Consider the following 144,179-nt stretch of genomic DNA (forward strand, 5'->3'; position numbering starts at 1 on the left):
TTTTTCAAGCCGGCAGCTTAGCAAATCTAGCCCTAGAAGTCAAATTTCACAGGAGAAACATGCTAAATTTTGCACCCAAATGCGGAATAAAGCAACTATTTTATGAAACACTTTTGTACATATTGTTAATTTCTAAGCCACATAATGTATTTAATTTTGAGGTCTCATCTATGTAAACATCTGTTTGGAGATTTTTATTGATCATTTAAATCTTTACTGCATGTATCTTGTGCAACTAACCAGTTCCCCTGCTATATATTAGCAATAGGACACTTTTCCATGGCAAAACTTAATTGGTTATAAGTAAGGATCAAAAGCCCAAATTACAGTTTAGATGATTAGTAGATTGCTATAATTAAAGTAAAATAACATTATATGATATGAGGGGTCATTAATCAAACAGTATATTCAAATACAATAGATCTAAAAATAAAAATAAAAAACAAATAAGAAAAAAAGCATAGAACGTTAATACAGTTATTACATTGCAGTCTCCTAAAGTATATAGTGAGTTGATGGTAAATTTTCCAAACACTGACAATGTATGAGAACAGGACTTTTAAACTGAATACTTTTCAAGACAGCATGGGAGACATGTTGCAATAGTCTGAGGAAGAGCTGCTCATCAGCAGTCCTTTAATTAACCTTAATTAAGAATTCAGAGTTTAAAGTTTATGAATTACCAGTCTTATCCCACATCCAGTTTCATCCAGTGCACAATTTGTAAATCTTCTCTTCTGTCAACACTTCTATTAAGACCAGTCTCTCCTCTTCAATGAAAACATTGTTATCAAGACAGGCAGCACTAGATAAATGTGTTTCACAAGCTTAGAAAGGTATCTTTATTGAAGAAATTGTATGGGATGTTTTCTCCCCTTCCAAGCTCTATGTATGTCATTAGGTGACGACTGTGGATTTTCATTCATGGTAAACGTTACATTCTATCACAGCAATAAACGTTTAGTGTTTGTTCTTTCTGCCATCGGAAAGTAACCCCAGCAGATTTAGATATTTCTGACTCTTAAGCAGCACCCATTGACTAAAAGCAGCCTAGGCAATAATTTTGTGGGGGGAAAACCAATACTCACGAGAATGTATTTTTGATGGTACTGATTCCCTAATAATTTCATAGGCAGAAATGTCATGAATATTGATTTAATCTACAAAATGGACGTCTTAATCAAGCGCATGCAGACACTTAGAGCAAAATAAGTTTGAGGTATTTCCACTGGCAAGCAAATTCCTGATTAGGGCCCCAAGCTCCCGAGGGCCCTAAAGCTGGGCTATTAAAATGGTTGCCTGGGGACAAGAGGTTTATTTAACAGTCCCTCAGGCAATCAGTCATGACATGTTTTGTTAGGAGTTTTAGGTTGAGAGAATCATAAATTATGTTAGTTGCAATTGATTAAAATGTAGATTAATAGGATAACAAATATAGATAACATAACCAGTCGTAGAATCTAAACAACACAACAAAATAAACACCTACAATAAATCTTGAGTCAGAGCAATAAATATTCATTACGAATCTTAAAAGAGATTTGTGAACCTTTTTGTTTTGTTGAACCGGGTCCCAGAAGACGTATTCAGAACAAAAATGCTGCTCTTTAAAATACACACATGTATATTATATACAATAACACAAATACAGGGTACTTTAATGCAACTAATAGGTGTGACACACAGTGACATCTGGAAACTAATACATGCAATTCAATAACCGTAATTGTCGTGAACTCTCCATAAGTAGTCACATAATGATGTGTAATAACTAGAGACTGATTTACTCCTTGGTTTTCTCTGGTTTATGTATTATTCAGTGGCAGAACTACCATTGGTACAGCATGTGCGGTGCACCTGGGCCCATGGAGATAATAGGGCCCGCTGTACGGGGAACTAGTGAGCTGTGGGTCGCTAAGCTCGCTTGTTCCACCTTTGGTATTATTATTGTATTTATGTTACTGTATGTAGTTGTCTTGTATTGATGTACCCTCGCTGTATGGTAGGAATAATGATGATAACAAATATAATGGAGGTGGTAGGGATGATGATGATGATGATGATGATGATGATGGTGTTGGAGGGATGTTGATGATGGTGGTGGTAGGGATGATGATGATGGTGGGGATGATGATGATGATGATGAGGATGGTGGGGATGATGATGATGGTGGGGATGATGATGAGGATGGTGGGGATGATGATGATGAGTATGGTGTGGATGATGATGATGATGATGATGGGGATGATGAGGATGGTGGGGATGATGATGATGATGGTGGTGGGGATAATGTTGATGAGGATGGTGGGGATGCCGATGGTGGGGATAATGATGATGATGGTGGTGGGATGATAATGATGGTGGGGATGATGATGGTAATGGTGGTGGGGATAATGATGAGGATGGTGGGGATGATGATTATGGTGGGGAAGATGATGAGGATGGTGGGGATGATGATGATGGTGGTGGTGGGGATAATGATGATGAGGATGGTGGGGATGATGATGATGGCGGTGGGGCTGATGATGATGATGATAATGATGGTGGGGGTGATGATGATGATGATGATGATGGCGGGGAAGATGATGGCGGGGAAGATGATGATGAGGATGGTGGTTAGGATGGTGAGGATGATGATGATGTAGTGGGGATGGTGATGGTGGGGATGATGATGATGGTGGGGATGATGATGAGGACGGTGGAGATGATGATGGTGGAGATGATGATGATGGTGGTGGTGGGGATGATGATGATGGTGATGGTGGTAGGGATGATGAGGATGGTGAGGATGATGAGGATGGTGGGAATGATGATGATGGTGGGGATGAAGATGACGATGGTGGTGGTGGGAATGATGATGATGTGGAGGAGGAGGATGGTGTGGATAACGACGATGATGGTGGTGGTGGGGATGATGATGAGTATGGTGTGGATGATGATGATGATGATGGGGATAATGAGGATGGTGGGGATGATGATGATGATGGTGGTGGGGATAATGTTGATGAGGATGGTGGGGATGCCGATGGTGGGGATGATGATGATGATGGTGGTGGGAGGATAATGATGGTGGGGATGATGATGGTAATGGTGGTGGGGATAATGATGAGGATGGTGGGGATGATGATGATGGTGGTGGGGATGATGATGATGGTGGTGGGGATAATTATGATGAGGATGGTGGGGTTGATGATGATGGTGGGGAAGATGATGAGGGTGGTGGGGATGCTGATGATGATGGTGGTGGTGGGGATAATGATGATGAGGATGGTGGGGATGATGATGATGGCAGTGGGGATGATGATGATAATGATGGTGGGGATGATGATTGCGGGGAAGATGATGATGAGGATGGTGGTGAGGATGATGAGGATGTAGTGGGGATGATGATGGTGGGGATGATGATGATGATGATTATGATGGTGGTGGTGGGGATGATGATGATGGTGATGATGGTGAGGGTGATGATGATGATGATGATGTAGTGGGGATGATGATGGTGGTGGGGATGATGATGAGGATGGTGGGGATGATGATGATGGTGGAGATGATGATGATGGTGGTGGTGGGGATGATGATGATGGTGATGGTGGTGGGGATGATGAGGATGGTGAGTATGATGAGGATGGTGGGAATGATGATGATGGTGGGGATGAAGATGACGGCGGTGGTGGTGGGAATGATGATGATGAGGAGGAGGAGGATGGTGTGGATAATGATGATGATGGTGGTGGTGGGGATGATGATGATGATGATGATGATGATGATGGTGGAGATGATGATGATGGTGGTGGTGGGGATGATGATGATGGTGATGGTGGGGATGATGATGATGGTGATGGTGGTGGGGATGATGAGGATGGTGAGGATGGTGGGAATGATGATGATGGTGGGGATGAAGATGACGATGGTGGTGGTGGGAATGATGATGATGAGGAGGAGGAGGATGGTGTGGATAATGACGATGATGGTGGTGGTGGGGATGATGATGATGAGAATGGTGGTTATGATGATGATGATGATGATGATGATGATGATTTGTACTGTGGTTTTTGTTCTTTTATTACCTCTTATTTGCAGCACTGACATTAGGTATAAGTATTACAATAAATTGCTGTGGGCATTATTTCACCTTCGGTGCAATGAGCAACTTTATCCACAATAAAATTATGCAATGTCACTTAAAACAGAATTGTATGCGGTATAAAGAGCAAATAAACACAAACATGTATAGATTTTCTATATTGAACTAGAAGGTGCTATTTAGTCTTATGGTTGCCAGGTCTGCTGTTTAAAATCAGACACATGAACCACTGTCCAAATGCTGAATGCCTGGAATTACTATTATGTATGTGAATTGATTGCTATGCAGCATTCTGCATTCAATTTTAACTGGTTGTGGACATGCGCAGTGCAAATATGCACTACGCAACTGGCATAAATTTAATTCAATAATAATTGCTGAGAAACTATATACTGCCCATGTGTAGAACACATATATTGTAATATACACAGGACTGAAAGAACCATTTTGCTATTAGTTCTCACACTGACACTTCCAATAAGAATCACGTGTGTGCTGAAACGTGTTAGAGTGAAGAAAAGGGATATCATGTATGCACCTCAAAGTTAACAGTTTTAATTAAACGGAAGGCATAATTAGAAGGTTTTCCCACCGGACTGATTAAGTGAGCATCAGTGTGCAGGAACAATAAGTAGGAAATCAATGATTAGGATAACAATATCCACTGGGAATATCACAAGCTGGAAGTGAAACAAAGCCCGGTATTCTCCTGCATCATTGCTGTGCACACTGGGATTTGCTTATTAATCTGCTGAAGACTGCTTGCTGCATAGACAGGACCGGGAGCGCTAGTGTTTCAGATATTCACTACTGCGGCCACCTGTAAGGATAGACCTCCAATGTCAGTGACTCCTGGGAGGTCAAGTGATGGATCGAGGAGCATAGACTCTTGGCCACACAATTATTACACACAGTGTTCAATGTGACCACAGTGTTTTATATGACAAAATGCTACGTGATTGCATTTGCAAGAGCATATTCTTGCAACAACACATGGATTTCCATGCAAACTAAAAGTTCCTGCAGCAAATGCATTGGATACCTGAATAAAAAAGGATCTAAAATGAATAACCATACTAGTTACTATTAGATCCAGTTTGTATTGGTTATATGAGTGCTGAAAATAAGGGAGGCCTATTGGAACCTCCAGAAACTCCTCAAGATCTGGTTGAAAAAATCTCATATTATGTCACATCATCATCTATTTATATAGCGCCACTGATTCCGCAGCGCTGTACAGAGAACTCATTAACATCAGTCCCTGCCCCATTGGAGCTTACAGTCTAAATTCCCTAACATACACATACAGACTGAGATAGACTAAGAGCAATTTAATACCAGCCAATTAACCTACCAGTATGTTTTTGGAGTGGGAGGAAACCAGAGCACCCGGAGGAAACCAACACAAACACGGAGAGAACATACAAACTCCACACAGATAAGGTCATGGTCGGGAATGACCCCGACTTATGACCCCAGTGCTGTGAAGTAGAAGTCCTAACCACTGAGCCACCGTGCTGCACATGTGCCTATACTTTGAAGAAACCATACATAGATATGCTCGTTATTGTATATCTGCTTGTGTATGTGGTATTATTGCTTTCTACATTCTTTTTGCGGGAGTGACATTGGGCTATGCTCATTATACTATGCACCCCTATCACATGTTATTATAAGTGTGAACCAGCGTGCCACACCTGCAACATTGTTCCTATGACCTTTGAGTACTCAAGTTCTATATACTCAGGAAATCTAAGACATAATATTTTGGAATAAATCTCTGAGGTGTGTTAAAGTAATTATTTGAACTATTCACAAAACATATTTGTACCTGTTATTATGCCTAATTTTTTTGATAAAATGCACACATATATATATATATATATATATATACATACACACACCATATGGACAAAAGTTTTTGTCCACACTTGTTAATTATTGAATTGAGGTGTTTCAATCAGAACTGTTGGCAGAGGTGTATAAAATCAAGAAAATCAAGCACCTAGCCATGCAGTCTCCTTTTGCAAACATTTGTGATACAAAATGAGTTGGTCTGAAGAGCTCTTTAGCTTCAAGCGTGGTACTGTGATAGGATGCCACCTTTGCAATAAGACAGTTCGTGAAATTTCATCCCTGCTGGATATTCCACAGTCAACTGTGATATTATTAGAAAGTGGAAGCGTTTATGAACAACAGCAACTCAGCCTTGAAGTGGAAGATCACGTAAAATGACAACGCGGGGTCAATGACTGCTAAGGCGCATAGTGCGTAAAATTCACCAGCGCTCTTCTGATTCCATAGCTGAAGAGTTCCGAACTTCCACTGGCATTAATGTATGCACATAAACTATGCGGCGAGAGCTTAATGGGATGAGTTTCCATGGGCGAGCAGCTGCATGCAAGCCTCACCCACTAAGACCAATGCTAAGCATCGGATGTATTGATGTAAAGCACACCCACACTGGACTGTCGAGCAGTGGAAACGTGTTCTGCGCAGTCTGTTGGGTGAGTCTGGGTTTGGTGGATGCTGGGAGACCGTTAACTGCCTGACTACATTATGTCAACTGTGAAGTTTAGTGGAGGAGGGATAATGGTATGGGTCTGTTTTTCATGGTTTGGGCTGGGCTCCTTATCTCTAGTGAAGGGCAATCATAATGCTTCAGCATACCAAGTCATTTTGGACAATGCTATGCTTCCAACTTTGTGGCAACAGTTTGGGGAAGGTCTTTTTCTATTCCAACATGACTGTGCCCTAGTGCACAAAGCAAGGACTACAATGACACGGTTTCATGAGTTCAGTGTGGAAGAACTTGACTGGCCTGCACAGAGCCCTGACCTCCACTCCATTAAACATCTTTGGAATGAACCGGAACAGAGATTGCGAGCCAGGTCTTCTCATCCAACCTCAGTGCCTGACCTTATAAATGCTCTACAGAATGAACAGGCACAAATTCCCACAGAAACACTCCAACATCTTGTGGAAAGCCTTCCAAGAAGAGTGGAAGCTCTTATCCCTACAAAAGGGGGACCAACTCCATGTTAAAGTATATGTAGCTGAATACAATGCCATTATAGTCCCTGTTGGTATAATGGTTAAACATCCAAATACATACTTTTCTCCATATGTGTGTGTGTGTGTGTATATATATATATATATATATATATATATATATATACACACACACACACACACACATCTCTGTGTACATAGAGTCATACTACTAAATGAGCTTGATTAAATATAATATAAATATATAACCCTAGAAAACAATCATTAATTAGGTAAATGCACTAACCTACTGACTATACACATAAATCACATTTTACTGCTGTTTAAATTGTTGTCAGGATATAAGACGTGTGTGAGCTTCCAGTTCATAAGACAACAGTGTTCATTAAAACCTGTTATTTCCCTTGATGCTTATTTGTGATCCGATATCCTGGCTGATAACAGCTGTCTCAGTCTTTTAATGGCATGATATACATGACTTAGAGACCAGAAAAGAACATTTGGTGATTTATATGCATACCTTCCAGCTGTTTAAAAGAAAAAATTAGAGAAATAAGAGAAAATTGAAAGTGCAAATGAACATGGCCTGCATTAAAGGGTTATGACCTAAATGGAAATGGGTGTGGCATGGGCAGAGTAGGTGTGGTTTGAATATATGGGGGTGTGTCTTAAATGTACCCAGTTTTTACAATCAGAATGTTGAGCTTTTCATATATAGAAATAAGAGCTAAATTAAATACCAGAATACCCTAACCTGTCCTTCATTCTGTGTGTCCATCCATTTGAGAGTGTAGCCATTGATTAGGAGGTGGCGCTTCTTTGTCATACATCACTTTGAGAAAGTTCAGAAGCCAGCACTTGTGTCATTGGTTTGCAGTCTCTGAATTAACAAAAATTGGCTATACGGACTGGAGATTGCTAGAGTCACACTCCTATAGTAACACCCCCAGGCAGTATTGGATGGCTACAGGTGTTATGATGATGGTAGGTTATTTTATTACAGTTTTTAAAAAAAGCTGCAGTAAAAACTTTGGCTAATATTCAACAGTATATTATACTTTCATGACGCTTATGAAAATATAAAAGTTGAGATTTGTATCTGCCTCAAATTTTGCAAATTTAAAATTGAGAAAACACACTTTTTTCAAGCAAATTGTGTAGTGAAATAATAACTGAAAGAACCAGAGACCATTATAAATCACCAGCTATGAGTAATCAAAACAGAACTATACACAGAGTGGAAGACCATGAATCCTAATACACCAGCTCCGTATAAAGACGGGAAAGATAACGTTCCAGGAACAGACTAGTTGAAGAAGTTAAAATATTTATTTTATTAATATAAGTTACATATTTAAACTATGAGAATAACCGCAATGTATGTGTCTCAAGAAGATGCAGAGCTAAGTGGAAATATGTACAGCAACTGTATTACAATTAACATCAGAATTATTCAGTGTAAAACATGCTTTAATGTAAGATCTAACAAACCCATTAACATCCAATAACGTTTTGAAAATATCAAAATAAAAAGATGGATCTTTACTCATTATTGATCATCGTTCTATGGTAAGGATAGAAGATGAGAGCTTAAGAACATTAGAAACAACTTCTGTAGTCTCTTGGGAATCAAGTGCATCAGTAGATACTAGTTATGTTTTCTGTGTTAAAATTATTACTTATACCTATATAGTAATTCAGATCTTAATTATGACCCTTTGGGCTTGAATCATTAAGGAGAGCAAAGCAAAAAGAAGGAGTAACTTTGCACCTTGGCAAAACCATGTTGCATGGGAGGGGGAAGTAAATTTAAAATGTGGGGACAGATTTATAGTTAGGGTAAGGCATGTCCTAGATCACCTTTAAATTTCAATGTAAAAATAAAGCTATCAAGTATTTGTCTGCTACATGAAAAAGCAGCCTGTATTTTCTTTACATGCAAAATAATAAATTAATTTGCACCCCTTGCATTATAACATGGTTTGTCCAGGTAAATTTACTCCTTTTTTCGTTTTCTCTCCTTAATGACTCAGGCTCTATATGTTATGGGTAACCAGGTTTTAATTCACTGACAGTATTGTGCTATTTATATTATTACATGACAGTTCATGTTTTGCTATACATGTTCCAGATTATTAAATATCCAATGTGGTTTGTTCTGTAAAATTGTGCATTTTATTTTAAATTGCTACACCTGTGATGAGTGTATATCTACGTACAGTCATATTATTGTATTCCTGTCCATAAGGTCAAGAGTAGTTGTTGCCTGAAATACATAAACTGCTAATCACTGATTTTTTAAAGGTTGTAACCTAAGTACAGAAGATACATTTTGACATTCAATTAAGTGGTCCCTGGAGTGTGGACTTTCTTCTAATAAAGTAATAACTTCTATCTAATTGACAAGCAAAGAAATAAGATTTTTTAGCAATTCTAAATCTTGGCCTATAGAGGGGGCCTCTGAGGTGTGAGGAAGGGGCGTCCTTTTGGGTCCTGGCAGTGCTGGATTATGTTGGGTGGCTGGGGCTGATTTGCCCATCCATGGGCCAAATTGAGCTGGATTGTTGGCAAGAGAGTTTGACTTTGGCGACCAATAGATTCTGCCCAGTTTGGGTACGTTATTGCGGCTATCAGAAACACGACAGCACTTACCCCAACAATGGATTGCAAGACCGTCTGTTTCCCTACACAGTTGTAATCCCGAATGTTTAACAAACTGATTTGCAAGAATTCTGATCAGTGAAAACACCGGCACCTGTAAATGACGTAAGTGCTAAAGGCGACAGAATTATTTCTGGTCTTAAAGGGGTAATTTAAGGAGGTGCCGGCTCTACAAAGTGTTTCAGTGAGGGTTTTAAATTATAGAAGCGGCACCTCCTTAATTACCTCTTTAAGAGCATAAATAATACTGTTGCGTTTCAAAGTTACATCATTCACCGGTACTGGCATGTTCAGTGATGTGAATTCTTGCAAATCAGTTTATTAAACATTCGGGATTACAACTGTGTAGGGAAACAGACAGTCAGCCAATCCTTGTCGAGGTAAGTGCTGTAGGGTTTGTGAAAGTTGGCATAATGACTACCACCGTTCCGCCCTTAGACTGCGCACATTACAGTTTTTGCCTAAGCTGCACTCACATTGGACGGTCAGCATGGTCACACCCCTTAGGCTGCATTTGAAGCACCGGCTTTTGCAAGGGAGTGCTCCAAGCTAAGGCCGCACTTGGCCTAAGATTCCTCTCAGTGGCCTTGACTACAGACTGTTCTATGCCAATATGATTAATTTCATCAGAACATTGTACAATACAATGCCAATCATCGGAAGTGCCCAAAAAATTGGAAAAAAACGAAAACCTAAGAAATGTACAAAATAAGATAATAATAGTTAAGATTTGTCTCGTGTAAACTGTTACACTGCAGCCAACCACAACAGGGATGGCAAACAGAGCACATCACCTTGGTCTGATGGAATTTGCTTTAACACTAGTTCATTTGTCTATCTGTACCTCAGAAGACATCCGGCATCGCTGCAAACCCATCAACATCACTGACCCCCAAGAATGTGACAACACTGGGGTTCTACAAGATGTGGCAACTCAAAGCAGGTGGGAGGGACAAATACACATGAAAATTTTACAACCAGAAATGTCTTCAAGTCATCGTTTAAAGGGAAAACTAACGAAACTGCAAAGATATCATGTGTTTATAATTTGTCATCCAAACATATGTAGTTATCAATAATAACAAAAATGTTCATTATAAAAATACATAAACTGGCGCATTAATGTATGCCTATCAACTAATAAGAACTGAGATCTGCATAGGAGCGAAGGATAATAAAAGCTTTGCTGTATCTTTAACTGAGTTATTCTCCGGAGTGTTAACAGTTAACTTTGTGGTACGCCCATCCGGTGTCATAGGGGACGGGTATAGGGCTATAAGTTGGATGGGCGGAGTTTTGCTCAGTCTTGGCAGATCTGGATGTTGCCCACCCACCCTGTTTTCGTTGCTGAGAGACAAAGGAGTCGGCTAGATTCTGTTACGATGGATATCAGCGTTGGAGGCAGGCATGGTTCTCAGCGAAGATGTATGGAGTATTTGCCGGAAAAGCAGTTCAGTCGACGGCCAGTGGTTGTTTGGGCGCACATTACGGTATTGGGCATGGTGAACCCGCCTCTCTTCGAGTGAATCAGCTATTAGTCTCGGTTTCAGGTACCGCCCCTGTGGGTTGCCCTGTGGTTGCTTCCCGTATAGCCCAGAGAAGGGGCGGGTTCGGTAGAATTGGGACGTGGTGCCCCATCCATGTAGATATGTGCACCCGGGGTTTGATTGGTTGGTCCCCCACTAGAACCCATGGGTTTGGTTGTTCCCCAGTGAGTAGTCCTAAGGAGTTCCTAGGACAGTTGGGTTTTGCCTGGCAGACGTCGGTCTGACTGCTTTATTCACCTCCACCATATTTAAATAAATAATTTATTTGTGCCCTATTTCAAGACTCGTGTCGTTACTTTAAGGTTATAGTGAATAAGATGAAGAAGGTAAAAGAGGTTAAGGTATCAGACATAATACTTTTAATATAGTGGAAGCAGTCATTTTGTAGAATGTATTATATTCAGTAATTAACACCAGTATCACTAAACGAGCCTTTATCATCTTGAAGGTTTTCCGTTAATTGCTATTATGCATTTCCATGAATATTTTTTTTGTCGCTACTCTCTAGGGAATTGTTAGGTAGCATTATGAAAATCGATTCACCTAGCAAAAATATACATATTCATGAGGTCACTGTTACCTAGTGAATTGATAGGCTGCATTCTTACAAATATATATTTCTTCAGTCCATTAAATGGCTGTCTCCAATTCAACACTCGGTGATATCACTGGTTCCTAGTGATTTGACAGCCTTAATTCTGGCAAATATATTGGTTCACCCACCAAAACTGGATTCCACCAGCATGTGCCGGCACAATTTATACAGACATCGCTAAGATTTTAAAAGCTGAAGACCTTGACGTTTTTTCTCAAAGTATGTTTTGTCAGATTATTACCTTCCATGACCATTTCCTGCACCAGACTTTTGACAAATATAATCTATAGGCGCTATGTATTTTGAAGACATGTGAAATGTTCTTCAGATAAAATGGATCTGACTTGTTTCAATTACTGGATCAGAAAGGAATACAAAGCCTTGACAGGCAGCGTAAAAGGAAGTGTTATTTTGTAAGCAGGACAAGTACGCTTATAAAATACAGAAACAGACAGACAAAAACACAAGGGTTTTGTTTCCAAACAGAAACATATTGAAAAGACATTATTTATTTTGTTCTTAGAACACAAACCACTTGTAAAATTTTATGATCGATAATATACAGATTAGGAAATCTTTTTTTTTTTTTTTGTTTGCGGGAAAAATAAATAAAATAACAATGAACATTTCCAAGCAATGTATTTTCTGTAGGCACATTGGTGAGGATTTCTGCAGCCGTCTGAACAGTATGTAGTATGAGAAGTCCCTGCAAAACAAAATAAATTTGTATTATGTACAATTAAAAAACAATTAAAACAATTTAAAACACAATTTTAAGATAAACTACCTCCAAAATGTTTTTTTTTTTTTATTATGGTGGAGTTCACAGTGTTTTTAACCTGGGGTGCAGCTTTTCTGCAATGCAGAGTGTACCCCTAAGTCTCTAGTAGTACGCCCCTGCTCACTATTCTGATATTGCTTCACACAGGCAGTGGGGCTATCCATAATTACAGGGGAGAGGTATCAACAACACCATTGTGTATGAAAAAGCCCAGGCGTTTGCAGCACAGAGGAGAGCAGTGCTGGAAATGTGGAGCCATCGGAAGACCCTTATGGGATCAGGGAAACACGGAACACCAAGTAAAAAAACCTGTTTAGTACAGTAATTCAGAGTGAACTGATTTTCATGTTCCTTTAAGTACAGAATGTAACCTATAAGTAATATCACTTAATACTTTTTATAAATGTTGATGAAAAAATACATGGACACAAGACAATCTATATAGATGCCCTGAATCCTCGCGGCACCTGTCACCGTCACAGTAGGAGGCACAGAGTAGTGCCATAAGTCAAATTTAACCACTTTGCTGCTGAGCCAATTTTGACACTTTTTGGGTTAGTCACATCTCAACATCAATATCAGCAATTTCTACCCACATACATTATACTTTGTCTTTTTCAGAGGACTTTGAATGATCAGAAAATACCAATAGTCTACTTATACCCCATCAATGCAGAAACAAATCTAACCAAATTGCCAAAGTGTTTTTTTTTATTGAAATTGTGAGAAAGTGATTTAAAAGCAAATGTGTACATTTTTTTTATAATCACTACCAAGAAATACTTTGTGGTTCTTGGTTTGGCATCAAACCACCATTCCCAAAAGAAAAGAACAGGATTTACAGACGGTTTTTCATAATAAAAGCTGCATAAAATGATAATGCAATTTTTTTTGTTAGTTTGCACAATCTTGTACAAAATGCCTAAATTGTGTAGGCTCAATATGGGTAGTCCAATAAGGCATACCATTTTGAAAGCTAGACAACCTTCCACATCAAATGAAGGTACTCCTAAGTTTATTGAAGCCAAAGTGGGGATGATGTGGGTATAATAACCACCCCTCTATGATCTTAACACTTTCTGTAGTGTAGTGTATTATTGTCTGTCTTATTTGAAAGAGGGGACTCCCCTCTTTTAAATGAGGGTGCCCCAGAGTCTTTAGGTGCCAGGATGGGGGAGGTCTATACATTGCTATATCCCTCCTCTATCCTGGGCTACTGAATGTTTTCTATAGGATATGATGCTAAGGGGCCATATTTGAAAGAGTGAACTCCCCTATAGTCCAAAAAACATACTGTTAGGTGAACAGTTTGTAACAAAAATTGTGCTAGGGAATTTAGATAGTAAGTACCAATGGGGCAGATACATATGTGAATGACATATTCTCTGTATATGTATGTGTAATATGAAAGGCACTTTATTAATAATAGAAAAAATAATAATAATAGGATAAGTGGAGAAAAAGCAAGGGAAATAGAGCTGATCTAATAGCAACTGCCATAGCAGAAATAACTGAACCAATAGATCTATTAGTAATAAAACTGGGTTGATTCTCTATGATTCCTAAAATATAAATAACATTGCTAAAGGAAAAGAGTGACACAGTGCTCCATTTTGGAGTAGAACAGTGCCATATATAATATTGAAATATTACATATTATACTGCCTTGCTTTAAAACGGACGTGACCTTTATCACCTCAGGAGTGATGGAGGATTTTGGTGCAGGAGGTAGTGGTCCAATCCACGCCCTCAACAAAGTTAAACATGGAGGAAATGCACTTTGATATATAGACCGTGTAGTTTTTGTCCAAATGCTCCGTAAGACCTTGATTATAAGTTCACATATGGTACATGGGAGAAACTATGGGACTGTCTTCCTGCTTTATCATAGCTATTGGCCATAAAATAAAATACTTTTATCCCCATGGTGACCTTGTTGATTGTTATTCTAAAATAAGTTCACTCTGTGCACATTATCCGTCAGTAAAAGGTTCTTGTATTCATACAACTAAATGCTAATTGGGACTTCTATTTCCAAATTATAACCAGGTACTTTATGAAAGAAGCTTATCCTGTTGTAGAAAACAGAAGGACTGTCAGAATACAGCTTCCACAGGCCAACTGCCTGGGCTCATTACTGATCCACATATAAGGCCTCAATTCATGGACAATGCACAATGACAAATCAGAAGAGAGTTTTGCTAATTGGCATAAGACTGGAATATCAGAGGTCACTCAACAGAACGTGAATCGTCCTAAATCTAGACCTTTGCCGAAACCTGGACTCTTGTTACAGTTCAAGCCGATGTCATACTACCCTGTCTCAGGCATTATATTAAACATTCCAAAATGTGCGTAATCCAAACTAATAAGGGTTCTGCCTGAGCACATAGGTGGAATCTGTCTTCTGATAATGCCCAAATCAAGATAACAGTCCCTGATTAATTTCACCAGTGTTCAATAAACAGGTCAAATTACCACAACGAATAATGAGCCTGACAATATCCTGGTTTCCAAGCCTTTCATAATTGCTCAATCAGATTTAACAGAACAAGTCTATGACTGGATACACTGCGCTCCAGAGTGTAATTAACTCTCTCAATCAAGTTTTAACTGCACAATATGCACAAGATCCATATAGTACTAAACACAGGATATTACACACAATTGCACAAGTCCAGACAGTTTGAAACTTGACTGGGATATAGAGTTGCCCATTAATTGCTTTAATAAAGGACATAAAAGGTTTAACAATACTATGTAGAACGTGAGTGCAGGAGAGACCCAGTAGGTGGCATGAGGGATATAGGGGCATCTGACCAAGTGTCATCACACTACAAACCATAACGCCATAAGAATATTCTCCTCCCATGGTTTTCATCATACCAAGCCATCAACAGAGGAAAACCCGAATTGTTGTTACCATATATGTGCAAGGATTTAAAATTCGGCCTGATAAAATGGTTCTACTGATTTGAATAGGTTAACGTAGAAAATGTTACTTAAGTATTAATCCTGGGTATTATATGTGACTTGTTGTTTTTTTATTTTGAAGCACTAAACCTTTTCCTCTTGCATGTGCATGTTAGGTTCTCCATTTTTGACAAATATATTTTGGCGTCTGCTTTCTCTCCAGCATATTTCAGTGACTTTACGCCATCGCCAGCAAATACATAGATTTATAAACTAGAGTTAGCACAACTGGTTAAACATTTTAATTACAAACAACTGCAAACACAAAGAATGACGTTGAAAGGTCTTACATTCACACAGGTTATTTACTTGGCATTCAGATAATATATGCACACTTTCCAGAGGACTCAATGAAGATATATAACGAGGTTACTTTCATGATACATCAAAAGCAAGCAAAGAACCTCACCCTTCCAAAGCAAGATGTGCTTTCATGACGTCTCATTAAACCACATAATAGCCAAGGAGATTAAATCATGCAAGCAAAAATACACATGTACTATATTAAAAGCTGAATATTGTATATATTAAAAAGATACATAGGATATTATCCTGTCATATTTTAAAAGATTAAACTGGGTTATTTTGCAAAACAAAACAAAAGATAGACCTAAGCAGCAGAAAGGTTGGATATTTCCGTACAAGTGATTTAATTCTATAACAAAAATTTAGCAAGGAGAAAATAACTAATATTGCATTAATCTAAGGTTACAGGGTTCTGGATGTTACTTTATTTTTTGGATTGGCAAAATGACTAATACATCTGGGTGCATTTGTTTGGCTCTTCACATGTGGCCACCTGACCTGTTTTATCCTAAGTGCAGACATAAGATCTAGGATTTAACCCTGTGGATGCTCTTGCGGACCACTGCAGGGCTCAGTATAGGCAGCCAATACTGTTACTGGTTGCTATGATAGCAGTGTCTTCTCCTCTAAAACCATGACAGCCAACTGGTGTTTTGTAAACAGAAGGCAGCCTGCCAATACTGCTGCCAGCACTAGCTGCAGGTAAGCTATCAGACAGAAATGAGCTCTGCATTGTATACTGATCATGAAATGGGGGCACAGAATATTGGTTAAATAGATCCTGTATTGCATACTGAACAAATATGTGTTGCAGGAAAGTCACAGTGGGCTTCATAACAAGGTGGTTGTGGACAGTAATATCTGCATGTTATATTATTTGATGTGGTGAAAAGAAATATGGGCAAGTAAAGTTTGAAGAGGCAAATTTGACTGAGGTCAAAGAATCTTATTGCATAGAAACAAAAACAGAGAACATTTACCAGTCGATTGGCCAATCAGATTATCTGAATGGTGGACAGTGACCTGTCCATTAGTGTGACTGAGAGCGAGGACAGGGCCACATGTGAGGAGGGGAATGGAGGCAGCAGGAAGCCACAGACTGAGGGGTATATTTACTAAACTGCGGACTTGAAAAGGTGGAGATGTTGCCTATCGCAACCAATCAGATTGTAGGTTTCATTTATTTAGTGCATTCTACAAAATGACAGCTAGAATCTAATTGGTTGTTATAGTTGACATCTCCACTTGTTCAAACCCGCAGTTTAGGAAATATACCCCTGAGTTATATAGTGGAAGGAGCAGGGTCCCCGGCAGCACAGAGTATATCAGGAGATGAGTGATGTGTTAGTGAGGACAGGGCTGCATGTGACAGGGGCAGTGACATGATGTGAGGAGGGGAATGGAGGCAGCAGGAAGCCACAGACTGAGAGTTATATAGTGGAAGGAGCAGGGTCCCCCAGTAGCACGGAGTATATCAGGAGATGAGTGATGTGTTAGTGAGGACAGGGATGCATGCAACAGAGGCAGTGACATGATGTGAGGAGGGGAGAGGAGGCAGCAGGGAGACATCCTCAGCAGCAGAGTAGTGATGTAAAGCTCCTACTACATTGATGTGGGAAAATTGTGGTATCAAACACAACCTTATATGCAAGTAACGTTATACATCCAACTTCATAAGTCCTATACACATGTGGTCATAAGTGCTTGTCTGTCAGCAGTAGACAACACATGATTACTTTTCCAATGAAGCACATTTTTAAAATTGTTTTTAAATAGCAGTGTTTCTACACTATCCAGCGTATAGTCCATTTTTTGGCAACTGGCAATGGAAGGGCATTAATTGAGTGTCAATCATACACTTGGGGTAAATATCAAGAGGCAGCCAGTACATGGGGTGAGGACAGTACATTGAACATCATAGATGTGCAATTGCCACTTAAAAGAGAGAGCTCGCTCTCTCTCTTTCAAAAATTCACAAGTTGTATCGGAGCTGTCCCCCCAAATGTTAGCCTACAGGAGACCTTCTTCAATATACCATCCCTGCATGTGGCTTCAACAAGCTTTTATTGTACAGACATTATAATGAGCAGATTTTAAATCAACTTTCCTAAGCTTATAAGGTATTATCATTAATCCGTTCTTAAAAAAATAATGAACATTCAGGGCCTGATTCAGTAAGGCATGCAAAACAAACGTATTTTGCGTTTTAAAAATAAATGCACAGAAATCAGGCATAAGCACGGCCGCGTTCAACAAGGAGCGGATGTAAAGATACGTCTGGCAATGAATACTGGTCTAGGTCCGCTCTGCAGACAATACACTGCAAGATACGTCCAATACATATGTGGAATATAAAGTCACAAAAGAACTCACAGAAAAACAAAACTATTCAATCAATGTCACCTGTTACTAATATAATCATTAATGAAAAAACATTTTAAAAAAATAAAAAATGTTTTCACCCCTCCGCCTAAAAAAACATTTATTAGCATGTTAGTAATGTCAAATGTACATAAAATTCATTTGTACAGTTGCTCCTTATTGCAAACACATGTTGTAGCATGGATACGTAACAGTCATCACTAGTAATCGGCACTTACACCAGACTTGCTGCTGATGCAAGTGATACGGCTGATAAACATGTACCTTTGAGAGCTTAAATCGGGCACAGCTGCATGCGCTCAATATATTGACTACATGCATGTGCCCATACCCCTCCCTGTTTCACCCACTAATCGTAGGCTGTAGTAAGGGTCCTTTGTGCTCGAAGATTAATTGAACGTTGCTGCATTGTCTGGCGTATGGTTTGTTTCTGAGTATGTGCAGAGCAATTTTACGCAAAAATACACCCATATCGGAATTTATGTTCTTTAATAAATCAGGCCCGGTATCTCTGGAACTTCGCACCATTGCAAAACAGCCTGTTCTCTGTCAAACCTGATTGAAGTGAAATTCTGCTGCAATACACATTGCATTCAAAATATAAAATAATATAAAAATAAATGAACGTATAAATATTATCAGCTAATAAATAATTATAAAAAGATTCTGGATTTAAAATAACCTAAAATAGTTCCTGTTGTTATGAGCTGGAGCCTTTCAGCTATGACTCCAGAAACTTTGCTAGCATTATGACTGCAGTGCTAATGGATAATATGATAGAAATGAAATAGGCATAATACAAAATAATGTACCGGCTAGAATGCCTCCTGGGAAATTTTATGATATTTTCTAGAACTTGAATTCATAAAGACTTTTTTTTTTAGGTGACTTATGCAATGTAATACTTACAATGGATACTGTAAAAACAGTGCACTTATACAAGTAAAATATATCTGGCTTTAACAAAAGTGGAAAGCTTGACAACAGAACCCGAACCAACAAAAAAAAAAAACACACAACCACAACAAAACTGAAACGGAAAATATCACCATGAACCCAAATTTTTGCATCTGCAACAAAAACTTTACAGTGATATTTATTTATTTTTAATGCAATTTTAGCTTTTTTTTCTGTCGCTCTCTTTCTGAAGAGAAAGCGGATAGTGCTCTAGGGATATAATAGAAAAATAATGTATAAGCAACAGCCCTTTTTTGTTCTTTAACAGACAGAAAACTAGACAAATTTGTTCCCGATAATTTTAATGACATTTAGTTTTATGTAAAGATGATAAATACATTTTTGGGCTTCTTAGCACCAATTAAAAGCAATAAAATGTTTTATCTATCAAACTGGATATCCTGCCAGGAAATGATCTGCAATCTGCCTATAACAACCCAGAATAAACGGTTTGTCAGAGAGCGAAGGTTACACAGGAAATTTATTATAGCAACAAATCTCCAGTGTCAATTGGTTGATATTTATGAAGACTGGTGCACAGGAAAAACATATGTGCTTTCATTTACTCATCAGTATTACAAGTATACAAAAATTTGAATGTTTTCTTAGATCAATCTTGCTATGACTTTGCATTCAATGCAGCCTGGTCTGAATGCATCATTAACTCATAGAACGTCATGCAGCTTTCTGAACACTCTGCGTTCCTTTCTGAATGATTAGTACATGCAATTCTGTATAGTCTATTTAAAGGTTTATGCCGATTAAATTAAAAAAAACCTCAAACACTTGTTCAGAAAGGTCATATATGCTTATTTTCTTATTTATGCTTGTCCATGTTTTTGGACCTACCCTAGGAGCTAAGTCCACTGCTTTGCAGTTTACGGATACACATGAAGCTGTGTGATGTGAACAGCAAAACAATCACATCACAAGGTCAACCTAATCTGCCAAACTTTGAACAATCCCTTAACACCCACCTGTTCAGGTGAGCCTACCATTCCACTGTCTAACCTCTCCTCCTTATCCCACCTCTTCATGCGCATTCTTCATAAACTTGAAGTATTCCTCACCCTCATTCATCCTCTGCTCCTTGTACCACCCACTCTTCCCTTACTCTGACTTGCCACTATGTGTTTCCTGTTGGTCTGCCACTTCCCTTTAGATTGTAGAATTCCGCGAGCAGGGCCCTCTTCCATCATGTTGTCCTCCTCTTGTTACCTTTGCCTTCAGCATCCTGGCTTCATTCTGCACCTCATCACTAGGCTCCTGCCCTTGGTCTCCACATCTCCCTTGTCTTCCCACCTCTATCACTGGCTCTGATTCTGGTAGTTGCGCCCACACTCCTGCGAACAGGTTCAGCTTGCGCTAGTTCATTCCTCCACCTCTTCGCCTTCCTTTTTCTAGTTTCTAAGTGTCCTGGGATTCACTCATACCATTGCCCTGTGTGTCTGTGTATAGCTGTATTGAGATATTAGCTACAGCGCTTGATTGTATTATCCTGTAATGCTATGTTCTGTTGCGTTCTATGCACTCTGCATGTCGCTGCTAGCACTCTATAAATAAAGGATAATGATAATAATAATAATAATAATGACCAATTTAGGACCACCCTCTTCTTTAATTTCACTTTAAATTTCTATTTTGTCCTCCCATAAAATACTCACACCTCAGGAGGTGGTGGAAAAATCAAGTCATTTAGCAGGGAGAACAAGCGTGTGCGTTCTATTGTCAATCTGTGGTCTGCCCTGTAAACGATCCTCTCCATTTATTTATCATACATAAATGCTCTAGCCCTGCAAAATAAAGTCTCGTTTTTGTACATGGGTGTAAAAGTAGGGGTGCTCACAACGGAACATCCTCAATCCGCCCAACTCCTTTAACACATGCCGCCATCTTGGCCCACATATCAATGTGTTTCTCTGTTAAGTTAATTGCACAAAAGTATGAGCTGGAAGTCACAAAAAGGCATTTGTGCTGCAGTTTACCCCATTTGTGGGCTGTAAATCATCCTTCTATTGATGTTCTGCCCTTCTAGGACCGAGCCACGCACTCCTGCTGAATTTTATGTCGATTAAGAGACAATTACTAATCACAAAATAACAGTCTAAAGTAATGGACTGAGACAGTGAGTATCATGTAGCTCTCCACGGCCAGTCTGAAATTGCTTCTCATTTTCATCTCATGTACAAAAGTCATAGGCAACCTGATACACGTCAGGGGTCTGATGGTGCGACCCTCTAACCTTCAAGAAGGTCGCACGTTACCCTTAATCTCAGTAATAAATTGAACCAACACATTTAATCATAGAAAGAGACATCTATCTGTAGCAACATATCAGCGGGTATTGTATACAAGTGTTATAAGCTATGACAAATAAATCTGACTATAAGGAGGAAGGAGCCGGGGGCCGCAGATGAAGGCTTGGAGGGCCACCTAATACCCATCACCGATGTCAATATTTTAAGGAGCACATTTCCAGTTTACATAAAGAGCATAATGAATTATCTAACACTGTTTTTATTACTTTTATCTTACATGTATAACTAATAAAATAATAAACATACTTTCTGACCAAGAACAAGATGAATAGGAAGACTGGGCAGTAGTATGCCATTTCGAAATTTGAAACTTTAAAAGTGTTACATACCTTCTGTGTAAATACCCATATCTGCCTTTAACAGGCATTGGTGGTGGAACTTCAAAGTGAGGAGAGGGAGGTCCCTGTCTATAACACACCCTGTGAAATGCTTTAAAGAAGGCAGAGTAAGTGACCACAGCAATTTAGAAGTGAGGCCCTGGGACTTCTGCTAAATTCAGCAGGGTGCTGGCACTTACAATATCTGGCACTTGTGCTGCTTCCATTAGGCAGTTCTCAATGCCCTATGGAGCAGGAGGGATTCAACATAGGACAAAATCTTGCTTAATTATTTATTGCCCCCCCTAGCATCACAAGCATATATTTTAAATTGTCAAGATGCAATAAAAGGGGAGTGGGGTCAATCGGGACATGGGGTGGGGCCAACTGGGATCCACCAATCTGAATGAATGGGGTGTGATTATGCTAAATCGCCCCCCTCCCCCTAAAAAAAAAAGTCTAGTTCTGCCCCTGGCTCAATACAACAAATTGTATGGGTTTCAGAAAAGAGCTCACAACCAAAATACTATTCTAGAGAAGGAAGAAGATCTAAAACCTACATTAAATCTTGCTCTAATAACTTAACCAACACATAGATAGTAAAAAAAGACGTTATATTTAAGTTTTGGTATTTGTTAATTTTCATAACTTGTATAATGCTGTCTATTTAGATATCTTATTAATGCTCTGCCTAGAGATTGTGTAGATCTGAGATGAACATACAAGACGGGGACTGGAATCTCATACTTATATACATAACAAAGGTCATCCACTGACAAGCAAATGGCATGTGCTGTATGTCAATGTACATGTTTAGTAGCTCTTTAATCCTTTACAACGAACTGAATGTCTAATAATTTATTTACATTTTTTTTAATAAAGAATAAATTAACCTACAAACTAAAACAATAAAACCTGGTTGCGCCAGTAAATAATCTATAGTTTGCAGAATTAGTTTACAGCCCAGAAATTAGCAGATAAAGAGTTAGTATAGTTTCGTCTCACTATACAGTGCTCCGGTACATCTGAAACATTCTCAAAAATTTGCATGGAGGTTCAGATTCAACATGAGACAGGGAACAAGTGATTAGGCAATTTGTAAACTTTTCATAATACATCAAGACAGAAGGATTTATTTGTAAAGTGCCAACAAAGTACGCAGCATTGTACAATGTTCGCTCATGTTCAATGACAGGATAAAGATGGTGACGATAGTCCTACCCAGTCCCGTTTTCAATCTGAGCTGTCTGGAACACTTAAAACATAAGGGCCAAAACATTGGCACCCTTGCAGTGTTTTAATGCACTTTTTCTTCCAGGATATTGTTAAAAATAAAAAAATATATTGGTATCCACATATGTTTGGTATATCTTGGGTTTGCAGAAATCACTAAGTAGCCAGACAAAATTATTGGCACCTTTTAGAAGTAGTTAGAAATAATTAGATTTCAAGCAGAGGACTCTCCTTCACTTTGGAGTTGAACTCACCTGGGGGGGGTAGCAAATACTTGCAAAATAAAAATCACTCATTAAACAAGCTTGAAAGGAGAAAATGGCTCATTGTCCTGCTGTGTGTCACTGTGTGTACTGCAATGAGCATAGAGAAAAGAAAGAAAGACAGGAAATTGTCGGAGGATGTCAGACTGGAGCAAAGCATGGAAAATCTCAAGGCTACTAATCAATCTCCAGAGACCATGATGTTACCATTTCCACCGAACGTAATGTTACTTGGAAGTTTAAGCCCCACGGCAAAGTAGTTAACTTCTCTGGATGCGGCCGCAAGAGAAAACTTGACTGAAGATTGCAGTGCAGGATTGTTCCAATGGTGAAGAGAGCACATCAATCAATTGTCAAAGAAGATTCAAGCTGACCTTCAGAAACAAGGAACGACAGTTTCAACTCCAACATCATCTGTTACCAACTCAATGAAAGGGGGTTAAATGGTGGGAGGCCAAGGAGGGCCCCATTGCTGAGAGAGATACATAAGAAAGCTCACCTGGAGCTTGCTAAAAATGCAAAACAAAATTTCTTCTGAGTGGATATCCTGTGGAAAGATGAGACTGAATTAGAGTGTTTGGGAAAACACTGTCCCTATGATTACAGGAAGAAAAATGAAGCTTTCAAAGAAAAGAAGATCCATTCATCTTCTGTACAATCAAACATGGAGGAGGTTCAGTGATGTTTTGGGGTAGCTGTGACACTCAGTGCCTTGAATGTGTGCATAGCAAAATAAAATCTGGAGATTACAAGGCTATTTTGGAGTACATTGCTGAACTCAGTGTCAGAAAGTTGGGTCTACACCAACAGTCATGGGTGTTCTAGTAATGAGTCGATATCTAAATCCCATAGAACACATGTGGAGAAATCTGAATAAAATAGCTGGGAAAAGGCATCTTTAACATCTGGGATAACTGGAGCAGTTTGCACAAGAGGAGTGGACCAAACTACCAGTAGAGAGGTGCATGAGGCTCATCCATGGCTGTAGGAAGTGTTTGATTGCAGTTATTTTGACCAAAGGCTGTGCTACCAAATATTAAGTCTAAGGTGTCAATCATTTTGTCAATGTAATTTATTTTCATTTTCTGATTTAAACAGGATATACAGCATTAAATTCAGAATAAAAAAACAAATGTTCTGTAATATTAAAAGAGAAAGAATTGTGGAGACCACTATTGTTAATTTCAATTCATGTTCAGAGGAAATTGTGAGTTACTTGAAGAAAGTGCAATGGTGCAAATATTTTTTGGCCTCAACTCTAGCAGAATAAAATTGTAGCTGCTGGTGGGGAAATTATGGGTGGCTACTTAAACACAGAGTTGTAAGTGCAAAATGTAAGAAGAAGAAGAGGGAGACAGAAAGGCTTTGTTGAAGAAATAAACCTTCAGGGACAGTTTAAAGATTTTGAAGGTAACATCAAATATGATAGAATAGAGCATTCACAAAGAGAACTATATAGAAGAAGCCATGCATAGGATGAGGTTATGAGAGTGGAAGTCCTTAGACTGTCATTGGAGAAGCACAGAGGGAAACTGGGAAAGTATTTAGTGGTGAAATCAGAAATACAGGTGGGAAGGAAGTTGTTGAGAGACTTGTAGGCAAGGTTTATCACTTTGAACTTTATTCTGAAGTATATGGGATGAAAAAGAAGAAATGTAAAGAGGGGAATTTTGGGGAAGCAAAAAAGAACTAGGTTGTAAAAGTTGAGCTGGAACATTATCAGGGTATGGATCATGAGCTTGATTACATGTTCTCTAAGGAAAGAATGTATTTTGGAGATATTGGACAGGCAGTAAATGAGAGCGTGGGGCCAAAGATGACATTGACATGGAACTTGGGAGTAAGTCGATTTTTTTTATTAATTTAACTTATCTCTAACATTAGTTTTGATGTCAGGGCTTTATTCTTGACATTGGACAATATAAAGGGAATGAGAAAATATCACTCCAATCCAAGTTTGTGTAAATGTGACTTGTCTGAAAGGACTTCTTGATTAGTCCGTAGGACAGCTTCTAATCTTTATGAAGTTTATTACTATGTGTTACGACTCTGCCTATATTTTGCATGTAGCAGCAGTACCTCAAATCCACCAGAAGTGCTGCTGTTCTGCTCCTGAACTTTACACCATGCCTGTAGGATATAATCTACTTGCCTGATTAGAACTGCACCTGTCTAACAGCTTCAAATACCTGCCTCAATCTGTGCAGTTCACTGTTAGTCCCTGGCTGCAGCTTGTTTCTCCCTGTTCCAGTGTTTCTGCTACTGCTGCTTGATCTCCCGTTGTGACCTCGGCCTGATTACCAGTTTATGCTTGTTTTCTTGTGACCCTGAACTCTGCCTGGATTCTGGTTTCAGCTTGAACCCTAGTTGCCAAGACCTTTGCCTGGTCCCTGGACTCAGCTACTCTGTTTGCTTCCCTGGACAGACTCGTGCATCCTGTCAATAGGGTAACTCCATACTTGTTCCTGCATTTTAAATGTTTATATCATTACTTGGAACCTGGTACTCTGTGGACTTTCCTGCCATTCATCACACCTGTTCATATTTGTGTTTTCGAGTTATACCTGTTTCTGCTGCTATTCGAAAATCTGCATATTCCACAAACTGAATCTTTGTTCCTATATTTTGCCTGAATAAAGACATTTGGTTTTATACTTCTGTTGCCGCTTCCTGAATACGCTAGGAATCATAACATTATGTAACTAAGGCCACATATTTGGCTCCTGGTATATATTGTGAAATAATTCCTTAATATTGCAAAGTTTTGGATTTGATGACCCAGTTGTGAATTTTTTAATATATGAATTAAACACATATGCTGCCTTCAAAGAACCACAAAAGGTTTCACACAACAGTGTGTGCAAAACTTTTGATCAATTGATTAATTGGATGAGAAGACATCTAATGGTGGATTATCTTCCTCCTTTGTCTTTGGGAAAGCACTGTGCTGGTCATTTCAATTCAGGACCAAAAATAAGATGACCAAAGGTCCGCTGTGCCTAATGTGAGCCCTCAAAACTGCTGCCGGTGGGTAACAACCCTAAACAGGCTCATTTAATAAGATAAATAACTCCACATTGGTTCTGTGATTCAGCAAATGAATAAAGCAGTGTTGACTAACACCTTCTGCAAAATTGTACAGGTAGGAATGTTTGAAGAAATACAGCCTAGCATTAGAATTCTCCAATTAGATTTGGAGATCCTTGTTATTTGGAAAAAAAAAGTACAATATAGATTTTATTCCTAGAAGTTTGTTTTTTTTAAAATATATGTATTATAATATAAATTATATTATATATATTTATATGGCATATGATATATGTTAATATACTATCCACTTACCTAACATTCAGAAGGCCAATTGGTCTCAGTCCTGTTCTTTGGTGAGTGTTTTACCTGCTTCCTGGCAAGAAAAGATATTGATTAACAAAATAAAAAAGGAAACAAAAACATTAACTTATACAATTTTGTTAATTTTATTAAAATTTCTATGAATAGTGTACAATTAGAAAAGTTAGCTGTTAACTTTAATTCTGTTGATTACTAAAGTTTATGGACAAAATCATTGTCAAACAGCTAGTTATGAAATTTTACAGATTGTTTTAAATAGAATACTGAGGCTTTTTATGAGATTAAAGAAAAATTAAATGTTTAAAATGGGAATTTAGGGGCCTTAAACTCACAAAAATGAAACTTTCTAGTTTGTACTCCACCTGCTTTTTATTGGTTATATTAAAGAGAAATTAATGAATATTAAAATTTTATTTGATTTATTTACCTTTGCAAATGAAGATCGTTTTAAGGGTTACACATCCTCTGCCACGGATGAAAGCGATCTCAATTAGTCATGTCAGAAAGTCTTTAAAAGCTTTGTGCTAATTGCTCCCATCACGGTACGAAGTTCTCATTAAGGAATCAAAATTCTTATAAATTCCAAAGTTGCACTAGTGAAAAAATGCTCAACAAAATGAAAACTAGTCACATTTGTTTTTCAGAAAACTCAGACTAATTTAAAACCATTTTAAATACATTATTTTGTTTGCATTGTTTTATTGTGGCACTTAAGCAGATCAATACCATTTATACAGCATTTATACCTATAGTGATGAAGTGAACGTGTGTTTAGTTTTATACCAGATTTTTAAGACAAACTGCACAGTGTTTAATGTCAACCTTTTAGAAATATCAATGTTAGATATATTTTTCCTGTTTACCACTATTTAATTTTTTTTTTTTAAATGATGCATAAAATTACTGTTTCACACACATTTTTTTTTCAAAAGTTTATTAGTATTAAGCAACAGTAAACTTTGCTCAACACTACAGTACATTTCAAGACTTGTTACAAAAAGATACCACATTATTTGCATTTGTGATTTTTTTTTCATTTATGCAGTTTTACAAGTGAAAAATAGCAAACTGTTAAAATAAAGCTGAAAACTAAAGTTTGTCAAAAACCCTTTAAAATAAGAGGTTACGCTTATGTTAAAGAATGGATTAACATATTTAGTCAATCTAACTGGTTTAACACTAGTTAAAAGTTAAATTCATCCTTTTAACCACCTATTTTCAAATACAGACTATTGTATATAACAAGGTTGGTTTACAACTTTTTGTTCATTTGGTCTTTCAAAGATAAATAAAAAAAAAAATGTTTAGTTTCAGTCCATCCATTCATTCAGGTTTAGAAGGGTTTTAATGAAAACGAAATGAGCGTTCATAGAAAAAAATTACTTTGAACAGTAAACAGGACTGGAGGAGAGGGTATAATTCACGTCAGACTGTACAATCAGTATCTTGTATATGGTTGATCTCTGTAGGTTCCTTTTGTGGCTCTTGAGGAAGTGGCCTTGTGTCGGGAATTTGCCCAATCTTCTTGTCCTGATAAATACAATCAAGTATTTTACCACGTGTTCTTTATTTCAATCAGTTTAATGACAACATTTGAGAATATTCTCAAAATTGGAGGTAAGCACTTTGTTTTTTAAATATTTCACCGCAATCAGTGATAGTAGATGGCCAGTATACGATGTTATACCACGTTGCCACTTATCCTTCTGCCTTCATTTAAACTATCACATTTCAATCACTTACATCTTTCATATCGACATTTCTCATTTTCCGCTTAGACCACTGACCACAATAGTCTTATGTATTCATTCGTATTTTCAAAATTAACCGTTTATTATCATAACACAATATATTGGTGACGTCAAGTTTCCAAGTCCAAATCAAACTTTGACATTTATTAACACAATTTCTCTGAGCAAAAAATGAATAAACAAATAAATTCTTAAAGAAAGAACCAATTTAAGAACTTTAAATATGATTTAAAGAAATAATTATTTTTTTATGCTAAATTTTTTTTACTGTGTTAATGTATGCCTTATTGTTGTTCCTTTGATCTTACACATAAAGTGTAAATATAGGAAACTAAAACAAATTAATGTTTAACATTGTTACCTAAAAAGTAGATGTACAACTCACAAAGTCCATCGACAATTATATGATTGATGATCATATAACCATGATGAACTGAATACTCTATTTGAATGCATATCTACAATGACTATAGAAAGTAAATACCGCCATTTTTAACATTTATTTTCTTACATCATGAAATAAATTACCCAATAAATTAAAAATTTTATCGACACAAAATACTCTATAATGACAAATAAAAAACCTTTCTTAACAACAAAAAAATGAGACAATATTGATTACATAAGTATTAACCCATTTTGCTAGCACACATTTAAATAAACTCTGCTGCAATCAGATTTTGTAAGAGGTAAGAGGTCATAATTGATTAACTATACGGAGGTGGATTCCAAAGTGTTTCAATTGATTTTTGTAAAAAAAATACACCCGTTGGCGAGGGGTCAAACAGATGGTTACTACAAGATCATAAAACATTCAAAACAAATATGGAAAAAGGGTTATTGAAAAGTACCCATGGTATAAGAAGATTTTGAAGACTTTCAATATCTCCAGGAGCACTGTCAAGTCTATCATAAGGGAATAGTGAGAATGTGGAACTGTGAATTTGTCTACAAGCTGTCCCTCAAAACTCAACATCCATGAAAGAAGGGCAAGTGTCAAAGAGGAAACCTAGATGCCTGTGGGAACTTAGTCTGAGATAGTCTTCCATGGGAGAGCCAGGAGAAACAATGGCACAACAGCCTGGCACATTACAGATATTCAATTTATGGAAGGCTGACAAAAAGAAAACAATCGGAAACACATGAAATATCACCTATAAGATGCTAGAAAACATGTTCCAGACAAGATACCAAGTGGAGGAAGATTTTATGATCTAATGAGATCAAGTTTGAACTTTTTGGCTTGTATGCAAGGTGTTTTGTTTGGAACAATCCTACACTACACACCATTCCAAAAACACCATTCCTACTGTGAAGACAGGAGGATCATGTTACAGGGATGCTTCTCTGCTTAAGGGTGTGAAAATAGAAGGCAAATTGGGTGTGGTACACAATAAATATAAGCTGTGAAAGAAAGACGGTTGCAGTCAGAGACCTAGGACTTGGCAGAAGATTTATATTCCAGCAGGACCGCAAAAGCCACATTGGTTAAATACAACAAAACCAATGCCCTAGAGTTAATCTATATCCTAATGTGAATCTGTGGAATGATTTGAAAATTGCTGTTCACTAGCAGTCCCCATCCAATATAGTCAAAGACACTTACCCAAATAGACACTCAGCTGTGATTGCCCCTTAATTGCTTATACAAAGTATTAAAATGGGGGTGAATACTTATGTAATCAGTTTTTGTCTGTTTTTATATTTGTAACTAATAAAATACTTTAGCGTTGTATTTTTATTGTATTGTTATTGAACATTACATAGTATTTTGTGCTGTTCAGTGATAAGTGTTCCAAAATAAGATTTTTTTTATGTAATAATATTAAATGTGAAAAATACCAGAAGGAGTGAAACTTTTATGTGGTCAAAGTTCTAATGGTGTGAATGGTTACAAGCTAATTTAGTCCCGTTCATTTCAAGCTATTTTACTTATGGACACAGATGTCCTAAATATTACCGGATAAGGAAAAGGCAGTGGAAATCAGGTCATAGATTAGCTTAATGATTTTTGGGAAATTCACCAGATATATATACCTCTGAGACAATATAATCACCTAATTTAATGACTGTTGATCCCTGAGAAACTTAATTTTAGTGAACATAGGGTTTTTTTTAATGTAAAAATCCAAAATGGTATTCCTACTTCGGAAGCTTTTATTATTGTTGTTTTGTAAGGTGTCACGTTGCTTTGTAGCCCCTGATAGTGGGTGAAACAGAGCATAAATAAAACAGGGACATACCAGGTAGACAAGGAATGAAAATGTAAAACCAAAGGCCCTTTTCTATTATATATCAATGATTCATTAAACACAGGACCAACACTGCTCTTTACAGAGATTTCTTGTTTAACAGAACATAGTGTGTTAAGGGGGCCAGGGAGCGAATATTTGGAATTAGGGGTTTGAGAGGCAAATAATTTGCTTGCAATTATTATTATTAATATTATTATTATTCAGAGTACAGTCTATTTTTTAAGACAAGCTTTCAAGAGATTGTTGCTCTACTTCTGGTCAAGCAGTATAAAAACACCTATTCTTCAAATAAGCCCAACTGTGTGAAACTAAATGCCTGTCAATACTAAAAGACAAGTGTTAAAAAGACAAATAGGAAACTATGCTGAGATAGATACGGTCATGTCTATGATCAGACATGATTGTACCTGTGTATATTTCAAAGTTTGCCTAATTAGGCTAGGGTGTTAATGATGTAAAAGGTGAAAAATAGAGAGAGTAAAAAGAATAGAGAGAATGAGAACGTTTGAACAAAGAAAGACTGTTATCGTTAATGCACTTGCTACATTGTATCAAATACACTATATAAATATATCTGGACTAATATGACCAATGACTACTGATTGATTCTCATGGGCTTTGAGAGGATAATAGTATAAAAGAAAGTACCACAACCACAATATTAACCATAACCACAATACCACAATCACAATTAGAAATTCAGAAATAGCCATAGTTATTCTAAACTGATATCGGAGGATACCCCAGATAGCCATCTAAAATTTGAAAAAATGTGCTAAGTTGTAATTAGATCATCTATATAATAATCTGGACTGCCCTGGTTGCTTATAATTATGGTTCACATGGCTGCAAGAGGAGACTTCAGTGAATTTTAAAGAGGGATGATTGATGGGTTTGCCAGTTGCTTCAGTGACCAAGACAGATCAACGTGCTAATGTTTCACAAGTAATATCAACAGTAAGTCAGAGGGGAAAGCCTAAAAAGCAAGCGGAAGCCCATTAATTCAGAACCGTGATGTCTGTGCATTCATTTGAAGCATAGAACAATTAGCTGAAAATTTCAACATGTGGCTCAAGCAGCCAGTTTCATAAAAGATGGTCAAATGACCATATAGCATTTTTGGGTTGCAGTGCATAAACCCTCTCACCTGGCAATTTATGTCTGCAAGTTCAGTGGTGCCAAGAGCACAAGCAATGGAGTGTCAAGCAGTGGAGGACGGTGATATGGTCAGATAGATCAACCTTCACCATGTTCTTGAAGAATGGATGACTGCACATGTGGCACTGATCTATAGTACACTTCGAGTGCTTGCTTTCACCAGTGAAGGTCATTGGTGGTTTCATAATGTTGTAGGGCTCACTGGCATGAGTAGAGGCAAAATCAAAACTACATTTACTTAATAGTCCTGAGTGATCATCTTCACTCCATGTTGCAGCTTTGTTTCCTAATGGAAGAGGGGTCTTCTAAGATGACAATGCCCTCGTCCACAGAGCATATGTGGCCAATGGTTGGATGAGCATGACAGATATATTACCCATATGCCATTGATTTATCAGTTTAAATCTAAACCCAATCAAGCATTTATAGGATATTCTGGAATGGTGTCTGAGACAGTGATTTCCACCAGCTTTAACCAGGCATTAGTCCAGTGACTTTCATGCGGAAGATATTTTACATATACAAAACGACTAACTGAAATCTTGGACATCAGCCAATAAGAACATACAATGATGTACTAACTACACTTTGATGCATGTTTAGAATAATATCCATATCATTCATTGACCAAATTGGATACTCACCGTATGTATCATATGAGTCTTCACCAAGTCCATGTCCGTAATCATAATAATCTCCCGTGCTGCAAGAAAAGAGCAGAACAGTTATACCAATTACCCAACGGGTTTACCTTTCTTGGAGAATAAATCCAAAATGTTTGTAAATTCTTTCGAAATGAACTTGTAACATTCACAATCACGTATCTGGCTGTTACAGCTGCTTAGCAGAAGCAAATATATTTTTGTTACCATGGGAAAGAATTCTGACATAAGCCCTTCAGATTTCAAGCAAGTAAATTTATTAAACTATCTAGCAGACACCTTTCAGAGCCTAGCAGATGAAGCTTACATACAATGGAAATGCACTGTGCTATATTTGTATACCATCCAAAAAAGGTCATCAACATTGTTGCTATTGGCAATTGTTTTCAACAGCATAGATTTGAATCTAATGCATAATAAAAAAGAAGTTTTATTCCATATTGTGACATAAAAAAAACTATACTAAATATATATTATTGTGGCAATTCCATGTTGAAGGTTTATTTCTTTTAAAATGGCAAGCTGAGTAGCTTTTAAACATGCTAGCCATTTTTCTTAGCTATGCTCCTACAAATCATCATCTCCTTTTGAAAAGCTATCTTGAGAGAAAAGAGGTATGGCTGTCAGACACAGTCAATCTGCTACACAGGCACAGGCTCACAACTCTGAGCATATCATGTAAGGGAGCATGTCACAGTGCAGACAGAGCTCAGAGGGGCATTCCGAAGCCTCCTCTGCACGCTACATCATGTGTCACCTGACTGTGGTTGCCATGGTAGTCAATGACACTCTGTAGAATTATCAATCATTAATAGCAGCCTGAAAAAACAAACCAAGGAGAAATGGAAATTTCAACATTCTTCTTATAGCATGCCACTATGATTTTGGTTAAAACAAAAACAAAAAACCCTAATTTTATCATGAAATTGCCGCTTCAAATACAGTTGAAATCATGCAAGCTCATCCAGCATATGTAATGATTATTTGGGTAAAAAAGAAAAAAAAGTTTAAAAAAAATAAAAATAATGGTCACATTTAATCTAGATAAATGCTGATTTAACGATCACCCTCACTTCAGATATTCTGAAACAAGCAAGTTTGATTAGAAGTAATTAAAAGTGTTCACCTGATTAAAGATTTAAAATAAAATATTGAACACTTATACAGGTAAGACAAGTTTTCTCATTTCTAGATTAGCTCAGGATAAACTTTATGACCCACTTTAAAGCAGAAAGCTTTTCTATAAAGGCATTAAAGTGCTTCTACCCAACATGTTGCTAATGAAACGCATAATATGCATCTTGCATTCGCAAGCTCTGTTACGCTGAACTACATCACTTGCTTTACTTTTACTTCTCAAAATCTGTATCAGTAGAAATCCTACGTGGGATGATGGTGGAATCTAATCTTATTTTAGAATTAAAAAAAATAATCTAAAAAATATGACTATTTCGCATGCAGAGGGAAATATCTAAAGGTGGTCAATTGGTCATACTCTAAAATCTATTTTTTAATGTAATGTAAGGTCTAATGTAATTTTTTTTTTTGAGGGGGGGTTACAAAAACACTAAGGGGGTTATTCGATTCAGTGTGATTTGCCTCGCATGTCATTTATATGTGGGGGAGCTATTTTAATCCGGAACCTACAATGATCATTAGAATTCATTAGGCCTAACAATGGGGTTTGTTTTTCGGTAATTTTTGCTCGCAAAAATGAGTGTAATTGATCGCTATTTTCAGTGTGATGAGTATTGCAGGTCCCGGAACTGAATAGCAAAAGACGTATAGAAGACTGGGAGGTCACTCTCTATGAAATGAAATTGCCCCTGAGTATCTTAAATTAAGTAGATGGCAAAGTCAATCTTATCAGACATTAGCGGATAGGAAATTAGAGAGATGAGGAATGATCGGAGAGAGTGAGAGCAGGTTGGATAACAGATTGTGGTAAGCAGCTAACTGTAGAGACTAAAGCTGACCATAGGATATATATATATATATATATATATATATATATATATATATATATATATATATATATACACACAAAAGTCTATTTCCTGCTCTGAAAGTATAGATTTGCAGCTTTGATGCTTAGGTTACAAAATAATTCATTTGCTTTTATTCGGCTGCACCAGCACTTCTCAAAGGACCTGTAAAGCTTGTATACAAAGAATTTAATTGGATCTGTCTCATTCATATAATTACAACCTCATAAGTGGCCAACCCAATGACAGTATATTAGAGGTATTAGCATATGGATCCAATGCTGGATACTACATCCCAGGACACTGTACAACAACATCACACAATCTAAAGAACAATCAAATCAGGTACACTATAAAATGGTTAATGAGATGAGCCGTCTTATTACTGCCACGTTTTCTTGTTACAATCTTGCAGCATAACCTACATCCTCCTGACAGGACTCTCGCCTTGATATGTTAACTCGGCAGCATCTGTCTGGGCTAAGAATGGCCCATTAGAAATATCTCCGTGGCCATTTTACTGCTATTAAACAGATGGCAATGCCAAGTCCAAATGATGTAGAGCGGATCTCTAGTGGCTTTCATATTTGTATAGTAATTTTTCAAACCATCCAAGATAAATCTTCTGGAGAACATAAAATGGTAAGTAGACAAACACTTCTGTTCTGCCTCAGCGTTCCATACGGCTAGTATAAATTAGGACGTAAATCAATCAGAAGTGACCGAACGGCAGACTCTACGGACAATGTCCACCGTAAAACACGCATTACGTCTGATTTATCCTTCTAATATGTTGAGCATGGTTATTACTTGATGTTTTAGAGGTTTTGTTATAAACAAATATAATATTATATAATAGGGGAAACAGATCACATTTTACTACATTTTAGGAGTAAATAAGGGTTGTGCAAAAATCTTCCACCAATTTAATAATTTTACTTTTAAATGTGCAAATTTACACATTGTGGTCAAAGTACAGAAGTGTGATTGCGTGCGGCTCAGCGGCGCTCGGGAACTACTAGACTGCTACACATTAATTTAATAATGCAGCACAAAGGCAGTGCAAATGTAGCACACACTATATATATATATATACACATCACATCGTACATTCTCTGTGAGCCTGTATCTGTGTCACAGATTAACTGCTTTCCCTCCAGATAGCTATTAAAAGATTAAAAGATCCACAGATGTATGCAAGACCATTAAAAGGTAGGTCCAGTTTTGCACTATCACCATCTCTATAAACTATCAGGGGCAAACGCAGGATTTGTAGAGGGGGAATTCCACACAACGCAACCAGTGGGCGTGACCAGCATGCATGGGGGTGGGGCTATAATTTTAGACAGTGCTTGGCTGCTCTCCAACTCTTCCTATCCCCATAATATACATGGGCAATGCTGCGTGCACTACTGTTAGGTGCACGCAGCTCTCCCTTTTCAAGCAGAGCCATGTGAAGTGGGGGCGGGGTTCAGCCACCTTAATTATACAGTGCCCCAGGCTTGGAGGGGGGTTTCCAGGGACTAGAAAAGTTTGCCATTAACTATTTACAATTTTGTCGTGAAAAGATACATTATCTATGCTGCTCCTTGTTAAAATCAAATCATCAAATAAGCAAAAATAGGAGTGCAAGAGAAGACTGATATTTACAAATTAAAAATACAGTGGGCTAATTGGTATGATGTGCCACCTAGTATAGTTTATTAAATCAGAAAATAGATAGATAGTTGTATATACATCTTATTTACCTCTAATCAAGCAGTTGTTTGAAAGGGGGATGTAATCTCTATTATCACCTCCTTATTAATCAAGGGCAGTGTTTAAGTATATAGTGAACATATATATATATATATATATATAATTAGTATAGTTTATAGTTTAGATGTATACTGCAAATTATATTTTAATTGAACATAGAATAATCCCAATCACTAAAAAAGTCTCATGTACAACAGCGTTAAAAATGTAAAAACAATATAGATACAAACCTCATATTATTTATTGGTATCTCTTTTGTTTTTACATTTTTGAGTAGAGGTAAATGAGATATATATACACACCTATCTACACTGATCTAATAAACTATACTAGGTGGCACATCATACCAATTAGCCCACTGTATATTTGATTCCTAAAGATAAGTCTTATCTTGCACCTCTATTTTTGCTAATTTGATCCACAATATAAACTGCCACCCCCAAATCAGTGTGCTGGGTGATGTATTTCTTGGCCAGGAGCCAATCGCGCTGTGAGTAGAGTACACACTTCCCTCTTACTGGCTAATATTTTAGCCATAGCCCCTCCATGTCTACCAGCAGTGGTGTCTTGAGCCTTCCTCCAAAAAATAACAAAGCTATAGGTTGAAAGGCTGCACCTGACAGGATAACAGTGATGAGCCAGCAAATCAGCACAAAGTCTTTCATATTCCACCTTCCTAATAGGGGCAGCCACATAAATAAAGGTTGCTCCAAAAAGTTTCTAAAAAGGTGGACATTAACTTTAATTAATTTAAGATGAGCAGTGATTCACCTCATATGTCCAGATAAATTGTCACCTTTCCTCTAATAGTCTATTCAATAGAATAACTAGTCAATTATAATCTATTGTATCTCAAGTGCTTTTCTTCTGGACTTTCTTTTGGTAGAATATAGACATATACATGTTTATTTGGATACGACTGTGGAAAAATAGAAAAAAAAAATTGACCATCATTACACAACTGCTGTGACCAAAAAATATATCCCTGGTTTTATTTTGTGGCAATATTTTAAAACACTATGGGGTATATTTACTAAACTGCGGGTTTGAAAATGTGGAGATGTTGTCAATAGCAACCAGATTCAAGCTCTCATTTTGTAGAATGCACTAAATAAATGAAAGCAAGAATCTGATTGGTTGCTCTAGGCAACATCTCCACTTTTTCAAACCCTCAGTTTAGTAAATATACCCCTATATATTGAGAAAGTGTGTGTCTGTTTGTGTAAGAGGGTGTGTCTTTCTACCCATCTATCATATGCAGTTCAGCCACTCAACACTAGGGGCACTGTTTAAACTGCAAAAATAATGATTTTTTTTTCAGTCTTTTCAATCATAAGAAGCCCCCTGAGTCTTTTTGAACCCAGGGGTATTCCTTTTTCTATAGAAATCCCAGAGAGGTTTCAGAAGAAACATAACGGAGGTGACAATGAATTTCATGCACATTTTTTTATGCAGGGGTGATCTAAAGCCTTAAAACTCTTATAATTGATTCCAGTCAGTGTACAAAAATCAGAGTATGATAGATGCAGCGAAGTTCCTGCAAGGGATAGCATTTGGAGGAAGCACACCACACAGATTTTAGCAGAATGCAAACATTTGTGTATTAATGAATAGCACAGCAGCGTATACATAGAACACCAGGGAGTAAATGTATCAATCTGCTAGTTTCCAATGAGTTTGAAAAGTGGAGATGTTGCCTATAGCAACCAATCAGATTCTAGCTGTCATTTTGTAGAATGCACTAAAGAAATAACAACTAGTATCTGATTGGTTGCTATAGGCAACATCTCCACTTTTCAAATCCATCGTAAACCCGCAGCTTGATACAATTACACCCAGGTGCATACAATGGTTTAAAATCACTATAAAAACATACATTCTGGTGGTGGCACATTGCTGCATTATATATATAAAATATGTACCACACAAACATCTAAGCAGAACATATTCTTTAATCTTTTTCTCCTGAATCATGAGTCATTATTTTAATGAAAATGATCTAACAGTGAGGTGAGAATCTGTTTTCTTACTCTGGTTTTTTTTTTCCGCTCCTCTGAATGTCACAGTTCAATTGCACAGAAATGTCCCAGGAGCACCAGAGCTATAAGCAGAACTGCTCGGAAAGCAGGTTGGAATATATTCTCATTATGCTAATGATTCGGTATGCTAGCAAAGAAACAGTTATTGAAAACAAATACATCCATAGTTAAAACTGCTCAGTCAACAGGAATAAAAATCTGCCAGTCCAGCACGTCTTACCTCTGCACTTGTGAATTATAGTTGTTATCGTAAGAATCATAACTTTGCTCATCGTAGGCTGTTCCGTAACCATCATCATAATCCTACAGCCAAAAAATAATCAAGCAAACAATTTAGAAATAAACCAAAGCTTTAAGAGTAAACAAAACAGGTCATATGCCCCCTCTTTTCAACATTGCTGATTTACACAAAAACTCTGATACAAAGCAGTGCTTTAATTTCCTCCAGATAGCTTGAACCATCCCTCATCATCATCTATATATATAGCGCCACTAATTCTGCAGCGCTGTACAGAGAACTCATTCACATCAGTTCCTGCCCCATTGGAGCTTACAATCTAAATCCCCTAACATACACACATACAAAGAACGTGAAAGACTAAGGGCAATTTAATAGCAGCCAATTAACCTACCACTATATTTTTGGAGTGTGGGAGGAAACTAGGGCACCCGGAGGAAACCCACGCAAACACGAGGAGAACACTCCACACAGATAAGGCCATGGTCAGGAATCGAACTCAGGACCCCAGTGCTGTAAGGCAGAAGTGCTAACCACTAAGCCACCATGCTGCCAAAGATATTATGCTGCAACACTAAACACCGTGCCTCCCCAACATGTCGGGGGTTGTAGTCTTTTTTAGAACGACCAAGTGGTTTTGTTTTGATTAACACCTTCACTCCTATAAGGGACACAGCATGTGGTTCTTGTCTGTTTGTACGGTGACCTAAGTAATACCGTAGTTGGCCCCGTAAGGGTCATTTATGAGTCACAAAATCTGCACATCTGTAATGCGCCTCTTTCTGACGGGCAATTATATAAAATGACTAGTAATCCTTTTGTCGTTGGAACAGCCATAGAAGTGTCCCATGGTGTAACTAAAAATGTATAAATGTCCTATAATTGGCTATATTAATAACTGTGTATTTCATCTATTTGAGTCATTCTGTCTTTTACCTAGCAACATACTATCTATGACAATCTGGGGGGCAGTGTAATAACTGGATCTATTGATCCAAACTTGAGTAGCAGCTATTCTTCACTGGACAAGGGAGTGATGACTTGGACAAGCTTGAGCTGGATGTCCGTTGTGATCAGTGGAAAATATATTCTATGGACTGTTGTGAATTGACTATTTAAATTGTGGGGTAGATGTTACACCTGGCTTTACTGTGTGCGCCAAACATCCATATTGGATATTTGAGTTTATTTAGAGAATAAAAGCTGTGTGTTACACATAATATTAATTCTGTCTAGGTAGAGGACTCAAGTAGCTTGAGAACCAGTGAGATTTTTCATACAATACTTTAGGACGCTCCTGCCCACCTCAATGGGGAAGCGGGCAGGGATCTGGGAGGATTGTCTACCTGATATACGCACCTCTAACATCACTCCACACGATGGCTAAGTGGTTAGCACTTCTGCCTCACAGCACTGGGGTCATGAGTTCAATTCCTGACCATGGCCTTATCTGTGAGGAGAAACCCTGTGTTTGTGTCGGTTTCCTCCGGGTGCTCCGGTTTCCTCCCACACTCCAAAAACATACTGGTAGGTTAATTGGCTGCAAACAAATTGACACTAGTCTCTGTGTGTGTGTGTGTGTGTGTGTGTGTGTGTGTGTATGTTAGGGAATTTAGACTGTAAGCTCCAATGGGGCAGGGACTGATGTGAGTGAGTTCTCTGTACAGCGCTGTGGAATCAGTGGACCTATATAAATAAATGGTAATAATAATAATAATAATAATTAGACAAGTGTCTTATGTTTCATAGCCCAGTCTGACACTGTACAAAGACATTGTGCTATAAAAGAGCTTTTAAAGTGAAATATTTTGAAATAGCTTTTCTTGTAATTCATCATCATCATCAGCTATTTATATAGTGCCACTAATTCCGTAGCGCTGTACAGAGAACTCAATCACATCAGTCCCTACCTCATTGGAGCTTACAGTCTTAATCCCCTAACTTACACACACAGACTGAGAGAGACTATGGACAATTTAATAGCAGCCAATTAACCTTATAATAATTGATTCATTATTTACTCAGAGAACAATACATATCAAATAAACAAGAATATAACCTCACAATCTGCATTCCTCTTGTTGGTGGGTGTGTCAACAAATATGTGCTGTGCTGTAAATGTTTTCTTCTTTTAAAAACACATTTATTATTTTTCTGTGTATTATATCTTCGTTAGTTCAATGCTCGTGTATGCAATGGTGCACAGACACATCGTTTATGTTTAAGCTTAACATTAAACTGCCCTAAAATTTCTGTATCCCGATTTTCCTTTACCCACCAAGGACCTGCACTTAAGAAAAAATAACCAGTTAAGCCAAAAAGACGTCCATAACTCTTAGATATAGACTAGACTAAGTAGTGTGTGTTCACATACTAATGTATTTATCTTTGCTGTTAATATATTTATTTATCAATTATATTAGGCATTTCAGTGTATCCCATTGCACAATATCAGTGCAATTGTGATAAAAACATTTAAAGTTGGCCGTACTTTCATTTTTGGTGCGTTAAGAATACGCATTATCTTGCTGCACATGAGTAACAAAATGCATCAATATCTAGATTTGAGTATATCTTACACTTGCGGAGGTGAGACAGGAGCAGGTGAGCATTAGTTGTGTACAGTAAGGGTGAGTACACATAAGTGTAGCAACCACCTAAGGATGAATCCTAATAAGACCTTGATGCTTCCCTTAATTTATTAGTGTCTTTGTAATATTGGGCCTGAGTCATTAAGGAAAGTAAGACAAAAAAAAAGGAGTGAATGTTCTCTGGGACAAACCATGTTGCAATGCAAGGGGTGCAAATTAGTTTATTATTTTGTACATAAGATAAATACTGGCTGTTTTTTCATGTAGCACACAACACAAATACTTGATAGCTTTATTTTTCCACTGAAATCTAAAGTTTGTCTAGGACATGCCCTACCCTAACTATAAATCTGTCCTGATATTTTAAATTTACCTCCCCTCCAATACAACATGGTCTTGCACAGGTGCAAAGTTCATCCTTTTTTATGCTTTGCTCTCCTTTAGGCTTAGGCCCATTATGTCAATCAGTGTCCATCTATTCAGATTCCATTTGTACTACTGCAGAAAAGATGATTAAGATTTAATTTCTAAAGTGGTAAATGATGGATGTGGGGGTGTTTTTATTCAACTACATTTTATATGGAAAATGCAATTTTCCCATTTACGCGAAAAATGTAAGGCTCTTATTCTCTCTTGTGTATTCAACACTTCTTTATAGCATTCTGTATAAGAAAAGAGAAATTGGACTTTTGCATTAGCTACAAACATTGCCAAGCTGCATGTATCACTGGGTGTAAGTATACACGTTTGTATGTCCGATGCAGAAACACGGCTATGCTTTAAGTTAGACATATGTCGAGACACGTGGGGCACAACATATACACGTAAGCCCAACACCTTTGCAACAGAAATTGCACATGTACATTTGGGGTGCAAAATGCGTCACACTCTGTGAGTCTCAATAAAGCATGATGTATATGGTTTTGATCTACTTTTCAGGAAGAACAAAGCTATGACCTGGTTGGCACAGTTCAGTGAGGATTGTACTCCCTGCGCTAGAAAATATGCGGGACACGATAATGAGAGGCGCTTTGTGTGTATGCAGTGACACAAAGTTTGTTGGGGGAGAAAGTTTGCAGACCTGCACTTTTTCATGGGCATGTGGTGTTCTTGTGGAACAATGGATTCTTCCTCAGGCTTTACCAGAGCTGTGAGTGAGAGACAGTTTAGGAAATGTGAGCAAAATTATGCAGGAGTATGTGTGTGACAGGCAGGGTGGATCTTGTCCTAGAGTTTATTAGGAGAAAAGTTGGATTCTGTGGAGTATAGTGTGCATGTCAATTCACCCCTAGGGGTATATGAACTGCGAGTTTGAAAAAGTAAAGGTGTTGGCTATAGCAACCAATCAGATTCTCATTATCATTTGTTTAGTACATTCTACAAAATGACAGCTAGAATCTGATTGGTTGCTATAGGCAACATCTCCACTTTTTTGAACCTGCAGTTTGGTAAATATACCCCCTAATGTTTTATGTTATCCAACATTTTTTCCTGATTATTAGCCATCTCTTTATTGGTTCTATCGCCCATTTGCTCATGTTAAGCAAGAAATGTCCATGTCTCAGTTATTTCATTTCAATAACCAATATAAATACAACCTGGCATCTCTATATCAGGGGCTATCAACAAATATTTTCTAACAGACACTATTATCTAATGCATCAAACTGATATTTTGGACCACCCATATAGAAAAGCTGGTTTATAAAAACAAGAAAACTATAAAGCTATGTATGCGTGGGCTGTTTTCATTCGCTCTTGGACAGTTGTGCTGAGTTGCATTGTAAAACATCATAGGCACGGCTTAAATACGCTTGAGACTAAGGATAATGCCTGAGGTTAACATTCCATCATTAAATATTAGCATTCATGTCAACACAGCACATAACAGAGAAGAGGAGGGGGGGACGCACATCTCTTGTAGGTGAGAACTTGTGCTTACCATGTATTGGACAGGGCCTCGGTGCAGCATAACACAGATGCCTGTGTCAGCTAGACCTTACAGAGAGTTGTGTACCAATGTAATAAAAGACTCATGCTCCCTGCTGACATTTCCTGCATACAGCCAGAAGTATAGTCACGTATTGAAAGAAACTTTTAAAGCTTAATGAAATGTCCAATCGTTCGTGAGCTGAACCCTCCCTACCCTTCGTTTTCACATTTGCATTTATTTTGTCTAATTTGTATGTCCTCCTTTTATGTATGTTCTGTGCTCCTCGCTGTCCGATGTTGCAGAACATTGTAGCTCCCTACCAATCAATGACAATAGTAATAATAAAGTATTATCTAACCAGCAGTTTTCATAGAATGTTTAAAATCTATTGCTGTAAGTTTACAAGTTAAAATGCAGATGGGAAGGCTTCAGGTTGGTGCAGTGGTGGAAGTGGAGGTGTATACAGGGGTATGTCATACTGCTACTTCTCCTACTGCCTTCATTGTAACACTATTAAATGCTATTCACTTACAATCCCATTATATTTTGCATACCGCCACTTCTAAATTTCAATACCACCTCTTTGACCACTAGGTGTATAAAGCAGGTAAAAGGTTGGTGTATAAAGCAGGTAAACGTTTGTTCAAAAAACAATGTTGATAGGGTCCTAGTTATCTCAGTTAAGCCATCAATTTATGAAATGATGAAATCTATACTTTTTGCTAACACAAAGTGCTCTAGGATGTGTCCTGCTGTACTTTTGCCCTCTGTTTAATACTCTGTGTAATACTTCCAGCAGTGATGATTTGCCATTATTTCCATGGCTTGTTCATTTTTCAGTGGAATTATTACAAACATTAAGTGATAATGATTGAAAACTTACAGTTTACAATTGTCAATAAACATGTACACCATCATCATCACCCTCATCACCATAAGCAATGACAACAGAGCTAGATGCACAATTAAGATGTGTGATTATATTTTTGGAACTGCCATCTGTTTCTCTCAACGTTATGATTTTTCCTCCCTGGCAGCCTGGACTGACCCTTTGTGCACATACTACACATTTGACCACTGCCATGTTAGCCATGTCACTCTCAAATAATGTCTAAACCGACAATTTTCACCTGCCATTAAGGACTGGCCTTTTAAATAATGTATCACTTATTTCCTGAATTGCGAACTTGTATGTAAGCTAGTATGCGATAGGGAACTAGTAGCAATGGTATATCACAGTATTGTGATATCAGTTTCACTTATTTTCTGATAAAATGCACTTTCCTTCACATATTTTTAGTGGGGGGGGCAGATTGGTGCGCTGCTCAGATGTTGTGTATTGCAAACAAAAGACATGTTTCCCACACATTAAATGTTTTCCCTGATAAATACGCTGTGTAAGAATGAAGCCCTACTTTTCTTTGCTTCATTCCCTCTGACACTAGCATTGCCTTTTTCTTGCACAGCATACTTAGTGATTTGGGGATGTCTGAGCATATTTGCCCTTTTTTTACCCATAAATGTTCATTTCCATAATACCTCCAAGGATGACTATCATATCTCAGTAACTGTATAGTCATCCCCAAACTGCTACAAATTGTCACAGACACTTAACTGTAATTTCAGATGTTATTTTCCTGTTTTCACCAGTGCTAGGATTTAACTTATTTATAGTCCATGCTCTGTGATTGGCATGAACCACCAGGTATTTAAAATTTTGGTGAATTTTGGGCAAACCTGGAGCAATTTGCAAGTTCATTTACAAATTGTAACTCGCTAAAATCCAGGATAATACACATTGAACCCTATCAGCATATTTGTAGTATTATTTCTCTGGATGACAATATCACTATCGACATAGGTGTAATAATATAGGAGGCAACTTTATATTATTAGAGCTAGGTAAACAGACAGGACTAGACCCTTGAGAAGACCAACAAGACACAGCTATATATTATCAACTGTGGACTCAACCAACAGTTCATGTTTTCAGGACTTCTTTAATCATACACAGGTGAGTTAATCTATTTGGTTGGGTCAGTAATTATCACACCTGTTCCTACAAACAGAAATCCAGAAAACGTGAACTGTTGGTAGCCTTTGAAGACTGAGTTTGGACACCTTTGTCCTAAATGATCGTAATATATACAGATCTCTCTAAAATGAGCATTTATGAGTCTACTCAAAGTGATATCGGAATTTATTCAGCTATGTATTTTTACAATTTTTTATTTTTTTTTAAGAAATAAAGACCTGAGTCTAGCTGAAGCTAAAATGTCATCATTCAGTTTTGCCTTTTTGCATAAAATTGGCCTTTGGTCATCAACTGATCACCTTGATATACTTGATCAAAATTCAATAATGGTTAGCTAATCAATATACGGACATGGCTTCATTAATGTCAATAATGCATTCTTGTCTGCTGTGATGGTCAAAACCATTACAGACCCAAGCATGTCATCTGGAGACCAATGGACACAGTATTTGGCTTCTGCAGATGAGTTGGCAGCAACTTAAAAAATAATAATAATACTGAGTATTTCTATTTCAGTGGCTTTGATGTACTAAATAGGCAAATCCTATACGCTTAGTAGGTACCACTGAGAAAACACAAAGACCCCTTAAACACAGGTACTAAGAATTTGTTTCGGCATACAGAACAAGGAGTGACACAGTCTGTATTTAACACCAGAAAAAAGGTATCTTTAAATACAGGCATACATAGGTATAATAATTGTCACTATATTATTTTGGGAATCAAAACCATTAATGGGCAACCTGATACACTTCAGGGGATGCCTGGTGCCATCCGCTAACCTTCAGAAGGGCCACACATTAGCCTTAATCTCAGTAATTAAGTTAAAACAATACATTTAATTAAAGAAATAGACACCCATCTGTAATAACACATCAGCAGGCATTTTATACAGCTCTTACAAGCTAGAACACACACATCTGACAATAAATCAGTCTTAAAAAGACACATTTAAACTAATCTTATAGATATCAACATGTGGAGTAATGTATAATTGTATTTATATATATATATATATATATATATATATATATATATATATATATATATATGAAGCATGAGTAGAACAAAGACTGGGGACTAAAATAGGATAAGGATGATTAATGCTATTCTTGAGGACCGGAGCTTGTTTTCTCCACCTATTACCTAGTAAACTAAGACATTTCATGAAATCATCAGACTGTGCAAAAAACTAATTAGCAGTTATCTCTACATATAATGTAATGTCCGGTGTTCTTTAGCATTACATGAACAATGACAAATAGAGTAAAATGTTTTTAATTATCCAAGTTGTAGGTTTTCACAGAAATGAAATATAGAATAACAAGATGGATCAATATAAAGACTACAATCCAAGGAATATGCCATTGAGCAATTTCATTTTATATTTGATAAATCATGGTGGAAAGAATACATATTGCACATTTTGACTGAATTAGATTGGACGGAATATTGTAGAAGTGGCTCTCGAGCCTGTTCTTGGGTACCCAAAGCAGGGTCTGTTTTCTAGATCTCCTATGCAAGCCACAGACTTATTACAGCACGCTACTCATTGCACAGAGCTGGTAGTTATTTATTTTGTGCTCAGTGAGGTCACTACTTCCTAGAGAATTAATAGGCTGCATTCTTATGAATTTTGGATCAGTCAAAATAATGGCTACATTCACTGTGCATATAACAATTGTGTTCAGACTCAGACACAGATTCTTCTGAACAGATGCTCATATGCTTGTTTGTTAGCTCTCTCATGAGCAGAGCCCTCTATACCCTTTGTTTTCATGTCACCATTTATTTTGTCTACCTTGTAAGTCCCTATTTTATGTATGTCCTATTTTTCACACTTTTTTTTCGTTGCGAGCACTGTCGCCTTACAAATAAATGATAATATTATTTTGCTAATTGACATGTCGTGGAACCTAAGGGTCAGGTTTGAAAAACACTGAATGGTGCACAACACAATATTAGGAATAGGGGACAAGACATCCATAAGTAAATATTTCACAAGAACACTTACATATTCTCCATATGTGTCCTGTGCCGGTGGTGGGGGACGGTATCCAGTAGGATGGGGAATTCCCCTCGCTCTTGTGGAGAGAAGTCCCCGAGCCCGTGTGGATGCTCTTGCTGGGGTCCCACCTCTGGGAGCTGGTGCCCCTCTTGGTATTCCTGCAGGTGCAGGAGGAACCCCTCCACGACCCCTGCAAAAAGTTCAGAGTACAGATCATACACTACATCTGTAATAAAAATAAACATATCACTTTGTGCAGAACAAAACTTCCCGTTTTCATAGAAATATGGAAACAAAATAAATAATTCAGATATGAAAGATGCAACACACTAAAATAAGGTGGTTCTACACAAAATACGTGTTCAAGCGATGACAAAAGACACGTTGAGCCTCATTTGGATGTACTTTGCAACATGAATAGTTTTGCACTTGGATGATTCACCCAGTGCATATTGAGATGCACGTCTGCTCTCCACCCTCAAGGGAATGCCTCTCCCAAACTAGAAGTGCACCAAGGTGTATGGAAAAATCTCAAGAGGTGCACAGTACAAAAGTGTAATAGTCACATCAAAGCCCAACTTTCTTCCATTTTAGAGCAACTTCTTATTAAATAAAATATTTCCATTTTTCTCCTAATATACTGCTTAGCTCAGCATCATTTATGTCCTAAACCAATCAGAAGACTGAGGGAATATTGATGCTTCCATTTTTTAAATATTGTGTGCGAAGCTTTCATGACATTGCTTGGAGTGCACTTGGTGGGATCAAGTGACGACACAACACTGAATCATTGGAAGTCAACGGAGTTTATCAAAACTGTAGTCAACAATTCACAGGATTATATTACAAGTAAGGCTATGGACCCCTTTTTCAATATCCATGTATTGAACCAGATGCGTTCAAACAAAGCAGGCTGTGTAAATGCCAATATCCAATCATGCTGGTTCTGCTGATTTTCTGTATAAATGCTACACTTGTGGACAGACACTGAAAGCTCCTGTGTCAATAGACCAGGCTTGGCCAACCTGTGGCTCTTCAGGTGTTGTGAAACTACAAGCCCCAGCATGCTCTGCCAGCAGAAAGCTAGTTGATAGCTTGCAAGGTATGCTGGAAAATGTAGTTTCATCCGGAGAGCCATATGTTGGCCAGGCCACTAGACTAACAAATTAGTTGTTAGATTTTGCAGGAAAAAAAATAAAGAAAATTACATGTTTTGAATAATTCCCAATAAACTTAGCCCAATTTTCATTGCAAAACAGCAAATCAGTTTGCTGATGGCACAGAAATAGAAGGGCCTGCAAAAAGCTCACAAACAAATAACAAGTAAAAGAACATGTCATTAATGGGTGGGAATGAATGATCCCTGTAGAGATTGCTGTATGAAAACAGTTTTCCAGTTATAACCAACCTGTTGACACGAAGCTAATTTAGGCGGCATCTAGACTAGATCACAGGACTGTAAAATCAGTGTTTGTATTTGTAAGCAGACAGCGAGGCAATCGGAAGCTCTCCAGCTGCTGTGGACAACAATTCCCAGCATACCCTGCAAGCCTCCGAGCGTGATTGTGCATGGCCTCACTAATAAAGAGTATGGGTCTCTGTGCAATTGTGTCTGTGCAATTTGCATAGTATTCTAATTTGCACGGATCTAATGATGCGACTCGGAATCCTATGTAAATTACGGGATGCAATTTACACTTACGATTTAAGTGTAAATTGCATCCAGCTCAGCTTCAGGTCCTGTGTGTATACAGATAGCTTTTCTCTGAATAAAAATATAGGACAATTTCAGAACCATGAAATATTAAAGGCTTGTAATGGATTCAGCTCATAAATCACAAATATTGGATTTTCGCTGATAACAAAGTTAAACTAAGATATATTTTACTCTATAACATTTGCTGATAACAAGTTCCTTTCTGTAGTCACCAGCCCGATTAGATTTGTCCAAGTCCACAATAATATATTGATGACATTTCTCTGAAACATAACGCTACCTGGATAATGCAGATACTGGCGCTCCGCGAGCTCGGACTGCCTGCTTTCCACGAACCACCGGAACTTCTGCATTTTCAGATCCATTATTTAGGTAGGTGAGCTCTTGTAGCTGGGCCTGTCTGATTTCATCATTGTAATCCTATGCGCAGAAGAAGAGACAAGAATAGCTATAAAATAATGGCACGTTCTATTTTCAATTCTGTATTTTAGAACATCTAGAAATGTCAGCACCGAGGAGGTGAGCGTTAGGTGTTAATTAAATTTAATAACATTCCATTCCGCTTAAACTCCTTTTCCTTATGGTTTATATAAGCATCGTAAAAACAAGTTGCTTGCATGAAATGATCTTCAAATCTAGTTTCACTGACAATCATGAGTTCATGGGAAATGTTTAAAATGAGCAAAACCTGTAGCTCAAGTGTAGAGGGTCGGACACAGATGACCTGTACCTTCTAGGCCAATGAAACATCCTTGGTGCTGTCCAAATAGGTCGCTGAACCATCTGAACCTTCCAGGACTCTGTACCACCTATGTCCCTGCACCAGCATGGCCTCCTTTAGGCATCTCTACATCATGGCCTCAGTATCTTGTAGACCTCTGCACCACAGTGAAGCCCATGATGCATATCGTTACAGTTTACTCCTTTTGTCTCTCATTATCCGTTGCTTTTAGAATGTAAGCGCTCATGAGCAGGGTCCTGTATCCCTCGTCTTAAGTCTGTATCCCGGGTCTCAAGCCTGAATCCCGCGTCTCAAGCCTGTATCCCGCGTCTCAAGCCTGTATCCCGCGTCTCAAGCCTGTATCCCGCGTCTCAAGCCTGTATCCCGCGTCCCACGTCTGCCCAGTCTATGTCCCACATCTGCCCAGGCTGTGTCCCAAGTCTGCCCAGGCTATGTCCCAAGTCTGCCCAGTCTATGTCCCAAGTCTGCCCACTACCTTTCATCCTCTTTGTTCCTGTTTTGACTTATGCTAAAATGCTTTGCAGGCCATGACATTTTTTCTGTTAATTGCATTGATGTATTAACTATCTGCACCCATTGTTCTTATATGTATGCACTTATCTACTTTTGTTGCATGTTTTAACCACCCACTTTGTACAGCACTTCGTAGGACTTGTGGCGCCTTATATAGAAGGATAATTATAATAATAATAATAATAATAATAATAATAATAATAATAATAATAATAATAATATGACTACCTTTGGCACATTGTGCTAGATAAAGGTCTAACATGGGATTGTATCTTAGTCTGTGATTAATCCTGTGTTCCGTGTGATGTTAGTGTGTCTAGGTGCACTGACAACATTAACTCCATGGGACTGAACACAGCATTGCCCTGAAGCCTTTGCCTTTTTTACGATTTTGAACAAATACATTTTGACAACTTAATGTACTGTAAATTTTCAGCATTGTGAGAGCGACCATCCTCGGGATACTTGAACATTCACAGGTCTCACTTTCTATATGGTTTATGGTCTATATACTTTAGCTGGGCTTCCCTGCATATTTGTTTAATCTACCCCTACAACAAATAAAAGTAAAGTAAAAGTTACAAAAAAACTTCTCCTTTCTTTTTGTTACCATTAAGGATACTACCGAACTCTCTTGTCTTGTGTATAAACGAAAAAAAACCCATCATATGACAAATATAATTGTTTAATTCCACCCTTCAATGTGTTTTGGCAGCCAAAAAAACATAATGGCTTAAGCTATAAATAGAACTAATACATAATAAAGCAAAGCAAGAGCTTCAGAAAACTGAGCTTTTAAAGCAGAATATCTTGGTCTTGGAACATGCCCATATAAACAGTGTATTGACAAAAAACCTTGCCAATAAGATCGGTACTTCTTACCACAATCCTGTGCTGTTGGGAGGACCCTGCCCCTTCAACTACCTTCATCTCTGGCTTCCTGCTTGCCTCTATTTTCTTGCCACATGCAAACCCACCATCACCAACATAATCACAAACACTCCAGACCAGCACACTTCTTATATACTCAGGACTGCTGCAAAAATTCTGATGATCCGATTGGCTACAGGTTACCCTATCCCACTTCAAAACTGGCGTGTCAAACGAATAAATTAAGTGCAGTGTAGAGTTCTCTGAAAATCAGTAGTAACTGATCATCAAGCTTAATGTATATAAATGATCATAATGGTGAAACATTGCCATTTAAGTTGATTTTTCATCAGCAAAGCATATGGACTTGGACCATTATACACAGACAATATGAATGTGCATGATTCATTTTAGTAGGAGCCCAGATATTGGGTTCTAGGAAGTATGAACTATCAATAAAGCAGCGATCCTTGTGTTTACAATATAATGGTAAAATGTCAGAATACCAGCTTGGTTTTACCTACAGAGATCTTTTAAAAAAAGTATTTTTATATATGAGCCAAAAACTGTTTTTATCCAGCATGAAGAAAACTATATTTGAAATAAAAATGTTCAATTATAATTTCTAAGTTCAGTTATATACACAAGAAATATAAATTAGAAGGAAATAGGACATCTAGCTGAAAGAACCAGGAGCCAATAGGATTGCAAGACAGATTTGGTTATTTGAACCTTTAAGCATTGAGCTATAGTATTTGATACATTCTATTATAGCATCTATCTTCTGGCTTTATGCCCTGATCCCAGTCAGCTTTAGGTGTGAAAATGATCAGGGGCTATGGAGAAAGTAGGAGTAAGACATTTCTAAATTCACTCACACAGAATATACAACCATGGGCAAAACACACATCTTAACTTGGCCTTATTAAGAAAGTTCTGTATAGTAGACGAGGTTAACATGATAATTACATTTAGAACGCACAATCAATTTCAGAAAAGCAGATTGGCATTGCCTTTGAGACTGTAAAAGTACAAAAAGTATATCCTTGCATCCGGAAAAACAGAAGGAGCTTTGTAAGTTGATCCAATATTTCAAGGACATTCAAGCATTAAATAAAAGCATTTTCGCATTCTATAACAGTAGGTAAAATGTACTGTCCTTGGCTTGATCATTTTATCCCTCTTGAACAGAACTGTCAAGACAGGGAATATTATGGGGCACGTTATAAAAAAAAAAAATAGTTTTCAGAATACAAAAGTGCAGATTTTGATACAAATGTAGAATAACGAAAAAAAATTCAAAGTTTATGAAACATTTATTAATTTATTGGCAATTATAATCCTGTACTTCGGCTGAACTAATAATCCATGAGAAAGCAGCTGAAGATCCTGTTTAAGTGATGTCACAAGATCCTAGGCAGCATTATTATATTAGCTCTGCATTCAAAATAGCCATCTCCAAGTAGTGTAATTGTTAATCATATCTAAAGATTGCAATACCTCTGCTCGGACTAGTGGTTAGCACTTCTGCCTCCCAGCACTGGGGTCATGAGTTTGACTCCCGACCATGGCCTTATCTATGTTCTCCCCATGTTGTGTGGTTTTCCTCCGGATGTTTCGGTTTCCTCCCACACTCCAAAAACATACTAGTAAGTTAATTGGATGCTATTAAATTGACGCTAGTCTGTGTGTGTGTATTTTAGGGAATTTAGACTTTAAGCTCCAATGGGGCAGGGATTGATATAAGCGAGTCCTCTGTACAGCACTGCGGAATTAGTGGCGCTATATAAATAGCTGATGATGATGACGATTACTTCAATGGCAAAACTGGCTCATATGTTTTATCCACGATTGCCAGAAGTCAGAGCTGTCGATGATCACACATTTCATCACACAAAATAACCACGACTTTGCAAGACTTCTCTAGAGCTGTCCCTCGTCTCTGGAATTCTACCTTGATCCATTAGATTCTCTTAGATGTCTACCCAAATTCTCTTCTGTCCTCATCAGTCAGACTGCCTCTTGGCACAGCCTCTATAAATGTAAACAATATGCTTTCTCTAACCAGGACAATTATAACCTTTGTTTCAGTATTGCACAGCTGTATATGAAATGTTGGTTCTTTAGAAATATTGGAGTTCCTTATGCAGACTGCACACATCATACAAAGAACGCTTTAAAAAAAAAAACAACATCTTGCCCAATACATCATAATTTCTCCCATCCTATAAAACAGCATCTCTCAATTCTTAAGTACCTCCATATTTGCTCTATTTCCTTCATAATGTAGATGGAGAACAAATCTAACGGACATGCTTACATTATTACATGTTCCGACATAGGCAAGTCCCCAAAATATAACCTACTGAATGAATAAGAGAAACTCTTCTATAGCATCCAGAGAAGATAACCCTACCGCGATTTCTATTCTATACAGAATACATTTCATTACAGATCAAACTAACCTGTCAGAAATGTGCCTAGGGTTCATTGTTACTGCCCAGACCACAGGCTCCATCAAGATGAAATGACTATCTGTCTGAAAACTTCCTAGATTTTGGAGCCTGTCAAACAGTCTATTTGGACTTGCCTGACCTCATTTGGTCATTAGAATGAAAGCATTCTTCAATACCCTGGTAGAGAGCTGCCTTAATCCAGTCAGTGACATTTGATTGAGTGAATGGCTGCCTAGCTTTGTACTTTAAAAGCTTTTCATTACATGCTAATCAAATCCTGGTCTTCAAAGAAAGATTCACAGCAGGGGCTTTTCCCTGATCTACCTGTACCGTAACCAGGAAAGCACAATACAGCCAGCAATATAAAACACTCCTCTTATAAAAAAAATAAAGGGATAATAATGATGGAGCTTCCCTATTCCCTAGACAGATAAGTGAAAAGATCATCCTTTACAGTCAAAGTGGTTCATTTATAGTTGAACATATGACGGTTTTATTTTTTTATTCGTGTAAGATATGCATTAAATATGCACCAAAAATGTGTACACATGCATCCATTGATATTTTTCTGTATATCGCTGACTTGCCTGTCCTTAGGCATGAAGAAGTGGATAGTGGACACACACAGTGTATACGTATATACAGTGTGTGTGTGTGTGTGTGTGTGTGTGTAAATATTATATATATATACATATATATATATATATATATATATATATATATATATATATATATATATATCCCTTTACTTAAGCAAAAAGGTAACTATAGGGCACAAACAGTTAGAGTTTTAAAAGGTTTCTGAGACATGATTTGTAGTCACCTAGGTAACAGAAATGCTTGCACGAATTGACTGATTCATAAAACAGATGCATGGAAAGACATTTTGAACAAAGCTATTCTTTTTAACTCCAGCCCTGATACCACCCCCCTCCCCCTCCCCCTCCCCACCCACTCCCCCCCAAAAAAACTCCAAAGATACTAACAGGAATAAGAAACTTCTTAATTTCCTCCAGAGCGTGTCCCATTCTGGCATAGGCTTCTGCTGGAGGAGCAAAGACCTCAATGAGTACATGGAGGTCATCGTTTAGATGGAAGTATTTTGCCTCTCCACTTTTCCTGAGCTCTTCTTCCTGTAGGACAAAATAAGGCAACATTGGCTTTCTGCTCCAACCGTAAAACCTGGAGAAAAGTCTAAATATAGAGGACTAGGTACATTGTGCCCAAAGGGCTTCTTCAGACTAGTCTAATTTACATGTAGAATCATCATCAGTGTATTCAAGAAATTACCTTTGCTTTATCCCTCATGGATCCCTTTCCAAGTATAGACATTTTTGTTAATGTATCTTCTTGTAATCTTTTCAGGGAATTGCCACGTGGACCCAGCAGTTTACCTACAAAGTTAAACTACATAAAGACAGAAAAAACATTAAATATTATATGAAAAACACTTATTACAAATATTGTGTCAGTGGCCCTGATTCATTAAGGATCATTAAGGAAAAGTAAGTAAAGCAAAACCATGTTGCATTGGATGGGGGGATAAATTTAAAATGTGACGGCAGATATAAATTTGGGGTAGGGCATGTCCTAGATCAACTTGAAATTTCAGTGTACAAATAAGCTATCAAGTATTTGTGTGCTACATGGAAAAACAGACAGTATTTTCGTTATGGGCAAAATAAAAAACTAATTTGCACCCCTTGCATTGCAACATGGTTTTGTCCAGAAAACTTGAGTAAGAAAACTTACTCAATTTTTTGCTCAACTTTCCTTAATGAATAAGGCCCAGTATCTCCGTTGCTATACTTTCCACCATCTGAGCCACCCAAAAAAATAATTATTCTATCATTAACACTTTAAACTGGACTCTTTTCCCATGCAAATTGCCTTTTAAATTTGAATCAATTGATAAACAGTGCGATAATATTTGCCAACGGTTTTAAATTGCTTATGCTGTTTTTATTAGTGGTGTGTGCATTATCTTTTTTAATACTATAAAACTGAAATCCTATAATTACCTGAAGTGTGGACTATATCTATATATAATCTTCAAACAAAGAGCATATTGTTTAAATCTAAATCTGACATGGTATCTTTGAATATGAAATACATTGGGTATGCCTTTCCGATCCTGTGATTGAGTTTAAAGCTGTAGGAATTTGCAAGCCGGCTTGTGCTGTGCCGTACCTTGATGGGACCCAAGTATCAACACTTCTACTAGCGATGCTAGAGGGTTTGAACTTTCATTCAGTTGAATAAGTGGCCAATTTGATTCTTTTTTTCTCCTTTATGTTTTTTTCATTTTCAGACATATTAAAATGATTCCTAAATTCCTACATTATTAGTGTCTCTCTGGTCTCTTGGTTTTATAATCCTGTTAACTGGTACCAAGCGTTATTCTATTAAAGTGTCTCCATATCATTCACATCTACCATTAGATCCACCAGATAATCCTAATTATACACTATCTCCTGTACAATTTAGAACCTGCAGATTGAAAGTATTTTTACATACTTCACTATTGAGCTCTTCACAGGGGCTGTGCATTTTTAAATGATATATTTAAATATCGGTAAACTAAGTATACATTTGGTCAGTGAAGACCAGCTATCTATTGACTAGTGAACACTGCTATCAAGTAACAGTCAGCCTCGTCCAATAAAATCCCCCCCAATGAGCCGAAGGTGAGAAGAGTCCCCCTCTCTGTCTTTTTTTAGAGCAGAGCTGGGTACTCAGGAGGTTAAAGAGGCTTTGCTGAGCCTCTACCCAAGTTTGCGATGGGATCAGATGTGCAGTTTACCACCCGCGTCACTTTGATGGTCATAGTTAATAACAAACATGTATAAAGATTCTCATTTCTACTGACATAAGCCAATATTTTTGGCATCCTGGTAGAGATATAGTGGGCCCATTGACTAAGAGAGTACAAACCCTTACCAATGTCATTAGTGCACATTATTTTCAATGGACTCAGGATCTATAGAGACTTTGGAACACAAACAGAGTGTGGGGCTCTATCTAGGAAAAAAATATATCATCTACGAATAGGGATCTACTAGCAATAAGTGTCCAGATTTGGTGCAGTCTTCTATTCAATAGGGCAATATAACATAGGTTTGGGAGATAACTTACTTTGGGAAACTGTTTAATAGGGATTAGGACTTTCTGTGCCAGCTTCATATTCTTGTTTATCACTACATCAATATATTGGTCCTCTGTGTCATCTTCAGTCTCTTCTCCCTTCTGAAGTTTTTCAATCTCTGAAAAAAAAATGGAAACAATATATACTATTTACGGTATTCCCTGTTTACATATTCCTTTAGTGTTTGTGTTTCCAGTTATATTTATAATAACTAAATAAAAGGAACAAGTAAAGATTTGTGTATGTTACATATATTTTTCCAGTAAAATCCCTCTGCACCATATTTGAGAAAAATACAAATTGTGATAGACAAAGTCAAGTAAATGTTGAGCTAAAGTTTCTTTAAAACCTGCACTGTGTTCATTGTTCAGCACCCACTGTGTAAAAGCAGAAAACCCAATTGAACACTCTAATTGTTGCTCATTTTTCATAATTGAGAATATTTTAAGTAATAATGGAAAAATGTTAAAAAGGGATCTTTTATTAGGAGTGATAGCAGCCTCAATGGGGGCAGTAATTAGTACATATTTGCCTACTATTGGGACGTGTCGGAAGATGTCCCAACTCAAAATACAGATGTGGAAAAGTTAGACATTTTTATGGGTAATTGTCAGGCCCCATATGTGTATGATACAAAATGCTGACCATGTATCTTGTATAAACCAATTTTTGGTGTTACCAAAAAAAAACAAAAAAACCTTTGCGTACCTCCCAACAACCCATGATTTTGGCATTGGGATGGGGTGTGGTCATATCACTATGTGAGCATGGCCACACCCTCCAAGAGAGAGCTTAGCACCTCTGAAGCAAAATGTTGCTCCCAGCCCCCTATACTCTACCAAAATGACCCTTAGACTTCCACTGAGGTGATAGAGGGGATATGCCTCCCAGGTTGGTAGGTATGCTAATCAACTACAAAATTACAATACTTCCCACCCTGTCATAAAATTGTTGAACCTACCCAGAACAAATATGGCTGGTCTGATGCCTCAGTTATCTTAACTGTCAGGACTTAAATATATGGTCCCAATGTTTGGGTTGCTTCTCTGTGCATGACCTTGGCTTGTATGACAACCCTTCTGGCCCAGAATCCCATTGCTCTGGAGAATGACACTGCTAACTAAGAACCATTGGCTTTCTTGGGGGCTCGCTTATTCTGCTCACACTATTGTGGACATTCTATCATCAAAGGTACAGCATTTTCTGTCCATTCATACTTGTATATGTTGTTGCTATTTGTTTGAATATTACCAATATTGCAACCCTCAGCTACTGTGACTTCGTTACCAGTGTGTTATCTTGTGCTATTAGTGTAAAATTCTAACATTCTTGCATGTCTCAAGTTCAATAGAGATTGTTAAATGTTCACCAATCTCTGGCTTGTGTCATCATTCCACATACATCTCTGACATTAACTTTCTCCATAAATAAATATTAAAGAGGTTGCTGATTTTCCCCCAGTCAATAGAGTGTTAAATACAAGGGGATGTCAAGATGTCTCCCGCCAACTTTATTATTGTACAAAATAATATATGTTTAAAAAAAAACAAAAAAAAACCCTGCACTTCCTTGGACACCTTTCAGAGCCCTTCTTTAAATGCTACTACTAATATAGATGAACTAAAGAACAAACATTGTTTCATACAGACCTTCATTACACACGTGCAATGCAAACACTTGCAGTAAACCATGGCATTTAAATAATTCTCAAAAGTGAATGTGCATTTAATACATTGAACAAAGTCATCAATCACACATGTAGTGACAAAGAATTCATTCATTTTACTGAATGGAGAGCAACTTAATTTAAGAAAAATGTATTTTTCTGTGCAGTCCAAAAGTAAGGACATAAGACACCAGAAAACAATTATAAAAGGCATCAGCACTCTAGTGTAACATAACTGAAAAGGGCTATCGATGAACGTCACAGAATTAGTAGAAATCATGATGTTACTACCAGCTCTTAAGACACAATACAAATTCCTACTGAGCACATATGTGTTCATGGAAAATATGTTTTTCATGCATGTAATCTAAACTTTCCATCGCCTCTTTGCTGGTTAACTTGTTTGCTGCATTGTAAGCAACACAATGCAATAGTCCCTAGTTTCGAACAAAGACATGCTCCTTTAAAAGATAGTGAGAGGTGTGTTAAAATAATAGTTAAAATTGCACTAGCACCTAGACAAAACATTTTACTAAGGTGCTTCTCCCCCTAGCTGGTGGCTGGTACAAGCAGAATTGTTTTCTGTGACTCTCCAGGTTCTTTATCACAGACAGAGCAAACCAATTAAGATAACCAAACTTAAATAGTTTGCGGAGGAGGTGCGTGTAAGCAGACGGACCAATCACAAGCCAGCTTGTGAGTAGTCCTATCACTCACATGACTCTCCGCCATGGGTGACTGGCCTCGGGAGCAGGGGGGCATCTGTCCCCTGGGATGCTCCCATGTTGGCCAACATGGTGGCGTAGTGGTTAGCACTTCTGGCTCTGACTGGGGTCACAAATTCGATTCCTGATCATTGCCTTATCTTTGTGGAGTTTGTATGTTCTCGCCGCTTTTGCGCGGATTTCCTCTGGGTTTCTCCGGTTTCCTCCCAAACTCCAAAAACATAATAGTAGGTTAATTAGCTGCTATCAAATTGACCCTAGTCTGTGCTAGGAAATTTAGACTGTAAGCTCCAATGGGGCAGGGACTGATGTGAGACAAATATTCTCTGTGCAGCGCTGCAAAATTAGTGGTGCTATATAAATAGATAAATGATGATGATGATGATGATGATGATGATAGTGGGCTAGGTCACTGGACTACCTGCATTTTTTTTGCCCTATAAAAATTTTTTCTAAGAGACTGCGAGCCGGGTCTTGCCCACCCGGCCTAAATTTTGACAGCCAGCCCCTGCTCCTGGTTTTTTGGCTGCAGTTGTCTAAGGAATGCAGTAGCCCTGGGAAAAAAGGCTACAAAAAAGCAGCCCTCAGGAATCAGGCAGGGAGGGGACACCTTAGTAAAAAATATTGTGGTAGTATAGCTTTAAGCAAATAGAAAATAAAGGAACTTTATCACACTGACACTTGGGCATAAAAAATTGATTAGCGTGCAGTGCTGTTGACACAAGTTTCAAACAAAATTGCCAAAAACATAAATAAATTGCAATAGAGAGTTCAATTCCGTGGACAAAAATGATGACACTGCTCCGGAGGCGACTGAAAGCCAATTCATCTCTGTTACAAACGGTGACTTTTTAAACAGCAAGCAGTGAAACATTTATAAATTACAAACCCTGCAAACCTCATGTGCACACAAGTCTATTTGTTCTCCTTGCACAGTCAAAATGCATTGTTTAATTAAACTATGAATGGGCCTTGTGTTGCAAAAGCCGGAGCTAATATAGTGCCCCCCCTTTTATATAAAAACTACAATATGTTTTGCAAAATCAAGCAAAGTATTAAAGGTCAGTATAATTACTTTTTGAACAAACGGCACTTATATCTTTAATCATATTTTCAAGGTTGAAAGGATATCGGGATTTACTTTACTAATCCACAGATTTCATTCTGTACCACAGGTTGTGTCAGTACACAGTAAAGCTTCCCTATAAGTGAAATGTATGATTAAGGTTTCTGATAAAGCAAAAAGATTAAAACCTTAAAATACAGATGTTGCATTTGAAAAAGCATTTACAACAATCTGTGATAGGGTATTAAGTTTAAATATCCTCTGTACCTTTTACACATGTTCCATGGGGTATTAAAACACAAGAAACAAATAAAATGAAATGTAATTTGTGCTACTGAAGAAAAAAAAAATCAAGCAGAAAAGGCTTTTAGGTAGAGATCAATGGAATTAAGGGAAGTCACAAAACGCGTCAGTCCTGATATGGATAAAAATATAACATGGTATAGATAGCAGCAATACTTCAATCCGAATTGTGATTTATTAATTTAGTATTTTCAGTAGTGATTAAAACCGCAAAAATGATGTACAGTATACAGTATATTTATTCCCATTTATGTATGCCTCTGAGAACTGGGTATCTTATTACAAAAAAAGTCTCCACAGGTGAACTGGGAAATTGTGGTTTGGAGATAACAGTGACTAATGGGATCCAATATGCAGACAGTTTAATATAACTTAATTTTCATTAAGTACAAAAAGAAAAACAAAGTGATTCATCCTGACTGCAGAATGTCTATACATACAGCATTTGCATAGAGTATAGCAATAGGAATGTTTTATTTAGATAGCTACACAAATAAAACAGCTCAATTTCTAGAGCACCGATTTATGTGTAAAGCTGGGTACACTCTACACAGTTTTCATCAAATAATCGGCTAAATCAGCCGACATACGACCGCTCGTTCAAAAGTCGGGTCAGTGTGTGCAGTGACACGATGATCGAAAGTCTGCTCAAATGGACGATTGTCGCCTCATTTGGTTGGTCGTACCGTTTAATATTTTCGTTCCAATCTCGTTTCCGCTGTATAGTGTGTATAAACTTCTGACCGATCCACAACAGTGAGTACGAAATTAGTCATTGCTCACGACAACATGGCTGTAAAAAGTCGCTAAAGGGACGTCCGCTCTTCCTTTTATCGTCCTAAACAAGGCTAGTGTGTATGCAGTCCATGGGCCGAGCGATCGGACCATCGATCGCATGTAAAATCGCTCGGTATAAAAAGTTGGTTGAAATTTCTGTAGTGTGTACCCAGCTTAAGGCCTTTATATGTAGAACCCAACTAAGATGCCTCATTCCCCACTAGGTATAGAAAGCTTATCACAGGCCAATGCTGAGACTGGATCCCTACAGACCACCTATTTGGCTTATACAGCTTATCAGCAGGTTGGGGGTTTCCTACTTATTAAATCAATAAAATGTCAGGAAGATATTGAAAAAAAAGGCAACATAGTAATTTCTATTGGGGGTGGGGGGGGTTAAATTTCAAGACAGGCCAATATGGTCTATTTTGGAAATATTACTTTAACAATGACTTTTGGGTATCACATTTACAAAGAATTCTACCAACAGGAAAAAGTCTGGTCCGAAATAAGTGTGGGGCATGCACTGAATGACCAGTGGGTAATGAAGATGGCTTACCCAGAAGTCAGTGCTCCACAAATGGACAATTACATTCATTTATGTAGTTGTCCCCAGGTAGTTGCTTAACCCTCTCCCAAACATTTTCATTATATTAGTATATGTCTATTACTAAGGTAGGCACGATAGTGTAATTCAAGGACAACCCTTCTGCTAAAGTTAGTATGAGCTCTTTCTACTAATAAACCCCAGTGTTAAAAAAGGTAACATGTACATTAATATCCAAGTCATAATTAGTGATAATTCCCAATTCCCCAAAGTCTAAGTTGATGTTTAAAAAAATCCCAAAAATAAATCAATACAACTAACTGCACTTCTCCGTCATTAAACCAATTTATCCAATTGCATCTGACCTTGAATGTTCCTTTTCCTAGGTGGCAAAGATTCTTTGTTTGCAAGATTATAGTACATCCCAATGACTCAACCTCCAGGGGCAAACGCAGAATTTGCAGAGGGGGGTTTCCACAGCACGCCGCCAGTGGGCGTGTCCAGCATGCATGGGGGCGTGGCTATAATTTTAGAAAGTGCTTGGCTGCTCTCCAACTCTCTCTATTCAAGTAATATACATGGGCAATGCTGCGTGTACTACTGTTAGGTGCATGCAGCTCTCCAGCCACCTCAATTATACAGTGCCCCAGGCTTGAAGGGGAGTTTCCAGGCACTAGGAAATCCCCCCTCGGTTTGCCTATGACCTCCTAGCTGGAACAGATCAACAGCTCACAATCTTACAGCTCACATGTTAATCTTTTTAGAGGGAAAATGCTGAAAAATGCATAACAGTAACTAACACCTGGGGTTATATTCACTAAACTGCGCATTTGAAAAAGTGGAAATGTTGCCTATAGCAACCAGATTCTAATTATCTTTTATTTAGTGCATTCTACAAATTGACAGCTAGAATCTGATTGGTTGCTATAGGCAACATCTTCACATTTTCAAATGCGCAGTTTAGTAAATATATCACAAGGACTCCAAATGGTGAACACATGGTACTTTTATAGACTGAATTTCAACAACATTTGAATATATGAATAATATCTGACAAGCACATTTTACAGAACTTTAGCATTGCAGCCGTCAAGGCATATGTTAAATATGAACTGCTGTAAATTGGATCATTACCAAGATTCCACATTACCTTCTTAGACAGGCATGTGATTAAGCAGAAATCTTCAAATCAACAACTCCTGTTCAAGAGAGCACACTTCTAGGAAATGCCATTTAAACATCATTTACTGAAAGTCTGTTCTCCTGAAAAGAGCTGGCTTATTTGCTTATTTTCCCTAAGGAGTAACTTAAATTCTTCTCTTACCCACCTCATTATTTCAGTTGGGCTTTGTCGATAGAACTTAATACACTCAGCATAAGATTCATTCCTGCACTGATGAACCCCAATAATGGTGAAACACTATTAGCAGTGTCTCGATGATGACAGTTGTAATGCTTTGAAAACCACACGGCGTTGAATGTAAAGACGGTCATGTAATTTCCCAGAAATATGTTCCTCTGAATAGGAATTAATATTTTTTTTATCCCTAGGGAATAAGTAAACTAATAAGGTGTGTTCTCATGCATCACAAAACACAACACTTATTTACAACAGAACTTCCTGAAATATCAGAACAAACACCGCCACTAACATGAAAAATGTATCCGGAAATATCTGCAGTAGGATTGGAGGCCGTGTGGACAATGATAGATGCTCAGTACAATTTCAGAAAGAGTAGAAAACTACAAGATTCCAAAGCTAAAGAGTATAAGAATGTTGCTAGGTCATGTATAAGCTGTTGATTTGCGAAGCTACAACCTGTACAATCTAGAGTCATAGAGGTATATTTACTAATCTGCAGGTTTGACAGTTAGAATCTGATTGATTGCTATAGGCAACATCCACTTTTTCATTTTGCAGAATGTACTAAATAAAATTATAGCTAGAATCTGGTTGGTTGCTACAGGCAACATCTCCACTTTTTCAAACCCGCAGATTATTAAATATACCCCCTAGGGTTTGATCTAAGGTCATTAAGACCATACTGTAGAAAGCGATCCATGGCCAAGGTTGCCAAAGCTCCCATAGTATAACAGGGGACATTTAGATTAATGTGGCTTATCGATTTATAGTCAAAACATCTGTCTAGTGCTGAAAATATACAATACCACACAAACACACAGATAGGATACAGTTTTGCTGAATTCCATGAAAGCCATTAAATGCAATGTTCCAACAGAGGTTACGTGGGAGGAAACTATGGTTTTGACATGAAGAGGGACATGCAATTTAAATGGTCAACACCTGTCATTTTACCATATGACACAAACCATATTTTTACAACTTCTGACCCAACTCCTGTAAGTGCCAATGTTGGTGGACAACTAGAAACAAATGATCTGTACAGCACTGCTACCTCCAGCTGCTGTACCAGTCTACACACCATTGGGTTCAAATGTGCGAATCGCTTTTCATGATGGCAATTTCCGCTACACTTCTTCAGTGTCCTTTACCAGTTATCAGTCAATTCAAACAGGCAGTGCAAATAGAGATTCAGGCTATTGGCTAAAGTTCCTTGATATGACTAGAACTATTTATGGGATAAACAGTGGCAGTTTGTCCATGATTTAATAATATGTATTAGAACCATAATAGGACATAGAGAAGCACAAAACAACCATTTACAAATGATACAATTCACACATAATGATATAATTATGCTGGTTCTGTCACAATACTTGCTACAACAAAATAACATATTAAAGAAATTTGATGTCTGATGAGATCAGAGGGGGACCTAGAGAGCTGTGGGCCCCAATGCAGGGAAGAAGGAAGGAGGGAACCGGGGCCCACAGCTCACTAGTTCCCTGTGCAGCGGGCCCCATTATCTCTAAGGACCCCAGTGCACCACACCTGCCGCACTAATAGTAGTTCTGCCACTGGATGAGATGAGGACCAATTCTGGAAAACATTTGCCTAAAGTAACAATACTGTTACCATGTCAAATAAAGATAATTAATATTACTATTACTGTATTCAGGGATTTAAATCCTGATGCCTCAGACATAATACAGAGCACTGGCGTTACATACTCTACAAACACATTATTAAAAACTTGTATGTGGAAGTTTTAAACAATGGACTAAATTCATGTACACATTTATAATAAAAATATAGTTTTAGAGATCTATTTGCTCTTAGTAAACTACCTACATCAATTATAGAACTATGAACTAGAGATGAAAAAAAATGTAAAAGCTGTTCTGGGGAATAATTGCCTCACTTCACATTTTGCATGAAATTTTGCTTGTTTTGATGGTGGAATTTGGATATAATTGTTCCCTGTCATACAACAATCACAATACACGGCAGAATGAATTCTCCGTTGTCATCCTAACTCTTCTCAGAGACTATAAATTCCACGAAATGTGAATTTACAAATACAGTAAGGAATGGCTATGCACAGAATTGAAAATTGGAACTTAAATTGCAAGTCAATTTGTGTGAAATTTCACTACAACTTCGCTCATCTGTAAATCATCATCATCATTTATTTATATAATGCCACTAATTCCGCAGCGCAGAGAACTCACCCACATCAGTCCCTGCCCCATTGGAGCATACAGTCTAAATTCCCTAACATACACAGAAACACAGACTAGGGTCAATTTGATAGCAGCCAATTAACCTACTAGCATGTTTTTGGAGTGTGGGAGGAAATCCGGGGCAGCCAGAGGCAACCCAAGCAACCACGGGAAGAACATACAAACTCCACACAGATAAGACCATGGTCGGGAATTGAACTCATAACCCCGGTGCTATGAGGCAGAAGTGCTAACCACTGAGCCACCTTGCTGAATGCGAGGACAAAGAGTTCTATGGCGTGGCATTAAAGATGGCTCAGATAACCTCATAATGGAAAGAGGAAACTGAGAAAAGATACAGATAATGTGAAAGTAAATCCTATATTCAAGAATGATACATCTCTATTTATTTGAAGACTCTGTATATTACATAGATGTATAACAAAGAAGAACAGATAGGAAGCTACAACAGATAAAACACATCTCTGTGAAAACAAACTCTGAATACTTGATGAGTGAATAATGAGAATGCCAATGAATGTTTTGGACAGATCAGCCCTAAGGGTTAAGCTACATTTCTCCCTTAATTGCAAAGGCCATTAAGTGTACAGCAAAACGACCAGATACTGGATGCAATTACCAAGCTCCAGAGAACCACCAACTACAATTCTGCCAGGATTTGAATTAAAAAAAAAGGCTGTGATTAGGTGAAGTAATGATCCAAAGGATATTCGTTCTGTTCAGATTGTACTCCCTTTAAAAAAAAAAAAAGGAAAAAAGAAATTTAATTGTGAGGTCTCAATTTCTTTAACTGTTTAACGGTAGAAAGGTGGTGAACGCATGAATTATAGCTGTTGAAACTGATAATTGGGATAATCTTGGTCATTAAGTATATAGTGATCTAAGAATTAATAACGCTAAGTCCAAAGCTGGGAATTATCATGATCCCAGTAATGAGCATGTAAGTCAACTGGTATGCCAAGTGCCAACACACACATCAAACAAGCTATATTTTTCATCTTGTACGTAACAGTACAATACATTTGGAGTAACATGTTGAACATATTCGATACATAAATTATTCTATTCTTTATGTCTGAAGACTGCCAAGAGCACCATGCTTAGTGATGGGTTTGTTGGTATGGTTCTAATGTAAATTACACCTATAGTGTCCTGCATACGTTCAATAAGTAGTGATGGGCTCCAGGGAGTAAGCACAAGAGTAAACACCAATGTACAAAACAACGAAAGGAAGAAGGACACTTAGGATGAGTGATACAGCAATGGCCTCATTTCAAAAACATAACTCTACCCAAGACCAGACAAAGTACCCACTCATCTCTTTCCAGTACACTGCACAGCACTTGGGCTACCTGTCTACTCTTTACCCATGACAAACACAGCTGACTCCATCTCTAACCAGACAAACAAGTTAAAGTATTGGTTGTCTATCCCCGAGAGCAATAAATTAAATCCCATTTAAGTCATCTCTACCCAGTGTCCTCCCTGTTTGAGACTTGGCATTGCTGCTAAGATCCCAGTCATCTTTATCTACCTGGGACCCTGCAAGACATCTTTGCTCACATTTTATGTCTATCTTGGTCTTGGCACAACATCCAAGCTTCCAGTAATCTATCTTTAGGAAAACACATTATCCGGTGCAACGAGAGTTATGAAAGCTTTATAAAAATCGCTTCTTGAGCTATAATATGTATACGTATATTGATGTAGTCATACTGATGCAGCATATTTTCTTTACATACAGTAATTGGCAGGATCCAGCAACCCTTAACGCTTAATGAATTTAAGTAATTGCTCCGCCCTAAGCTCGCTATTATATTTTAATGTGCGGGGCTAAGTGACAAGTTCAGCGTTCCGTGTGACTTATGATTGATCAACAATCACCTAAAATAAACAAGGTATATCTGCATAAATAACAAATGTAAATATGGTTTGATATTTGGGGATTAGTTTGAAAAATAATGATCATACCTATATTTTACAAAAGAAAACTCCAAAGATCAAAACTAGATTTAGTTACTTAGATACAATCTCCAATAGTGTATCTAACATTCATGTTACTTTAAAAAAATAAAATAAAGTCTGTGTATAGTCAAAAACTATATGTTGTCCCCATTACCACGTCATTTGTCTGATGTAATGGGTTGTTTGAAACCAAAGCGTGATAAGCTTTCCTCAAAGGTCTGTAATACAGAAGCATGACTTATCCTTAAATTGGATGGTTGGTTTGTCAAATGTCTACAGGCCTTTCCTACAGTGAGGTTTGAAGATTGTGACCAAGGAAAACAGATTTAATCACAATTTAAATAATTTCATGCAATCACCGTTCCTCTGGGAAGATCCATCACATAACATACACTATTAGTAGGGCCTGAGAATAGATTTAATAAAGCACTAATATTACTTATAACCTTTGGCCAGGATCTGCCAACATAAACAAATTAGACTACATTCCTAATCCACCCAAACGACACGCAGATCTGCCAAACCATGACCATATCGGCTGAGACTGCACCTCAATCTGGCAGACAACACCTCTTTTATCCACTGGAAGTTGAGACAGTCCTGCAATAAGTGGGACTGTTGGCCTTTAGCTAGAAGCCTCACACCAAAGCTTTGATACAAATGGAAACCCCTTAGTACAGATTGATCTATTGCAAATCTTTGATGAATGACATGTTGATTAGCATTGGTGACTCAAAGCACTGGAGAACTTAAGTCACCTAGCAATTGATTTACACTTCAATTTTTACCTGAGCGCCCTTACCAAGAGTTAAAGACACTTGTTTGACGAATGAAAGGTTGCAAATGTTAATGAAAATAAATTAAAGTGGTGGCAAGTAAAAAGAACGACCAATCAGCCACTCCAAAAACCAGAATTATGGAACCCCAAATGTATTTGGATATATCTAAGCGGTGGAGTCCTGTTTTGGCTCAATAGCTGGAGCCCGTCTGGGAGATGGTGGTGTCTCTACTAAGGGAGTGTGCCCAAACGCCACTCGAATGTGTCATTACGGCTGCTGATTCCACCACCAAGACCCTTCAGGAAGAAAAATGCAGAACAAACAACAATACAGTCAACACAATGAAATCAGTTCCCATTTTCCAGTGGTAAGAGAGTGAAACTAAACTAATCCTATCCTAATAAACCTTCCCTAGCTCAGGCCATCCTCAAACCCTTTACCGATTGGCTGGTAAACCATAGCAAAAAACCCTGTCATATTAACTCTTGCCGGGCTTAATTCTTTACCTTTTAGAACCTGGGCGCTTATATTCCCTTGGGCCAATTCCTGCCCTCTGTTATCCATCTGTGTGGTGTTTGTATGTTCTCCCCGTGTTTGTGTGGGTTTCCTTTGGGTAGTCTGGTTTCTTCCCATAGTCCAAAACTATACAGGCTGCTTAATTGGCTTCTGTCAAACGTGATGCTAATGTTTCTGTGTTTGTAGAGAATTAGACTGTAAGCTCTACTGGGTCGGGGGCTGATGTAACGGATTAAACATTCTCAGTAAACCGCTGCATAGTATGTATAGAGGATCATAAATTATAAATGCTATGTATCACTTTGCTGCATACACTATACAGTTGCGGAAACACATTCAAAAGGTCAAATAGTCACTCACGCCTACCCTTGCTAAAGAACATTTTACAAAAATACATTCCCATTGACGGAAAACAAACACAGAATTGGGTGTTAGAGAAATAGTGGGATTCTGGCGATTTTTTCTGTTAAACTAACAATTCAAAAGGAAATGAAAGTATATATTTCGACAGTTAATAAAGTCTCCAGTGGGTTTTACATACAAAAAAAAAAGAGGTGTTAATAATATGTGTGCTGTGTGTGAGCAGGTCACCTGTGATAGAGTCCAGCAGTGTTAGTATCATTTTCGCTGCGTGCTTGATTAAGGGAGGCTGTTGGATCTCAGAAGTATCTTGAGTTCTGTCAAGTGTGCCTGACTTGAACCCTTCCTCGGGATGTGAGTCAGTCTTGCTTGGAGCATATTTCAGCTGATCTGTGACATAATAAAGGCCATTTTTCAGTAAGTCATACAGTGACACCCTTCAACAGGCCTCACAATCTCCAACCCTGCCTTGTGAATAGACGGTTTAAATGAAGACACATTCACTTTTAATGTACACAGGAACTCCTTTCCATGACAGCAGTCAGGGACAGGTCAAGCATGGCCTTCGGGGAATCGTCATGCTGTGCAGTGTTAAACAACATATGAAATAGGATAAACTTGTACTGAAGGCGCTGCATGTTTTCCTTTGCTTTCAATTTAACATTGTTAACTAATTTTAGTTCTAGTTATTAGATCTCCTGTTAATATTCATAATTTATGGGAAAAAAATTTTTTGCAATACAGATCATTCCTTAAAAGTATTTTTTTTTATTTGAATTAACTTTATTTATAAGAAAAAAATGTCAAATAATAAGCATACTGTACACAAAGGCAACTTTAATCATTATATGTTGTTTTCCTACAGTGCTTCTGCACAACCAATCCTGGCACAGCATAGTTCAGTAATGATATCCTTCATGATATCCTGTAAGGCATTAATTCATCAACTATAATCCTTCTGTTACCATTTTCTCTGTAGCTAATTAGAAAGTTAGAAGCTGTGGACCCATCCGACTATCATTAATGTAGACAGCTTCACGTGTTATTGATTATAAAGTAGTAGAGAGCAAGGTCATGCCCCATTAATTACTCTTTTTCCCCAGTTACCATGAAGCTTTTAATTTTAAGGACTATGGTATGAATAGCGATGTGCATGTCTGTTGGGATGTGCAAACAAAGGAAACTGTACTTTGACCAAGAGGATCATAGCTTCTTATAGTGCTATATATATTTCTATTTGTTAGAGTAAAATGAAAGAATTACCTAAACTCCTTCTACGTGATTTCCTTCTTTTGTGTACAAGATGTACAATTCAGGTCACACCAAGCACCAGCCATTGAAGTGGTCTACTAACTGCAGGTCATGGGTTTTAGACATCTATACACACAAAGAAGCAGCCTACATGAATTGAGCCTTAAGCTAAACATCGCTTTTTGCACACTGCTAATACACTACTGGGCATTAAATGATGGACTTTAAAAGGCAACTAAACCCCCCCCCCCAAAAAAAAATGTGATTTTCAGATATAAACTAAAGAGGTAAAGTACAATGTTCAGTGTTATCTTTACATCATACTACATAAACATTTGCAGATATTTTGGTTCCCATTATATTACTGTCCCTCATCTGGTTTATGAATCAACCAATCAACACAGAGCATTCATGCAAAACAAGTCAACAAATCTGTCACTCAAACTCTGCCTGCTTAGCTAGAGAAGCACCTCTCCAATCACATGGCAGATTACTGCAAGAGAGTAAGAGAGCATGATGAATATATTCAGTACACACAGACACACACACACATATATTAAATATATATATATATATATATATATACACACATACATATACATACATACACACGTACGTATGTACAGACACACACACACACATAAAATGCTTATTTCAAGCATTTTATTCAGCTTACTTGACATTCAAATTAGATCAACCGGGATTAAAATTACGAATGGTTCAGTATAGTTACATTTAAAAAAATACACCTAAGAAAATTTCACCAAATACAGACAGTCATCAGACAGTCCGCCCACATGTGCAACTTATGATATAACAGGTAAGACTCAGTGACTGCACCCATAATAGATCCCCCACTATGGGGACCAGAGGTGAAGTAATTCCTGGTGGCCCCTGCCAATCTGAGGTCCCTGCCCCCAGCCTGATCCCCTCTACACCTTGCTTGGGGGGTGGGGCGGGGGCTAGATGATAGGTAAGCTAGAGCTGTATCTACTCAAATTTTGTCAGGGGGGTGGCAATTCACTGTACCCACCTCTATCTATTAGGTCACCTGAGCACTCCCCGCACAGACAACGTATTGTGCCATAACCAACCTCGGCTTCTTCAGCTCCAACCGGGAGTAAAATGTTTAAACTCAAAGCAAAAAAAAAAAAAAAAAATAATCACCACAGTAAAGATTCAATATTTTCTATATTCATATAACACTGAATATACAATCCAGCTACTCCTTTCCCAGTAATATAAAACACTCTATGGACTGATGAGAATCAGATTCTCAACTTGCTCTACACTAGGTAATAGAGTTGTAGCACAATTTTATTCTGTAGTAGGCTGCAACTTTTAGGTTTGAAAATATAAAGGAAAACAACAAATGCTTAGGGGTCAACCTGGAAATGGTTTGACTGGAGACCTTCACAATGAAACCAACTCTAGGGGGTAAATGTATCAAGCTGAGAGTTTTCTGGCGGGTTTGAAAAGTGGAGATGTTGCCTATAGCAACCAATCAGATTCTAGCTATCATTTTGTAGCATGTACTTAATAAATGATAGTTAGAACAAACCCAGTGGAAAACCCTCCGCTTGATACATTTACCCCCAGATGTTAGCTATGAATCTTGTAAGAGTATAGTAGATGAAGATTTTACTTTATTGCATCTAGGGACAGTGGACGGCAGTATATTGTGACAACCATTGTGAGTAGTGGAGCAGAGTCTGTATTAACTAAGGGGCAGCTACCTTTCGAAGGAGGACATTGTTAGAATGTTATCTCCTGGACTACATGTAATTTATATCTATATTGTGCATTAGGATAATTACTGCATTTATCATGCTGTGTTAGATATCTGTCCCTTAATTCGAAAGGAAGGTGGACTAAATTTTAATGCCATGTTGACAAAACAAACTGGGATATTACAATATGAACATACCTCCAGGAAAGTGTGTGAACCTATGGAATCTGCACATTTACGTTCATTATAGATAGGGAATACGTTTTAATAAATTAGACTGTAAAACCTATAGGGACTTATTAATATAATGCTACAATGTCCTGTGACCCACATCAATCAGATTCTAACAAACAGAATGATTCTTGCAAAGTTCACTAAAATTCCATCCATAATAAATAATGTCGTCTTTGGTGAAATTATGTTATACATGTTAAAATCCAACATCATAATTAACTACGATATTGTGATTAACCAATACGGCATGTCCCTCAATGGCTGCAACGGTCCAATGCAGAGCAGGTCTATTTCAAACTGACAGCAGGGTTGTCGGTGCCCTTTGTTGGTGGTCTTACCATTCATATTAATATAAGGTTCACAGGGAAGGGCTCCAACACCCCATTGGCAGACTGAAGAATCGCCCATTGGAGCAGGAGAGAGAATCTCCAGCACTGAACACATCCAAATTGGGAGTTTATCACACCATAGCTTTCTATTTTATCTTACTTAATTCCGCCCAAAACTTTTTTATTTTCATTTTCAGCATATGGAAGGTTGGCATCTATTTGGGATAACACATTCTCACAGCAGACATCATTTCTTTAAAAAGAAAATTAAACTCCATTTACCAGTTTGGATGGTAGGATAAAGCAAGATATAATTTCTACTATGTGTCAAGAGATTTCAAAGGAGACATAAGCACTGTGTACACATACAATAGTGCAACCCCATTATCCTGAATATTACAATAAAAATTGTACCCAGACAATATTGTAATAATAAATAGTACTGTAGAGTAGTTTATTAGTTAGGTGTAAAGAACCGTAGTTTACCTCCATGCAAAACCTACAAAATACAATATACGGAAAATTAGATTTTATTCTAACATTTAATTTTACTGTATAATTTTTTCCCCAATGGAAGTCCACCATGTCTATGCATTTACATGCTGGAGCAATTTTAACAAAATAAATCTCTTTGGTCCAATTGACTTGTGGGTTTTTCCGCTTAAATTTACTAGAACTTTATTGTTTTTTAGACTTTACCCTCATTTTATCATATCTGGTTCTTACACAAATTTTTCCCGGTGTCCATTTTTTTTTTTAAACTGGATTATCTGTATTTACAACATGTCTAGAACATTCACAGACAAATACCTATGTAGGACAGCCAAGATCACATAAGGTGCATAGATGGACACTAGCTGAAGATGACCACTTTATAAAAATATTCACCAATTTTAGACATGTTATCATTAGTGTGAATGCTTTTTATTCCATGATCTCTGGAATTGCTTACTACAGATTATATAATTTAAAAATATGCATGGAAAAACAATTTGACCTTTAGTACATAGACTAATAATTATTTTCTAGACTTTATTCCTCAGTTATAACAAATTTAGGTCGATATGTACTCTGCAAATTCCTCCAAACCTTTCTTTTTGTAGGATAAACAATAATTGTAGTTCTATATCAATATCAATATAGCAAGATCTGTTTCTGTCTTATTAGATCTCATCAGAACAAGTGGATAAATAGATACAGTTGTATAAGTCTTGTAAAGACTCTAAGCATTACCTTAAATAGATTCTGTGCATTCCACAAAATTCCTGGTATAATGTAACACTGCAGAAAAGGTGGTAATTCAAATACACTATGGGGTTAAGACTCAGGAAAGGTTCATTGAAAATAACAAACTCCCCCAGATACTAATGCAATCACACACACAATTCTGGTACAGAAGTAATGATACTATTATTCCTAAGATAGCATTATCAAGGGCACTCAAAAATCTTATTCCAAAGCTAGTATCACTCAGGGGCAATTTTATGGCACATTTAAACACCTCTGAACGGGTGCTTACGCACTGTCCAAACACTTGCTCAAAAAGTCCATTCCTGAAAACATATTAATAATTTTTGTATTAACTTTTTCTTTTATTGAAAGTGTATATGACAAGAGTTAGACCACCTTTTGCGATCAATCTCTTGCTTGTCTGGCTATGTACAGTTTCTAAGTGGGTGTGGATAGAACAACTTGTAGCCAATAAAATCATCAGAATGCTCAGATGTGGCAATAAGCAAGAAGTCACAAATATTAGAATAGTGGAAGATGCAGGGTCCCCTTACAGCGTACTTGCCAACATTGGCATCAAGCTGTCCGGGAAGGGGCTCCGTCATGGGGACGTGGTCACGCAAATTGCGTTGTGAGGCCGCGCCGCGTTAAACGTTGTCAATTTCAGCCTATCACAGCAGGAGGTGTGGCCAGGATGACGTGTTTAGCCCCACCCACACACAATTCACCAAAGAACGGGGGCATGATGCTAGGGGTTGCCCTGCCCCCAGGAGTTCGGGAGGGCTCCCAAATATTCGGGAGTCTCCCGGACATCCCGGGAGAATAGGCAACTATGCCTTAAAGTAAAGCATCATATTTGCCAAATGTAAAATGTAAATTTATCAAGTGGATGAGGGGAGGGGGGTTCTCCTAGACCTCTCAGGGGTGTGGGAGAACTACCAGAAATTCGGTAGTTTCCTGAACATATATTCACAACTTGCTTACACATTGGTGATAGCCAATGGTTATTAGAATGTAGTTTATCTGAAACATCTGACAACAAATAATGGTACTCAGAAAAGCATCTATGACAAATTCAGAAGACACTGACCACTGGTGCACATCTATACATTCCTTGTAAATCAGAAATGTCCCTATTACTTACAAGAAATTAATAGAATTAAGGTCCCTGAGGTTGCGAAGACAACATTCGAAAAAGTAGGTTGTGAATATGATGAAAGAATACGTTGTAAACATTCAACACTTGTGGTTAGACTAAGATACCAGAGTGATTCATCTTAAAATGACATCAGCCTAATTTCTCATCAGAGTTAGGAGAATCATTTCAGAAAATAAATCAGCGATTAGCAATTTAATTTGTGAATCTGTTAAGACGTGCCCAAAGCTAACCAAATAATTTATGCACCCCCAATAACCCCACAGTACAGGGAATGTAAAAACGTCAATCAGCAAATATCAACATGTCACAGGTCTATAGCCTTAGAAAATGAGATTACAGCCCCTCTGACAGTCATTTTAGGGGAAATTGTGACAGTAACTTGATAACTGACTTATCTGTGGCCTCTGACTTTTCTAATCTTCACCTCTACACACTTGGTAGACAGCAGTATCTCGTGATATTCCCTTTGGCATTTTACAAACTACTTAGTTAGCCCTATATGATTGGGTGACCCACAAACTATTGGCGGTATATTTACTAAACTGTGGGTTTGAAAAAGTGGAAATGTTGCCTATAGCAACCAATCTGATTCTAGCTGTCATTTTGTAGAATGTACTAAATAAATAATAACTAGAATCTGATAGGTTGCTATAGGCAACAGCTCCACTTTCTCAAACCCGCAGTTTACCAAATATACCACTTGAAGTCCAATAGATTTGTCTACCACTGTACACTCATATCTTACTCATTTAAGTGTTCAAATATCCAGGCAACACAATGCTTACTATACTATGTCGAAGTCGTATAATTGGATGAACGAAAGTATATTGGTTAATATTGTTTTATTGGCCGATTGCACTCAGTATGCCACGCTACACGTGGCATATGGCTATCGCACGGTAAAATACGCACGTACACACTCGCATTACAACATTTAGTTATTTCTATAATTCATATTCATATTGGTTCCGTTACACAGTAATTTATGAGCAGATAGTATTTAGTTTATTATTAGTTTATATATTATGATTATATGTACACTTCAGTGTTATTAAAGGTTCAGGTTAAAGGAAAGGTGTCATGTCTGATATTATATTAATCCCCTTTACATCAGCAGCTGTCCGGTGCATTCGGCGAAGAGATCGCACATTACATACTCTAGCTATTGATGTTAGGCAATAAACCTTTAATATGATGCTGACTGTAAAATGGACTGGTTGTAATTGGAGTTTTGGCGGGAAGAACAGAGCTCATCCCCTGGAGAGATGACCCCCACCTTTGGATTTCTTAGATTGAACCAGCCTATGATCTGCAACCCTCTGAACCTTCCTGAAGTCTGGACCTATAGAAGCAAGCCACATCATCTGCATTGTTCTCTCTGTAACACTGAATGTATATATGATCATAGCTGCGCTCCCAGTCTTCAGTCTACTCTGACCACAGTGTTCAAGGGTGAACTACTGTTCACTGTTGCCCGTGGTAGAGCAGCGGTATGTATGTATCTTTTGGTATTGGCTGTACTGTACTGTATCATAATATAATAATGTATTGAACTGTTAACTATTTACATCTGCTAAAATAAATCACTTTGTGCGTTGGAAACACAATACAATCGCCTATGCAATGCTTATTTGAAAACGATAGAATTACTTTAATAACTAACTGGGTTTTATTTTTTTTACAAGGTTTGGCACAAAAATAAATCTGTCTCCATTCTTCTTTGTATTTCCCCCCCATACTTCTCATGAGTGCCATGTGTTATTTAAGTGTACACATACCCACTAACACACTAGCATCTGGTGTCTTTTTACAACACAGTGATAGGTGAATTTCTATACCATAAAAACTTATACAAACGGCAAGAACTTAGTAAAGCCTATTGTAACAGTTAAGAATAACACTAACAATTTGACACCAAAGCAGCACAGTCTATTGAGACATGATGCATCAAAAATGCACTTCCCCTAAGGTTTAATTAACTATTCTACACTGTATAGGGAAGAGTCTTACCAGCGCTAGGGTAAAGTCCTGGTTTCAAATCAGGTTGCGGATCTCTTCTATTACCGGTACTGGCAGTGCAACATCAGAGTATAGATGCATCTTCTTCCATGCGGCTATGCCACAGGTCCACATCACAAGTGGAGGTGGAAGCAGACACATCCAAGCATCCACCCACTAACACATACATTAACACGGTGGCCCTCATTGGACTGCCATGCAGAGGTCACATACCACAATGGGATGCCACGCCATGGATGCCATCTTGCCAAATCTAGTCTGCATTTAGTCCAGCATTGCAGACACATCCTAGTCTGTGTCTATTTCTTCAGCAGTTCCCCATCCTCAACCCCAAGGGCTTCTCCCGACAATAGCTCATTACTTTGGCTGGCACCATGAATCTCTCAAACAAACGCACATTGCAGTTGTGCTAACCATCAATCAATAAATCCATACAATATTCACCAACTTGCTCCGTTAATCAAAGTTAAAATACAGGGATGACATTTGAGCAATACAGACGCACCTGGTGATTAAAATATATGACCGCAATGGGTAGACATGGGGAAAAAGAGACCTAATTCCTTATTGTAATTGTCTGGGACCCAGTCAAATCACACTCATAGTCCCATGTTCCATGTAAGTATACACATAGATAGGCAATGCACCAGCATCATAACTGATGAATTTCCTACAACATACGGACTGGCAAAGCAAAAACATCTTTTTTGGACAGGTCAATATTACTAATCTTCTAGTCTTCTAGTCTTTCCTTCCCAATTAATTGAAACACTGTATTTGTAAACCTCAGAAGAGAGTTTATTGTATCGACTGTCAGATTCTTTATAAAAAATGCTGACTTAACATGAAGAAACGTACAAATAAAAATGTAACAATCTTTTCTTAAAGTTGCACCCTACCCAGAGTCCCAGGGAATGCTCCATATAGCCATTATCACTACTGTTCCTTAGTTCCACTCACAGCCCTGGCCGAAAACTGATGTTGTGAGATGCAGAGGAGGGTGGTGTTAGTGGGAGAACCAATCAGAAGCAGCAATAACTGATAACAATTACCACAAGTGACTCACAACAAGCACATGGAAAAGGGCAAATATGCTTAGACATTCCCATATAGCTAAGTACATAGTACAAAAAAAGACTGATGCTAAAACTAGTGGTACGGGAGCAGAGGAAAATATTACATTGCATCCTCAATCAACTTAATTAATTATTAGTTAATAATTAATAAATTAATTTTAGTTAATAATTAATAATTTTTTAAAAAAGTAATAATTGACAAAGATTTGCATTATACAAAGCGAACAAATATGTGTTTGCAGTTTCCAGCGACACAGCCTCAAAACATAAAATTATAAGACAACATATTGTGCAGTTTCCTCAAGTATTAGTGAAGGGGAGACTGTTCCCTCTTCACCTGAATACAGCTGCCATTCAGCGGATTATAAGAAGAAAATAACTTTCTGCCTTGGCAACCATATCTGAGAGTCCCAACTTTCCCCTTCTAGCCCTCAATGAAATTGAAAAAAACAAACATACTGGTAAGGAGAGTCATTTGTCATAGGTTAAGTAAAACTAATAGTACAATGGAAGATATTGCCATGGCTGCTAGCTGTTCATTACCAAAAAACAGAGTAAAATGGATAAAACGGTGGTAATCAAGTGTGAAATGGTCATTAGAGGTTACCAGGGAACAAAGCTCAGAATGTTGACCCTGATGCAACATAAGGAATCAAAGTCCCCCAAACCAGACATAAATATGTAAACTGTACATCTAGTGCTGTTGATCTTACTGATATTAATGAGGGTGACGTTGATGTATATGATCATAGTTCTTTGACTGAAATTGCATCTGATGATAATTGTGAAGTGCAAACTAGGTTCTCAGTCATTTCCATGTTCACAACAATTCCACAGAAAAATTGAAAACCAACCACTCATTTGGCTATCAACCATCACTGCTGGAAGTATTCGACAGAGGAACACAGGATGTCCTAGAGCACTAACTCTACACACAGGTAGCAAAAATTATAGCGTGAAAAAGGTCACCCTTAAGGTTTGTTGAATTTGCACAATTCTGGCCCAACTCTTGCTACACGATAACACAATCATGACGTTTCGCCACTGGGGATGGGGACAATATACCGTTATTTTTGGCGCCACGCCCCCCTAATGTCTTTTCACATGACCTCCCCTTGTGCATTTCCCAGAAGGGAGGTTTTGAAAGTAGGCAAGTATTCTTTATAGAGAGTGCATGTTTGTTAATATTTCTTTATTTCTGTCAATATTATATACATGGTAAGGTTTATTTATCAAGTGCACTTTTTTGAAAATAATTTCTTGAATCAAGGCATCATTATACCACGTTTAATTCCAGAATTAAATCTGGTCCTGCACCCCATGTTATTGTTTTTAATACACATACAAACTTATATAAAATCTTTAAAGAAAATGAATTAACATTAAAATACATGAAAAGAAAAACTAACAAAAGGAAACAAATTAAAAACAAAACTTACTAAAAAGACAACAATAAAACACTCAAAAGCAACAACTCCCCCCCCCCCCCCACCACTGCTCACCCAGATTGTTAATGGCTAATAGGAGGATAGAGAATTTGAGTTTAGATCCACCTAATCTGAGCATACAGAAACAAATCACAATTTGCAGGAAGATTTAAAACAAATTAGTTTGTCCACTAATCGCAAATTTTGTGCTTAAATTTGTTCAGATTTCAGTGAACAGAATTTTGGGGGCTTCATTTAGCATTATTCTTAATGCAATGATTTATTAAATTCTTCTGTGAAAGTCTCGAGCATCTTGTTAGTCAAATCTTAAGGTTTGCAGTGACATTCATTTTATGTAAAGTGTTCTTGCTTCCTGCCAAGACAATTATAAAGGAATGATTGCAATGTCAGATCTCTTGAACACAAGAAGAAGCTTTTGACTTCTCTAGTGCTTCTTATAATTTATCATGCCTACCGCTGTGCATACTAGCAGCATATAAACGTACAGTACATATCTCGGCAGTAACCAAGATAATCCTACTTGTGTATGCGTAGACCTCAAAGACACATTAGGGAACTTAACATTAAGTATCTAATGGGGCTTGAAGAACATTGGATCTATAGGACAAATAGGGGGGAAAAAGTTTGAGGAGAGAAAAATCAAGTGAAACAGGGATTACTAATTGCCCTCAATTAACATATCACAAGCATCTGAAGTGGCGTTAGACTTAATTAACAACATGGGAAACGCGAAGGCACCAAGTGAGCACAGACCACCCACAGCTTTCCAAGTGTCATTTGAATATTCAAATTTCTACTTTTTTTTAATATAGTTAAAAGCAAAGAACCTCACGGAAATGTATTACTGAAAAACTAGAATTTAAAGAACGAATAACTACACTTAAATCTACTGTACACATTGTACTGCATTCAGATCTATATTTAATAGTCACATAATAAGCCCCATGATTTTCCCTACTCAAGGACCACGTCTAAATCTCCTATTTATACTGGGACCACAAGGTTTTGCTTTTCCAATCAATGGAATCCAATGCTTTATGCTACTTGGTTGATATACGACATTCAAACGTTCTGTCACTCAAGAGCACTTACATTATATGAAGGTCTTCTGTAACACGACTGTTAAAGAATGAATGGCCAACCCATTTCATTGGTGGGAAAATGCAGAAACACTAGACTCTCCCACAGTCTCAAAATCTTCATTAGTGGAATCTACAATGAGCTGAATAGCTCCCCATAACTAGATTTTGCTAGGCTTGAGCTATACTAAAGATTTGGCGGTCACTCATGTGCGTCTATAAGTGTGAAATCTCTAAACAAATGTTCCAATGGGACCTGTTACTTGTAAGCTTTCCTGGACAAATAGCCCAAGGCTTGTGGGGAAAGAACGGTAGCTCACAGCACTGGAGTCATGAGTTCCATAGTGTGTGTGTGTGTGTGTTAAGGAATTTATACTGTAAGCGCCAAAGGGGCAAGGGCTGATGTGAGTGACATATATTTTCTGTACAGCGCTGAAGAATTAGTGGTGCTGTATAAATAAATGGTGATGAAGATGATGATGATGATGGTGATGATGAAGAAAGGAGTCTTCAGTCCCACTGTAAGCACCAAATCTGCTGATCAAAAAAAAAAATGAACAATAGCTTCTACTCTAGAAATAGTGTTGTCAGATTTTCCACTCCCCAATAAACTCCTATATCTTATAAGGCTTTGTTGTTGTACTAGGAACAAAATGCAAGTTTATTAAAGGACCAATAAAGTTCAATATTAATATTTTCATATATAAAGCATGAAGGTGAAATATATTGTTCAGTTTTACCTTTACTTTGAACTGTAGCTCTGTTTAAAAATGTATGAACCTTACTGCAGGCCGGTGTCCCCAGACATTACATACTAAGGCTTTCAATTCCACTGAGCATGCGTAAAATGACTGTCATGTGGACATACATGGAAACTTTTATTTTATCCCCTCTGGGAGATCCCCGAGGGGGAGGTGAACTGTAAATGCGGAGGGGGAGGGGTTCCGCATGTCATTTAAATTGGCACCATCCCCTGCAGAGCAATTATGGTAATTCAATGCAGTTGGTGGGCCAAAATGACACTATTCACTGCAAATCATGTCACGGAGGCCCCAGGAGAATAGCCTGCTCTCCCATCTGGGAGACTTACTCACAATTCAGGAATCTCCCGGACATTCAGGGAGAGAGGGACCGGCGGAGTGGTAAGTTAACCCTTACCGCTCCTTGAAAGTATCAACAAGGCGGGCGAGTATTGCTCATATTTTATTGATAAGTTGCTGTGATAAGTGATTTTCTATCTCTGACATGAGCAGTAATATAAAATCAACCTAATACATGCAGCAAATGCTCTTTTGCAAGATTGTGTGTTTCGGAATAAACAGACTGCTGGCTTCACACAAATAGATTTGTGGGTCAATATAGTGATGATTGTACCAGCCTCTGAGGAGTTGGATGGATTGGGGGTGTTCCCCCGACAAGTACAGATTAGGTGCCTAACTGCCTCTGCATTAACACAAAAAAAAAAAAAAAGATTTGAAAAGAAATTAAAAGAGATAGAAGGGGAACAGGTTACAGTTACATGTCTTTCCTCATCTCGTTACAAAAGGACTATTTTTCCTCGGAGATCGGTCTTGTCCTATACGTTTAACAGGAAGCCCTTTTAAATCCTTTTATTGCACTTCTGAGGGAAAGCCAGGGCCGGATTAACATAGGGCTAACTGGGCTACAGCCCAGGGGCCTATGGCATCCAGGGGGCCCTTGAAAGTGCTCAGCAGCAGTATTGATCAGTCGGGGGCGGGGGCGCCCCCGGTGCGATCAGTGCTGCTGAGCACATTCACTGCGGTCCTTCCCCGGCGAGCTGTAGTCTCCTTACTGAGGAGATCTCGTGAGTCTCACTCTCACGAGATCTCCTCAGTAAAGAGCGTACAGCACGCCGGGGAAGGAGGTAAGTGCCTGGGGGGTGGGGGGCGGTCAGCTCAGATCACGGGGGGGCCCTCACGGGGGAATGGAAGCCCCCTTAGCCCAGGGGCCTCCATTCCCTTAATCTGGCCCTGGGGAAAGCGCATTCTTAGGCGCCCTTTCAACAGTGCAGTAAAATACTTGTTAGACAAAAAAAACACACATATAATAGATACATTATCAATGTCCTCTCATTCGAAGGGTTAATTAATTTAGCTAAATTGCACAATATTCTGTCATGAAAAAGCTTAGATTAATTAAGGGGTGGTCATAAAGTGTTTTTATGATTATCTTTAAAGTTTCACTTTTTCCATGTTGCACAGCCCATAAAGACTGCAGTGCATCAAGGTCTGCTCAGATCAGAGATGGCCAACAGACGGCCCTCCGAGCCTCCACCTGCGACCCCCAGCTCCCTCATGCTTGGTTGTCAGCTATGTTTGCTATAGCTTGTTTAAAATGCTGCTAATATGTTATTACATTATAGGTGTCTCTGTCTTAAAATCAAGTGTTGGTTTAACTTAATACTGAGATTAAGGTTGATGTGTGGCCACTAAAGGGTTTCTTGTTGCCCATCACTGGCCTAGACTATACCAAGCGTGACATACATAGATGTGTTTGGCTAGCAGCAAAGTTTACCTGATGCACCTTAGGACATAACCACCCAGGTAAGCGGTTTCTGCTTTTTCTAATACAGAGAAAAGACGATACATTTTATTAGATATCAAATATTTCAGTAATGTACTGGCTTTATATATGTGTGCAAAGGGGTCCTTCTATGCTCTTTAAGACGAAATGGTAATGTTACTATAGAAAATGTTTGTGGGGGGGGTGGAGTGGAGGGGGTGGAGTGGAGGGGGGGGCGGGCTAAATAGTAATGGCTGGGGTGGTCCAAGTTGCAAGTGCAGGGTCGTTGTGACGCGTTTCACGTTATCATGACTCCACCCAACACACACTTGCAATGCTGTAATTAACGTCATTGTGTAGAGGGGGGGGGGCAATGAATGCTTGATTTTAAGCAAATCGCATTCACCCTGCCCATTACCCTAAGTGCAGGAGGGTGGTCTTCTCTCCCAGGATTCTCAAAGAGAAATGTGGGAGTCTCAAAACTTTCCGGGAGAGTATGCAAGCAGTGCCGATACTACCATTGGTGCAGCAGGTGTGGGGCGCATGGAGATAATGGGGCCCGCTGCAATGCAGAAGCAGAGGGTTGGGAGCCCCAGTTCCCGCCTCCCTACACCGGGGCCCACAGATTGCTAGTTCTGATTCTGTATGAAAGTATGGTCTCTACAACATTTCATATCTCCGTTTTATTTGAGGCAAGAATAGCAGACCACTTTGGACCATGGCATTGCACACTTCGCTATATCCTGGCCTTATTCAACTATTGTTTTCATTTCAATGTTTATTTCTCTATAAAACATATTTAGTTTTCTCAAAAAACAGAAGAGGATTAAAGTCAAAATACAGCTCCAACTCTAAGCTTTCTGGCTGGAGAATTATCCCTGAGGTGAATTAGCAGCTTGAACCATGAGTAAAATATGTTTTACTGGGTTGTAAAATTAACCATGGGTAGGTTTCAAACACGGAAGTCCCCAGCTGCAATTTGTCACCTGATTGTTGTAGGGTTTTTAGTTTTTCCCGAACTATGGCTTGTCATGAACAAAAACTCCCTACCCATCCTATATAACTTATTCCCAACAAGAGTCAAACTCCTTCCGGCGAAATGGTGTATTCATAGAAGCCAAACACATTCCGTTGTTGTTTTTCTCAAAAAGATAAAACCCATATGTTCAAAGAATCTGTTTTGCAGTTTAAGACAAACTCTTTCTGCCTTTTAGGTTTACTTCCTAAGGAACTAGACTACACAAGCACGTCTTCATCAGACCAACAGAAACATGTATTAATTTACATTACTACGGCTCAAATGAACATTAACAGTGATAAGATCTAACTGGATATGGAGATATGTTTTCAACAGCTGTTTTGTGGAAAATAAGCAACCTGTACTTTAATGGATTAACAGCGTCTCAACTGTTACACTGACTGAAAGAGCTTTTATACTGAATCAAAAGCTGGACCGTGCATCAGAACAGAGGAGGTAGATAAAGGCAAGAGACTAGGTTACCGTGTCTGAATAAAAGTACAATGAATCTGCCAGGCCAAACCTCACTCAACCCAATCTAGAGGTAAGAACGGTCCAATAAATTATGCAGGAAATAACCTGAAAGACAAGAGGGTGGAGAACGAACCTGAAACATACAGGTAGTAAAAAAAGGGTCGGGATGCCCATAACAAGGCTTTATTTATTGATATGTCCCAGATCCCATCAATAAGCAGAATTATTTATCATAGCGCAGCAATATAAAAAAAAAAAAAGTCTAATCGTCGGCATTTATCAAAGAAATATCGCCAAGGCATCTGAGCGATACTCAGATGTGCCGGCAATACTGACAATTAGCTTAGTATCCTTAATTGTGTGCATGCTTGAGCAATCCCAGTAGTTTAAAAATAATTGTCTTTTTTTTTTTTATTTACTGCATTTAAAAATGCTGTATTCTAAGAATATCGCTGGCGAATACTCCCATTAATGCCGTCAATAGGTCTTTTTGCCCTTTAATAAATATTGTATCTTTTGAAAGCATGCCCCCTGTTCTCCTCTTAATAAGTTTGACATTTTATTCACAATATTTCATCATTTCATGTATGCTAAACAATATAACCAAATTGCATCCTTCAACTCACTTACCTTTACTATAAATGTAATTACTGATAAAGTTTTAATGAAAATCTTGAATCGCTGACTTGACCAACTGTTTATGCATGTGAATGTGTGAGTGTGAGTGTGAGTGTATGTATATATATATATATATATATATATATATATATATCTAATATATAAATGCTTAGCAGCGTCTGTCTGTCTGTGTGTGTGTGGAAAAAAAAACCAAGTTGCAGCGCCACCTGCTGGGCAGAGTTATACACTGAGCTACTAAATTCTTAGTGTGTGTGGGAAAAAAAATTCAAAAAGGGCTGGAATTTGGTAGGGCTCAAACTCATTTTCGTGAGGTAATTTTACCTCATGAGCACACATGTGTAAAGGCGTGCGTTAGTGTGTGTGTGTGTGTAAAAAACTATTTTCTCAGAAAGGGCTCATCCAATTGACCTGAAACTTGGTATACTGACATTATTTGACAAAAAAATTAGAATAGTTAAGTCAGTTAACTTCCATCATCCCCCCTTCCCCCCGTGGGAGGGGTAGTAAAGGCTAAATTTACGAGTTGAGGGGTCAAACTCATTTTCGTGAGGTAATTTTACCTCATGAACACACATTAAAAAGGGCGCTTGCGTCGGGAAGTAACGATCTTCCCCTGAGGAGGCCTGGGCTAGGCCCAAATGCATGACAAGAACCTTTTTAAGACCTTAAGTATCTTGATTTGACTAGAATGCATGAGTATCATGCATGGGTTAACTTGTATGTATATATATATATATATATATATATATATATATGTCTTTTGTAATGTGCCTTTTTAATCTGGAAAATGATTAATTTACCTGGTCGATATAATGCCTTTCACTTAGCAGATGTTTACATGCACTGTGGAAGATTAGACCTAGTGCAGTGATACTCTATTTCTTTTTAGCTGGAACCTCAAGTGTCAGTGAGACATTGTATCATGATCCAAAAGAGGTGGTTCCCAATAGAATGTATAGCACAGGGATGGAAAGCCTTTGGCTCTCCAGGTGTTGTGAATCTACAAGTCAGAGCCTACCCTACCAGCTATCGGCTGGCAAAGCATGCTGGAGCTTGTAGTTTCCCAACACCGGCAGAGCCACCAGCTGTCCAGGCCTGGCACAGAAGATCTAGCAACAGAATGACTACAGTAATAGATTCTGTGATCTCATCTTGGGGTTCTGGTCCACAGGTTGTGCACCTCTGGCTTAGAGCATAAATCAGAAAAATATATTTTTGGCAGCTTATATAGACAATATTTGAATTGAAAAGATTTCCTTTACTTCGAATTCAGCCATCATATATAAGTTCTCGACATTACTTGACATACACAGGCAGCCAGTGACAAAGTGGTTAGCACTTCAGCCTCACAGCACTGGGGTCATGAATTTGATTCCCGACAATGGCCTTATCTGTGTGGAGTTTGTATGTTCTCCCCATGTTTGTGTGGGTTTCCTCCGGGTGCTCCAGTTTCCTACCACTCTCCAAAAACATACTGGTAGGTTAATTGGTGTGTCTGTGCTGTGAAATTGGTTGCGCTATATAAATGATAGATGATAATACACTAACAAACCTTGTATAGTAAGTTGAGTAAGGCTCTAGTAACAACTAATGCAAGTGTCATTAAGGCCAGGAACAAAAACATAAAGGTTACTCGCGCCCACTCTTGTTTTTGAATATTTATATTTATTTAATCAAACCAAAGACAAATCACCTACTTGACTTACAGGCATCTCAGCCAATGACAACTCTTCATCAACTGTAGTTTAAGGAAATAAGGAATACTCTAGGTCAGGGGTTGGCAACCCCCAGCACGCATGCCAGACGTAGCACACCGGGCCCCAGGTCATGTTCAGACATCAAGGGGGTACACTGTTTTGGGAGCACCGAGTTCCTGCCGCCGGTTTCTCTGGGGGAACAGGTACTTTCTGTTTGTATTGTGCGTGCTGTCATTTATTCAGGTACCGCAGCGCTACATCTACGTACTGGCTGTGTCCCTGCTTCTAACCCTTTTCTCCTCCCTTCAGACTCAATATTGGTCGTGCCTGATAGAAAGTGAGTGCCCATCTTGCGGTGCACTGTAAAAGAGGCTCTTGATCCTGAACTTAGATCTCCCGTCTGCATTGCAACCCTGCCCTTTCCTGTCTTCATTTTTCCTTCTCAATGTATGTCTCTGTCCCCCCGCCCCTTGTGTACCACTGCCACCCCCGGTCTCATGTGTGCCTCTGCCCACCAATCCACCCCATGTGTGCCTCTTCCCCCCCGCCCCATGTGTGCCTCTGCTACCCCCGGCCTCATGTGTGCCTCTGCCACCCCCGGCCTCATGTGTGCCTCTGCCCACCAATCCACCCCATGTGTGCCTCTGCCCCCCCCGCCCCATGTGTGCCTCTGCCACCCCCGGCCTCATGTGTGCCTCTGCCACTCCCGGCCTCATGTGTGCCTCTGCCACCCCTACTCCATGTGTACCTCTGCCCGCTCTGCCCCATGGATGCCTCTGCCCGCTCTGCCCCATGCATGCCTCTGCCCGCCCTGCCCCATGTATGCCTTTGCCCCCATAGACTCATGTGTGCCTCTGTCCCCCCTAATATATGGCACACCTGGGCTTGGCTACGTTTTAGCCGACACACTGGCAGAAAAAGGTTGCCAACCCCTTCTCTAGGTTAACAAAGCAAGAGTATTTTTATTAATATCAGGATTTATGACCCCAGTGCGGTAGCCTTCAAAGAGTACCACTGCAGATCACAGCGGTACATAATAAAGTACCACAGCAATTTACTATGCCGGGACTGATCTGCGGGACCCCTGGCATAGACCCCACTCTTCCGCGAGGTAATTTACCTCTTCACCAGAAGTCTAACGCTGCCGGTGAGTGAAGTAAGCGCTATGAACATGAGCATATCGCTTTCTTCTGGGAGGAATCTAGAGAGGCCGTGGGAGACTTCAGCTGGATGCCATAAACAGATACCAGTAACGCCCTCCTGAGCTGCCGATATCTTGCTGCGAAAAGCTTTGCATTTCACAGCTTGATGAATTATCTAAACTTGCTATGATTAACCATTTGACAAATACGAAAAATTGGGGAAAGCGCCTTTTGCAGGCAATTACGCTGGCATTTTGTCTCTCCACCACTAAATAAACCCCCTGATGTTTGAGCCCAAGCTCTATCAAGATGGGAAGTTAAATCTTTAGCCAGCTATTGATCTGATAATTCGACAGCAGTAGGAGCATTTCCATGTTCTCCCAAAATTGCTGCTTTTGTTTTTTTGTTTTTTATAGTTACTTACTGCTAATAATTCAATATTTGAATGAGCAAGCATTGCAAAGATCTGCCACAGGTTACATAATGTTCCAATATTTTAAGATTTATTACCAACCTTCCATTCTTACACTGCGCAAAGTTCTCTACTTGATATTAATAGGTTATTATTATTTTTTGAAATGACAGAATATTGAACCCAGTTGCTTTATAGAATAAGAAAGTTAAAAATCACCACTAGCATATTACAGAACACATTGGATAGGCACAACTTTATGGCTAGTGCAAATCTGTCTTCAATAGCCCTGCAGACCATCACAGTCCAAGAGGCACCAGCATTGAAATAACTGAACTAAAACAGCTTAAAACATACGGCTTGTCTGTAGTGCAGCTCACAGATAGCTTGTGTTATTTCATATACAACCTCAAGGGACCGCGGATTTTGGTTGTGCAGCAGAGTGAGGAAGGCTGATTGTTAAGGGTCACCACAGAGACCATGTTCTCGGTGTATTTGTTATTCTATCTTAAGCAAAGTTATGTTAAAGTCAAGATCTAAGATTAGAACAGCACAACAATATGGAATAAAAGAAATGAAAAGCACAGATTACTAAATGCATGAATGCTGGTGGAAAGGCTATAGGACAGAAGAACCTCAAGTCATTTTATGTTAGCTTATTTGTCTTGCAACAGCCTGGTTTCAAATCTAGTGAAAGCAGTAGCTTTAGTAGTAGTTCAACCTTGTACAAAATGTGACATCATCATCATCATCATCATTTATTTATACAGCGCTACTAATTCCGCAGCGCTGTACAGAGAACTCATTCATATCAGTCCCTGCCCCATTGGAGCTAACAGTCTAAATCCCCTAACATACACAGACAGAGACTAGGGTCAATTTGATAGCAGCCAATTAACCTACTAGTACGTTTTTGGAGTAATTGTAATATATATATATATATATATATATATATATATATATATATATATATATATAAAATATTTATATGAGTGTGTTACACAAAAAATGTGTAGCTGTCTGCACTTTAGAAAATCTTTCCATCTGCTAATGACTCACTAAAGAGACTTGCCCTATACATCAATGTATTTCTTTTCCTAATGTGTTTAGTACAGCAAGTTCTTGTGTTATAGAATAATATCAGAAGGCTGCAAACCCCAAATCCCCGAGCAGGGAAGAGAGCGAGACTGTGTGAATTATGCAACAAATTCCAATTTAGCCTTTCCAAACTTGTGATAAACTGGTCTTGATGAGGATGTCAGGGGAGATACAAGGCAGACAGAAAGAAAATACAACATGGCACATTTGGAAGCTATAACTAAGCATCTCATATAGAGATTGTGACTTGCCAGGAACACAACACAAAATGCAGCAGAGAAAACAATATCGAGAGTTATTCTTTCAACCGACAAGAGGCAAACCATTTGCATAGCATCTGTGATATTATAAACCATCTACAGACACTAGAAACGTCACAGATACGTTTATTGGAAATAATGGTATTGCCATGGTACACGCTGGAGAGGCTTTAGTATAATAACACAGAAAAGAACAATGCACTAGAGAAGAATTGGGACTGTCAAAACAAACTGCTGACAGTCAATGGTCAGTACAGAAATATAGGATCACAAATGATAGGGGACAGAGAATTAAGCAGCCCAGCAGACCTGGAATCTCACATTTCCATAGTCCTGAGGGTGCACACATTAAACTTTAAAGACAAAAGTTTCTCAAGAGAGTTCCTGAAATTAGAAACCTTCTCTGCGTTAGTGGTGATTGCATTTAATCTTCAATACACAGTTATTAATTTAACAAAACAACACTTTCTAATAAACAATGCAACAATGCAGGGGTAAGTAACAGACAGCAAACAGATCAATTAAAGTGCACGCACTTATTTGTGACCCATTTAAAGACGCACCCACCCGAAACGTTGTTACTAATTCATGAAATATGCTAAGAAACGGTCTCTGTTCATCTCAACAGCTCATATCCGAAGCTCTCAAAACATAGGAATATTAATATGATTTTAAAGAATGCATTTCCCTGCCGACTTTCAAGGCAGATTTCATGGCACCATTTGAGCGCACTGTTTACTTTCAAGATCGGTCAGTTAATTAAGCCTTCAAAATTGGACAATATTAATATGATCACGCTTGCAAAATGACAAGGTGATAATCTGCAGAAAGGTTGATCAACACCAGGCAGGCGGCTGCAAACTGCACCCATCCATCAAGTTTATAATCAAGACAGGCCTAAATAAGGAATAGTACAGTTATTAAAATGATCACACGGACCATAAAATCTACATTCAGTACATGCAGTCTATACATAGACTTCATGAATCTCATTCTCCGAGCCATGCAAAGAAAGACAAAGGACTGAACAAAAGATTTCACAGCAATGGACAGAACAGCAAATAAATAAGCAAAAATACATAACAAATACAAAAAGCAAATTTAATGGCACACATTGGGCATTAACACCTTCACATGAAATAGCCTCAAAACACCCATTCACAGTACGACGATCTTGGAAACTGTAATAAGATTTTAACTGCAGCCTGGTCCTTGCAATTGCACTCCAAAACACTTTGGGGATTTAACAGTGCTAACTTACAACAAATCCCTATTAAAACCATGAAACGGAGAGGAAACCTGATTTCCACTGATTACTGTTCCATCTCTAGATACACTGATGAGAAAATAAATATTCCCCATCGAGCAGGAGTGCAGGCTGAACACTGCAAAGATCACTTACAGCCATCTACAGGACTTCCAATAACAGCAAACGACACAGAAACATGATGTAATGATCTGACATTGACATTCAAGCCTCCCGGATCACACCTGTCCCTGGTTTTTTTCTTTTTTTCTTTTAAAAGCCATTTATCACATAATCTGCATTGGATTTGCAATGTAATGCTGTTAACAGATCCAGAAACCAGATATAACACTCATCGTTTGTTGAAAAGGCAGCATGATGTGAAACTTCAAATGTGTTAAACTAATAGTAATGAGCAAACAATATCTATCTGGCCTCTAACTAAAAATTCCTAACATACTTCTATGCTCTAGAGCATAATACAAGAATATATATTTATATTAATAAAACAATGCTTGCTTTGATAACAGTATACAAACAGTGTATGTAAAAAACGTAATCTACAGATTTATATCACCTGTACACACACACACACACACACATATATATATATATATATATATATATATATATATATATATATATATATATATATATATAAGCAATGCAAAGTTACATAGCTTCTACTACAGGGCAAAAATGTTACAATGTTAAGACTTGCTAGTAGAGCATATCCCAGATAATTGCTGTATAGAGGAGCCCATCGCCTGAACCCAGTAACCCTGGGGATATGTGTTGTACTACTTTCAAGGGATGGCAATTTTCGCTTCCCAACCCATGCTCTTGGGGACATGTTTTCCTAAAATGCTGGTGCTAGGGACCCCAACAGTGTATATATAGCATGTTGTCTGCAGATGTCAGAGACCTTGTGCTTTCCTGTTCCCTGAAGCCTGACGCTGGGGACCTCAGGGATACATGTTATCTGCAGATGTTGATATTAGGAGTATAAGGCATACACAAGTCAGAGTCCCTGTCTATGGATGCTCCCTGATCTCAGATGTCGGGACCCCATGTATAAATGTTGTATTGGCCCTTGGACCATGCAGAGGTCGGGACCCCATGTATATATGTTGGAGTGGCCCTTGGACCATGCAGATGTCGGGGCCCCATGTATATATGTTGGAGTGGTCCTTGGACCATGCAGATGTTGCGATCCCATAGACTGATGCCCCATAGACCCCTAGGTTGGGGATCCCTGGCATGTGTCCCTCTATATGAGGTTACAGTTGGCCCCTGGTCCATGCAGGAGCTGGGGGTCCCTCACCTTCAGTCACCATCCTGAGAGCGTGAGTGAACGAGGGGTCCAGCGTGTCCTTCTCAGCCAGCAGCTGGGGCAGATACTTCTCCATCCTGGGAGAGCAGAGCCGGGGATACAGTCCGGGGACAATAGAGGGGGAAGCAGCAGCAGGAGAATGGGGAACGATCCTAATGTTGTCAGTACCCGGGGACTGGACACTCATATAGCGGCTCCTCCACGGGTGACAGCTGAGCGGGGACAGATCCTCCACCTGCCGGGGACTGGGGACAGCAGCCTCTGCCGCGCTCTATAAACACTCCTGCAGCAACTGTCCCGGACTCCTCCCCCAGGGCAGGGTCCTGAGAGATCCCTCCGCGCTAACCCCGCCTCCCTTTCGCTGACAACCAGCTGAACAAAGCTGTAGGGGGCGGGACGGAGTCTGCTGATTGGATGGTAAGGAAGTCACTCAGGCGATGATTGTTTGTGCCTCCGCTGGTCGCTGTCCGTGGTGCTGAACTGACTGTGTGTTCCCGGGCGGCGGCAGAGGACGGAGGGCAGCGCTGTGCTCCGGGGTCCTCCTGACTGGCGGCCGCTATGGAGGATGCAGTACTCATGTATGACGTGTGATCTGTTCTCATTACACCCAGGAGCTGTCCTGCGGGTGACTCTGTGAGGCTGGTGTCTCCCTCCCCGCAGTGTACCCGGCATCTCCCCGTGTGTCACATTATCATCTTCTTCTGCATCAGTTGTCTCTGACATCTTCTCACAGGTTAAATCTATGCTCTACTGTGTGCTTCGTTCCTGTCTCAGTATGTGACCCTGCATTCACCAATCTGTTATACTATCCTCTGACACCATGTGCACCCTGCCCCTCTGTAACACTGTGCCCCTAACACTATGTGCACCCTGCCCCTCTGTCATACTGCCTGTGCCCCAACACTATGTGCACCCTGCCCCTCTGTTACACTGTCTGTGCCCCAAAACTATGTGCACCCTGCCCCTCTGTTACACTGTGCCCCTAACACTATGTGCACCCTGCCCCTCTGTTACACTGTGCCCCTAACACTATGTGCACCCTGCCCCTCTGTAACACTGTGCCCCTAACACTATGTGCACCCTGCCCCTCTGTTACACTGTCTGTGCCCCAAAACTATGTGCACCCTGCCCCTCTGTTGCACTGTGCCCCTAACACTATGTGCACCCTTCCCCTCTGTCATACTGTCTGTGCCCCAAAACTATGTGCACCCTGCCCCTCTGTAACACTGTGCCCCTAACACTATGTGCACCCTGCCCCTCTGTCATACTGTCTGTGCCCCAACACTATGTGCACCCTGCCCCTCTGTCATACTGTCTGTGCCCCAAAACTATGTGCACCCTGCCCCTCTGTCATACTGTCTGTGCCCCAACACTATGTGCACCCTGCCCCTCTGTTACACTGTGCCCCAACACTATGTGCACCCTGCCCCTCTGTTACACTGTGCCCCTAACACAATGTGCACCCTGCCCCTCTGTAACACTGTGCCCCTAACACTATGTGCATCCTGCCCCTCTGTCATACTGTCTGTGCCCCAACACTATGTGCACCCTGCCCCTCTGTCATACTGTCTGTGCCCCAACACTATGTGCACCCTGCCCCTCTGTTACACTGTGCCCCAACACTATGTGCATCCTGCCCCTCTGTCATACTGTCTGTGCCCCAACACTATGTGCACCCTGCCCCTCTGTCATACTGTCTGTGCCCCAACACTATGTGCACCCTGCCCCTCTGTTACACTGTGCCCCTAACACTATGTGCACCCTGCCCCTCTGTCATACTGTCTGTGCCCCAACACTATGTGCACCCTGCCCCTCTGTTACACTGTGCCCCAACACTATGTGCACCCTGCCCCTCTGTCATACTGTCTGTGCCCCAACACTATGTGCACCCTGCCCCTCTGTTACACTGTGCCCCAACACTATGTGCACCCTGCCCCTCTGTTACACTGTGCCCCTAACACAATGTGCACCCTGCCCCTCTGTAACACTGTGCCCCTAACACTATGTGCATCCTGCCCCTCTGTCATACTGTCTGTGCCCCAACACTATGTGCACCCTGCCCCTCTGTCATACTGTCTGTGCCCCAACACTATGTGCACCCTGCCCCTCTGTTACACTGTGCCCCTAACACTATGTGCACCCTGCCCCTCTGTCATACTGTCTGTGCCCCAACACTATGTGCACCCTGCCCCTCTGTTACACTGTGCCCCAACACTATGTGCACCCTGCCCCTCTGTCATACTGTCTGTGCCCCAACACTATGTGCACCCTGCCCCTCTGTTACACTGTGCCCCTAACACTATGTGCACCCTGCCCCTCTGTCATACTGTCTGTGCCCCAACACTATGTGCACCCTGCCCCTCTGTTACACTGTGCCCCTAACACTATGTGCACCCTGCCCCTCTGTTACACTGTGCCCCAACACTATGTGCACCCTGCCCCTCTGTCATACTGTCTGTGCCCCAACACTATGTGCACCCTGCCACTCTGTTACACTGTGCCCCTAACACTATGTGCACCCTGCCCCTCTGTCATACTGTCTGTGCCCCAACACTATGTGCACCCTGCCCCTGTCACACTGTGCCCTGACACTATGAACCCCCATTCAATCTGCCATACTGTGCCACAACATTTTGTGATCCCTTTCCTTCTGTCACACTGTACCCCAACAATATATGCCCCCTGCACTTCTATCACACTGTGCACCAACACTATCTGCACCCTGCACTTCTGTTACACTGTGTCCTGACACTATGTGCACACTACACTTCTGTCACACTGTGCCCCAACACTATGTGCACCCGGCCCCTCTTACACTGTGCCCTAACACTATGTGTACCGGCTCCTCTGTTACACTGTGCCCTAACACTATGTGCACCCGGCCCTCTTACACTGTGCCCCAACACTATGTGCACCCGCCCCCTCTTACACTGTGCCCCAACACTATGTGCACCCGGCCCCTCTTACACTGTGCCCTAACACCCTGTGTACCGGCCCCTCTGTTACACTGTGCCCTAACACTATGTGCACCCGGCCCCTCTTACACTGTGCCCTAACACTATGTGTACCGGCCCCTCTGTCACACTGTGCCCCAACACTATGTGCACCCGGCCCCACTTACACTGTGCCCTAACACCATGTGTACCGGCCCCTCTGTTACACTGTGCCCCAACACTATGTGCACCCGCCCCCTCTTACACTGTGCCCTAACACTATGTGTACCGGGCCCTCTGTTACACTGTGCCCTAACACTATGTGCACCGGCCCCTCTGTTACACTGTGCCCCAACAATATGTGTACCCTGCCCTACTGTCACACTGTACCCCAACACTATGTGTGTTCTGCACTCTGTCACACTGTGCCCCTACATATTGTGCCCCCAAGTCCCTTTGTCACACTGTACCACCTGCCCCTCTGTCACACTGAGCACTAGCACTATGACCCCCACTTCTAATCTATCACATTGTGCCTCAAACCATGCACATCCTGCTCTTGCTCACTTCCATACTCTGCCCCAACACAGTGTGCCCCCTGTCCCTCTGTCACACTGTGCCCCTATACTATGTGCCTCCTGCACTTCCCTGCACTTTTTTTTACACTGTGCCCTGACATTATAATCCCCCTTCTAATCTATCACACTGTGCCCAAACACCATGCACATCCTGCTCCTGCTTACTTCCATACTGTGCCCCAATGCAATGTGCCACCAGTACCTCTGTCACACTGTGCTCCAACACTATGTGACCCCTGCCTCTCTGTCACACAGTGCCAACATGCTCCTCCTGCCCCTCTTGTTGTCAGGATACAATGTCATGTTGTATCATGTCACACTGTGCACCAACACAATGTCACGTTGTATCATGTCATACTGTGCACCAACACCATGCTCCTCCTGCCCATCTTTGTCACATTGTATCCTGACAACATATGCCTCCTGATCCTGCACCTCTTCACACCATGCCCGAACACCATGTGTCACCAGTCAATATATCATACTGTGCCCCAACACCAAGTACCTCCTGCACCTACCCATCTATCACACTGTACTCCACTATCATACAAACCCTGCTCCCCCAACATCCCCTTTCCCTCTGTCATACTGTGCCCCAACACTATGCGCCTCCTGTGTCTCTGCCCACTTCACCCATCCTTTGTTATACTGTGCCCCAGCAGCATGTGTACCCTGCCCATCTATCTCACTGTGCCCCAACACCATGTGCCTTCTTCTTCCAAACCTCTGTCACACTGTGCCCCAGTAGTATGTGTATCCTGCCCCTCTGTCTCACTGCACATCTGTATCACTGTACTTCAACACCATATGCTTCCCACTCCCGTCCATACATCATACTGTGCCCCAACACCAAGTACCTCCTGCACCTACCCATCTATCACACTGTACTCCACTATCATACAAACCCTGCTCCCCCAACATCCCCTTTCCCTCTGTCATACTGTGCCCCAACACTATGCTCCTCCTGTGTCTCTGCCCACTTCACCCTTCCTTTGTCATACTGTGCCCCAGCAGCATGTGTACCCTGCCCATCTATCTCACTGTGCCCCAACACCATGTGCCTTCTTCTTCCAAACCTCTGTCACACTGTGCCCCAGCAATATGTGTATCCTGCCCCTCTGTCTCACTGTACATCTGTATCACTGTACTTCAACACCATATGCTTCCCGCTCCCGTCCATACATCATACTTTGCCCCAACACCAGGTTCCAACTGCTCTTACCATCCTTTTACACTGTGCCCAAACACCATGATTCCCCTATTCCTGACCTTCTGTCACATTGTGCCTTAACACCATGCACTTCCAAACACTAACACCAAATGTTTCTTGCAGTCACATTGCCATCATGCACAGCCGCAAAACTATGAGCCCTGGCTCCTGCCCTCCTATCATGCTGTGCTCCAGCATCATGTGTCCCTGCTCCTGTTCCCCAATATCATATGCTTCCTGCTGCCATCCTTCCATCACACTGTGTCCCTTGAGATTTTTTGTCTTCTCTGCACACCTAGGTGCACTTCAAATTTCTTTTGGCATCACCCGATACTGAAGAATAGATGTTCACTTTGAAGTGTGCTAGATGGACCATCCACACCAATGTCTGCAAAATTAATGCATTTAGTGGTGCCCATTGCGTACACTTTGCAAATGAGTTATTTTGTATCACACCTTGCTTTCATCAACTTCTCAACACCATGGTCTCAATTAACCTAATCGTTTGAAGTTGAATACCACCCTGTTATCATTGTACCACTTATACCAGCCCCTGTATAATGCAACCCCATTTGTATCTAATCCATCATAATCTCAAACACTATGTCATTCCTGTTTCCATCCCATTATCACACTGTACCACTAGCATTCACCCCTTCATGATACTGTGCCTCAGCACAGTTTATCCCATCCTTCACTAATTTGCCATAATGGACCAAAACATTATATCTGTTTCCTCTTATCTATCACTGTGTGCTGGATGCTATAATATGCAGGAAATTAGTTTGAAGATTTATGTCCAAAAGGCATTTTACTACACTGCCCTTCTTTGTTTTCAACACTGACCAACTATAGTGTCCATTCTTTAGCAGCTCACGTAAGTGCAGATCTGATCATGCAATTCCAAATTGAACAGATATAGTTGTTCCATAGTCAGGTCCATAAACCAGAACACAACGAGTTCTAATATTTCCTCATCCATGGTTAGAGGATGACCACACACACATGATGTAGGGATATATTTTCCCCTCAGTCATATCATGTCTTATCTGTTTGCATCATATTTTGATATATAAAGAAAGGTGTCACTTTTTCGAATGTAGAGACAAATGTTTAATTTCACTGACCTGATCAGTCTATATGTGGGTAGCTGTAATATAATGCACAAAGTAAGACTTATTGAATGTGAGTATATACATGCACTATTATAGTAGATGTGTACTATTACTGCCCAGCATCGCAAATACATTGGAGGTCATTTACATTTCACGAAACTGCATCTCAGAAGCGCAAAAACATCTTTTCACCTGCCATGCACTTTGATTTCCGCGTATACACCTAGATTTCTGTTGGGGTGTATTGGTTTAATGGGCTAAATGGGCTAAATTGGCCCATTAAGAGCAACAGTTTGCACAGGCAGATGAGCGAAGTTAGATGGAGTGAAGGTGACCTTAGTAAAGTAGGGAGTAATCACATTGGTGTGACTAATGTTGCTGATCAGAAACAAGACTTCAGTTTATGGAGCAAGATTATTGCAATGAGACATACAGGTCGAGAGGGCACATATTAAGGGCATTCCTTGCCATGCAGAAAGGCACATGGCTATTTGCACTCCCTAAAAAAAAGACCTCAATTTGTCACCAGCTCAGAGGTAGCTGAGAGCAGATCTCATCCTACACTGTTAATGGAACTCATTTTGTGCTTGCACACAGCACTTCAATGGAAAACGCATCTGGAGCACCGTCTGAGCAATGTAATAAAACACTTCACATACACAAAACTGACACCTGCAATAAATACATTTCCCATGTTCCTAAACCCTCATGTTAAATGTAAAGTGAACAGAAGGATAAACCAGGCTTTATATTAGGACAAAAAGTAAAATCCTTAAACTAAATGTTAAAAAATAAGCAAAATATTAGGAATGTCCTCACCCCACCAAGCTCCTCCCTTTGGCCTGTTTAAACTTGTTTTCCTCTAACAATGGTGCAATCTTCATCATCATCATCATCATCATCACCATCATCATTTATTTTATATAGCGCCACTAATTCCGCAGCGCTGTACAGAGAACTCATTCATATCAGTCCCTGCCCCATTGGAGCTTACAGTCTAAATTCCCTAATATAGACCATACTTACCTACTTTCTGTAGTCTGTTTCTGGGAGATGGGCGTGACTGGGGAGCGGGGCGGGGCAGGGCAAGACAAATCGCGTCATTTTAGCCCCGCCCCTGCGATGAAAATGACGGTTTGTCGTGGGGGGCGGGGCCAAAATGCAGCGATTCTGGCTGAATCGTGTCATTTAGCGGTGGCTGCAGCGGGATGCAGGAGATTTGCCAGCTGTCCCGGGAGTCCGGGAGACTGACCCGAATTCGGGGAGTCTCCCGGACATTCCGGGAGAGTTGGCAAGTATGATATAGACACACACACACACACACACACACACACACAGACAGACAGAGAGGGAGACACAGACAGACAGACAGACAGACAGACAGACAGAGACTAGGGTCAATTTTGATAGCAACCAATTAACCTACCAGTATGTTTTTGGAGTGTGGGAGGAAACCGGAACACCCGGAGGAAACCCACGCAAACACAGGGAGAACATACAAACTCCACACAGATAAGACCATGGTTGGGAATCGAACTCATGACCCAGTGCTGTGAGGCAGAAGTGCTAACCACTAGGCCACTGTGCTGCCTAGTGCTCCAAAAACCTATTTGTAAATCTAAATACACTTCATAACCTACTTCCGTTGACTCCTTTTCCTCTGGCATAGTTCCTTTTCTTGCTCTGGTAACAACAGAAAAGTTTGTGTAAGTGTTCTTGGGAATCCACAAGCACTGACCCCCTTTTAGATGCAGCAAAAAAAAATCTCATTTGTAGCCATTTAGCAAATACACCAGTTGCTATCACAATGAATGACAGGTATGGGAAAAAATAGTGTGCTTTGCCCCAGTTACTGCATTCTAACAATTAAAGCAAATGAGATGACAATGAGTTCCCTGTGTATTCCTAAAACTAGATAAATAATGGTGCAAATGACAAGTATAGAATTTAATTTTGTTTAGCGGCAGTCTGTATGATGTTACAAGTTGTGAAACCACACAGTGCGAGTTTTGGACTTGTACGATTGAAACATATAAACACTTGCGATCCATTGATCCATAACCTCTGTCATCAGATTGCAGCTTTACAGTTTATTGTCATTTGTTGTTTCTATGCATTTGTTAACGTATGTTATTGTATGCCATGCATACCAGTTATTCTTAAAGGTCGCCAGGTGGAGTGTTTAATCAGGGATAAGACAGAGCAAGATGTCTGGGTTAAATAATTAGGGTATTCAACTTTAGATAGTATCAAACTTGTCATCTGGCCAGCAAAGTCATTGTTATACTAGTACCCTGGATTAAATTCCTAGGCACCTTCTCCACAGGGAGCCAAGGTCCCCAACCACTATAGAGGAGGACACTCAGGGGTTAACATTATCATTCTCCCACCTACCACAAGCTGGTTACCACCCTTACCCACCCAGTATTAGCTCCATCACTGTAGGAATAATGAAGGGTATGTAACCTGTGTCTGAAACTGTGCTTCTGTCACATGTGCATGCTGTACCCTGCACGGAGTTTTGGTTGCAAGAATCTGCCTAGGTGATTTTACAGAACCCACTAGGACGCGCAGGGCTGTCTTTGCAACTGGGCACGATGGGCAGGTGCCCGGGGTCCCAGCGGACAAAGAAGCCCGAGGCAGGACTCCTATAAAAAAAAAATGAAAAAAAAATTACCTTTTGCGGTCACCTTCAGGTCAGGCGGCGATCCGGCTCCCTCCCTGGTCCCGTCTTCCGTGCTGTGCTCACAATGAATTTCGGACGTGATGACATCATCACACCCGACATTCACTGCGAGCACAGCACGGAGGAACGCAGAACAGTGATGAAGAAGAGAAGAGGATCAGACCCAGAGAACAGGGCGAATGAAAGGTAAGTTAAGGGGGATTTGAAAAAAAAGTAATATATATATATATATATATATATATATAAAATCACCTTTTCTTACACACACACACATGCATATATATGTATAAATATACCACTTTTTATTTTTTTACATATATATATATATATATATATATATATATATATATATATATAGGGGCCCTGGTGCACTGCTTTGCCTGGGGGCCCCTAATGTTGTTAAGATGGCCCTGAAGACGCGCGGTCCTCACACAAGGGTTTACAATCCATAAGAAAAAATAAGGAAAAGATAAATCACACAGAAAAATCTGTATATTGGTTACACAGTGCGATGTGCACAGGAATGTAGTCTATCAGAGTCACAGAGAGAATCCTCAGACGTTTCCCCAGCACAATCCAGAAGAATGACTACTCAGGTGCTGTAATCTCCTTTTATCAATCTATAGACATTTGACATTTCTTGATTCCTGATGATTGGCTTGATTACTTCCATCCAATGTGATTGGCCTAATTCTTCTATGTGTGTTAATTATTCAATAAATCAAGACTTGTTCCAGAATAAATTTGTCCTCTTTGAATCTCTGAAATTCAGCTGGATTTAAGAATTGATTGATTAAATCATCTCTACTTCTCAATACCTTTTATAACACGTTCTTATCCCTCTATCACATTTTCTTATAAAATACCTTTACTCATTTGTATTAAACTTGTATTACTTTTCCACACTGTGAATCCCCTGACATTATGCACCCTCTAAACCCAAAAGTATGGGTGTACCCTGACTAGCAATGAAGGAATCATAGGCAACATGTTGTGAAGTTTCATGCGGGACAGCTGTTTCGTAGAGGTGCAATGTTCCAGTGATATAATCTATGAGTTCCACTTTTGTTTGCCATTCTGTGGAGTCCCATTCTGTGCTGTGTATATAAATATGCATTGCAGTATTTATATTCTATGAACAGAGCTGGGATGATGAGGATCTGTTTTTTCTTCTATGTGCTACGGTTGGAAACACTTATGGCCAAATTCCACCAATGAAACATTGGACATTTAACAGCCAAATGTGAAATGGGGCAAATATTCTGTGGAACAGTTTTGAAAATTTGGCACAATTTTAACCCTGATCAAACACACTACCTCATTCTGTTTCTTATCAAGAACCACTCTGCCCCACACTCTCTAACCATATATTTTTGTAGTCCCATCTCCTCAATGTTGTGTGCCTCCTGGCTGCCTATGTGTAATCCTTCCCAGTATGTAATTTTTCACATATAGCATGTTGTGATTTGCATATAATCTTCCTGTAAATATTTCCTTCACATGTCTCTTGTATAAATTGTCACATATGTTACCTGTCTTCATCGTTATTTTACACAGTATTTATTTATATCAAGAAATTAAGTTTTATTTCATTTCGTGCTGCAGGATCTAATATTATTACTACTTATCTTACCGTAACTTACCTAAACACTGCATGTAACAGTTCCTCCAACCTCTTAAATCGTTAATATATTGTGGTGTCTTCTTCACCTTAAAATCAGAGGTTTCAAATGAAGTGAGGACGGTCTTTTCTTCCAATTATTTCAGTTTTCTTAGAATCATATATTTCTAAGTGAGAAAAATAAATGTCCTAGTTTTAGTCTTATTACTAAATTTTGTAGAATACAACCAACACTAAAAGAATTCTCTTATATATTGTAATGACTCATGGTCAGATAGAGGGATCTCTGAGCCACCGGGAATCTGCTGAAGGCTCACAAGGCTATCAGAGACTTTGCAACCTCCAAATGAGTCATGACAAGTGGTAACTGATAGCCAGGAGCAGACAAAATAAATAGCCAGGAGCAGGCTGCAGATAAAGGCAGGCACAATACGATTAGAAGCAGGCTGAGGTCCTGGCCACAAGCGAGCTTGAAAAGTCAGCGATATAGCTGGGTCTAAAACCAGAGAATCAGAATGGGGGCAAATGCAGCTGACTCTGAAACACAACCAATAAGTTAAAGGATGTGAGAAACTGAATGGGTTCAGGGGCAAACGCAGGATTTGCAGAGGGGGGTTTCCACACCATGTCACCAGTGGGCATGACCAGCATGCATAGGGGCGTAGCTATAATATTAGACAGTGCTTGGCTGCTCTCCAACTCTCCCTATCCCCATAATTTACATGGGCAATGCTGCGTTCACTACTGTTAGGTGCACGCAGCTCTCCCTTTTCAAGCAGAGCCATGTGAAGCGGGGGCAGGGTCCAGCCACCTCGATAATACAGTGCCCCAGGCTTGGAGGGGGGTTTCCAGGCACTAGTAACCCCTCACTTGTCTTATCACACTCTCTATAGTTTAATGTTATTTTTCTCTCTTGCTTTCTTACCTTCTATCATCTCTCATTTTCTTCTCAACGTATTTTCCTCTGCATGTTCCTCTGCCTCCTGATCATTTCCTGTGGAACTGTGATTGTCCAAAAATGTAATTAAATACTGTTTGAATTTAATTACTTTTTTCTTGGTAAATTTGACTTTCACACTTCTTAATAGGTTTCAAGACACTATTCTCTGTTATGTATAATAGACGTCATTACATTATTATATTGTTTACAAATAGGATAATGCAAAAGTCTCATCATTTTCTACTACCATCGTCACATCACATCTCTACCCTATCGTTTGGGCATAAGTACAAACTTGTTGCTCCTGATGTACACCTGGTGCAAATGCTAGTGATGTACAGCTAGATGTATCTTGACAGTCATCTGACATACGTAAGTGCGCACTTTCAGGCACCCCTCTTTTCCTGTGTATGGCCATTGCAAAAGTTCATCTAACTCTACATGAGTCCCTGAATTGTGGGAAGCATCATATAAGAAGTTGAGTTTACCACCCATTCCACCAAAGAGCTGGGATTAGAACATAATTCCAAAAACAGATGATAAAGAATTCAATGTAGCCATAAATTAAAGGCTCAAAGGCACAGATTATTTAGCAAATCAATAGGACTGTTTAAATGCTGATTTTGTTTTGTTTTTAAGTTTGAAGATATCTAAGAACACGTAGTGCACAGACAAAATAAAATCCTGGGGATAGATTTACTAAGCATCCTAAAAGAAAAAGTGGAGATGTTGCCCTTAACAACCAATCAGATTCTAGTTATCACTTGTTTAGTACAGTCTAGAAATTGAGAGCTAGAACCTGATTGGTTGCTATAGGAAAAAACCTCCACTTTTCCTTTAAAGAAGCATTAGAAAATATACCCGTTGATCTTTAGCAGATGCCAGTTGTAGTTTATAGAAAAGGATTCAGGTTTTACAGACAAAGCAATAATCATCATCATCATCACCATTTATTTATATAGCACCACTGATTCAGTAGCGCTGTACAGAGAACTTATTCACATCAGTCCCTGCCCCATTGGAGCTTACAGTCTAAATTACCTAACATACACATACAGAGAGAGAGAGAGAGAAACTAGGAACAATTTTGATAGCAGCCAATTAACCTACCAGTATGTTTTTGGAGTGTGGGAGTAACCGAAGCACCCGGAGGAAACCCACGCAAACACGCAGAGAACATACAAACTCCACACAGATAAGGCCATGGATGGGAATTTAACTCATGACCCCAGCACTGTGAGGCAGAAGAGGTAACCACTGAGCCACCGTGTAACCCCAATAATTAGTTCTCTATTCTAAATAAAAGTGGGATTAACAATCTCAATAGAACACCTATATCCACCATATCAAGAGTTGAAAGAATATCAAGGAAGAAGATCTATTTAATGTGTAGACCGTCTACATTCACAGCCACTGGTGACTTTGCAAAGGCTCACGGGGCAGTAGTGTAGAATAAGCACCCTGGTCTGCAACAAAAACACCCATAGGGATGAATATGATTTTTGCTGCAAGATCCCACAGGCTGTGAGCTCCTGGGTGAGTTAAAGTAGAGAACAGCTGCTACAGACTAGAAACAAACAGAAAATGTCCAGGAACAGACTGATGATGGTGGTCCTATATTCGTGGAGTGGGACTTTCCATCGTGTACATTTTCATGTGCTACTGAAATCCTACAGAAGGAGACACGATCCTATATTATAAGGGCAGTTCCTAAAAGCTGATTGTTGGCTTTCTTCTATGTATGCACTATACAGAGCAGATCTCTGCAAAACTAAACACGTTCTTCTGTAGATGTTGTAGTTAGTAAATGAATCTTAGTGACTAATAATGTGTGGGAGTTCCTGGCATGATGCAACGAGCAACCTCTGAATGATTTTCTGCTTAACCAGAGTTATTTTGACATTCATAGAAACTCAACATAAATGAGCCTCCTGTATAAAAGGGACAGTATATTATACCTCCTAACAGTCCAAATTTAAGTGGGACAGTCACAATTTAAGCTTTGCCATCCTGCCCGTGATAGGACAAAAGCATTGAATAAGTGCCTCACACTGGTGTTTGCGGCCTTGAAATAGCGTTTTCATAGGGGCTGGGGGCTGGCCAGAGATATGGCCCGGATGGGATTTGGCATATGATATATAACTGGTGTATATAGCAACACTAGCCAGGAAGGACTGTCACACAACGATAACTGTAGCTAGTTTTTGTCTAGAAATGGAATACTGTAAATGCAACAATAGCACTATCATCATCACCATTTATTTATATAGCAGCTCTGTACAGAGAACTCATTCACATCAGTCCCTGCCCCATTGGAGCTTACAGTCTAAATTCCCTAACACACACACACACACACACACACACACACACACACACACACACAGAGAGAAAGAGACTAGGGTCAATTCTAATAGCAGCCAATTAACCTACCAGTATGTTTTTGGAGTGTGGGAGGAATCCGGGGCACCCGGAGGAAACCCACGCAAACATGGGGGAACATACAAACTCCACACAGATAAGGCCATGGTCGAGAATTGAACTCATGAACCCAGCGCTGTGAGGCAGAAGTGCTAACCACTGAGCCACCATGCAGTATGAGTTTATACTGTAATGTACTAGATTGGGTATCAGGTACATACTACACTGTCCATGTAACTGACAGCACAATCTGCAAGAACATCATATCTGCAGACAATACTATTTAAAGCATGTAGGCTGGTACTAATGGATTATCTGTGTTTACAATTAAGAGGGAGTAGGGGCAAGGCAAAATAGTTAAGTGAACTTGAAAGCAGCCTAATCATGGGCACCAGACATGTTTGCATGAATGCATCAGGAACAGCAAGTTTGCTGAGGTTTCACACATAAGTGTCTGGAGTGCATTAAGAATGGGTCGATAGCATCAGTCACTCAACTGCAAAAACACAATGAAGCAGCTTTAGAAACATAGAAGCATGCATTTATTTCAACATAGGAGTGTGGTTATTTCTATGATGTCACCCCATAGTGTTCTTGTGATTATAAGTGATGTGGTGATCACCAATGGATAGCTTGCATTTTGTATTTTGACACATATTCCCTTCTTTTACCCATTTGGATACAGTCATTCAACAAACAGCTAATTACGGTAATGACATGGAATGCTGATGTATGTCAGATTGCACAACCCATCATAACTTTAGATTGATGGGTTAGGACAATCAATAACCCAACCCGGTTCCATTTGTGTAGGTAAAGAAGTTCGAGGAGGCAGTTACAGTGGGAATACAAACACTGTTTACTGGAGAATTGGAGAAACATTATCCGGTATCTGATCTCATGAATACCATTTGTAATGTTTGACATTAACAGAAGGACAATAAGTAGCAAAAGTCTGGATCTATACTGAAATTTTGTAGCTCATATTAAGTCTCTTTATATGAGTGAAGCATACAAACTTATGAAAAATCAACAAATTAATTACAAGTTGTTTTGCTAAAAGTGTGTCATGTCATCCTAGCCCAAACACCAGGGTGACCTTTATATTAGGTGAGACGGATCTATCAAGCAGGAACAGCCACAGTAGAGGGAGTGGCAAATGTAGCTAGTGTGTGGGGTCACAGGCAAAGATACATATATGTAAAATAAGGACAGGGTCAGAATACTAGGAATTCAAATATGCAGATGAGCAAACTGGTAGGGCAGGGCCGGTGCTAGGGTCCTCGGCGCCCTAGGCACAATGTCAAAATCCGCCCTCCCCCAGGCACAATGTCAAAATCCGCCCCCCTCCCACGTCTTTCCTTACCTTGGCTCCATAAAGCTGGTCCTCTCTGCCGGGTCCCGTCCCTCACTGACACTGTCGGGCCGTGATGATGATGTCACGCCCGACAGTCAGTGAGTGGAGGGGAGGAGACAGAGCGCCCCATCAGCTGTTGGAGGGGAGGTCGGCGGTGATGATCCATAGCCCCTCCCCCTCCCCCTGGATCTATTTGAAGCTGTGGAAAGTATGCTCAGCGGTTAAAGTACACCAATAAATGCTTTTTAATTCTGTGGCGCCCACCAGAGCCCGGCAACTGCCTAACCTTGCCTAATGGGATCAGTCATGGCTCTGTAGACCAGTGTATCACACGTAGTTATGAAAGCAAATGTAAGAATAATATGGCGACAGAACAACAAGCTTTTTATAGGGAGCTTAATGAGAGAAACTGAATCAGCTTAGCGACACTTGGCAATGAGTGGTAATATCACAGCTTATCCAGGAAACTGAGATCACATACAATTTAACATAACACGAGTATTTGTGTCTTAGAGATAGACACAAAACTCAGAAACAGAGAGGTGCTGAGTTCGAAACCAAGTAGTTAACCTAAAAAAGCAGAATAGACGTAAACTTTTACAATGCATTTAGATTTGTCTGGTAGCTCAGTCCAGCAAGCCATTGTGTTTCATTTAGAGATGGTGACGTATATTGTATTAAACTTACCTCAAGCCTTGTACTAATCTTCCCTCAAGCTCCCGATAAGTAGCTCTATGTATTATCCTATAGCAAAGGCCGGGCCAAATTTATCCAAGAGTAAAGAGACTCTGGGCCTATGTCATTAAGGAGAGCAAAGCATAAAAAAGGAGTAACTTTGAATGTGGACAAAACCATGTTGCATTGGAGGGGGAGGTAAATTTAAAAGGTAGGCACAGATTTATAGTTGGGGTAGAGCATGTCCTAGATCAACTTTAAATTTCAGTGTAAAAATAAAGCTATCAAGTATTTGTGTGCTAGATGAAAAATCAGCCCGTATTTAACTTTTGTGAAAAATAATAAATTAATTTGCACCCCTTCCATTGTAACATGGTTTGTCCCAGAGAACATTTACTCCTTTTTCTTGCCTTACTTTCCTTAATGACTCAGGCCCTCTGTCAATAGTTAGGAGCCAGCAATTGTGTAATAAGCAACACAATTCAGATATTCAGAGCTCAGATCACTGTGTGATATGTTTAAAGCTACAGAACATTTTTTAACCGTGCAGATGGACTTTCTGCACATCCTCAGAGGTGATCTTGGCCTATCAATCAACGTGGTGTCTTTTGTGCCATCAGGAAACATGACAGATGCCTTTTGATCACTTTAATAACATTTTTCAACATACAAAAGTATCACATGTAACATAGGCAGTAGTATCCGTTATTAATTTAAGATATAAATCCAGCAGTATTATAGGAGGAAAACTGAAAAGCTTAAATTAAAGAAGTGTCCTAAAGTGGAAGTAGAAGGAACTTTCCTATCGGACCCACAAACCAATGAAAGATCACACAGAGCGATTTAATGGAGCTGATCCCAAAATCCAGAAAATGAGAGCGCTGGGAGCGGACTCTGTTATGCTAAGTCGGACAATTCACCACGCAAAAGTGTATTTTGTGCCTGCATACCTTGCAGCTAGTAAATTACCTTAATTGTTCATCATAGAGCTATTGCCCTTTGTTTTTCTGTTTTTTTTCCCACAACAGCCACACTGCTTGAAGACATTTGTAGCGCGTAGTCCACTAAATTAGAGGTCAACAACCCTTCATCAAGTGCTCCCAACAGGCCATGTTTTGGTGATATTCTTTACTATGCAGATGCAAATAAAATAATAATTGTTCTTCTTATTATTGGTGATAATTGGTATGGTTCCACAGATTCCGTAGGGCCTAACATACATGAAAATATTGACCATAATAACATGTACATAGGTACTAAATATACTAAATGCATGGATGGAAGGGACAAACAAGGGAGACAGAGTATGGACAGACATGAGACATAGGATAGAGAAACTTGCCCGTAAGCGGTTACATTCTAAATGACGGTGGTAGTCATCTTTCCAATGACTATCATTCCGATTGGAGGGAGACAGACAGGAGAATCGCGATGCCTAAATCGGGATGGTTTGGAGGAATGTAAGCATATTGATTTCATAAACAATGGCAGCAAGTTATATGTTGTAGAAGCCAAATGTATGGTAGGTATATATGTCCTTTAATCCTAAAAATACGTCCATATATAGGAAACAAACTAGTTTATCATTTGTATTCAGTAAAGTGGCTCATTGAGTTTGTTTCTGAGTCACTGACACATTTCAGAGAGCAAATTTATACATACAGGTTGTTGTTTTTTTTTCTTTAAGATATGAATCTGACATCCCTGTGGAACGCAAACAATGATTCGGGTGAATGGCGTTGTCCTGATTCATATAAATTCATTCCTTCTTGTCTCCAGTCCACTCAATTTCTTCTGTCGCCTTTACTTAATGAGAAGACAGAGTTGCGTTCACCTTCTTGATCTCGTGGTAGTAAATATCACCTTCTCATTACACAACTCATTAATCTTATGTGCCTCAAATCCCCCAGCAGAAAGCATAGGATAGGAGCCCACATAGGAGGATAAATTAAATCTAACCCATTGAGGAACAAACCATTTAAATAAAAACGTTTCCAAGGGTAAAAAAAAAAATTGCATGCAAATGTCGGATTGAATTATATATTAATGCTTTCTCTTAAGTGTTTGCAGCTTATACAACTAAGCACCGGTCAGTGAGGACCAGACAACAAAGGGTGCCTTCCATATTCGTCAGCATGTATTGTGACAATAACAAAGGGTTAACGACTTTGTGGGTCTCTCATTCATCATAATCACCCTGTCTCATCCATCACTGCTTTTCCTGTAATATCTAATCAAAGTGCATTTCATAATGTTCTTTTCTACAATAATGTTTATGCTGCAAACATTTTTATGCTGCCTATATACATTCTGTCCTCTGTTTTTTTAATGCCAGTAATTGAAATGTCTCTTTGCAATGTTGGGTTTACCACTTAAGGGCCGGGAAATTTATTACAATAATCATCATAGTTTGATTCATATATCAGTCGGATTGCTGATGATTTGTACCTGTAATGGCGCGATCCTGCTCACATGTACTAGAGTTGAAAATAAAAGCATTCAACCACATAGCACATTCCCTCCATTGTTTAATGGTTGCTTAATTATTTAAGGAGGCAATTTGTGATGCTTTGCTCAAATGGATTTTTTTTGAAGGCTTGGAAGCAGGCAAGCTTATTTTCCCCATCAACTCTATATAGGCTGAATGCACTTTTATAGAAAATACCTTATTCATTTTGAACATGCCAAATTAGCAGTGTGTAAGGGCTATATAACATATATTATCTATTTATTACATATATTAATGTCACATTAGAGAAAAAGGGAATATTGGACCTTCATTGCATGGTCTGCGCTGATGCCTAATTTCAGTTCTTTGTCACTTATAGCAGAAATAACCCAATTTTTTCTCTACCCAAGCAAGTTTTATCAAATGTTTGGGGACTCAGATAGAGATTTCTTTTGGTATCATAGCTAAGAGAATATCAATTTCAATTATTAGAATTATATACAGTGGTGGAAGTGGGGGTGTATACGGTGGTATGTCATTCCGCCACTTCTACTACCTTCATTGTAAAACTATCACTTTCCATTCACTTAAATGCCTAGTAAATGTTTCATAACGCCACTAAATTTTCATAGTACAATTTCTAAATTTCCCCTTGAATCATTAATTATATATGGATAACAGGGAAGTAAATCAAAAACATTATATTTCCTTTACATACCTTCATGCCATTAGTTCAACCAACAAAAAACATTCTTAATTATATTCTGCATTTTCTAGTGTTTAATGGAATACCAAATATTTGTACTTAATTATTGTTTCTTTTTATGTATGCATATGCTAATTCTTTATATACAATATCCGTGATGTATGTTTATATATTTTAAAAACATATATATATAATTTCTGTGTTTAGTTTACTTAGTAAAGTTTATGTTAACAAAAGAGGTGAAATCATTTTTTTTTTCCATGGATTTGGACAAATTTTAGCTCATCATAGAGAATTGCAGCAATTTTTCTTTAATTGGAGTTTGTACAGTGATTTAGAACAATTCAATAAGGTTCACAACTTAAAAAAAAATTATCCTTCTGACCATAGGATAGATGTTGATTTCATAGAGCCAGCACTGTTTAATGTAAAAAAGAACATTTTAAGAATTAGAAAAACAGGCAAATTGCCAACTAACTTAATAATGTTTATATACATCGACTAACCAATCAAATTGAAAGTGGGTTTCAGACTAGGCGGTTTTTGAAACCAACAGGTAAGATTGCAAATTATGTTAAATAATTCGATTAGTCCATTTTTTTCTACAAATAACAAGGGTTGCTCACTTTTAGGCAGCTCCCTCTGCATGTTATGTAGAATATAGGAGACCCTCCTGAGTGGGTTGTGGGCAGGGAAAAATTAGATGACAGTTAATCTAAATCCTTTAACTCCTTAAGCACCTGCTAAAAATATTTTGTGTATTAAACTAATAATGCAAAAGTATTAGAAGTATTGTCCCTAGAACATACTGCAGCTTTAACTACACATTTGTTTTTCAGCATTTTGTCATTGCCCCAAAAATCACAACATCCAGATATAACTTATAATCAAACTCTTTTATATTGACACAGTCCACTCCAGGCAAACCTTACAACATACTTTTGCATTGGCCATAACTCTTTTTTACACTTAAGCTCTTGTTGTATTTTCAATGCCTTTTTGCTTGGATGGATTGCAGAGCAGTTCCTATTTTCTGGGTGTTTATATAACATCCAGTTGCCTCCCTAATAATAAAAATGAAGATGCATGATATAGATGGTCCCTATATAGTCAGGAGATCATCCTTAGGAGTGTCAATAAGGTCATGTTCATTAATATCAAGCTAATGCAGGTGATCTAATAGGAACCTATAAAGTGGCCTCTGTTTGCTATAAATAAGTTGTGCTGATTCTACCTAAAAATCTAGGTGAGTCCAAACAATCTGATCTAAATTTGGGGTATAGCAAAAAGTGCCAATACCCTATAAAAAGGTAAACGTAATACTAATCCTATTTATTAGGTATGGATCTGGAAAACAGAGTGAACACCGATGCGCGTTTCGCTTAGAAAGCTTTGTCAACCTTGGCCGAAATTTAGATCAGATTGTTTGGACTCACCACGATATTTAGGTAGAATCAGCAGATAGTTTATTTATAGCAGGCAGAGATCACTTTATAGGCTCCTATTAGATCACCTGTATTAGCTTGATATTAATGAACATGACCTTATTGGCACTCCTAAGGATGATCTCCTGACTATATAGGGACCATTTATTTCATGCATCTACATGTTTATTATTAAGGAGGCAACCGGATGTTATGCAAACACCCAGAAATAGGAACCTATACACAACGCATGAACCTTCATCTTGGTCTAATAGCGTTATAATTATATGAGAGAAGATAATTATTTAGACAAACTCTTTATTATAGGCTGATCAAGTTCCAACCAGATAAATCATTATAAGTTAATTCTAGGTTGGAGAAATGTTGGCAAATTGCGTTGGAAGTGCTAAATAATTATATTGTTACTTAAATACATTGAACCATATCCCTACTTTGATTGAAGTATTTGATATGTGATAAACATATGTATATTAATTAGCAACTCCTGGATATTAATAACAAATGACACAAAATATTGGTGTTTATAAATAATTTATATAAGTGGCAAACAGAGTTCTCTTTCAGTTGATCCACAACTTTATCTCACATGTTTTCACAATTCCCCTTTTTAAAGTATTTTGCGAGCTTTATCTAGATTATGGATATCTTGATATTTTAAATAGACTCAATAAAGATTATACTTTTTAACAATTTCTGACCTTCATCCCAGAGTGCCCCTCAATAAGCTCCTTTTGCACATCTCTTTAGATGTAGTTACGTGTGACGATGCACCTCTCAGGCAGTAATCATATTTATATTTCCTGAGTAGCTAGAAATCATACAGCTACATTTAGGGCTGTATAATGATTTCTTTACCTAGTGTGGTTTCCCTTTCTCCGTTAACATCTATTTCATTAATATAGAATATTTATTTATGAAACATAAGAGCGGTTTTGTCTTTTAAGTGCTAGCATTATATTTCATTTGTATCTGTGATACCCATTCCAAACGGATGTTTAAGCATGTTTTACAAAAACACATACTATTCTGCACTAGTTTATGTCCAGGGATGAAATTAAAATCACCCATATTCACCACACTAATAAAACTCACCTATATTCACCACACAATTGAGATCACTTATATTCACCACACTAATTAATATCACCTATATTCACCACACTAATTAATATCAATTAAATTCACCACACTAATTAAGATCACCTATATTCACCACACTAATTAATATCAATTATATTCACCACACTAATTAAGATCACCTATATTTACCACACTAATTAATATCACCTATATTCACCACACTAATTAAGATCACCTATATTCACCACACTAATTAAGACCACTTATATTCACCACACTAATTAATATCACCAATGTTCACCACACTAATTAAGATCACCTATATTAACCACATTAATTAATATCACTTATATTTACCACACAAATTAATATCACCTATATTCACCACACAATTAAGATCACCTATATTTACCACACTGATTAATATCACCTATATTCACCACACTAATTAATATTGATTTTATACACCACACTAATTAATATCACCCATAGTCCCCACACAATTATGATCACTTATTTTCACCGCACAAATTAATATCTCCTATATTCACCCTGCTAATAATTATACATATATTGACCACACAATTATGATCACCTATATTTACCACACTAATCAACATCAGCTATCTTCCCCACATTAATTAATATCACCTTTATTTCATACTCACAACACACAGAAAATTCAATTGTAATTTTTTTTTATATCTAATTCCTATGAAGCTGTTTTTTTAAACGCTTCATCATTAAGTAATTAATCACAATAATACAAAGATAGCTTGCACTATGATATGTTTCTTTTTATTTTCATATTGTACACGTGTTTATATGAAAGATTTTACCGGAACAAGAATAAGAACTTTTGAAAAATCACTATTTGGAAAATCTGTTCATAGCAGAAATGTGCGAAAACTACTCTAGGGGTATAGTTACTAAACTGCGGGTTTTGAAAGGTGGAGATGTATAGCAACCAATCAGACTCGAGCTGTCATTTATTTATTACATCCTTCAGAATGACAGCTAGAATCTGATTGGTTGCTAAAGGCAACATTCATATTCCCAATGTAATCCCTTAAACAACCCCGCAAATATACAATTTTTTGCTTATAAATACCAGGCAGTGACGTAAATTGCTTTTTGCATATTATGTTAAATTACAGATAGTTTTTAAACATTAGAAATAATGGTTTTGTATTCACTAATCTAAGCTCTCCAAGGCCACATGTATGTAAGATATCTGTTTCAAGTGCTTTGTTCATATTAATTATGTTTAAACTTTTTTGGACCGAGATGTCTGTCAACCACAACGGAGAGAATAAATTTGAATACTAACAAAGCAATCATGTTTAAGCAACACCAATCAAATCCCAATGTTCATCAAAAGCCAACAACTGTAGCATTCCCAATTTTCCTGCTAGACTTCTAGCATTTGTGAACATATGATTAAGCTGGCTGCTAGTCTGTACATTTTTTTTTCTACCTGTGATTTGGTAAATCAAGTTATTAAATGACATAGCCAAAATCCTGGGAGAAGTCCCATTTGTTAATGATAAATAGAAAGTTCTGGCTAGACTACAAGACAATTTGGCCAACGTCGGTTGCTTAACTGGTAGTTAGTAAATGCCAAACACAATGTCATAAAGTTATACTGACCTTGTAAACTGACTGAAGGGGAAACAGCTGAGAGGCCATTTGTTAGAAATGGAACCAGACACAGATGAAGGTGCAGAATAATTAATAAACTAGAAATTATGCAACAAATGATATTGACAGTGGTCTGGGAGTCCAGAGTTGTATCTCAGGATTTGGTTTTGCCACAAAGGCAGAACTGAAACAAAGGGGCAGTCTTTTAGTAGAGAACAATAGGCCAGGACAATAGTGTACTCACATACATATATCAAAACAGGGGATCCAGCTGTTTCACAACCTGAATTCTCACTGGTCATATATCTCTATGGGGTAATGGAAGATGACCAATTGGCTTTAGGCTCAGTTAGTCTTATAGCATTCTGGATCCAATGAAAACATTAGAAAAGTTGCTTGATTTACAGGCATTAGCACCATTAAAATAATTCACTAGTTATATAAAATTTATATTTGTGAACCTGATGTAGATTTAATTGCAAACTGGGCATAATTAACTTTGAATAAAAGCCCTATGCATCTTAATATCCATCCAGTTGGGCCCCTGTGGCATAACTATAAAAGGAGCTGGGAGAGAGAATGGTCGCTTAACACAAATGTAGTTAAGATTGGCGCCTTTCGGGTCAACTGTCCCGGGAGTTTTATTCCACTATTCAAAACAACTTGCGTCTATTTTTTACTCTTTGCTCCTCCTCACTTAAAAACCTGGCTAGGCCAATTGTGTGCACCAGCAGCATATGTACCTAGTACACGCCCGGCACAGGTCACAGACACTTACATCCAACTTGTCTCCATGTTTTTATACATTTGTTTTATGTGTAACCAATGCATTCGCTGTTAATCATCAATGAAACATAAACAAGTTCTTGAATACAACAAAAACAACTCTCCATCTTGTGTAAGAAAAAGAAAACATACACATACAAAAGCATAATATACACCTAAGGAATGAAGAAAGCACTAATCAGCATCATTGCTGCAAGCTCAAACAGCCAATCACAAGTGGTTCACTAGTGCCATCATCATCATCATAATAAGCTACTTGCACCTGCCCCTGCCTACCCGCAAGTAATCCATATGTATAAGGCATATATGCATCTCTTCCTCGTCTGCATCCGTTCATAATTGTGTGAACACACCCATAGGGGTATATTTACTAAGCTGCAGGTTTCAAAAAGTTGAGATGTTGCCTATAGCAACCAATCAGATTCTAGTTATCATTTATTTAGCACATTCTATAGCTAGAATCTGATTGGTTGCTATAGGCAACATCTCCACTTTTTCAAACCCGTAGTTTAGTAAATCTTGTCCTTACTGTTCTCGGCCTGTGTTAGATGCGCAGATCGATTTCATGTAAGATACACTACGCACATGGGCATAGCTCTCACTCTGCATCAGCTCCAGTGTGTTTTAAAACATTATTTGCTACTGTACATAAGACATATCATTTTAAACTGTACACTGTGCCTCATAAATGTTTTACTGCTGTACACTTCATTCCCAAGTCAGACACTGGAGCCTTTCTTTTTACTAAGCATCAGTCAATATAAGTCATGCCTCATAATTATTATTCAGACAGTGGCTCGGTGAATGCCTTTTAAAGTGGGCCTGTCACCTACACACAGTGGAGGGCTTGAGCATGGTATCCTGATGCTTGGGGTACCGACACCCAGTATAGCTCAAAAAAACAATGAAGAGTGAAATCACAACATAATTATAATACACACTTACCTTAACGCCGACGGAGGACTTTGTCGAAGAAAGTGCTACTCGACTGCTGGAAAATCTGAGATATGGCCTCCAGAACTGAACACAGTATTCTAGATGAGGCCGAACCAATGACCAATGACCTTATTACTTCCTTCTTTCTGCTACTGATTCCTCTCCTTATGCAAGGTAATTGGCTTCTGATGTAAGGGACCCTAGTGTGTGTGTTTGTGGGGTAAAAAAGTTAGACTGTAAGCTCCACCGGGGTAGGGACAGTTGTGAATGATTAAATAGTCTATTTAAATAAAAGATAATAATATAAAATGGGAAATTAGGGTGAAGAGCATATTGTATCTGTTAGAAGTAGGATCTAGCCAAGTGTTACCATTAAAAATCTATAAGGAGTTATTTGTAGGACTTTGAGAAGTGTGTTATTACTATTTTGATGACAAGTTACACAATGTCAATATATGAATTAGTTTTGTATTGTTTCATATGTGACCTATTTAACCAGCTCTGTAGCCACTTTCTGTGTGCACAATGCATTGTGGGATACCCGACCTCTTGAAACAAACAGAAATTAATTCTACATTTTGTGCAACCTATAGAAATTTAACACCTCTGTGTTTTATATGACTTATATATTAGGGGTAGCATGAGACACATTTATTGCCTTTCATGAATTGCTTTCTTTCTCCAAGAGCTTTTGTTTCAATCACACCAGTCCTCAATCTCTTTAATATCAGATTTGGATGCAGGGGAATCTCCCATCAGCTATAAAAATAAAAGTAATTGAGATTGCACAATCTCATTAAATTCGACATGTTAATTATTACTTTCACCTAACATTGCTTAAAATAATTCCAACAAGTGTTCAAAAGATATGTAAATGAGAGAACAGAGCATTCAAGTTAAAACAGAGACTATGAAGCCAACATTAAAGATTTGTCAGAAAAGAGGGTGGGGGCCAAAATTAACTTTAAACAGTTTTTTAATGATGACAGTTTTATCTGCCAAAGTAACATTATAATAAAATTATGCACATTTCTCTTATCATGCCTGACTTTTACCTTTAAATGAGTTTAAAAAACTGTTCTTTTGACTAGGAGATTTGGCAAAATATTGTTGCCTGTGGTTGTATAAATATTTTACTTAAATATCGTTATCAAAATGATATAATTATTTTATGTTAAAGCATAGCATTTAATATTATAGAGTTGAAAGCTATTTTGTACGGATAACAATATGTGCGAAAAGTCAACATTTAAATTGTTATTGTTAAAGCTGAAGCTGTTTTTTTAATTGCCCTTTCTCTCCCTTTCCCACAATGTTCACTGTGCTGGAAACAATATGTGGTTAGAATTGTCACAAATGAACAGATCATATTGATTACAGTCTAGATAGCCTTAGATGTCTACATAAGTGAATGGATCAAGGAGATATCAAAATTTAAGACTTGGCTTCTCTTGTAGAGACATGGTGAACTTGGACCACAGCAATGATCTTTAGACTGTCTTCAACCACATTTGTGCCTTGTCCTCAGTCTAACTGTGGGCTGCAACCCGTGGGTGCCTCACCTAGAAGTCCATCGCCTCATTGTTCTCTTGTGAAGACCAGCCACTCAGAAGACCCTTGGCTTCAGGTAAGCTGGCAATAATTGACAGGGTCCACAACTTTACCCACACTCTGTGACAACAATATTAACTTAAAAGTTTAAGGCTCATTTGTGAACCCAACAAATGCCGACTCGCCCTGTTTTGGTTGCGCAAGTTTGTCTCATTTTTTGGTTAGCAAACTTAAAGGTGCACACCCACTTTCTGGTCTCTTAAATGTGCCTACATGGGTTTGTGGGTGTTCTGGATAATGTGCACGCTCATTTAAGTCTTTAATCATCAGACATTGGAACTGTCTTTATGTGCTACTCTTATATTTTTGAAGCCTTTTATTGCTTGAATTGCACCTAGAAAACTTATTTTCTGGACAAAGTCTGGTGTATTCCTAAATATGGCTTCTCCACTGATGCCAGCTTTTGACTATTCTCTTCCTACAATAGGCAAGCTAGGAACACTTGTTCACACTTAAGAAAGAATAGTTTGATCCACCCAACTTCTTTCTTCAGTAAGTCTTGTCGAAGTCGTATATTTGGATGAAAGTATATTGGTTTAATATTGGTTTGCCGTGTGATTGCGAAGCGTACGCCACGTAACATGTGGCGTGATGCGATCGCACGGTAAAATACACACGCACACACTCGCATTACAACATTTAGTTATTTATATAATTCATAATTATATTGATTTCGTCACACTGTAATTTTGAGCATATAATATTTGGTTTATTAGTAGTATATATATAAATATATATATAATGATTATACATACACTTCAGTGATATATATGGTTCAGGTTGTGGGAAAGGGGGCATGTCTGGTATCATACTATAACCCTATTCATCAGCAGCTGTCCGGTGCAGTCGGCGAAGAGATCGCACATTGCATACTTTAGTTATTGATATTAGGGAATAAACCTTTTGTATGATGCTGGCTATGAAAGGAGCAGACCCCCTGGAGAGACGACCCCCACCTTTGGATTCCTTAGATTGAATCAGCCTATGATCTGTTTACCCTGGACCCACCCAACGTCTGGACCTATAGAAACAATCTACGTCATCTCTATTGTTCAAGTGTAACACTTTACTGTATATAATCATAGCTGTACACCCCCTGGCTCTCAGTCAACTCTGACACAGTATTCTAACAGATATACTGTCCACCGGGTCCCGTGGGTGCGCAGTGAGCGCATGTGATAGCATTGGTATGTACTTAACTTTTGGTATTGGCTGTACTGTACTGTATCATAATATAATAATGTATTGAATTGTTGACTATTTACATCTGCTAAAATAAATCACTTTGTGCTTATGGAAACACATACAATTGATTGGGCAATGCTTATTTTAAAACGATAAAATTACTTTAATAGTCTACAATCTCAGATGACACATTTTGGTCCACATATCCATAAGGATCTTTGTAAAACCTGGCTCTCTCCTGTGCATACTTAGACCATGCAATTTTCTGTGGCTGCTAAACCTGCACACACATCCTGTATATATAGGATAGAGGTTAAATCCTGCTAGTACAAGCACAGGTTATGGAGCCTTATTCGATTAGTTGTTCTTAGCAGAACAGGTGTTGATAACCAGAATTCTCCTGAGTCACTTTTAAGGGAAAACCATTCCATTCTCAGAAGACTATACCTACTGTCCCTCAGTTTGGTCTGCAGGTCTCAGCCAAAATGTCATATTTCATTGAAAGGTTTGACTGAACTGTTAACTGAATAACTGTCCCCCCCCCAAAAAATAAAAAAATAAGGGCAATTCAGTATTTAATATTTACTATAAATATTCATAGAGAAGACAAATTTTCTTTTTAGACAGTATTTTTAGAACTACAAAGCACTACAACACTGCTATTATTAATGGTAAAGAATGATGACACAGTGACAGCAAGCTAGCAATTACTGTCACTAATTATAGATCACACTAGGCTGGCTGCATGTCCCGATACTCTCCCTCCTAGCCACTGACAGCTTCTCACTAGCATATTCTTGTTGGAAGACAACATAGAGGACTGATGCTATCATTAGGCCAAGGGGAAGAGTTGTATAAGCTGAGATACTCCATGGCAACTACATAGTACTTTCTTTTGCATAGTGGTATAGATCATTTTCATTTAATGAAGCAAGACAAAGGGATGGATAGTATGTATTTTTGAGGTATTGCTGTTGTCTGGAAGGGCTCATGGTGATTCAATTCCTTTCATTCTTTCATCAGCTTTGAACTTACGGTCTTCAGGTCTCATCCTATGCTTATGTATTATACTCTAGGCCCACTCCAAGCAATTTAATAAAGAAACAAAAAATTGTTATATGTTAATGTGGAGACGAGTGTCTTGGGTGTTCCCACTGCGGTAAAAATCTGTCAGCAAAGGATTAGGCACAAATATAAACATGTGGTTTATATGCATAGATACACGTAACAACATAATTGGTAGTTGGTTGGTAGTTACCCTGGTTAGTCTTCAGCCTGGAACTCTCAACTGCTGATCTTGAGTTGCAAAGTTGCGAGGTCCTATTGCGAGTTAAGACCGGCAGCGGTCCTGTGTCTCCCGGTCTAGTATACTCGCTCACATCGTGCACTGCGCCAAGGACTTTCCTCACTGATGGATAAACAGATCCTGCTCAGTGTTTGCGATCCGGAGGTCCGACTCTTTCTTAGCCTTCCTCCTGCATATTTTATACCCTAGTCACAATATTGATCACATGAAAGGTGCAATAAAGTTTGATAAGGGGTTGGAATGAGATGTCTTGTTCCCTGCACACAATGGGGTGTGTGTGATCAGATTAACAGCAGCTCTGGAGATAGCATGATTAATAATTATTGTAGCAGACACAATGTGACCAAATCATTAAGGAACCTAAATGCCGATACGTGATCTATTTTGCGTAAAATTGCTCTGCTGTATGGTAAGAAATGGACTGAATGCCAGTGACTGCAAGTGCATGCAACTGATCTTCAAAAGCAATAGACACTTCTGACACTCTACAATTTCAAGGGCTGATAAGGGGAGGGAAAGGGCGTATGCATGTAGTCAATGTATAGTAAGGGTTGAGCACACGAACATCTGTCCTATTCAAGCTCTGATCATCTCTGAAATATGTGATTTTAGCCGTATCACTTGCACCAGCTACAGGGCAGGTGAAAGGGATAAGTGATAGTGATGATGGTCACGTAGGCATGTTAGAACATGTGTTTGCAATGAATAGCATCTGTAAAATTTGTGCAGTAGGCATTGTCAAAATTACTTTTTGGATAAAGCCAATATATTAGTAAGAATTATATAGTGTATATATATTTATACACTATTTGGTATTATTTGATGTGGTACTTTTTTGGTCTGTTTGTGTGTCTGTTTGTGTGCACTGGAAAGAGAGGGATGTGAGCAGCAGTAGAGGAGTTAATTTAATAAGAACAGTTGTTTCTAATCAATATCAGTGGACAAAGACATTCTAAGAATCCTTAAATCCCAGGACGGACTTGAAAACTGAAATGACCGAGGATTGCCAATATTCTATCTCAGCCAATTGAAGTATGCCATTTGAATTGTAGCACAACCTACTGTTCAGTGTTTATAAAAAGAACTGTTTCATTTGAAGAGGCAGAATTTCAGAGATTGAAATTTTTAGTGAAATTTTGATTATCATAGCGCAAGCTTGTATTTTGAAAATAAACATTTATACTTTTTTCCGAAAGTTTGTTTGCTGTAGAAATTCATTTATCACTTTAACAGCATTAATAACATCCTGTTAAATGTATTTCATGGGAAAAAAAAACAAAAAACATTTTTTAAAACTATTTTTATTAATGACTATATTATTAACAGGCGTTAATGTGTATTCTTTCTTTTAGTATGTGTGTTCTGACGGGAAAAGTCTGTAAAGTTGTAAGTGAACTGTTTTGCAATCAGTCATCACCACTTCTCTTACTTTCTTCATTGTAAAAACTATTTAATTCCATTCGCTTACATTCCCATTACCTTTTCCATACCGCCACTTCTCAATTTTCACTTCGACTACTGGATGTAATGTTTAGATTTTTTTCACCATCTCAATGCACACCAAGATGCAGAGCATATGCTTTTACTTTAAGATTTTGAGGGTGGCTACTGATGTACATTGATGTAAAAGAAAGGTGTTTTGCAGACAGCATCAGCATCGCGCACATATTGTGACTGAGATGCGGACAACTGACCATGCTACAGAGAAATTAAAACAGTTTAATACTCCCTGTGTGCAGAAGAACATTAATACATTAACAGCCACAACAGTACAATACAATATAGTATCATAAGACAATTAGGGTCTGATTTATTAAGGCATGCAAAACAAACGTAATGTGTTTTTCTATTTTTTAAAAGCTTGTAAATCGGGCATACCCATGTCTATATTCAACAAGGAGTGGATGTAAAGATTAGTCTGTGGTTAAATACACTACAGGTTGCATCCAAAATATATGTTGAATATAAAGGCTCAAAAGAATGTGTATAAAACCCCCAAAAAACTAGTAATGTCACATGTTAATAATACAGTCTCACCTTCCTCTCCGTAAAATACATTTGTTAGGATGTTATGAATGTCTACTATAAAATGCATTGTTTAGTTGCTGCAAACACATGTTGTAGCATGCATAAGCAACAGTCATCACTAGTAGCAATCGGTACTTGCATCTGACCTGTAGCTGGTGCAAGTGATGCGACAGAAAATGACATACCTTTGAGATGCACAAAGCTTGAATGAGATGCTACTATGTGCGCTCAAGCTTGGCACGCTCTTACTGTACATTACTATGTGCATATGACCAGTTTCCTCCACGTTCTGCCCATTAAATCATAGGTTGTAGTAAGGGCCTCTTTGCTCTTGTATATGTTGCACTTGAAGCACTTGCACTTTTGCGCTTGAAGATGTTGCTGCACTCACTAGCATATGGTCACGTTATGGGCATTTGTAGAGTGATTTTATGCAAAATACGGCACGTATCATCATTTACGTTCTTTAATGAATCAAGCCCTAAGTGTGTAGAGTAGACAGAGTAACATTTGCAAAGCTCCTATCAACTCTCTGTAACTTGGGGGTAAATGTATTAAGCTCCGGGTTCTTCAACACCCGCGAGTTTGGCGTCTTTGGTGTTTAAATTTAAAGCGGCGCTGCCTTGTAAAGGGAAGTTTCCCTTTACAAGGCAGCGCCGCTTTAAATTTAAACGCTGAAGACGCCGAACTCGCGGGTGTTGAAGAACCCGGAGCTTAATACATTTACCCCTTGCTCTGGATATTTAATTGTTGAAGCTGGCGGTAGTGGTAACTAAGAATGCAGGTCCACAAAGCAGATTATTATGAAGACCTTAATTCTGAAAATCTCAGCATTTGTTTTTATTTTATCATGAGCTACCTATCATCTTAATTTATTTTATAACATTTTCCAAATCCAAATAAATAGAAATAACTATATATTATGTATCTGCTTATAATCTTAGTATCTGATTATTATTATCCCATTATTTTATTGTATGTCCCTTGTGTGGCATATGTGAGCGTAATGACCAGGAGTGTATGGAGTGTGCAGGGTGGAAGTGGAACAAGAGTGAGGATGATCCTAATTTAATTGTATGGAGTTGAGTCTAGAGAGAATTTTGAGTGACTTGCCAACATGGAGTAATGTGAACTTGGGAAGTTGAGATTTATGAGATAGAGATGCAGAAAGTTAAGTCTAGTGATCCAGAAGAGAATCAGGATGAGGACAACTCAGACTGCAGCTAAATTAATTTAAGTGAGAACCAGATACTGAGAGCATGGATGCACAATGGGAGAAATTTAAGTGAGATCTCAAGACTAGGATGCATATTCCATAGCTGCAGTAGTTCTAATCAATGAGTCTAACTCCAATAGTATGCTCGCACATTAAAGTAAAGATTGATGTGAGGCTGTATGTAAAAGCTGGGTACCCCAGCATACAGGATCTCCCAAACTAGAAAGAGGCTGCTGTTAAAGAAGTTCTGCAGGCGGAGATAAGAGGAACAATAATAAATGACAGGGGGCGAGCAGTAAATTATAATCATATAGAGAGCGAGTTTCAGCTCTTGACACCAAGTGAAGATGTTTCCACGAGATCAGCCTGATACTGGGTGAGATTATAGATGAGTGATGTATTGTGCAAGAAAATAAAGTAAATAGGTAATTTATGCCGCAGTGTTGTGAAGGGAATTATAACCGAGGGATGGAATAAGCACGAGGTGAATAAAAAGCTGAGGTTTGTGAACATAACTTGTTTGGACCTCACTAAGGTTTAACAAAACAAGGGATGGTTTGGGTAGACCCAATGTGGGTGTCATGAAGGGAAGGCTTAAGGGAAAGGTTTAAAGTTCTGTGGAGGAGTAAACTTTGCCTCGTGGATCTAGGAATAGCTGTGGATAAGTACACTGTGCTCCTCCATTCTGTCCCTGGTCTTTGCCCTATTGAGAATTTCCCTCTTTCCTTTAGTTTTTGCATTATTTTATTCCCCCCTCTGCTTCTTTTTGGTGCATTGCTGCCCCATTTTTTGCCCTGCTTTCTTTTCTGCAGGACCGCATAAACGTCCGCCCAAACCAGGCGAGGGGCAGTGGGGGAGGCTCCCCCCGCCTTTTCAGCGGTGGAATCCATTCCATGGCTGGGTGGGTTTGTGGGTGGCCCTCAATGTTTCCCCTTGTCCAGCTTATGTCTGGCAGATTGTGAAGCTGCAGTAGAGGGTCTGGCTGAATCGTCACTGGCCCCTGTCATGCTGCGTAAATACCGATTGGTCTGGCGGGAGTGGCTCATTTTCTGGCATGCTGTTCCTGGAGGCTGTGAAGATTGACACAAATGAATGCTGGCATCTGTGTGAGCCGGTTATACCTTGGGTAAGTCGAAATCGGTGATGTTTGCTTCTCTGGTGGGTATCTCTCTTTTCTCCAAATTGTATGGCCAAGTTGATCTTGAAAAGATTTTCCTGATCTGTCGGAAGAGCCTCACCATCCCTGATGGCAGGCAGCTAATTAGCCCCACGATACTGAAGGGCTTGCTTTGGGCGCTTGCCAGTGAAGTGTGTGATGTTTTTGAGTGTAGCTTATTTGGACCAGCTTGTACTAGGTTATACTTTGGCACCTTTAGAATGGACGAGTTGGTTGCCTCTGGGCGGCCTACTGTATTATCAGGAATGCTGGCTGAGCTCTGGTGTGGTTAAAGTAGCACTGTGTTTACTGCCTTAAAGTGCATGGGACTCCACTGCAGATTGGAGTCACTGGCCACTCCTTTGTGCATTGGGCCACTTTGCACCGGGTGGCTCATGATACTTCCACCTATCCGCACCCTGTGGATGTTTCTTGGTTTGGGCAGTGGGGACTGAAGTGGCCTTGGTTTAAGGAGCTTCTGTCAAGGGAAATTACCAGGCCTGTAGTACCCCATATCTTAGTTATACACCTTTGGGGGGCATGATTTTGGCAATGTAAAGTTGGTGAAGTTTATCCTGCGCATTCAGTTTTACCTAGTGTGGGTGCATGCATCCTGGCATAGTTTGCTCCCATGCAGGTCTGACATAGTTTCCCGACAGGTGTGGCGGTACTTTCCTGATGGGTGGTTAGTTGACCAATTCTGCAAGAAGGGAAATTCGGTGGTGGCCCAGTTTCTCTGCCTGATGGGTGGTTTTAGGATTGACCACCCCTTCATTAGGTTTCAGAACCCCAGTCTTTATATGAATGATGGGGTGCACCTAGCTGAGTAAGGTATGGGTCTATTTATTGGGGAGATATATGTTAGTTTAGTTGGGTCATTAGTGTGTAGCATGTATGTGGCCCTAGGTTCATGAGGGAATCTGGCGTGCCAGGAGACAGTGTACAGTTGGCGGGCGAGGTTGGTGGGATGCATATTACTTGTAGTGAGGCATTTGAAGCCTGTTTCCCTTTAAAGAACCGGCTTAGGTTCATTTTAAGTACCATTCCAGAGGGTGGGCTTGTGGTTGCTTTACGATTAGCTCAGAAGGTTCTGGAATGCCTGGTATTGTTGTCCGCATTTAAAGAAAAATGACAATGGTGCTCTCAGGTAAAAGTGGTGTATAAGCTATCAATGTCCAGAGGGTAAGTGACCTGCGATTGGACATCCGGATTGGCATTAGGCCTTTGCCGATCTGCTTACAATGTTCCCCCCCCCCACCATACAGTGTGTTTATTGGGTTAAATAAAGAACTCTTTATTTACCAACAAGTTACGTGTAGTGTCATTTATTTATATGATAGTGTTAAGGATAAGAGTAAGGAGTTATAGTTATGACATTAACTGTTAAACATTTTAGACGTGACTTATGTCCCAAAGTAAGGAGACTGTATATAGAGATTTTAAATAGATAACTGCATACACTTTATTTAAGAAGACAACCTGGTAACCTTTACTTGTGCATAATGTCACCTGCCTCACATGAGTGTCACCTTAATTTACACCTGCATGTGCAGGAACCTCTATTTACCCACATTGACCTATACACCCTATGATTTGCCCAAGGACATCAACAGGTCATAATGGACAGGCTGCCACATCATACATCCATGAAAACAGTGGTTACATCATAAAACAAGCATATTCTGCAGCTCTTTTCATGTAATTGTTTCATTTTATTTAAATCTACCTAGTTGATCCTATAAACTAGCTACATGAGGTCACCCCAAGTTAAAAACAATTATGTCCTTGGAGTTAATTTAAAGTGTGCTGATCCCGTTATCTTGTAATTACAATCATTTTTAAGTATGTGCATAGAGAAATTTTTAAATCAAAGCATTCAAGAAACAAATGGATGAGCGAAAGTACAGTAATTAGCTAATAATTACAATATCATCAATCAAAATGTTGTGGAGATAAAATAATCAATATTTTTTCATTACTGGGCAGACTACATTAACTTTTGCTGATAATTTGATGAAGTTGATGAAGCTTGATGAAGTTGGATGATGACTGAAGGCTTTCTAGAGCATTTGGTAATCTTAGAATTACTCCAGTATCTACTCAGTAAGGGTCATTTATCAACTGCAAAAGTATTTCTTTATGTGCACAACTGCACCTATTTGTATGAAATTTTGGCTGAGGCCCACAGATCAAACTAAGGGACACAGTAGCTTAAGTCTTCTGAGCATGGAAGGCCTTTTCTTTAAAAGTTGCTCACAAAAAGTTGTCATCACCTGCTCTGGCAAACTGAACCTACTTGTTACTTGTGCATTTTAACGTGTGTACCCACTTCATGGTCCAGGAAATTGGCCAAGAAAATCAATCTGCACTTAACTTGGAAGGTTTGTGGGTGAGTACACCTGAAAATGAACATGTTTTAAAGAGCGAAACATTACTTTAAAGTCCAAACTACCAACACTTTCACCAATTATGTATTCATGTAAACCTTTTGATTTCTCTCCTAAATGTTGTGAGGGGGACATTCGCACTCTCTTTATTAGATGTGTCACTTTTCTGTGTTTGAAGGATTTAAATACAACAGTAGAAGTGAATTTAGAAATTTGGATTCCTTATGTCCCATTAAATGTACAGGATGAATTGCAAACTTGGCCACCTCAGACATGCTGTAAAAAGTCCTTAGTTAGGAAAAAAATTGCATGTTCTCCTGCAAAGCAGGAAACTCCACTTTCAATGAACCTTCTCCCCCTTTTTATCTCAGTTGAACAATCTGCAATTACATTTTGTCTTTATATGAAAAAAAGGTGCCTTATGTACCTAATCTGTACAAGAAACATCCCTGATGTGCCCAAGTCCTCCAATGAAATGCTGAAGACTTTTGCACCCTGCCAGATATTACCATCTTAGCACACAAATCCACTAAACAAGGTTCATAAATGAACCTTCATTATCATCATCATCATTATCATCATCAACATTTATTTATATAGCGCCAGCAAATTCCGTAGCTCTTTACAATTGAGAACAAATAACAATAAAATAATACTGGGTAATACATACAGACAAAGAGGTAAGAGGACCGTGCTCGCAAGCTTACAATCTATGGGACTTTGGGAATTTGAAACACAAGGTTATGTGCTACATCATATTGCATATTTTTCCAACTAGAATGTAAAGGTAAAAAGTTTTGACTTATCATACAGACAACATTGCTGTGTGACTGTGTCCTGTGTCACACAGCAATGTTGGTCAGAGGGTTGTTGTCTTATGTTAGCTGTATAGTGGGTGGTAATAGGGTAACCTAGTGAGATTAAGATGGCGGTTGAGGAATATTATAAGCTTGTCTTAAGAGGTGAGTTTTCAGTGAACATTTGAAGTGTTGAAGACTAGAGGAAAGTATTATTGTGCGAGTGAGTGAATTCCACAAAGTGGGTGCAGCCTGGAAAAAGTCCTGTAACGGGAATGGGAAGATGTGATGAGAGTGGAAGAGAGACACAGATCTTGTGCAGAACCGAGGTGTCGAGTTGGGAGATATTTTGAGACCAGTGAGGAGATGTATGTTAGTGCAATTTTGTTGATGGCCTTGTATGTTAGTAGAAGAATTTTATATTGAATTTGTTGAAAAACAGGCAACCAATGTGGAGACTGACAGAGTGACTGAGCAGAGGAAGAACAATTTTCAAGGAAAATAAATCTAGTTGCTACATGCAAAATAGATTGTAGGGGTTTGAGTTTGATTTTGGGAATAAAATTACCCATAGTAAATAAACTTCCTAAAAATTACAATAAAGGTAATTTTTAAAATAATCATTAGGATTCAAAATACATTTGTATGTCCCCTAAGTGCATACATTTATCCACGTCAACTGTCCACTTGGGGAAGTGTCCCCATGCAAAGTTATGTGAGATCATTTCTGAAATGGCATCAGGGATATCCAGTATTTATTATATGCTATATGTTTCTCATTTATATAGCATAAAATATCTGTACAACATATATAGAAATCCAGCCTTTGAAAAACCTGCAAATATGACCACAGAGCAGAGAGGAGACTTCTGCAGTGCTGGAAATCAATGAACTTCACAGTTATGTTAACAGTCGTTTATTGTACCTGGGGTAGAGTTTGTCCAGACACCTATCATCCTCCCCATCCCAATGCTTGGCTATGTGGAAATGCATATGTCTGTAGAAATCAAAATGTCCCTTTAAAATCTATTATTACTATTACTCTAGGTCCACCTCTTTAAATAATTTTAACTTTTCACTTTCTCATACAACAAAAGCTTGACTGAGCCACCTTCATGCCTTAAATAACTCACCATTGCCTTTATTACGTGTCACTATACTACATTTGAATGTTTTATTACATTGTTATTTTATGGATGCACTTTCTTATAGTGTGTTTTAATGGTGCAATAGTGTCTCACAGAAACTTCAGACACCTGTTCTAATCTCTTCCACCTCCCAGTATATATGAAAGTCAGGAAGTTTTGTGGAGGGTAAAACAGACTGGTTACATGGTAATACAATAACGTCTATGGAATTTAATTTTAATATCTTGTCCCACAACAAGAAACCTCATTGAATGTCAAACATTTTTCTGCAATTAGCACACATTCACCTAGGAAAGAACCTGTTTGCCCAGCTCCATGATACAGAAAGAGCAATGTTTTATTCTCTTCTACTGCAATCATCATGATAAGCCATGTGTTCATCCATATAATGGGTGCAACAGGGCATTAATATATTCATGACATCACTATATACAACAGTTATGCAGTTTAGTAAGTGACCTGCAGGTTTGTTTTTTTTAAACTTTCATTATACCATACTTCCTCACTTTGAAATTACACATGTGCTACTGCATACATGATAGCCAGCCATGGATAAATAATGATGTATTATATACCAATGGCACTGAGGATTAAGATGAATGTAATATTATTCCCTGTATTTTCACTTGCTCGTAATATCTGAGCCGTGAACGGCTCTTTACAGATAATTATGTGTAGCTTCCTTTCTGCGTAGTGTGAAGGAATTAATGAAGATACCAGTAATCCGCATTTCTCTTTTTATTCTAAATAAAGACTTACTGAATAAATCTGTGTTTTCTGTAAGATATGCAGTGAACATGTCAATGTGACCGTGTATCAGTCTAATTATAGCACCGTTATAATAAAGGAACATTCTCACATGAAATATGTTTTTCAATGGAAGTTCATGCCCCCTAAATCAAAACGTTTGTGTATACAGGTACCCATAATTGAACAAACTAATTTAAATATGCAGATTTGTGCGTTCGGTCTATCTATATCGGCTTATCTGTCCTAATCAATATCAGCTAGCTGATTAGGGTATCACTCAATGTTCCCGTTGAGACAAAAATAATCTGGAAATGAAAGAAAATATTAATTAAATTAGAACTCCACTCAGAAATGTTGCTTGGTTAATCTCCTGTTCAGTGCAGCCCTGCATTTTATATTTCACTAATCAGTTTAAATGTCAACACTATTATCACCACATTGTTAGGATACTGTCATTATTTTGCATCAGGCTTGCAGTAATTCTATACCACCAGAGGTGCTGCTGTTTTACCATTGAACATGTCCTCCTCGCCTGCAGGAGTTAACCTCTTTCCCTAATCAGCACCTGCACCTGTTCCACTGCCTTATATACCCACCCCAAACATTGCTCCTTGCGATTCATTTTTTGTCCTAGTTGATGTTTGTCTGTAAACCCTGTGAATATTCTGCTCCAGTCTTATACTTAGTTTGACCTCTGCCTATGACCTGACCACCCCTGATTGCTGCCTGGATTGACCTTATTGCGTGTGACCCCCAACTGCATAAATCGTATGAACCTTTTTGCTTGATGTTTGAATCTGCCTATATTCTGTGATACCAGTCTCCAGCCTTAGGTTCGTGGTGCCCGCTGTCTGATCCATAGGACCTGTGTTCGTTGTGTTTCACCATACAGATTTACAGCTCGAACTGGCTTCTGCACCATCCCTTGCACTGTGTTGCCCCCCAGCGCCATCTCCACACAGGCCACAACTGGCATTACACCCATCCTTAACTCTGCACTGCCAAGTTTCCCAGCTTACCTGACCCTCTGTGCTACCTCTGCCTGCATATCACCTCATCTGCCTGGTAACCAGAGTCCTCAGCCCCACTCCTCTATCTGGCAATTGTGCCATCTTTTGCCAGCACCTACCCTGTTACCCTGTGCTGTAGGCTACCCCTTATATCCTGGAACCTGTTGTTGCTATGAACTAAACTTTGCCATAAATCATTCTGTACTTTATTATGTCATCCGTATGACCTGCCGGTTCAGATGTTTGAAGCATGACGTTTCTAGGAACTGAGTTGCTGCTTAAAGGTTGTCTCTACCTATTGGCTTTCTATGTATCTAGCCTTAATAAACACACTTTGTTTTTAAAACACTATTGCCTCTTTCTGGAGTTTATACTAGGAATCATAACACACATAATTCATGTAGGAAATAGTGCAGTTAAATGTTCATTGATGCGATTTCCTGATTCATTTTTCTTCTATAAAGAATGGGGCTAAGTGGATTTCATGTTACAATTAGATAATCTTGGGATCATGTTAGTTCATTAGTATATTTGCCTAGCAATAAACTGATCATCTCACATGTAACACTACCCCATTTGTAATACATAAGATAGTGATAGATAAAACCTGTTCTTGCAGAAAGGACTTGACTCAAGTTACTGAGTTTTTTTGTACAGTAGCTACTTTAGCACCACCACTGCTAATAAATCATTATAGGGTTTCCTATATCTGGGTGTGTTGCAGTCATCCAATCTTCAAGACAAGTACACCTTTGGGAGACTATTCATTGGGACTCAATTGAAAAAAAAAATGAAATTAAAACAATATATATTATGTGAGTGACCCCTTCCTCAGGTGTCACTGGAATAAATTACTGCTGAGGGAGATTTTCACTCACTTGTGTAAGACTTATAAAATGTTGTTTAAACTGCATCTCTGAAGGACGTTTATTGGCTTTAACCAACATTAATTTTGAGTTGGTGGTTCCGTATAGGAGTGCACCAAAGCGTTCTATTAAAAACGTTCCTTGCGATTCCCTGATACAGCTGTTCCCTGAAATGAAATATACTTCTAATAGGACTGCTGTGCTGCAGGAGAGATATCTGCGCACATTGCGCCTGATTCATTAAGGAAAATAAAGCAAGAAATTTTAGTAACTTTGAACCTTGGCAAAACCATGTTACATTGGAGGGGGAGGCAAATATAAAATGTGCTAGCAGATGTATAATTGAGGCAAGGCATGTTCTAGATCAACTTTAAATTTCAGTGTAAAAATAAAGCTATCAAGCTTTTGTGCACTACATGAAAAAGCAGCCAGTATTTAACTTATGCTCAAAATAATAAACTAATTTGCACCCCTTGCATTGTAACATGCTTTTGTACAGCAGAAAACGTACTTATTTTTTGTCTTACTTTCCTTAATGAATCAGGCCCATTGACGACAATTATGGTAGGAATCTCTGCTCATTTTTCCTCGCACCTCTATGGAGTACGGTGAAAAATGAGATTCCAGCCAAAACGTCAGCGTAAGGTGTCTCCTCGGACATTCCAGAGACACCTCATGCTGGATTAAATCTCCCCTTTTATGTCTGAAGCTGAAACACAAGGCATGTAAAACCTTAAATAGTCTCATAATAAACCAGTAGATTCCAATAGCAGGAGTAAAGATAAAAGTATTGAACCACACTTGAATAAAAGTCACAGTACCTGAATAGACAGGGATAATTTCCAGAGTGGATGTGCTAAAAGTTGAGCCAGATGAGTCAATGAAAAAGGTAGTCAGGGCTTGAGAAGCAAAGAAACAGCTAATGTTAGGGATCAAAGAGCCAGAGAGGTAGTCGCCCAGAGACAAGGGTCAAATTGCCATGGGGGCAGTTGCCCAGAGCCTGGGATTTCATTAGCTATAGGGGAAATGACCCATCTGGGATCAGTTAGAGATAGACAAGATGATTCTGCAAGACAGGAGCTTGGGGGAGTCATGAGTTTGTGTGTGAGATAAAAAGAGAGTGAGAGTGAACGACCCACAGATGCTTATTCACCTGGGATGAAATAAAAACCTCTTTTGGAACAACAGGGCTAGTGGACACTTAGTAGAGGTTATTGTACACTGTAGAGGCATAAGAGGAATAAAGCAGCATGGTGGCTCAGTGGTTAGCACTTCTGCCTTAAAACACTGGGGTCATGAGTTCAATTCCCGACCATGGCCTTATCTGTGAGGAGTTTGTATGTTCTCCCTGTGTTTGCGTGGGTTTCCTCCGGGTGCTCCAGTTTCCTCCCACACTCCAAAAAAATATTGGTAGGTTAATTGGCTGCTAACAAATTGACCCTAGTCTGTGTGTCTGTGTGTTAGGGAATTTAGACTGTAAGCTCCAATGGGGCAGGGACTGATGTGAGTGAGTTCTCTGTACAGTGCTGCGGAATTAGTGGCATTATATAAATAAATGGTAGTAATAATAATAATAATAATAAAGCACCTATTGCATTCCTGTCATCATCTTGCCTTCGGCCCTGGCATCTGACTGTCCTTTGCGCTTGAAGATGAATTGCATACACTTACATTCTCTGGCGTAAAATCAGTTTTTGAGCATGCGCAAGAGTAATTTAGTGGAAAATACGGCACCTATCAGTATTTACATTCCTTAATAAATCAGGCCCTTGATGTTAATGGTGAAGATAGTTTTGACTACGCTAATTTGTTGGTGTCCCTGGCCTTTGTCAAGTTCTATTTTGTTGATTCAATGTTACTCACATAGCCTCAGCTTGTATCCAAACTCTCCTTTGCTTATATTCCTGTATATTTAAGTTGAAATCTTGTGAGACTTTCTTGGATGCTGCAACTTGTGGTCACCCAGTAGCACAGTCCAAGCTTAGAGGCTGTATTAGTAGTCCCGTGGCTCCACATCCTTGTCTGAGATGATGACACTGCTGTCTGTCTAAACATAGGGTGTCAGAAAAAAAAGATCATCATCAGGGGATAGAGAACAAAGATATACATCATCAGATTCGAATAACAATGTCATTATTGTCACAAAGATGGTCATCTGAAATGGAGCATTTCATTCATGTCTTTATAAACCATATACCAGACTTACTCAAAGTCTTTTAATTGATCCTCTATACATACACAGATATATTTTTTCTGTCATATAGGTGACTTAATTTCAATATAAGTCAATATAGTCAATAGTCCCACTTGGACTACTGTAACCTTCTCCTTATTGGCCTCCCCAAATCTCATCTCGCTCCTCTTCGATCTGCACTCAATGCAGCTGATAGACTTATCTTCCTTTCTCGCCGCTCCACTTCTGTCTCCCCCCCTCTACCAAGCCCTACACTGGCTCCCCTTCCCCTACAGAATCCTTTTCAAGCTCCTCACCCTCACCAACTCCACTGCTCCCTACTTCTCCAACCTAATCCCTATTCACACTCCATCCCACCCACTGTGATCGGCCAATGATTACCGCCTTTCTTCTCCTCTTATTACCTCTACTCGCACACACATTCAAGACTTCTCCCACGATGCCCCCCTCCATTGGAACAATCTCCCTCACTCCATCAGAGCATCCCCGTATCTGTGCAGTTTCAAATGTGCATTGAAAACCCACCTTTTCTTAAAAGTCTTTCAGTCACCCACTTAACTACCCACCTTGTCGGCTACCTCTCCTTCTCATCCCTTCACCCGGTTCCTTTCTCATACCGTATTACCCTTGTGTCTTCAGTAAGTCTGCCCCTCCCTTAGATTGTAAGATCCTTTGAGCAGGGCCTTCTCTCCTCCGGTTTCTTCCACTTTTAACTTTGCTCTCCAGCTACTCAGCCCACCTCCTTCTGGGGCCTTCTGCCCTCTGACTCCTCTCTCGCTTCTCTCTGCTCTGCTCCTTCTTTCAGTGGCTCTCAACCTGTCAGCTGCGCCCACATTTAGACACAGGTGTCCAGCTTTTGATGAATATCCCTCACCCAAACCCTTTCAGCCTCTTGGGCAAATGTTTCCCTCCCACCCCCTTGGGCACAGGTTTCCAGCTTGTGCTGAATATCCCTCATCCTTTTAGCCTTTTTTTTAAGCTGTGCTTTGAGCTCCCTGAGTTATAGTGTTTATTGTTACTTGTACCGTGCTGTTTTACCTTGTACTGCCCTATTGTTTGTTTCTGTACGGCGCTACAAACACTTTGTGGCATCCTATAAATAAAAACAAAAAATAATAATAATAATAATAATATAGTCAAATTATTAGTCAAGACCTCTCACTTGCCCTGTCCTAGTACTACATCCAGCATGTGCTATTCCATTGATCACTTTCTCTGTTGTAACTTATTTATTTATTAAGCTACCCCATATAGCCCCTGACCTTTATTCTGATTCAATAAACGGTTCTGGTTTGTTATTGTCTCCCTACATTCTGTTTGCCCTGCTAGGGTACATTTGGTTCGATGTTTTAAATTTCAGAGGTGTCTGAGAAGCATTGTGCCATTCTAACCTAAGGGAATAGTGATAGAAAAAGGTGAGAATAATAGACTAGGTTCCTAGGTGTTCCTGAAATGGATCTAGGTGCCAATTGATCTAGTAGGTTATGGCTTTTTCTAGAAAAAAAAAATCTATAAATAATATAGACTTACATAAATCCCATAATAAAGTATTTATTTTGACTGTTACTATATCTACTAAACCCATGAGAGCTAAAGATGTGGGATGCTTATGGAGAATAGTAGGAGATAGCAGCTTGCATTATGTCCATCCAAAGTACTAAACATTTGTATTTCACATGATGTGGATCTCCACTCATTTGGCCCCTTTATACTTCTATGTCTTTTACGTTACATGTTAATAAACCTTCTCCCGAACTTTGAATCAAGTCTGTTGTGCATAACATCTTTATTTTAAGTCGGTCTAGAAGGAAATACCTTGCATGTAGCGGTTCCAGAAAGAGCATGTAAATAAAGCTTTTAAAATTAGCTCAGTCAGCAAGGGATATATTTTATGACTTGACTGTTTAGTAATTAATGAGAAGTTCCTAAATCTCATTGCTACTGTTGCACAATTTCGAGATTAGCATTGTTAACCGGAGAACAAATGAGTCCCTCAGTGAATCTATTTCTGCATCTTCTGTACACTGTTCTATGCTGACAGCCGAGGGACATATTTAGGGTAGTCAACTAAGCAGCCCCAGAGACCGTTGTATAATTTCTGCTTGAAAACCTACCATGAAACTTAATTTTATATTGCTACCTAATAAAGTTTTGCACCTTTTAAAATCTATGTACATTTTCTGGTGAGGCAGAGTAGGCTTAATTGAAGAAACAAGTAGGAAGCAATTGGTAGGAATAATTAACTTTTGTCCCTGTAAGGATACCAGTTAAACTATATTAGAACAAAATATGCTCAGTGAAGAACACATAGACCCACTTAGAAGTATATCTATTAAAGGGAGTGTTTTAATAAATAATGAACCCATTGTTAATTCACAAAAAATTTTGAACCTTTAGTCTGTTCTATTTCCATAGAATCTTCAAACTTTTATCTTAGTTCAAGGCATTGATCATCAGAGTCTCCAGCTAGTAAATTATTTATAGATTATTTGATGTCATTTACTTGTTTTATGTCACTGAACATTACATTAACATTATTACATTATCATCATTAGCCCACCTACTTGATTAATGCATGGAATTTTCTTAAGTTAAGGGTGCAAGTGTGAGAGAGGAGGCCACAGAGGGTTAGAGGGGCAATCAGGACTTAGAACTATAATTGCTTTCTATTTGCATATTGTAACAAAGGGAGACATTTAGCTGGCAATCTGCAGGGAAAGGCTGCAAGTAGATTTACACATTTGTGCAACCGTACATCTAATTTAAAAACAAACAGGTAAAAGAGATATGTGTGTCAAAATAATAGTTTAAATTCTGTTTTAACTTACATGGATTGAAATGTCTTTTCCCACAGCAAACTGACAGGGTGTGTCTGAGTCAGGGCAAACAGAACCAGTGATGACAGCTCCTTCCTTAAGGGAAGGTGGGTATGACACCTGTCCATCAAGTTAGGGCTCTGGGAGGAGTGTCAGGTATAACAACTTCTTTGATTGACTGTTCAGTGTGATTGATGCTGGAAGAGCTGGCCAGTCAGCAGAGAGCCAGATTGTGTATAGCTAGAGTTTATGGTCACAAGAAACTGGGTGGAATTTTTATATTGTCAAATACTTTAACATCCTGACATTAAGACTAAGTAAAAAGCAAGAGGTTGCTCTTGTGTGTTTCACCAGAAGTGTGCTCTTCCTACAAGTGGTGTAAGAAGTGGGATGCTCAGGAAAGCAAGTATCTGCTACTCAACCCGCGTAGACTTTAACATGGAGGATGTTTTGAGAACCCTCGTGAATGTGGCCACTGAGCAGCAAGAGCAGCAAGCTCAAGTGCTACAAGTCGGTGACTAAGTGACATGAAGGGGTGATTAAGGGGTGACTAAGTGACAGGAAGGGGGAGACTAAGTGACAGGAAGGGGTGATTAAGGGTGACTAAATGATATGAAGGGGGTGATTAAGGGGTGACTAAGTGACAGGAAGGGGGAGACTAAGTGACAGGAAGGGGTGATTAAGGGTGACTAAATGATATGAAGGGGGTGATTAAGGGGTGTCTAAGTGACAGGAAGGGGGAGACTAAGTGACAGGAAGGGGTGATTAAGGGTGACTAAATGATATGAAGGGGGTGATTAAGGGGTGACTAAGTGACAGGAAGGGGGAGACTAAGTGACAGGAAGGGGTGATTAAGGGTGACTAAATGATATGATTGGGGTGATTAAGGGGTGACTAAGTGACAGGAAGGGGGAGACTAAGTGACAGGAAGGGGTGATTAAGGGTGACTAAATGATATGAAGGGGGTGATTAAGGGGTGTCTAAGTGACAGGAAGGGGGAGACTAAGTGACAGGAAGGGGTAATTAAGGGTGACTAAATGATATGAAGGGGGTGATTAAGGGGTGACTAAATGACATGAAGGGGGTGATTAAGGGGTGACTAAGTGACATGACGGAGGTGATTAACGGGTGACTAAGTGACATGACGGAGGTGATTAACGGGTGACTAAGTGACATGAAGGAGGTGATTAAGGGGTGACTAAATGACATGAAGGGGCTAGTTAAGTGACATGAAGAGGGTGATTAAGTCACATGAAGGGGGCTGACTAAGTGGCTGAAGGGAGGAGATGAAGGGGTTTGATGCAATGGTTGATGGAGTTACTTAAAAAATAGAGCAGTTTTAGGGGGGCGTGATCTCTGTACATGTGGCAGTTATGAGGATGCTCTCTGTGGTCTCTGGGTCACTAGAATGCAAAATATTAGTCAGGTGCGGCTGGTAGAGGTTTTCTAATTGATTACAGCTCTTTCACAACACATTTTCATATATTTTATTGCCTACAGATGCCTGTACAATGGGGTAGTTTTATCTAGCTATAATGGAGTGTTGTCTTTGGACTAAAGAGCCTAATCATTCATGGTTTATTAACATTTTGCATTATAATACAATTGCTGCATATTTTCAAAACAGGACCCCAACTTTCCAGAAGCAACTAGAAGACAACACAGCTCCAAGAACAGGTAAAAGAGAAGAACAAGAGCTGGTAACAGAAAATGCACAATATGTCTAAATGTGATTGCTGGAGAATAATCCTAAATATTCATAATCAGGTGTATTTCTATACACCTATATTTGGGGGAATCGGGGAGGGGTGCTATGGCTGTAATAGCCTAGGATCGGCCTCAATCCTTAATCGGGCCCTGAACGCAAACCTCATTAATTTCCAATCATTTTTAGTCATTTTTTGTTAAATGACAAGAACACTGCTACCCCTCCTGTTTCTGTGTGAGCAGTGGCACTGAGCAATGTCACTGGAGACTGTAGAGTGACAAAAACACTGCTACCCCTGTTTCTGTATAAGCAATGGCACTGAGCAATGTCACTGGAGAGTGACAAGAACACTGCTACCCCTGTTTCTGTGTGAGCAATGGCAATGAGCAATGTCACTGGAGACTGAAGAGTGACAAGAACACTGCTACCCCTGTTTGTGTGCGAGCAATGGCACTGATCAATGTCACTGGAGACTGGAGAGTGACAAGAACACTGCTACCCCTGTTTGTGTGCGAGCAATGGCATTGAGCAATGTCACTGGAGACTGAAGAGTGACAAGAACACTGCTACCCCTGTTTGTGTGCGAGCAATGGCACTGAGCAATGTCACTGGAGACTGGAGAGTGACAAGAACACTGCTACCCCTGTGTCTGTGTGAGCAATGGCACTGAGCAATGTCACTGGTGACTGAAGAGTGACCAGAACACTGCTACCCCTGTTTCTGTGTGAGCAATGGCACTGAGCAATGTCACTGGAGACTGAAGATTGACAAGAACACTGCTACCCCTGTTTGTGTGCGAGCAATGGCACTGAGCAATGTCACTGGAGACTGGAGAGTGACAAGAACACTGCTACCCCTGTGTCTGTGTGAGCAATGGCACTGAGCAATGTCAATGGAGACTGTAGAGTGACAAAAACACTGCTACCCCTGTTTCTGTATAAGCAATGGCACTGAGCAATGTCACTGGAGAGTGACAAGAACACTGCTACCCCTGTTTCTGTGTGAGCAATGGCACTGAGCAATGGAACTGGAGACTGGAGAGTGACAAGAACACTGCTACCCCTGTTTCTGTGTGAGCAATGGCACTGATCAATGTCACTGGAGACTGGAGAGTGACAAGAACACTGCTACCCCTGTTTGTGTGCGAGCAATGGCATTGAGCAATGTCACTGGAGACTGAAGAGTGACAAGAACACTGCTACCCCTGTTTGTGTGCGAGCAATGGCACTGAGCAATGTCACTGGAGACTGGAGAGTGACAAGAACACTGCTACCCCTGTGTCTGTGTGAGCAATGGCACTGAGCAATGTCACTGGTGACTGAAGAGTGACCAGAACACTGCTACCCCTGTTTCTGTGTGAGCAATGGCACTGAGCAATGTCACTGGAGACTGAAGATTGACAAGAACACTGCTACCCCTGTTTCTGAGTGAGCAATGGCATTGGATCTCCTGGGGAGGGAGGAATTCATGGAAACCAAAAGAGATCCGACAATGCAACAATGAGGTTTTGCCTCGATTCAGATCTGAGGATGCGCGAAAGTAACGAGCCTTCTCGCGAGCCTACTCGGATCCCCTAAGTTCGGGTGGGCTCAGAAAACCGAGCCTAAACATCTTCTTTTATGTATTTAAATGTAAAAACTTGTCACATTCAACCATCCTAAGGGTATATACTGAAAGTTTGCAGATGTTAGCTTAAGAGAGATATGTCATTTCGAATGAACTCCTCCCTTTTTGTTTACATTGTTTGGGATTATATGTATCATAGGTCCCAATGTTAAATAGCGCAGGTTTTTCCCTTATTTCTCTTCTCTGATCTCCTAATGGGTCCTGCGGTACTTGTCTCTTTTTGGGTCATTATGGTTTCAAGTTGAGAAGACTATAGCAGCTTGTGATGTGCTATCCTTCCATGCATTTCATTTTAACATCTTAACATATAATTAAATAACTGGGGTGGCAGGAGACCTAGCATGAAAACCCACAGAGAGTAATGTAAAATTAAACAAAGTGGTTTATTAGGCAAAGAACATACAGGTTGGACTGAGATGAAGCAAATAAACACAATTACTGGATGTTGGAGGGCAGGTTTGCCAGATAGAGCTGAGAACTTCAGTAACTCAAGTGTTGGCATGTAACTTTTAAATGTATATTTGTGAATGATATAAGATACATTTTTCATTAGATACATGTGTTTTGTTGCCCATTACATAAAAAGATAACTATCCTATAGCAAGTTCACAATATGTGTTGCATCATTGAATATCTGTATCATATCTTATATCCGAAACCTGAGCTTATCTTTGATCTTGATAGTGTAGTATACTAAGAGTCAATAGAGGTGGATATCAATAAAAGTGTATTTACAACAGTGCTAAAATGTGATCAAACAGAACATTTCTTCTTTCTGAAACTGTCCATTAAAAAACACTTGAGGGATTTTGAATTAAACATATCCGGTGGGAACTGTAACAAGTTAACTTTAAATGTTCAACCAGCTGCCACTTTAGGATCACACCCTTCATTTACGACAACTTTTACATTTTCTCTTAAAAAGTTGTTCATACAAATCCCAGGAGTTCGCTGTGGAATAATTCTGGGCTTGCCCAGTTCTTTGTGAAGATAGCAGAGGACTGTAAAAAAAACAATACAACAAATGCAAATAATAATAGTTGAACATTTTCGAACGCACAACAAAGTCCTAATACCAAACAAATAAGAGGATCAGACTAAGCCTCTTGTCAGATCAGACTAAGCAAGGATCAGACTAAGCGGGGGTCAGAGATGTTCACTGACCCCCGAGTTTTGTGGGTTTGATTTTGGTTTTGGATCTGGACTAACTTTATGTTTTGGTTTTGGTTTTGGTAAAACCGCCCTCGCGTGTTTTGGTTTTGGATCTCGATTTTTTTTGCTAAAATCCCCATTTTTTGCTAAAATCACATAATTTGGCTCTTTTTTATCCCTACATTATTATTAACCTCAATAACATTAATTTCCAGTCATTTCCAGTCAATTTTTGTCAAGTAACAAGAACACTGCTACCTCTCCTGTCTCTGTATGAGCAATGGCACTGAGCCTTGGCAGTGGAAACTGGAGAGTGACAAGAACACTTCTACCCGTTTCTGTTTGAGCAATGGCACTGAGCAATGGCACTGGAGAATGGAGAGTTACAAGAACACTGCTACCCCTGTTTCTGTGTGAGCAATGGTGCTGGATCTCCTGGGGAGGGTGGTACCTATGGAATCCAAAACCTGCAAGATCCAACAATGCAATAATAACGTTCTGCCTCAATTCAGAACCAAGGAAGCAGGAAAGTACCAAGCCAGGGTCGTTACTCGGATTGGCGATGCTTGGGGGGGTTCGGTTTTCGGAGCATCTCTACTTTTAGATATGCTTACTAACCTTTACTGGAACAAAGCCATTCTAGAGTGCTCAAACCTATCAAAGAGGCTTAACAGAGCCATTCTCCAGCCAGTTGAGGAAGACATGTAGGAAGTAGAGCATATTAGTTATTGAACATTTGGACAATATGTAACTCCTAGCACTCATCTACAGAGACGACTTCTAGAAATTAGAAACACAATGATTATTTTCAATATTGATTGATAGTTTCCTTTTAGGTAGTATGAAACAAGTTCACATTATATTGAAGCCCAAGGAACTTGTCATATGCATTTAATCAATGTTTCCATACCACAGCATCCTGATTGGCAGCTTCACAATGGTAATTAATTAATTTAATAAGTAACTCCTCTGGAGAAAGGATTGGTATTCATCTAAATAGACTACTCCTGACATTTAATACAAAAGCCATAGACCGATACTAATTCTTGAGTTCCAATGCACCGACAGATCTCAGCTTTGTTTAGTTTAAAGGATTTCTCCATCCTTAACTTGTACACCTGTAATTATAATTATTTTATTAATTATGCAAACCTACCTGGCAATAAAATAAAACATTACAAAGAAGCAGGAATGCTGGTGTATGACTGTAAAGCCACATGTCCGCAGCTCTTAGTTCCACACTGCTGTGAGCCAGGTAGTGAACTGTCTCTGCAGTCTGCAAACAGTACTGTCATTCTGCAATCATAGGAAATGTAATAATAAAACAGTAATACAACCATTATCATTACAGGAGGAGTCTAAACAATGTAAGTGGGAGACATACAGGTGAAATAAGTGTGGGAAAAGCATTCAATCAGTGTCTGAGGAGTAGCAGGATATCTATGGCTTACTAGGAAACTCAGTGACATATGTAAAAGATAACTGGGATTTCTTTAGATGTGAGGCGGGGGTGTCAAGACTGTATCTCCTTTGACACCAACATTGTATTATACAATATTTCATATATATATATATATATATATATATATATATATATATATATATATATATATTTTTTTTCACTGTGGAAATAGAATGGTGGACCACCCAAATGTGAAAGTTAATTTAATCGTAAACAGTAATGTAGGAAGACAGTCATTCGGTTTATTAAAGTAATTCTATCATTTTCAAATAAGCATTGCCCAATCAATTGTATGTGTTTCCAAAGCACAACGTGATTTATTTTAGCAGATGTAAATAGTCAACAATTTAATACATTATTATATTATAATACAGTACAGTACAGCCAATACCAAAGGATAAATACATACATACCACTGCAATCGCTGCGCTTCCATGGGTCCCAATGGAACAGTATATCTGTTAGATAACTGTGGTCAGAGTAGACTGGCTGGCAGCTGTAGCTGTGATCATATATATTCATTCAGTGTTACAGAGAACAATGCAAATGACGTAGCTTGCTTCTATAGGTCCAGACAAAGGGTGTTTCCAGGGCAAACAGGTCATAGACTGATTCAATCTAAGGAATCCAAAGGTGGGGGTCGTCCCTCTAGGTGGTCTGCTCCTTTCATGGCCAGCATCATACAAAGGTTCATTCCCTAATATCAATAACTAATGTATGCAATGTGCGATCTCTTCGCCGACTGCACCGGACAGCTGCTGATGAATAGGATTTCAGTATGATACCAGACATGCCACCTTTCCCACAACCTGAACCATATATATCACTGAAGTGCACATATAAT

General features: G+C 39.0%; 1 protein-coding gene across 3 annotated transcripts; it reads right to left on the reverse strand.

Annotated features, from left to right (window-relative positions):
- Positions 1-12,369: 12,369 nt before the first annotated feature.
- KHDRBS3 (KH RNA binding domain containing, signal transduction associated 3) lies at positions 12,370-92,626 on the reverse strand. 3 transcript variants are annotated; one of them, XR_012692723.1, is made up of 12 exons: positions 92,333-92,626; positions 69,177-69,335; positions 56,626-56,753; positions 54,781-54,897; positions 54,477-54,623; positions 49,190-49,329; positions 47,199-47,382; positions 38,609-38,691; positions 32,589-32,647; positions 28,164-28,310; positions 26,772-26,832; positions 12,370-12,605 (listed from the first exon to the last, which is right to left on the reverse strand). XR_012692723.1 is itself a non-coding variant. In XM_075211683.1 (10 exons), the coding sequence occupies exons 1-10, from the start codon at positions 92,526-92,528 to the stop codon at positions 28,219-28,221; spliced, it is 1,305 nt and encodes a 434-aa protein (XP_075067784.1). In that variant the 5' UTR covers positions 92,529-92,626; the 3' UTR covers positions 27,790-28,218. The 3 variants fall into 3 exon arrangements, 1 of the variants encoding a protein (XP_075067784.1); XR_012692724.1 differs by lacking the exon at positions 69,177-69,335 and having other exon boundaries at positions 92,333-92,624; XM_075211683.1 differs by lacking the exons at positions 12,370-12,605; positions 26,772-26,832 and having other exon boundaries at positions 27,790-28,310.
- Between the last annotated feature and the right edge of the window lie 51,553 nt (positions 92,627-144,179).

Source organism: Mixophyes fleayi, chromosome 5, assembly GCF_038048845.1.
Source record: "Mixophyes fleayi isolate aMixFle1 chromosome 5, aMixFle1.hap1, whole genome shotgun sequence".
NCBI lineage: Eukaryota > Metazoa > Chordata > Amphibia > Anura > Limnodynastidae > Mixophyes > Mixophyes fleayi.

What these genes read in the sequence shown, in the direction of transcription:
- KHDRBS3 (XM_075211683.1), bottom strand. Translation starts at nt 92,528, where the DNA reads ATGAGTGTCCAGTCCCCGGGTACTGACAACATTAGGATCGTTCCCCAT. An exon ending in CCATGAGGGATAAAGCAAAG is followed by an intron (nt 54,624 to 54,780) that starts GTAATTTCTTGA and finishes TTTGTCCTACAG; the next exon opens with GAAGAAGAGCTCAGGAAAAG. An exon ending in AGACTCATATGATACATACG is followed by an intron (nt 28,311 to 32,588) that starts GTGAGTATCCAA and finishes TGTATTTATCAG; the next exon opens with GACAAGAAGATTGGGCAAAT.